Source organism: Culex quinquefasciatus, chromosome 3 (assembly GCF_015732765.1).
Source record: "Culex quinquefasciatus strain JHB chromosome 3, VPISU_Cqui_1.0_pri_paternal, whole genome shotgun sequence".
Classification (NCBI taxonomy): Eukaryota; Metazoa; Arthropoda; class Insecta; order Diptera; family Culicidae; genus Culex; species Culex quinquefasciatus.
This window is the reverse complement of record NC_051863.1, coordinates 106,623,516-106,767,694: the sequence shown is the minus strand read 5'-3', so window position 1 is coordinate 106,767,694 and position 144,179 is coordinate 106,623,516. Positions and strand designations below refer to the sequence as shown.

General features: G+C 38.7%; 10 protein-coding genes and 1 long non-coding RNA gene across 15 annotated transcripts; 7 read left to right on the top strand and 4 right to left on the bottom strand.

The window, feature by feature from the left end:
- Positions 1–23,310: 23,310 nt before the first annotated feature.
- LOC6030780 lies at positions 23,311–28,101 on the top strand. Its single transcript, XM_001841622.2, is given in 5 exon segments — positions 23,311–23,892; positions 24,822–24,988; positions 24,991–26,026; positions 26,084–27,800; positions 27,860–28,101. Coding segments are annotated over 5 exon segments (3,588 nt in total). The 5' UTR covers positions 23,311–23,386; the 3' UTR covers positions 28,022–28,101.
- Positions 28,102–29,856: 1,755 nt separating this feature from the next.
- On the bottom strand, positions 29,857–32,147 carry LOC6030826 (malate synthase). The gene is made up of 5 exons (XM_038260059.1): positions 31,781–32,147; positions 31,201–31,689; positions 30,760–31,148; positions 30,477–30,704; positions 29,857–30,414 (listed from the first exon to the last, which is right to left on the bottom strand). The coding sequence occupies exons 1-5, from the start codon at positions 31,913–31,915 to the stop codon at positions 30,018–30,020; spliced, it is 1,638 nt and encodes a 545-aa protein (XP_038115987.1). The 5' UTR covers positions 31,916–32,147; the 3' UTR covers positions 29,857–30,017.
- A 4,028-nt stretch (positions 32,148–36,175) lies between these two features.
- LOC6030833 (myotubularin-related protein 8) lies at positions 36,176–68,742 on the top strand. 3 transcript variants are annotated; one of them, XM_038260057.1, is made up of 10 exons: positions 36,176–36,495; positions 50,725–50,841; positions 64,141–64,722; positions 64,898–65,030; positions 65,114–65,210; positions 66,471–66,606; positions 66,670–67,173; positions 67,354–67,542; positions 67,601–67,741; positions 67,837–68,742. In XM_038260057.1, exons 1-10 carry the CDS (start codon positions 36,472–36,474, stop codon positions 67,975–67,977), a joined length of 2,064 nt encoding a protein of 687 aa, XP_038115985.1. In that variant the 5' UTR covers positions 36,176–36,471; the 3' UTR covers positions 67,978–68,742. The 3 variants fall into 3 exon arrangements, with proteins under 3 accessions (XP_038115985.1, XP_001841676.2, XP_038115984.1); XM_001841624.2 differs by lacking the exon at positions 36,176–36,495 and adding an exon at positions 45,217–45,843 and having other exon boundaries at positions 67,840–68,742; XM_038260056.1 differs by lacking the exon at positions 36,176–36,495 and adding an exon at positions 45,217–45,843.
- LOC119768812 lies at positions 56,265–57,207 on the top strand. The gene is made up of 2 exons (XR_005278235.1): positions 56,265–56,686; positions 56,744–57,207. It is a non-coding gene; the product is annotated as an uncharacterized LOC119768812 (long non-coding RNA).
- A 7,410-nt stretch (positions 68,743–76,152) lies between the features above and the next one.
- LOC6048936 lies at positions 76,153–100,580 on the top strand. Its single transcript, XM_038261094.1, has 15 exons — positions 76,153–76,249; positions 76,308–77,167; positions 77,231–77,353; positions 77,411–77,774; positions 80,472–80,789; positions 81,807–82,164; positions 85,432–86,111; positions 86,382–86,534; positions 86,596–86,698; positions 93,180–94,365; positions 94,425–94,847; positions 96,419–96,482; positions 96,540–96,996; positions 97,055–97,580; positions 100,142–100,580. The coding sequence occupies exons 1-15, from the start codon at positions 76,183–76,185 to the stop codon at positions 100,505–100,507; spliced, it is 6,048 nt and encodes a 2,015-aa protein (XP_038117022.1). The 5' UTR covers positions 76,153–76,182; the 3' UTR covers positions 100,508–100,580.
- Positions 80,085–81,034, top strand: LOC119768805. Its single transcript, XM_038260079.1, has 2 exons — positions 80,085–80,216; positions 80,285–81,034. The coding sequence occupies exons 1-2, from the start codon at positions 80,193–80,195 to the stop codon at positions 80,804–80,806; spliced, it is 546 nt and encodes a 181-aa protein (XP_038116007.1). The 5' UTR covers positions 80,085–80,192; the 3' UTR covers positions 80,807–81,034.
- Positions 81,550–82,288, top strand: LOC119768806. The gene is made up of 2 exons (XM_038260081.1): positions 81,550–81,688; positions 81,749–82,288. The coding sequence occupies exons 1-2, from the start codon at positions 81,662–81,664 to the stop codon at positions 82,166–82,168; spliced, it is 447 nt and encodes a 148-aa protein (XP_038116009.1). The 5' UTR covers positions 81,550–81,661; the 3' UTR covers positions 82,169–82,288.
- On the bottom strand, positions 87,668–89,534 carry LOC6030832 (chitinase-3-like protein 1). The gene is given in 5 exon segments (XM_001841626.2): positions 87,668–88,274; positions 88,331–88,453; positions 88,519–88,844; positions 88,847–89,377; positions 89,437–89,534. Coding segments are annotated over 5 exon segments (1,443 nt in total). The 5' UTR covers positions 89,504–89,534; the 3' UTR covers positions 87,668–87,878.
- Positions 100,555–107,635, bottom strand: LOC6030821 (glucose-6-phosphate exchanger SLC37A2). The gene is given in 8 exon segments (XM_038260088.1): positions 100,555–100,889; positions 100,957–101,034; positions 101,091–101,214; positions 101,275–101,423; positions 101,572–101,722; positions 102,011–102,794; positions 107,144–107,351; positions 107,409–107,635. Coding segments are annotated over 7 exon segments (1,581 nt in total). The 5' UTR covers positions 107,272–107,351; positions 107,409–107,635; the 3' UTR covers positions 100,555–100,722.
- A 4,610-nt stretch (positions 107,636–112,245) lies between these two features.
- LOC6032484 lies at positions 112,246–113,163 on the top strand. 3 transcript variants are annotated; one of them, XM_038260084.1, is made up of 3 exons: positions 112,246–112,667; positions 112,739–112,981; positions 113,038–113,163. In XM_038260084.1, exons 1-2 carry the CDS (start codon positions 112,290–112,292, stop codon positions 112,769–112,771), a joined length of 411 nt encoding a protein of 136 aa, XP_038116012.1. In that variant the 5' UTR covers positions 112,246–112,289; the 3' UTR covers positions 112,772–112,981; positions 113,038–113,163. The 3 variants fall into 3 exon arrangements, with proteins under 3 accessions (XP_038116012.1, XP_038116010.1, XP_038116011.1); XM_038260082.1 differs by having other exon boundaries at positions 112,246–112,676; XM_038260083.1 differs by having other exon boundaries at positions 112,246–112,680.
- Positions 113,164–119,059: 5,896 nt separating this feature from the next.
- Positions 119,060–139,737, bottom strand: LOC6030802. Its single transcript, XM_038260054.1, has 6 exons — positions 139,268–139,737; positions 131,088–131,933; positions 124,840–126,214; positions 124,538–124,766; positions 124,294–124,481; positions 119,060–123,429 (listed from the first exon to the last, which is right to left on the bottom strand). The coding sequence occupies exons 2-6, from the start codon at positions 131,235–131,237 to the stop codon at positions 121,484–121,486; spliced, it is 3,888 nt and encodes a 1,295-aa protein (XP_038115982.1). The 5' UTR covers positions 131,238–131,933; positions 139,268–139,737; the 3' UTR covers positions 119,060–121,483.
- Positions 139,738–144,179: the final 4,442 nt, after the last annotated feature.

The window sequence follows — 144,179 nt, the reverse complement described above, 5'->3', positions numbered from 1 at the left end:
CCAACGACAGCACTTACCAGGATTTCTGGAACGCACATGCACGGCAGAATTTCACACACGCACACGACACGGCACTTGTTCGAACTACTAATCTCGCTAACTAGCTAATCAGGGAAAGGACAGAGAAACACATTACACTAGAGATAACCTAAAAAGACAAACTCATGGAAAACTAGAAACCTACAATTTAATCACGAGACGCGCACAATCGAGGGCCACTGGTGCCTCTTCCGCGGAACTGATAAAAGTGAACCGTTGGGCGCGTCATCAGAACGCCGAGACTTATGATAGGCTTCAGTTCCGAATTCCGTTCCCTCTCCCGGTTACAAACCCTGGACAATAGCTTGTCATTCCCCTAGACCGCTTTATCACCTCCACGATCTCATCACCCCCGAACCGCGAAAACGCGAAACTCTTCGCGAGATTCGTGCGGCTGGCTCTCCCCGATCTCCTGTGCTGGCTCACCTCAAGAGCAGAGTTTAAACCACTCGGCCATCTGGTTGAACGGAAAGCTTTTGGGATAACTGGCGCAAAAGGTCCTCGGCATTTGAGTGACCAAAGGAATGAGCAAAGGTCACTCAGCAAGAAAGCTCTACTCTGCGGCGTGTACGTTTAATACAGTTTAGGTATTTTACTTCCCAATCATACCGACTGTACTTTTAATCCATATGTACTCGTGTTACATCGTAAATATTACAATTCAGCACGAATTTTAATCGAAAAAATCGCTAAAAAATCACACTGCATCGATTTTCGACGCTTCGTTGCCAAGTCAACAAGTTGTCAAGTTGAGCTTCGAATACTGGCGCGAGAATGCTGGCGCATAAATTTTGTGGCTCGAGATATACTCGTTTTAGCAGCTTGTCTACCGATGTTTCCTACAACATATACAGTATGTAAAAAAAGTATTTACACCACTTGGGCACTATGCACATTTTGTGATGAAACATGTAAAAAAAATAAAGTTTGACAGAAACCTAATACTACGTTTTGTTCAGAAACTCATGCCAAACATTTTGCTACAAAAAGCTCATGAAAAGATGATTTCTATAAAATACATGACGTCAGAAATGAACTCAAATCACTAAGGGTTCATTTTATGAGTGACTTTAACAGTATGGCCTTGTTTGACAGCTACTTTGTCCCCAGTTTTCAGTGGGAGAGAAAAGGAGGCGAATACTTTATGAAAATCATACCTGTCAAAATTCCTAGCTGCAAAATTTTGTCGCGAGTTGCTTTTCTCCTCTAAACGCTGGGTTCATGCCACGGGTGAGTGCCAGATACGAAACCGAACCGACGAGTCGACGCGTGGCTTGATGCGCTGGTACGATGAACCAAAATACGAACACACAAATGAGCTCGTACCGAAGCTAGAAAAACAAAACCGAGGTGTGCGTTGTCACTGGCGCATGGGAAACTTGCTATGCTCGCGTTTGTCATAAACGCTTGTTTGATTAAGAATATGGGTAATTCTCCGCCAACTCTCACAGCAGTTGCCCCGACCCCTCTTCGATTTGCGTGAAACTTTGTCCTAAGGGGTAACTTTTGTCCCTGATCACGAATCCGAGGTCCGTTTTTTGATATCTCGTGACGGAGGGGCGGTACGACCATATATATGATTAAAAATTCTTTCGGTGAAAATTGCGTTTTTAATTTCTTTTGGAAAACATATCATTTATATTACTTTGCTTTCATCGTAAGATTTTTTTTATCATTTCACTTTCTTTTGTGCTGACGTAATAAATAAACAAAGTCGATGTTATGAATTGAAAAAAGTTCTACCATTTTTATATTCTTTAGTAAGAACAGGCTCTATCTCACCCCAGGTTGGATTAAATCGGGGTTTTTTTACTAAATTGCGATAACCTAAAATTTTTAGCGATGACCTATACTGCCCACGTTCGCATAAATGTCCCATATGCAAAAACAGCAAGCTGAGAAAAAGCTGTTACTAAACATTGTCTAATACCCCAATTGAATTATAGTATATCAGGCAATTCAAATAAATTTTAATTGATTGAAGCATTTCAAGACATTATTTTGTAAAAGATATGCAATTATGGGAGAGGTTTTCTCCAGGTGTGTCCTCAGAAAGAACTTATTTTATGAAAGTGACCATGGAATGGATTGATTACAAGAAAATATGTTGAAAAGACCTCGTGGCGCGATGGTTAGCGGCTTCGGCTGCCGATCCCTAAGTTGCTATGAGGCGCGGGTTCGATTCCCGCCTTATCCTCCTTGCTTTCTATCGGATGGGGAAGTAAAACGTCGGTCCATTTGCGTAAAAGAGGATATGGGGGACCCACCACACATAACCTTCGGACGCCTAGAAATGAGCAGAAACTTGCAACAGAGACCACAGAAGACCTAGTGTTCAAATCCTTTTTTTTATATAATAAATTCAATAAACCTTTGTAGGGACCATCCATAAACCACGTGGACACTTTAGGGGGTATGGCGATTGTCCACGCTCCATACAAAAGTTTATTTTTGTATGGACAATTGTCCATGAGGGGGGGGGGGGTTGAGATTTACAAAAAAGTGTCCACGTGGTTTGTGGATGGTCCCGTACTAAAGAACAAATAATCGAGAAAAAAAACTCGTAATTTCAAATTCCATTGAAATGTGCTTGTCGGATTATTTAGATAGGGTAGGGTAGTCATCAATGAGACACTTTTGGTTTTCAACTTTCAACGATTTTTCTAATTTTTTTTATCAGCGTGTTTTAATGCGCTTTTTGTTGCATTTCCTTTCTTTTAATGTGTTCTAACATTGACCAAAATATGAGATCGATCTGACAACTTCAGCCAGAGTTATTCAACTGTCTGATTGTAGACGCACTTGGCAGGAACAATTAGACAGCTGGGGAACAATGAGACACTCTACGAAAATCAACATTTTTCAAGTAAAACATGATGTTTTTGTATTGTTCCATTGCAGGTGACTTGCCTTGAACATTTCAGAGCAATTTTGTCAACATGAAACATTTATTAACAAAAGTTACACTAAAAAGTATTTAAATTTTGTAAAATCCATATATTAATACCAAATAACTTTGTATTTTTGGTTAAATGAAGTTAAAACTCTATAAATATGCCAACAATCACTTTTAATTCATGTTTTGAAAGATTTACATCGATTTTGAAAAGTTTATCGAAGAAAAATCAATGTGTCTCATTGTTACCCATGGGCTGAAATGAGTGGGGAACAATGAGACAGCCCTGGGTTCTGGGTATATTCAAAATTTTGGCCAAATCTAATGAAAGGACATTGTAGCCCAACTCAATCCCTATGGAACGTCGAAAGAAATTTGAAGAAATATTAGTTTTGGTGTAAATGGCAGCCTACTAGCGAAATAGTAGTTTATGCAACAAGTTGCAAAAAGAGGATTTTTTCAGCACGAGTCGTACATTTATTCAACGAGGTTCACCGAGTTGGATAAATACGAAGAGTGCTGAAAAAATCAAGTTTTGCAACGAGTTCCATACAACATTTTTTGCAATTCCAAAAAACACACACTGAGTGAAATTTAATGTCAAATTTTCATGTATTTTGTCAATACATCGTTCAAATCAAAAAATATGTTGAAAAGTGTTACTTTTCGAAACAAGTGCTGAAAAGTTCAACTTTTCAGCACCTATTTGAGTGCTGAAAAGTAGAACTTTTCAGCATTTATTTTGAAAAGTGTTGCTATTCGATTCTGTTATTTTTGGTACAGAAAAGCTATTTCGTCGTTCAAGAATGACAGGAAAAGTAAGTAGTTTCACGACGGAATTGCAAAAAAGTATTTTTTGTCCATAATTTACTTTTACACCCCAGAATCAAACATTTATGAATAGCTTTTTAAAGGAGCGTCCATAACCAAAGCCACTAATATGGCAGACGTGTATCCAGTAGACACACCTTTCCCCCAAATATGAGCCTGATTGGTTGAAACTACGACTTGTGAGAGCCATTTTATCATTGTTCCCCGTGTCTCATGATGACTACTCTACCCTACATCCTTTTCTCTATCCTGGTGGATCATACATTCTAGGGAAAATCTTAACAATACATGCTAACTGTTGCACCCCAAGAACATTTTGACTTTGGTTACCATTTACCTGGATGCCCAAAATCCTTCCTAAAAATAACATGAAATCCTCAAAAGCTCTATTACGGTGACGGTTGATGCTACACTGCATTTCATGTGTACTGTGTACCAACCAACTAACTGTTTCCTTGTTTGCTTGCTCATTCAACCAAAACCGACCAAAATGGACAGAAACTCGCCAGCTTTCGGAGATCATTAAAAAGGTGCATAACGACCGACAGTCCAAACAACCAACTATAAACGAGAGGGGGTTCACTTGAGAGGCCAAAACGCAAGTGACTGCTGTCGAAATGGGTCGCTGTAATGAAACACTTTTTAGGAGCTTTACCGACTGGGGGTGATTGTGTCAGGCAGTGTGAAATGGAGCTTAAAAGTGGTTGCAAGAGGTTGCATTGCTTGTATAATTATTAATAAAGTTAAAATAACTAAAATCCTACAAAAACTAAATATAGTGTTGGCTCAGCTTCAGCGTGGCGTAATTTCCATGTTTTTACACCAACTCTTATGCTCTTTTAGATAAAGTTACTAATTTTATGTATTTACCTTTTCAGTTTATTACACAGTGCAACGTGTAAACAAATTTGTTTATTAACACATCCTGTTAATCAAACAGGGTTTGTTGCCACTTCCGCCCCTTCCCCCAATCAACTCAAAGTGGGCGTCAGGTGTTGGTTAAACAGACAGCCAATTAGGTTGATGATTCGAGTATGTACACAGAGTTTTATGGTACTTGTTTGAGAATTTAATAACGCTGTTCAATCACTGCCAGCGGCAAATTTTTCATCCCTCACCAACGCCGGCCACCGCCGAGGTGCACCGCGTGATCCTGAGGCTGTGGCCGGATTGATGGTTATTCAATTCGAACTTTTAACGGAGTTCCGGAATGTTCGATTTTCGACAAAATATTCCGTGCGTTCCGATTGAGCCATTCCATTCCAGGCTGAGTGGTGCTTGAAGCATTTGCTCAGATTGCTGTCGGTTAATTAAAAACTTTTACGCAAAAGGTGGAGTTTTCTAGACTGCTTCAAAATGTGTTGTCTCCAGCCATTATGTTGTTTTGTCTGTTTTTTTTTTTTTTTTTTTTTTTGTTCTTTGTTTTGCAGGTTTATTGGTTTGTTGATTTATTATCACTTGTCTAATCAATTTCCATAAAAAATTTCAAACAACTTGAAAAAAAATGAATTGACCTATTTGGCGTGGAAGTGGACATCAATGATTGAACTTTTTGCAATTTCATTTCGTTAAAATATGACATGCCGCCGGATGCCAATTAATTTCCAAATTACTTTCAACAAGCGGAATTTATCGACAAATAATTATAATGTTGTTTCCTGAAAATACCCCTTTTGAGATGATAAATCGGAATTCACCCACCCGTGCTGATGTGTCAAAGTAAACTTTTTACCCATTTACCATTCCACCGAGCATTAAGTGGACGATAATGACTTTTCAAATTACCGCGAAGGACACTCACAAACAAAATCATTCCCATAAACAACAAGATTCCTCTGAAGGTAGCATCATTTTGATGCTGCTGACCGTTTGATCGTCGGACGCATTAATCAAAAGTTCAACCTTTGCCGGGAATTACCCGGCTCATTTGTTCGCCAATCCATTTTGAGCCGTAATCAAGCGTGAACCGACTCAATCATTGGATTTAAACTCTAAACGTTCATTTTGAGCAACGATGAGAGAGTTGCACTGAACTGTTTTTCTCATGCTATCCGGTCGAGTATAATCATTTTGTTTATCCTAGGATTAAGCCTTCAACCGGCAATTCAAAGCTCAACTACATCCAAGCATTTGAAGTGTATTCTCTGTTAATCGCACCACGAGGTTTGCAATGTAATTTGATGCATCTAATTTTCTCCTGAAAAACATACCTTCGAAAAGGAAAAGCACAATTTTCCCAGTATAGCCACTTTGGCAAAAAGGTCCTAAGCTCTGTGCATGTGCATTTTAAGTTTAACACTCTTCCAGCACTCTACACACAATCTCTCTCAGATCTTCATGTTCCCATTCTGGGGGTTGCTCAAACACTATGATCAAGTGCATGCACGTTGCTCAATTTTAACATAATTACTGGTAATTGTTGTTGGCGTAGGCGGCCCTTCCACCAAACTCTATCAGTAGTTTCATATGTTTACAACAGTACCTGCTGCTGCTTCTAGTGCTGCTCTATGGTACAATTAGCATTAAACATCGGCAAACGTGTGCAGCTTACAGCTTAGAACCACACGTGGGTATCAGAGAGGTGGGAGGTCAAACATGCTTGTGAACCTTACCAGCCAAGTTTACACATTGTTAGCTGGCCTTTGGAGGGTGGTAGATTGGTGTGTTTGTGGGAAAGTCAAGCGCACTATCAGCACCATCGATGGAACAGACACAAACACACATCCCACACGTGCAAATGCAATCGGGCTAATGTGGTTGGGTCAACAAAGGTTGTGCACGAAAGATGGATTGATTTTGGTTTGAGTGGCAATGGTGAGATATAAAGTTATTAAATTAAATCAATTTCAGCAGAACTGTAATTTCGTCATTGTCGTGCTATCTTTTCGCACGTGTATTTTGGGCCAAATTGAGATAAGAAAGCCATTTTGTGCAACTCTAAATGATTCACCTTTTGACCTCCACCGATCCCCAAAATTTGAGTTCAATCCTGAGATATTTAAAAAAACTCGTTGAGTTTGAAGTTTCAATCTTGCCGAGCTATCTTGACACACTCTGAATATTTCTTAAAATTGATTTTAGTATTTTTGTATTTTTATATGTTTATATTTTTGTATTTTTGTATTTTTGGGGGTCTCGTGGCGCAGGGGTAGCGGCTTCGGCTGCCGATCCCGATGATGCTATGAGACGCGGGTTCGATTCCTGCCTTATCCACTGAGCTTCTATCGGATGGTGAAGTAAAACGTCGGTCCCGGTTTCTCCTGTCTCGTCAGAGGCGCTGGAACAGAAATCCCACGTTAGAGGAAGGCCATGCCCCGGGGGGCGTAGTGCCAATAGTTTCGTTTTTTTTTTCGTATTTTTGTATTTTTGTATTTTTGTATTTTTGTATTTTTGTATTTTTGTATTTTTGTATTTTTGTATTTTTGTATTTTTGTATTTTTGTATTTTTGTATTTTTGTATTTTTGTATTTTTGTATTTTTGTTTTGTATTTTTGTATTTTTGTATTTTTGTATTTTGTATTTTGTATTTTTGTATTTTGTATTTTTGTATTTTTGTATTTTTGTATTTTTGTATTTTTGTATTTTTGTATTTTTGTATTTTTGTATTTTTGTATTTTGTATTTTTGTATTTTGTATTTTTGTATTTTTGTATTTTTGTATTTTTGTATTTTTGTATTTTTGTATTTTTGTATTTTTGTATTTTTGTATTTTTGTATTTTTGTATTTTTGTATTTTTGTATTTTTGTATTTTTGTATTTTTGTATTTTTGTATTTTTGTATTTTTGTATTTTTGTATTTTTGTATTTTTGTATTTTTGTATTTTTGTATTTTGTATTTTGTATTTTGTATTTTGTATTTTTGTATTTTGTATTTTGTATTTTTGTATTTTTGTATTTTTGTATTTTGTATTTTTGTATTTTGTATTTTTGTATTTTTGTATTTTTGTATTTTTGTATTTTTGTATTTTTGTATTTTGTATTTTTGTATTTTTGTATTTTTGTATTTTTGTATTTTTGTATTTTGTATTTTTGTATTTTTGTATTTTTGTATTTTTGTATTTTTGTATTTTTGTATTTTTGTATTTTGTATTTTTGTATTTTTGTATTTTTGTATTTTTGTATTTTTGTATTTTTGTATTTTTGTATTTTTGTATTTTTGTATTTTGTATTTTTGTATTTTTGTATTTTTGTATTTTGTATTTTTGTATTTTTGTATTTTGTATTTTGTATTTTTGTATTTTTGTATTTTTGTATTTTTGTATTTTTGTATTTTTGTATTTTTGTATTTTTGTCACACATTTTCTACCTCGAAAAGCTTATATTGTTCCTTTCAGAGGTGTTAATAACAACAGCACATTATCGTAAACTTGATACCAGCTCATGCTTCAAAACCATCGAGTGAAAATTTGTTAGATTAGCAACAGCTTTGCATTCTATTCCAACTTTTCGACCAGATTATATTTCAACTGTGTCAATAAAGTTTACCGTTCCATAGAGTATACCTTTACCTACTCAGATACCAACGGTAGCTATGGATGCAGCTAAGAAAAGCTTTATCAAATATTCGAGTGCTTAGGCGGCAACACTTGAAAAGTTTCAAGCAAAAGGATTTATTAACCGTCTTAGCGAGAGTCTTACGGGGAAGGCCACAAAAATATTCGACATCTCTTCGTGAGTTCGTCTGAATCACAGAAGCTATTATGTGAAGATATCCGAGAAAAAGATTTCAAGAGCTAGGCGAAAAGTTTCCAGTAATCCTCTGGTGATATCTTGGAACGCCCAGCAGCGGCACGAAAAAGAAAGCACAATAGATCGTCCAGCTTTGACTTGTCGAGAGAGAACAGAGAGCATCAGTTATGAGTCGTTATGGTTGGAAAAGTTAAATTGAATTTCGATGCGATAATATCATAATTTCGGTTGAGCCACTTGCCAAAAGCCAAATCCTTCCAACTTTCCAATTTTGCCAGAGAGCAGCATGAAAAAAAGAGAAGTCAACACCAGACTTTCTTTCACATTCATGTATATAGCAACGGTAGGGTTAACCCTGAAATGGCAATTTTCACTGAAATAGTTAGATATTTTAAAAATATTTTAAATACTAACCATTCTTTTGAAATAACATAAATTGTTAACTTTGTTGAAATTCATATTGGGGATTGTTAAGGGTTCACTGCATCGCCCCATCAATTTATATGAAAAGTTCACGTCCTCCTAGTCTAGTTATAGTCCAACGGGTATTTCTTGCCTGTCTGTCTTTGTCCTTATGCTTTCTTTCTTGACACCGATCGCGGTTCAGAGTGAAAAACGGAAAAGAAAAATGACAAGCGTGCAACTTAAAGCTCGCACAGTAAAAGTTGTCCCTTCGTCTTTCTTTTTTGAGAACCGCGGAAATGAAAATTACTTTTCGATATGCCACTCGAGCTCAATGGATAGATATGGAACCAGCAGGAATAGTTTTTTTTTCTTCTTTTTTATCCAGCTATGTTTGCTATCAATACGGGCATTTGTTAAAATGTTCGGAACCTGTGCGCTGGATTGAACTTGACTGATCAAGAAAAAATAATACGATCGTTGAAATGGTCCTTATTTTATTTCCGCTTTTCAAAATCAAATCAAAACAATATTGAAAAGCACTACGGTTCGGCACAAGACTTGACAAGTTCATCTTTTCTGTATACCAATTTGAGTGCTAAAAAGTAAAATCAAAAAGTCAAAAATAGTAGTTTATGCAACAAGTTGCAAGATTATTCAGCATGAGTCGTACATTTATCCAACGAGGTTGGATAAATACGACGACATTGTTTGCATTTCAGAAAAAACACTAATTGAGTGAAATTATAAATCAAATGTTCATGTATTTTGTCAATAAATCGTTTGAATCAGAAAAATGTTGAAAAGTATTACTTTCCGACACAAGTGCTGAAAAGTTCAACTCCTTAGCACTCATTTCAGTGCTGAAAAGTAGAACTTTTCAACATTTATTTTAAAAAGTGTTGATGGTTGATGGAGAAAAGTAGGTTGATTCATCATTCGGGGATGACGAGAAAATTTAGTAGTTTTACACTGAAGCAAAATAGTAGTTATTGCAACAAGTTGCAAAAAGAATATTTTTTCAGCCCGAGTCGTTCATTTATCCTTCTATATCACGGTGTGTTTTTTAGAACAAACTTAAGAAAAAAAATCGGTTTGTCTGATATTTGGCACCGTGAAAGAAGGGCTCTTTCCCGATATTTTGCGGGGTATACCAAAATATTTCGTCGAGAGGTCTAGAGCAACCTTTTTTATTGAAGATTATTTTTCGATTTTATTGCAAATTTATTCAAAAAAAGTCACAGAAAATCGGTGCATTCATGTTGATATCACTCAAATTTCTAATGAATATGCCTTAGGGACTCTAACCAACTATATTCGTATCCGGGAAATGTGTTGCTGTATTTTCAAGACAAGTTGTGCAAAGAAAAGATTTATTTTCGGTTGTATCGGGGTTTCCAGCTTGGATTTTTGGGTAATTTTAAAGAAAGCTAGAAATCTGGTAAATTTATTTCGATTTTTTTTATTGGAGGTCAAATATTGGTCGCATATAGTTGATTAGAGTCCGCAATGCATATTCATACGAAGTTTGAGTGATATCAACATGAATTACCGATTTTCTGTGATTTTTGTGAACAAATATACCATAAAATCGATAAATAATCTTCGAAAAAAACAGTTGCTCTTGACCCCCCGACGAAATATTTCGGTATACTCTGCACAATGTCGGTAAAGAGCCCTTCTTTCCCGGTGCCAAATATCAGACATACCGATTTTTTTTATCTTTGAGGTCTCGAAAAAATACACTGTGATATGCTATAGCGTATCCTATGATATTATATGACCTTTACAAATAAAACTCAAGGTATTTTATTTACAAATTAGTTTGTGAGCAAACAGAAACCTGATCCCCTGGTATGTATAATCTTAATTTTATCTCGAGAAAAAAATTGGAAAAAATAATGAAATCCAATTTCCTCGCCAGTCCTCTCATCTTACTGAAACGGTTGGCTTCACAGCTAGAGCAACTTTTCGCAATCCACTTTTTCCCGATGAAATCATACCAAAGTTTTACATCGGGCTCAAGATACGTGATGAATTATGAAAAATTTTCGTTTTGAAGTTATGCCTCGCAACAGTGGTACAGTGATAAGCAGATAGCGAGTATTTATTTTGGTTTGTCTTAATTTAACTTTTTTTTTTTCAATAATTAACAACAATTAAAGAAAACAAACATTAGCAAATTGCAACATTTAACGAATGTTAAAGTATTTTAACCGTTTTGCAATTATTAAATTATTAGAAAATTATTCCCATTCTTATTTGAGCTTAATACATTATTTATTAGGTCGTAATCAGATTGAAGTTTATTTAAATAAAATTTATATTTGATAACATAAAACTTTCATAACTTTGTATCAACCACTGTTCAACTTCCACTCAACAAGACGATTTCTTTCTCCACATTTCTGGAAAAACGGCTTCTTTTTTATCAAGTTTTTTTTCGCAAAATACTGCAGTCGTTAATTAAAAAAGTTCCAACATGTTGTTAAACATTTAATTTCGCAAAGCGCACTCTTTTCCGAAAGGATCCCGTTAAACGATAAAAGATGTGAAGCCTTCTTTTTACGTTAAACATGTGGCTGCTGAAAGTTAAATTACCTGCAAAAGAACTTGTTCCCTTCCGTTCTCTTGTGTGGCTACATTATTTGCGATACAAAGCTCGTGCGGTTTGTGGAAAACTTATCAGATCTCCACACTTGCACCGGATAAGTTTGGCCGGTCTTTTTGGGAGAAGTGTGCAGGCACTCTGAACGTACGTACATGCACTCGATGAACTTTGTACGGCTAAGAAAGATATCAAACAAGTTTTGCCGGAATTAAAACGTATTTACCTTTGGCTGTTTCGTCTTAATGAGATGTTAGGTTAGAGACTCTGTTGTGGTAGGTTCATGGAAACACTTAAGTATTATGGAGTCACATGTTTGGCTACATTGATCATTTCACTGAAACAACTTCGAGACATCTTCTAGAATTCTATCGGAAATGAATCACGTACTGGATAGTTTTGCAAAACATGGTTCAAACTGGACAGACACTCTAACCCAAAATTTACAACACTTTACATTAAACGTGATGATGAACCAGTGACAACGCACAAGAACCTTTTCCCCTTTTAGGGTTCATTTCCCATGAACAATTTGTCAGTCAAATTTTCCTCACTCTCTGCAATGATGTATAGTGCTAATTTTATCTCATACGCCAGTTAATTTCCTTAATTTCAATCTACCAAGAAGATTGAATGCTTCAGGGCAGAACGGCCATCAGGGTTGTTCTTTTGGCGATTATATAGTTTATTTTAAAAAAAATTAGTTACAAAGTTTTCAAATCTCACCTCACCTTAACAAAAAAAACTAAAAAACACATGAAAACTGAACATGTTGATTAACATTCAACTTGCTATGAGATGCGATGAGCATAATTAAAACTAAACAATCATGGAAGGGTCAACTCAATAAAAATAAATTACAAGAAAATAAAGCAAGTATCTCTACCCCTCTTCGATTTGCGTGAAACTTTGCCCTAAGGGATGATTTGGCCACTGATAACAAATCCGAAGTTGATTTTTCGGTAATTCATGACAGAGGGTTAGTACAACTCTTTTAATTTCTGAACATTCGAAAAAAGATAATTTGCAGCCTTAAATGAGGATAATTTGGGATTGGGACTCTTAAATGTAAAATTTAACACCCTTGATAGCGTATTCCAAATTCCGAACAAAAGGTATTTTGTATCTGAAAAACTTCATATACTTACACACTTTTACGCTCATACGATTATTCTTAAACAGTATAAATGAATGCCACATTAAAAAAAAAACGTTACTTAATCCACCCTTAGGTGGTTGGTGCCTTCCTCACATTTAGAGGGTAATGCTATCCAAAATAGATACAAAAGGGCGGATCTTTCAGTGTTCTATCAACTTGATTCATTATTCATACCGTCAGATTGGGTATAGTCAGATCCTCATAATTCAGGGCTCTTATGTGCTTATAACTTTTGATAGGGTTGTCAGATCTGCAATCTATAAAACTCGTTGGAAAGGTCTTTTGATTACCTATCCAACGACCTGTCGCATGATAGATCCGGACAACGTTTTCAACAATATATATGAGATCCGGCCTCAAAAAAGTTCATAAATAACACTTAAGTGCGTATAACTTTTGATAGGGTTGTCAAATCTGCAATCTTTTGAACTCGTTGCAAAGGGCTTTTAATTACCTATCCAACGACCGGTCGCATGATAAATCCGGACAACGTTTTCATCGAAATATATCAGATCCGGCCTCTAAAAGGTTCATAAATAACACTTAAATGCTTATAACTTTTGATAGGGTTGTCAGATCTTCAATGTCTTGGACGCGTTGGAAAGTTCTTTTGATTACCTATCCAACGATAGGTCGCATGAGAGATCCGGACAACGTTTTCATCGAAATATTCGAGATCCGGCCTCCAAAAAGTGCATAAATAACACTTAAGTGCTTATAACTTTTGATAGGGTTGTCAGATCTCAAATGTTTTTGACGCATTGGAAAGGTCTTTTTATTACCTTTCTAAAAATGTATAGCATGACGGGTTTTCTTACAAAAACCACCCTTTTTACAATCTTCCGGACTTTTGTTAAAATCGTTTTTTTAGCATAACTTTTGAAGTACTTTACTAAACTTCATAATTTTCAATAGGGCCTTATGGGACCCCAAGACGAATCGAATGAGGCCAAAACGGTCCAAATCGGTTAAGCCAGTGCTGAGATAATCAAGTGCATATTTTTTGGTGCACAGACCCACATCCCTACACACACACACACACAGACATTTGCTCAGAATTTGATTCTGAGTCGATATGTATACATGAAGGTGGGTCTAGGAGGTAAAACTAAGAAGTTCGTTTTCTGAGTGATTTTATAGCCTTTCCTCAGTAAGGTGAGGAAGGCAAAACACCAAAATAGTTTGAAAACATGTGTGGGACAGGTCATTCATAAGAAACTTTTTGGAATCTGCAATATGCCACAAGGGTTATTTTTCATGCAGAACGAAATTTTTCATTTTTAAATTTCATGTTTTTTGCAACTTAGGGCTATTTTTAGAGTATATCAATGTTTAACAAAATTGCAGAGTAGAAAATAGAATAATATTTTTTTGGATAAACATAAGAAGTTTTCTTATAACCATCACAAATAACTCGATCGTTGAATTTACATTGACAACACCGGTAATGATCGTCATTTGGATGTGACCGTCGATTGATCACAAGCATTGGTTGTCAGTAACAATTTTGAAGTAAGATAGTCCAGTTTGGTGTAAAATGCGACTGGAAATGTAATTATGCCTAGTTTTTCAAATTTTTGTTGTCAAAAGTGTGCAAAAATAGTGCTGGAAAAAATCAGTTACAGCGCAAGGATCAATATGATTTGCTTAAATTTGAATAGATTAGGTTTGAATAATGAGATTAGATATTTAATGATAAGTGTATTATAATTTAAAAAATAATAATTAGGATATACTAGATTAGAATATATTAGATAGATAAGATTAAATTAAGTAAGAAAATATCAGAATCTATTTGATTAGATAAGCCAACATTAGATAAGACTTGATTTGATTAGATTATTTTAGAGAAGATTGAAGTGATTCTGCTAGCTATGATAGAGTACTATAATAGTCTAGGTTTTCTTTGTATGGTAAGAGATATTATTTTCTAGACATCCAAAGGACAAATTTGAAGGAGTAGAGGAAGCTATTTCAAATTTGTCACATAATATAATACAACTAGTTTCAAACTTATTGAAAATTCAAGAACTGTAATAAAGCTCTTCAAAACAAATCCAACCACCCCACCGATCCACCCAATGTTCCGTATCTTTTTGCTCCAAGCAAAGGAGAAGATGCTTCTTCTCTCGTGAAATTGCCCTTTTCGGCACTTGCGTGACCCTGTGTCGAAAGCTTTTCCGGCTTTTCCGACGTGTGCGGTCACCGTCGGCCCAGACCAGACCGGACTGGGTCCAATTTGGTCACATCATCTGTCGGTGTGTGGTTTGTCGTCGTCTACGTGCTCTACCCGCCCCCAACCCTGCAGCAAGGCCATCAAATGGGAAGTATTTTGGACGGAGCAGGCCGGGCCCAAACTTGACCATGTGGAAACTTTCTTAATAAAACTTAACTTCTACAAGATTATATTACGCTTGGTTCGTCAAAGGAAAAAAAAGCTGCCAAGAAGAAACCCACGTCAACTGAACCCCTTTTGACTCAAGTGATTCGTTCGTTGGAAGTGTGGAAGTAGGGAGAATAGTTTCACTTTAATAATCTTCAGGGGAAATGAGAGTGACCATCTGTTTGAGTTGACCTTTTAATGTATTGTAGGCTCCTGATTGAAGTTGAAAGAAGCTGAATGCATGAAAAATCAACTAATTTTAGTAATTTTCAGGAAATAAGACAGATTAATTCGTTAGGGAAGATGAAAGTAAAAACATTCTAAAAGAAATGATATTCCAAAAATTTTTAATCATCGTTTTAGTTTGTTTGGTCCAATGTTACTCCCTCTAAAAGGTAACACAGGGGAAGATAAAACATGCATTTAAACTCCAGAATGTATGTTTTTTATTCATCGGTTTCCCTATAATATAACTAATATTTTATGTTTGGTCAGATCAAACATGGCAACTGTGGAAACAATAAACTTTCGCCAACCTCATCACAAATTCAGTACCGTGCAAGTGTTGATTTTATGGGCAATTAACTACTAAATCGGGTGCAAAACGCTTACATTTGCTAGCGAGTGCAGATTATACATTAACTATTCACCGGAAACCACTAACGCTGAATTGGTGGTAACGGTAATAGAAAATGTACCGTGTGTGTTTCATGATACTCAAATCTGACATTTACAGCATCGTGTGTGGTAAATAATGTGGCAGATTTTAGTGGTTGTGTTAAAATTGTGATAGTTTGAGATTTTTTATTTAATCGCCGTTAACCGTTATAAAAGACTATACAGTAGTTAAACTCTAGTATTGAAGGATCACATAAACCGAGTAAAATCCGGTTAAATCTTTGGTAATAGTGGATGCCCTTGTTTAAAAAAAATGTGTCGTCGCCAGTAAATCAAATCAGAGCACCATCTATAGAAACGATGCATCTATCTTTCAACACCTCAATTTGTCATGTCCTCCCGAAGCTAAGTGAAAGCTGCGGGCAAAAAACAATCAAATTGGTAGATTTATATCCCTCAAAATTCTCACTCCCAGTCAAACCAACACAAATTGTCCCCAAATCTTCACAGCCGATTATGGAAAATTGAATCGATTTTCCCGTAATCCTGAGAACTGAGAGAACCCTCAAGCACAGACGAATCTCTTTTTTGTTTTTCTTTTTTCCTATTGTGATGTATTACGAGGGTATTTCCATATTTTCCCCCCTTCCCCGATTGGAGTGAGTGCCATTTCACTTTAGTATCTGCAAATGTTTACCTGTGTTTTTTTCTTTTTTTCTGAGAGATGGGAAGTAAAGTACGAAAAAAAAAGCGGTGCCAATTTTTCATATCAGTCAACACCTGAGCAAAACGAACCGTTGATAAATAATGTGACAGGCTTGTTTTATTTTCAGTCAAAGCCCCAGAATGGTTTGTGGTGATCAGAAATTGAATTCACGCGAGCGCGCCAGGAAAAAAAACGTGAGCAGCGTGCTGTCGCCGCAGGATATTGCGAAAGGGCAGAGCGGGTGGACGCCAACCGGAAATGACCAGGCCATGGAACATATGGTCCATTCGCGTGCTGAAAAAAACCGGCGACGACGGTGGCGTCGAACATATAAATAAAGTGCCAAAGTGCGTATTTGCGTTCGCGTGCGCTATAAAAATGATTTGTTAGCAAATTCAATTGGATTTTATTATTATTGGCTGGCAAATGCGGTTGAGCGGTGGGCAATTGAATTTTCTCGCCTTTTTTTTACAAACTTTCGGCAAGCACAGCTGGACAGGATATCGAATGAAGTGAAGTTGGTTATCCTCTTTGCAAATTTTGAATCCGCTTTGAGGTAAATCAATAATGGTCGACCTTATCACCACAAACTGGACCTTATCAAGACACCTTAGGAAGACAACCTATGGAATGTTAATATACGAAAATAGCCATTCATTTTAAACTATTTTTAAAAATCGAAAAACTGTTTTTTAGTTAAAATCATACTTTTTGTTACATTTTTATAACGGCGCACTTCATCAAAGCTTTTGATTTCAAAATATCCATTTTTTTAGTTCAATTTGTTGGGTGGTGACATGCGGTCAATTTTGTGGCATTGTGTGCGAAAAGAAAAGAATTTTGTTTCGTGTTTCATCCTGGTTGGCTTGCCCGTAAACATGAACAAAATCTGTTCAATGTATGGTGTGGTGACTTTAGTTTTCGTTTCTTTTTTTAATTGATTGATATAATCAAAGAAATGAAAAAACATTTTAACGACGTCGTGTGAGTTGTTGCATGAAAATAGGTTTGATTAAATTACTGTAAAAAGTCCTTCCTATATCATCGTTGATCGAAAGGCACGATGGCGGTTTAAGTCGTCTGGGTAATCGCGGTACAAAATTTATTTATTTTTCAAATTTATTTAGTATTTAAATATCTGTGTGCAGTGTTTTGGTGTGCCAATTAGAAAGACCTTCCCATAGCATCTTACCTCGGAGTGCTCGGCGACGGGTTTATTATGGAAGTCCTCCCCATAGCATCGTTGCTCGGGAGGCATCGAAAAGCTAATACTAAAAAAAAGAATCATGTGATGTTTGAAGGAGACGCTGTGGATTCAACGGTCTCAAGCGGTGTCAACGGGTATATACAGCAATTCCCCACGAAACCAGCATGATTCGAAAAAAAAAGTTCTCCGATCGGGCTCAAAATTTTTCTGGGGGTTCCTTGACCGAAATAATTAGACCCGTATTTTTTTGTTTGGCCATTAGGGTGACCTACGCCGTGTTAGGGTGTTTCGAAAAATGGCAATTTTCGTCGATTTTCGCAAAAACCACTTTTTTCAAAAAATCATATCTCTGCGCCATTTCATCCGATTTTAGCTGTCCTAGACGCAAAAGAAAGGTGATTAGTTTGGCTATTTGGGAAAAATAGTAAGAAGTTTCAAAAATCTAGCTTAACATTTGAAAAGGTTGAATGAAAACATGAAATGCTGTTTTGATGGTCTCGGGACCAAAGAGCCTATGTCTGAAAATATTTTTATCGGATTCCTCAGAAAATTTCACATAACATATCAAAAAATGGTGAAGTTATGTTTTTGATACTCTGAGATACGATTTTTTGAAAATAAAAACTGAGGTTTTCGACGCTCCACGCGCAAAAATGGGAAAATGACGAAAACGGGAAAAATCGACATTTTTTACTAAAACTGCGATAACTTTAAAATTTTAGCGATGACCTATACTAATCTAATCTAATCTAATCTAATCAGACCCTAGCGCAGCCAATCTTTCGAAGGGATCCTGGAGAGTGCCTTAGGTTAGATGACGCCTAGCACTCTTCTTGTCATTTATTAACATTTGTAGTGCGCCATTGCATCGAAAATGCATTGAAACATCACAAGCGTTAAAGCGGCCAGGCCTACTGCGTAAAGCCGTATCGCAGAGATGACTCGTAATTGGGTTGAGTTTGAGCACAGAGTGTTCGAACAACAACACAATTCTGAATCGACAGGGGAGGAAGAAGCGTGGGGACACACCACCATACGCTCCGAGATTTTGGTTGTATTCGTTGGGAGCACCATGCTAAGAAGGTTTGGTACTCCGGGACCCTCTGGGATGGGACATTGTATTTCCACGAATGCCCCAGGAACATCAAAAATTATAATTATATTACTTTAAAGTATGTTTCTGAGCCAAAACTTGAGTGAATGCTCTGCCACGTGTTCACCGTCTGACATGGGGCGTCGTAATTTTCAGCTAGCCGTCATAGCATACTAAGGACAATGCGTACATTTGAAGGGTGAATCGTTGATTCTGGAGACACCGGACGTCGATCCAATGCGCACCTTGGGGACAGAATGGACAACCTTAATTCCTTCTGGAATTTGTTCCTTGGACCATCCCCTACACACCTGTCTTTATTCCGAGTGAATCCATGTTGTCCCCAGACCTGTAGGAACGATTGAACGAAAAGCATAAAAATCCCATAGTAATTTACATGTAAACTTTGAACCGCTGGGGACAGGCGAATTCCCAACCAAATGGGCTGGTAATTGGCATGAGATTCCCTATGGGTATCCTCTACTAGGGGAACCTCGGTTTGCCTGATTCTGAGAACTTTTTTGTTAGGATGAAACACCCTAATATATATATATGTGCTTGATAAATCTGCAACGTCAACTATCGGACTAACATTCCTCCCTTTTGTTGAACTGCAGACTTCTTGGGAGGGCACCGGTATTGATTAATAAAGTCAGGGTCTTCAGGAGTTAAACAGTGAACGGATGGTTGGCTCCCACTGATCATTTATGATTCATTGTTTAACTTCAGCTGATCTGTCAATAACGGAGTAGCAACTCATTGGCAGTCAACCACAAGTCAACCATGCTCATGCTCATCCTCATGTCAAAAAATCCATATTTTTATTTTGATTTTTATGTGGGGAGCAGGGTATCAAGGGAGCGTTCTTTTATTACGTAACGCAGTTGGGGGGAGGGGGGTCGGTGGCCGTGTTTTGCTCCATACAACATTTTTAAAATTTGTATGGAAATTTTGTTACGAGGGGGGGAGGGGGTCTAAAAATCCGATTTTTTGCGTTACGTAATAAAAAAACGCTACCTTGGTGATTGTCTACGCTCCATAAACACATTTTTTGCATGCACAATTGTCCGCAAGGGAGGTGGGTGGATCTAGAATTTTCAAAAAAGTGTCTACGTAGATGTGGATAAGTTGTCATCCATTAAGTACGTCATATTAAAATCAGCCAAAATTTACTCCACCCCCCTTTGTCACGATTTCCCTATGCTTTTAACACGCAATGTCACGCTTGCTCAAAACCCCCCTCTTCCCTCAGAACGTGACGTACTTTATGGATGACGTCTAATGGACGTCCCCTTAGGAATTAAATCGAAATAATGTAATAAAATATTGCCCAGTCTTGATTTGGTCCCAAAACCTCAAATCAACATTCAAACAGTATTGAATTTGACTTTTATCAATTCTCAATGGGAGCGTTCTTCTATTACGTAACGCAAAAAAAATAGATTGTAGACACCCCCCCCCCCCTCGTAACAAAATTTCCATACAAATTTTAAAATTTTTTTATGGAGCGTAACACGGCCTCCGACCTGATTAACATAAGAAGGGAAATCTCTTACACGAAATCCCATCACATCATGGGGTCATTCCATCTGAAGCGGAACAGCATTTGAAAATTACCATCTCCGATTCTGCCTAAATTTGGCACAGCTGTTGAGACTATCAAAACATGCAAAAATCCCGAATTTAATCCAAATCGGACCACCCCCTCCATTTTTGTACCCTCCCAAAAAATCGACTTTTTGGCGATTTTTGAGCGAAACCTCTATCTTCTAACGACGATAACTCAGGAGCCACACATCTTAGAGGGTCGATCTTAGACCCAATTTTGAAGGAAATCGGACGTAGAATCCATTTCCGTGATCAAAATTTAGATTAAAATATTTTTTCTACCTGTATTGCGCAATTGAAAAATTTAAATGGCCGTATCTTAAAACAGCCCTATTTATTTTTAAAATTTGATCTCACCATCGTATTCCCCGTCCAATTTTACATAAGAATCACTTATCGGCAGAAAGGAATATGTTTCGTTCCAGAGATATCGAATTTTAAAGTTTTGAGTATTTGAGATTACCTAAATTAGCTACACTCGCCGCATATGCTAGAAGCACTCAGTCGTGCTGATCAATAATTACTACCTGGTGTTCTGTAAGATGAATTATTTTTATAATTTCATACGATTTTGAGATAATCAATACCTTGAACAATCTATTGGGTAATTTTGAATGCACTGTTTTTCCTGATCATAGTGTCATTGAACCGTATTAAGTAAAATTTGAACTTTTAATATTTATTTCCAAAAAAGAATCATTTTTCTATTGTTTTCATGTTTTTCCTAATTCTTCATTCCTTCCCACTTAATCAAATTATTTCTTTTATTTGAAGCGAGAACAAATGTAGAGCTGGCTTTAGTAGATGAAATAATTCTCATGGGTTCTAGAACTTTTGCCATTTGCGGTAGCGAAATAGTGCCATTCAGCAAAATCCCCAAAATCTGATTTGAAAGATTGATCATATTAAAGCAATTTTTTTTATATTGTGAGCCAGTTTCATCTGAATAACTGATGTTTTTTTTTTTCAATTCTGGTACATTTAATTTCAAAAACAAAACCATATACTTCTGATACATGTGGACAGCACCTGTATTGTCTTCCAAGATTTCGAAATGGTTGACAAACAAAAAAAAGATTATTATTCGGACGGTGTCGAAATCAACACCACTGAAGTTGATCTTAATCAGATAATAAATCAGATTAATCTTTGTGATTTTCTCACATTTTTCAGTTTTATACTTTTCAGAAATCCTCCTCCTTAATCATGCTTTACGGGAGTTTTATTCATGCTGATTCATAATTTTTAACACGATAATATATCGTACACTTTTCTAAAGTGTTACTTACAAGATCAATTGCAATTTCCTGCTAGCTCTGCGCGAATTCCATTCTGCCCTGTATTGCGTGTCGTTCTTGCTCTGTCCTGTTAGCACACAAGTTCACCGGATACTATTTTTTAAATTTAAGATTATACTGCAGTTTCCTACAGTGGTGTACATTAAATTTTTGCCTTATTTGCTAATGATTATTTGGGATGAAATCTTATTTCAATATCAATAATTAGCAGTTATTGATCAGCACGCCCGAGTGCTTCTAGCAGATGCGGCGAGTGTAGCTAATTTAGGTAATCTCAAATACTTAAAACTTTAAAATTCGATATCTCTGGAACGAAACATATTCCTTTCTGTCGATAAGTTATTCTTATGTAAAATTGGACGGGGAATACGATGGTGAGGTCAAATTTTAAAAATAAATAGGGCTGTTCTGAGATACGGCCATTTAAAGTTTTCAATTGCGCAATACAGGTAGAAAAAATATTTTAATCTTAATTTTGATCACGGAAATGGATTCTACGTCCGATTTCCTTCAAAATTGAGTCTAAGATCGACCCTCTAAGATGTGTGGCTCCTGAGTTATCGTCGTTAGAAGATAGAGGTTTCGCTCAAAAATCGCCAAAAAGTCGATTTTTTGGGAGTGTACAAAAATGGAGGGGGTGGTCCGATTTGGATTAAATTCGGGATTTTTGCCTGTTTTGATAATCACAACAGCTCTGCCAAATTTGAGCAGAATCGGAGATGGTAATTTTCAAATTTGCATTTTTTCTTGCACACTTCAGGTGGAATGACCCATTTTTGAAAGAATGTTCATTTTCAAAGAAGGGAAAACCTCAAGAAATTACACATTATACTTTGATCTTCTAAAAGCTTTTTATTTTCTAGAGGTTTTCCCTTTTTTGAAAATAAACATTCTTCTTTATAGTGCAGAGTTCTTTAACGAAAAACTAGGTAAAATTTAGTAGAATCAACAAAAGAAGGGGAAATTCTTATATAAAATCCCATTACTTTGATGAAAGATCGTGTATTTTAAAGAAGGGAAAATCTCAAGAAAATACGCATTATACATTGATTTCCTGAAAAGGTTTTTATTTTCTTGAGGTTTCCCTTGTTTGAAAATAAACATTTTGCCTTATAATAAAATTTGGTAGAATTTAGTCACAAAAGTCAACTGATTAACATAAGAAGGGAAATCTCTTACACGAAATCCTATCACATTGATGAAAGAGTGTTCATTTTCAAAGAAGGGAAACTCTCAAGAAAATACACATTATACTTTGATCTTCTGAAAGTTTTATATTTTATAGAGGTTTTCCTTTTTTAACATTCTTCAGTATAGTTCAGAGTTCTTTAACGAAAAACTAGGTAAAATTTAGTAGAATCAACAAAAGAAGGGAAAATTCTTTTATAAAATTCCATTATTTTGATGCAAGATCGTGTATTTTTAAAGAAACGTCCATTTCGGATAATGTCCATTCCGGGAAATAGAATTCCGGAAATTGTCATAGATCTAGGTCTAATATTTTTAATAAAAGTGCACTTATTTCTGGGGACTCGAAACATAAGGTTTCCTCTTAAATTGAGCCGGCGCAGTAATTTATGTACACTATTGTAGGTCTGTGTAATCGATCAAATCAGTAAAAAACAAAAAATAAAACGATGATCTAGACGAAGATGCACATAGGACCTTTTGAAAACGTATCAATATTTGCCATCTTTGAACACAACAGATAAAACAGAAACTTGCATGCAACTATTTTTCATTGCATTCAAGATGGTGTGACAGATGGTGGTAAACATCTGAGGTAAACAAATCAACAGTTTCAGATCGTTGTTAACTCAGAATATTTGTATTTTATTTCAAGTGCCGCCATGGACAGCATAAAACAAATAACGGGCAAAGCAACCGCCCTCTCGGCAGCCAGTGCCCTCCAGAAAGCCATCCGGCCTTTAATTGACGCGAAAACCGGTTGCGGACAATCGAAATCCGGCTCAGCTGCAGCCACCAACGAAATCGAACTACTCAAAAGCCTCTGCAAATCGGACAATCCACAAACAGCCCAACTGGCTGTACAGGCACTCGTACAGCTGGTCAACCGAGGCACCCTGGACCTGGCCCAGGTGTTGGCCATTCTTGTGACCCTGCTGGCCGCCCAAAGTCCGGCTCATTTCGCGGCGGTTAGCAACGGAATCGTGGAGCTGCTGCTGCTCGACCTTCGTCGGAGATGTTCCGCTCTGGGTTCGGCCAGATATGTTTGCCAGTTTGACATCAAACCTCCGCAGCATCCACTGATTTTGCTGCTGGGCAGCAAGGACGTCGGCAGTATGCTGTTTTTTGGCGCGAAAGTGAACGAGATCTGTCTGCATCACGACCAGGTGTAAGTAAAGAGTTGATGCCGGAACAGACCTTCCCCAAGAATGAACACTTCCCGGAATAGATGTGAGTCCAAAAAGTGTTCATTCCATTGAGTGTTTGTTTCGGAACCTATATTATGATCTCTCAGGATCGGTATAAAAGGCGTTTGTCAGAGAGAAATAAATCATTCTTATTTGGGCATCCAATAAGACTAATTATCCTCAACGGTGCCAGATTAGTTTAATGGGAGATGTGTATTTTCTTAAAAATAAATCTGTATTTTATCTGTATCATGTCAAATTCGAAGCCACAGAACATTTATTTTATTTTTTAACGGCAGGTTTAGGCTTATAAATCATATTAAAGCATAATTTAATTACTAAATTCGACGGCAACATTTCAAAAGGCATCATGTACATTTTGACACTTTCTGGGTTATTACATATTACATAAGCGCCATGTACATTTGGAGAAGAAAAACGAATCATAACAAAGGGTGATACAGACGTTGTTGATTTTAAAAGAAGTTAAGTTTGTTTTTCTTTTATATAATAAACAAAATAATGTTTTATTTAATATGGATGATCACGTATCAATAAAAGCAACGTTTTTCATCGTTTGTTGTCATTAGAACATCTGCTTTTGCTTTTATATTAAAATGGAAATTGAAAAATGATGCTAAACTTTCGATGGCGTCGAATTGTTAAAATTTTATAAATTTAATCATTTAAAAAAATCTGTATTTACAGATTTTTGGGATCGAAAAACTTGTATAATACAGATTTATCTGTATATCTGGCATGGCTGATTGGCCTTATTTATTTATTTATTTGGACACCAACAGGCTCGGGCCCCTATGGTACCATGTGAACCATGTAAAATGATTCCACGTGGTTGAAGGAGGGCCCGTCAATACAATTACAATTTAGAAATTTTAACTTCTTATCGCAGGATTCGTAAAAACAGTGTCGAGTTCCTTCGCCCTGTGTTCCTCTACATTTTCAACAATGTTTCCACATTTCCGGAAACACTCAAAATATGGCGAACCGTGCTGAAGAGCGCATCCACGGATGATGCTGCAATCGATCTGATCTACGAAATCATTGCATGGAGCAAGAGTTCAACTGGAGAAAATGTCTGTTCACTAACAGCCTACTCTTGGAGGCATTGGACACTTTATCCGATGACAAGCGATTCAATGCGCTGCGTGTCGATCTTTGCATGTGCCTTGCCGCCATCACCAAAGACTTGGTGGCCTCAAACTACGATCCGTCCGACAACTTCCTGCACATTCTATCGGTTCTCCACTCGAAAAAAGTCGGCGATGAAAAGCGCTTAAATTACAACGTCCTGCTGATGATTTTCGCTGACTTGCTGCAAAATCTTGCCCCTGGTTATGTGCTGGGGTTCTTGCGGGTCATTCGATTCCTACTCGGGATCGGATGTCACCGACTCAGCCGGCTGATGATCATGGACGGAGTAGTTCAACTGTTGGGCCAACAAACGTTCATTCAAAGCTACCTGGAAGACTGTGATAACATCTTGAACGCGATTCTGAACGACCAACGGGATATTGTTGACGAAGCTGAAAATACGCCGAGCAGATCCTGGGCTTTGCACGCGGATTTGGCCAAGTACCACCAGATCAACGTTTGGTGGGCATCCGTTCAAGACGATCGGACATCGCTGCAAACTTTCCTGAGCACCATATCCCAACATTCCCGGTTTGACGAAAAGGTGCAACTGATTCTGCGGGGACTGTTCTACATGGATGAACTGTCTCACGATAACTGGAGGCAGGTGTTTGATCAGCTGATCGTGTTGTCCAAGAAGAGCGAGGAAAACTGTGCCCGGTTGATGACCCCGATGCTGTACTCCCTGGCAAATGATACCAATCCGAGGAAGAAACTACTTCTGTTGCAACATCTGGCCTCAATGGGCGCCAAGGATCACGTGTTGGGTGTGCTGAAAGCCCTCTCGAAGGACATCGATCGCGCAACGAGCTTGGATTTGTACTTGCGGCTGTGGAAGGCGGAACCACGTACCTATCCGTTTCTGTACGACATTCTGAAGGACACGGCGGTCAGACCGCGGGAAGATCCGTGGGAAGTTTCCTTCGCAAGGACTTTTACGATTCGGGAGATTTGCTTGATCAAGTAGGTTGATCGTTTGATTCACCTTGTCCGTTTAATCACTGATTAATTTTATTCCAGACCCCAGCAACACGGTGCAGACCTGGTGAACCTCTTTTCCGAGATCCTGAGCCATCCGGAAGATGCAAACAATGAAGCTGCCGTTGCGTTGGCCATCGATGCCATTGCCGTTCTGTGTGAAAACCACGTCGTGAATATCGTTTCAACGTGGAAGGTTTTGGGCTTCAAGTTCTCCCAGGAAAAGCGCCCACGGATCATCCGCAGCTTGTGCAACTTTTTCTCGAACGTTCCCTCGATCAAGGTGAACTCCATTGAGCAGGAGAAGCTTGTTAACGAGATCATCACAACGCTGTGGCACTTTGTAACGGACTTTGACGATCGTGAAGTGATCGTAGCGGCTCTAGAGGCATTGAAATCCTTTCCACCGGAAATGATGAACATATTTCACGTTCCGGATATTTTCCGACAGAAGATTCAGCTGCCAGATAAGGACGACGAACGGTTGGAGGCCCGGGAGATCCCCGGCGAGTGCTGGATTCAGCTGATACAGTACGTGAACCACAGTGCGATTGAAGACGCCGGAGATCTGGTCGCTCATCACATCCGCACCGAGATACAGGCCTTCCGCGGAGGTGTCTACCTCACACCGGAGGGGCGTCCCGAACCGACAAGCTTGAAATATCTCCCGAACAAAACCATTCTTGTGACCATCATCCATCATCTGATCAACCAGAGCGACAAACGGGACGGCAACGATCTTGTGCTCGCCAATCTGCTAAGAGTCGTCGCAAAGAAATACTCCAAACCAATCCCTCCACTGAACTGGTGCTTCCTGCACGATTACTTCCACCGCGGAGAGGAAATGAAGAAGTTCTGCCTGCAAATCGCGCTGAAGCAAATGCCACACTCGGGCACGGCCAAACGGATCGTGGAGAACTACCTCACGGAAATGATCGAAGGTGACATGGTGGCGACCGACGTGTTGATCATCTTGGAATCGCTCGATGTTGTCACAGAAGCGACGAACGTGGACATTTTTAAGAGATTTGTCCACCTGGCGCTACAATTCCTGCTGGAACGTTCCGAAGGAGGCCGTTTTGACGGTCCGGATCCGTTCGGGCGTGCAGTTCCATTCTTGAAAGTTGCGGTTCAGAAGACATACCAAAATGATGAAAACTACGAGTACCTCTGCGAAACTCTGGAGAATCTGTTCAGTCGGTTCGAACTTGACAGCAAGCTGTTCGAGGACTACATCGGAGTGCTGGCTTTGCTACCGACCAGGCACCTGACCTCCCTCCTCAAACCAAGCACTTGGATGGATAAACGCAACGTGAGGAAGCTTAAGAAAGTTATTCGACTGCAGTTTGTCATTCAATCGTACGAGAATGTAAGTCCCGAAGTGCACCTGCTAGGGCTCAGTGACATCCTGAAGACCGTCATGCGGTTGGAGTTCGACGTCGCGAACGAGGTTCAGCGTTACTTTGGACAGTCCTTCGTCCAGTACATCCTGAAGTTTGGCAGCCAAAAGGTTCTGACGGAATGGATCGTCGAGCTGATCGGGTACATCCAGTCTGACTTGGCCGAGCAGTCGATGGTAATGAAGGAAATTATGTTCATGCTGGATATCTTCATGATGGTCGTAATCGCTTTATCCGGGTACGTCTGTTTGGCTGGAGAGAGTGCGCTCTTTGAGAACCTGGACAAACGGCTGTCTCTATTCCCGGCTAGTCTCATTATGGTTTTCAAGCACAATTTGTGGAGAGAAGTTGAAAATAAGGTTGGTAGAATAACTTCATTCATGATACTTTTCACCTTCAACTGCCATCATTCTTTCAGATTTACGAGTTTCTGTATCATCTGTACAATCACGCTAAGATACCAGACAAACATGCGAGCTGCTTCCGGAATGCTCTGCTTTGCTGCAAGGAACAGTCCTACTTTCTGCAGCCCAAAGCATGGCCGAAATTTGTGGCACTTCGTCGGTTGCCAAAGGTTTGAGCTAATTGTTACTTATTTTTTCTTTTTGATTTATTTACACATAAATTTAATAATAAACATTTTGCTTTATCCTAAGAACATTGATTGTTTTATACTAAAGCATTCCGAATGAACATGGACAGCAGAAACCATTACGTCCAATTGAACTGCTAATAATACACAGCAAAAAACTAGTAATCTAATCCCGTGTAATTTTTTCTATGAAATGCTATGTAATATTACACCATCAAATATGTAGCCTATTAGTATGGAAAACCTACTTGATTGAAATGCCATGCTAATATCTTGAGTAATATTCCAAAACAACCAATGCGCCGTGGCTTTCTTATGTACATTGGACCTTTTGAAAAAGTAAGCAGGATATTCAACTATTCCACGTCAAATAAGCAGGATATTTTTAAGCCGTTACATTTTTAATCCAACAAACATTTTCAAAATTATTTAGCTTCCTCTTAGTTTTCAGAGGTTTTCAGAATGAAAAAAAAAACGAAGTTGACTTTATAGCTGTCGGCCACCATTGCTAGTACCAACCACTAGTGTCTTCCTTTTATCTACAAGGACTTCGCCGCCCTGGGCTCCTAAGTGTATGAAAGTATGGCATCGAGCGACGGCGCCGAATACCCACTTTACACAAAGAATTTTAGAGCGCCCGCCGCGGGATTCGAACCGGCGACCTCTGGATTGTGAGTCCAGTGCGCGGTCCGATTGATCCACACGGGCGGGTTTTCAGAATACCATTGACAATTCATAGAAGGAGGGGAAATATACCCTTTCTAATCAAACACCTATCTTCGCCATATGGAGAGTTTGATGCTATTTAGGCTATAAACATACCAGCAACAGCACCGCCTCGAGCAAGTACGCAAATGTACGCCACTTATTGGCGAAAAAGATCAAATTTAATGCACTTTTGCGAGACCATTTCTCATCATTTTGTTTGCACACCGCAAAAATCAAAATCATCTTTTCAATTTCGCTTACTTTTTCACAGCGCTTTCGATACAAAACTGCTCATAACTTTCGGCAACATGTACTATTGCACACTAGTTAGTCACTCGCTTGAAAAATAAACTCGAATCTTGTAAATAATAAGCAAGCGCCATCAAGAAAAACAAACGTGTCGAGTCTTTTGACGTTTATACCCATTCCAATCGAAGGCTGAAGAAAACCAAGCGAGAGGCGAAGGCAAATAAGGAACAAAGGGTGGCCACCAACACCGCCAGCAGCGGCTTTTGGAGAGAGCCAGTGATGTCAGGAAACTTTGTCTATAAATGCTACTTTTCGTGAGTGTTCGCTTAAAATTTCATCAAAATTGGCAGCACTAAGCCGACCCAAAAGAGCGCTGGAAGAAAAAAAAAGAACTAAGCTTTTTTCAATTTAATTTTTACAATAACTTTTAGTAAAAGTGAAAATAAACAAAAATGTTCATAAAAAGTTGCTGTACTCGTTAGTGTACTTGGTTTTAGAAAATTTCAGATTATCCGGCATCATTCAAACACCACCGGGTATATTTTCCCTAATATCATACACGGTGAGGGAAACAACATGTAGTTTTTCACGACCGTTACAATTATTTTAGATTACGTTTCGGCTTTCGGTCACTTGGTAAAATCAAACACCAGTTTGCTTTCTTCTCCGACGTTTCGGTTCATATAGAACCTTTTTCAAGGAATCGAAAGCACCTTCTTTTCGATTCCTTGAAAAAGGTTCTATATGAACCGAAACGTCGGAGAAGAAAGCAAACTGGTGTTTGATTTTACCAAGTGACCGAAAGCCGAAACGTAATCTAAAATAAAGGAAACAACATGTTTGAAATGTAACTAAACGTTTTGTAATTCTTTCAACAATAACATTATATTTAACAAATGCGTCTGATTCACAGTATTGCACGAATTGACTTCGTTATTCTAAAATGTTCTTAGAACCAAGGATAAACCTACCAAAAAATGCTTGAAACAAATGCAATCAATATCAAAATCACACAACAATTTTCAGCTCACAACTTCGACTCCAGCCCATCGTTCTTGTTGTGCAGCGTTCTAAACTTGTGGCTATCGTTCAAATAAGTCGTGATGTACTCAATGTACTCCCTCGCCGAGATAATCTCCAGCAGTACGTACTTGGACGAGAGTAACCTCTTCCTGTCCGGAATCGACGTGCACCAGGACTTGTACGCCCGGGAAATAATCCCATCGAGCATGGTGTACACCAGCGAACGCGTCACAAGCACGTCCGGTTTGCCCTCGATGGCGGCCCGATGGCGAATCCACTGCCAAATCTGTGATCGGGAAATCTCCGCCGTTGCTGAATCTTCCACGGCGCCGTTCAGATAGAACACTCCACTTCCGGTAAACCAGTGGTAGATAAAGAGTAAGGCTACCGATATGTTGTGACTGAAAGTGGGTAAGAATGAGGTGAGCATGTGGCTAGAAATGATAATCGGATCAACTCTTACTTGAGCCCTTCAATTGTGACTCCACCTTCCGGAATCTTTACGAGACTAGCTGCAGTGATCCGATCTACATCTGGGAGGATCGATAGTTGGTTGTCGCCTGGACATTTTCTCTGCCACATTTCGTTGACGGCGTCAACAATACGAAGATCGTAAACCATGAAACCATCAACTCCAGCGTCAATTTCCACTGACTTGGCTTGTTTTACGCTCTCTGTAATTTCGTCCGCTCTGAAATAAAAGAAGAATCGTTATTTTAAGAAATCTATCAAAAAAAAAATCGTACAAACTGTTCGACCCCTTCCCACAGGGCAGTAACTTGGCGGCCATTCCACCGGTGGCCAGCGCTCCTCGCCTATGGCAAACGTTGATCAACAGGCGCATGTAATTCGCCAGAAACGGTTGACCCATATTCACGTACTTGTTCCGGTCCGGAATCAAAAAGTCCGGACTGTCGCCAAACTTTGCGATGATACTCGCCGAATAGTCCCAAATGCCGCAGTTCAGCCCTATGGCATGCTCCCGGAGTGAGTACAGAATGTCCTCCATGCGGTACGCAGCCAAAATGTTCTCGATCAGGACGCAAGCTTTAATGGTTCCCCGGCGGAGACCAAGGCGATGCTCGGTCCAAGTGAAGATCTTGTTCCACAGTTGAGTTTCGTTGGGGCCTTCGATCTGTAATAATTTGTATAGGATCATGTTTGAATTGTACCAACGCACAAATTACCTTCGACAAATAAAAGTAAGGTCCAACGTCCAAACTGGCCATCAACTTCGCATTATGGTACATCAATATGGCAAAATCAAACAACGGCCCAACCACTTCCTTCCCATTGACCATGCAGTGATGCTCGATCATGTTGAACGCCCTCGGTCTTAGCATCAACACCGGACACTGCTGAATATCTGCCGGCGCCCCAGGTAGCCTCGCGTGAACCGCTCTCGTAACATTGTACAACCCTTGCACCGTGTTCCGCCACGTCGGACAGTGTCCATCGTCAAAGTCCACCTGAATGCCTTGAACCTTGGCGTACAGACAGTCCACAAAGTTGGTCGTGTTCGCCGGGCTTACATCACCCAAATCAAGCTTTCGATTGCGCAGTCTCGCCGGAAGCTCCTCGATCTTCCAATCCTGGTCCTCACTGCTGTTCCGGAATTCCGGCTTCCATCGACCCTGTTTGATGTGCAGCCGACGCTCCAATCTGCGTCTCAAAAGCTGAAAGTGCAAGTATTATTTAACGCGATAAGATACTGGACCACAATGATTCCGTAATTAAACACAACCCTCCTGATAATACTCGGCTCACCTTTTCAACGTCGTCATCAAATTCGGCGAGCAGTTCGGCCAAGAATCCGAGGACACCTTGGGTGAAAAGTTCACCGTGAGCTTCCTCCAGCCGATGGGGAGCCCGTTCGACACAAACCCGCTTTAGACTGTCCATAATATTGCACTTATTTAAACTAATCAATATGCAGTCCCCTGTGAAGAGTCAAGTACTATTCTACAACCACCCAGACCGGCGCTTGATAAGCGACTGCGGTGTTGTGCGTAGAGAGCTTATGCGCAAATACGTGACGAACGAAAACAACAAAATCTGTTCACGGGGCCTAACGTGTGGTCGTATGTTGGAGTTTGTACAAGTACAAACTTAATTTCTTTGCTTAGTCGGTTGCGAAGATCGCGCGCTGTTTTATTTTGTCCAATTGTATTTGGCGAACTTTGGTCCCATGGAAGTAACATTATTTGTGTTATCGTTTATAAACCCATATCTTTTCGTGCAATTAAAAATAACTGCAGAAATGCAACATAGAAAATTGAGAAAAAAAAAACGATTTAATATCACCAGAAGTGAAATAGAGCCTTTCTTACAAAATGATGAAACTCCGAAAAATATATTGATGCAATTATTTTTTCAGAAACATAATGATACCACCCAGTGAGAATTTGACCTAAAGCTTCGAATCTTTTTAGGCTAAACCTCGAATAACTTTTTTTTTTATTTCAGAGGTACATTATGGGTCGCAAGGTATTAAAATTTAATTAAGAAAACATATTGGATTGACATTATTAGAAAAATATAAAGGGTACTAAATCTTTCCTGTTAGGCTATGATTAAGTTAAAAAAATATGTATCGATATTGCACTTTGTCGATCTATTATGAGAAGCCAGAAAAACACTTTAACGCGCAGCGTAAAACGCGCAAGCGTAAATGTGCTGGCGTTTATGCTTCGACTTGACGACTTGTCGATCTTTCGAGCGAGAACGAGACGGAACTTCGAATTTGATGTTCAGTATATGATTCTGTACTGCACAAAAAACACTTAAATGGATATATATCTGGAAATACATTTTGGAAAAGCTTCAAATTTTGGGCCCAAGCAGTTTATGGCGCATGTTTTCGAATGGCTTTTTGTTTGAAACTGATTTCTTGTAGCAGGCCAAGGATTGATACCTAAGAGCATGCAATGGCACTGACCTTGTTGCGTGCTCTTCGGTTGACGTCCACGTAAGAAACACCCTGGAAGGAGCGTAACTAACTACATCCGTAGTTCTGTTAGATCATCCGAATTATCTTGATCAGAACAGTATAGCTCTGGTTCCTTGCGAGTGTCCTATTTTCTTACCTCCACGTTGGCTTGGTTTTCATGATGACCTAGCTGGTGGCCTGTGGAAACGGATCGTAAACCTTTGACCACCGCGGGTCAGAGTCGAGACGGCTAAAAGAAAGGGGCGCGACAATGTGGGAAAGGGAAGTAATTTGTGATTGTAGATGGTATTGTTTTGATTCGCAGTATGTTGAGTCAACTGCTGTGGATGTACCTGAAACATCGCACAACGGGGTTTCTCTTCTCTTCATTCTCAGCTACCACCTATCTCCTATTTTTATTTTGCTCTTCTGATTCCCAATTCTTCACTGATTCTTCTATTTAATATCCAACATTTGATTTTAATTTTACTAACATTTGATTCTCTTATCTCTCAAAGCTTTTCCACTCTTTTCTATCAATTGATACTGCTGTAACAAACTTTGCTTTGTTTTTTTTCCCCTTAAAAATATACTTTTCCTTAATGTACTAGTAATATCAAGTCTATTTATCATTCGCCTAATCTTTTTTGATTTTATTGCGAATTTATTTATTTGAATAATTCTTTATCTGTCCTATAAATTATCATTACTATAATCTAAGCTTGCTTAGAATTAGAAAATTAGACAATAGTTAATAAATAGAGATACACTATTTATTAACTATTGTCTAATTTTACATCTAATACATCCAGCTTCTCATTTTTATTCTTCAAAATACGCTCATCATTCTCTTACTATTGATACTTGATTTTTATAAAATAAATTCTCTTTTACTGTCTATTGTTTTCAATCTTCACCCTTTTTTTCAAACAAGTGAGGTTGAGCCCTTACTCAATTTATGGAATGGTTAAAGGATTAACACAAATATTACTATTGTATTTTTCGTAAACTTTTATAACATGCTTAGGACCAAAAATTGTAACAAAACACCGCGACAAAAGAAATAGCAACAGATAAACAGACTCAACAATAGGGAAGATTTCAAGAGAAAACAACAATAAGTTTTTGAATAACAATAAGTTTTTGAATTCAAACTAAAAATGAAACAGTTTTTGCTTTAATGAAAGTTGATAGGCACACTATAAATGGTTAGGCTCTTATACTTACATCAAACCCTACTTAATGTACCACCCCCGGCCGAGTTAAAATGCGTAACCGGAAAAGAAGGTGGCACGAACACTCAAAGCGTGTTCTAGCGTGCTGCTCGTACTGACTCAGAGCAAGGGTGAGATGTAGGTGTAAGGGCAGTGCGTGTTCGTCGGGAACCTAGTGCATAAGATCGGTCAAGGCCCGTTCTTACACTGAAAATTGCGAATTGCGAAAACTGATTTCTTGTAATTTGATAGTGTTATCTGTAAAATAGTCCAAAAAATACCTCTAAAAATGGCTTTGACCACATTTACTGGTCGACAATTGTGAATCGAAAAATAAAATGTTCGTCTCCGACCCCACGGCTACAAATCTGAAATATAAAAATGGCGGGTTTACGAGTGGTTTTCCAATGATGGAAGACACAAATTTTTAAGAGCGGTACAGACATCGCCCAAGTATTTCAGAAAAAGAGCACTAAAATATCAGGCTTTGAGTTCCGGGTTTCGGGCCAAAATTCAATCGAAAGAGGGCATCATAACCTTCAAATTAGTAATAGGACTTTTTTCTGGAACGATTTCCCACCGAGCACGATTTTTTTGAGATTTCTGAAAAAAAAACATTTTTTTTAAAAGCAAACCTTAAATCTTGCTTTTGTAAGAAAGGCAAAAACTAATGTTGATATGACTCTTGTATTCAAATACCGACATCAGGGGTGAAATAGGGTCTGGGGGTGAGATTGGGTCATACAAATTTCAGCATTTTTGAATGACCCAATCTCAAACCCAGACCCAATGTAACCTGATGATGGTACGCTCAATATGAATTTCAACGCGGATATTGCATTTAAAACTGTTTTCAGTTGATTAGGATCCTAAAGTCTTATGTAATCTTTTTATGTACAACAGTAAAAAACATGATTAAAAACCATTTCTTATCACTTCTTTTTTCATTTTAACGCAAAAAAATAAATTGACGAGACAACATTTTTTCGATGGATTAACTACGTCACTTTGGAACGAGCTGTCAAGTAGGACATTTTCTGCCAAGGAGGGCCTAGAAGTTATTTTTCTAAAAATTGATTTAAAAATCCATTTTAAATCCTTCAGGGTTGTACAAAGGATCATTGTACTCAGAAAAATAAACTTTATCGTTGTGAACAATAATATCACAAATTAAAGCCTAATTTTAGGACCCAATTGTATTATAATTTTTAAAGTCTGTTGAAAAAATATTTGTGCCAGACCTGTTCTACAACTGGTTTTTCAACAATTGTATGGTTTCGAAAATGTGTCAAATAGTCATGGGGCATCAATGAAAAAAAGGATTTGAAAAAAAGTTTTGGAAACCTCAATGCTCCCATTTTAATCCGGGTAATTGGTTGGTGCATTTTCATGACAAATTGCTCAACTTTATTTTTTATGAAAATTCCAAAGAGAGCAAGAAATAAATCTTGTAAAATTGGTTTCGTAATTTTTCGAGATTCTGGCTCAGTTTACCAAAAAATCATGTGCTGAAATTCCCGAAATGTTTACCCATTTAGTAACTTCTTACCCAAACATAGACCAAACCCAATGATATATCCCTATTTCATATTTTCAAAAAGACCGATGAGTTACAGAGCGGATTCGCTAATTCGAATGGAACTGCAATCGAATGAGCGAATCCAATTTCGCTAATTGGAACGACTGACAGTTGTCAAAAGCTTGGAACCACGTGTTCGAAAATTGCCACACAATGGTGTTGAAACGTCAACATCAGTTTGACAACTGGTTTTGACGGTTGATTGTTTTTTAATTCGAATACGTTCGAATTAGCGGACATTCGAAGTAGCGAAATCCGAATGAACGAATCCGCTCTGTAGTTTATTAACATTTTAACTTATTCTATTCCTCCGCAACACGTGCCAACGATCATATTGCGCGCTTCATCAAAAACTCGCACACAACATTTTCAGCGCAGTTTAGTTCGCCGCAGTGCCGCAAGATATCGTCAAATCCAGCAAACAGCTTGTGTCAATCTGACGTCTTCTACCCCTGTCAAGCAGTCTGTGCTTGTTCAGGTGAAAATTATTTCCAATTCGTGTTTGCGTGAATGTTTTCGCCAGTTCTTAGTGATAAACCTATTTTCAACCCTTTAATTATCACCTTCGGGTGATTAGGGACTCAATCTACGATTGTTTGTGGGGTTGTGGCTAAGTTAAACCGCGAAGAAAGACGTTTGGTCGCAAAACTCATCGGAAATTTGTGTGAGTGTCAGTGTTTTTAAGGCGACAGCTGCTAGAGTTCCTGTTATCAGAGTGGATCGATAGATATCAATCATGGAGCATATTACCACGCCAAAGGTAGGTCGATCAAAGGCACTGGGTTGGATCACAAAAAAAACTGGCACGCCTACTTGGAGAACCACTCACCTGGAAAACATGTCAGCTATGTATGAACTGCAGCACAAGGCACATAGGCTGCAAATTATCACTGCACTGGTGGTTGTTACATTCCAGCAGACAGCCTAAAGGCTTTGCTTGCAGTTTGTAGAAACTATCCACCACTGCATGAAGGTTTATTAGTTTTGTTGTGGGGTTAACCGTGGAGGTCACTTGTAGAAGGAACTGGAATGCAGATAGACGCTGTTTATTAGTTTTATCCTGATTTAATACTCCTTGACGGAAACCAAATGCCAGGAAATAACTCTTTGCTTCTGTTGTTTATAACTAATTGTAGTTATAATTTTATTCGACCGATATCCTGCTAGTGCCAGTTTGAAACACATCTATGAAAAAATAATCAAAGGATTGTTAAACACGGCTTAAATAGATGTCCCGACTCACCCCATGTGACCCGATTAGCCACCACGACTTACTTAAGGTGAAACGGGAGGCACCACAATATTGACTCCACGACACAAGTTTTTAAGCGCAGTTTTAAGAAAAAATGTAAATCGATCAAATTTGTCCATGTGTAATTTTTTTGTAGGAAATTCAATTCCTTGTCCTTTTCTTGTCATCCTAATGTGCACTAACATTACCTTGAATGAATAAATAACATTTATGTAAAATAACATATGTTTGTACAAATGTTAAATTATTCGGATCCATCCATCACACACAGCAAAAATAAGTGTAAATTTGGAAGGTGTAATTTTAGAAGATTGAATATTACCTCTTTTATGATATAAGTTTACCTCAATTTACACTGAAAATGTGACATTACACCAGAATAGTGGTAAAATTACACATTTTCAGAGGTAAAATTACATTTTTTTTTCTTCTGGCATAAAAGATGTACCCCTTTCCAGATGAAATATTACCATGATTATTTTTTTCTGTGCAGAGTGTAACCAGTGTATTCATCGCTGATAAATTATTTTTAATTTAACATGTACAGTCGACTCTCTGGCTGTCGATCTTCTCGATATCAATATTGCTCCATCTATCGATGAATTCTTCAGTCCCTTTAAACTGCATACTTCGATTGACTTTATTCCTCGATATTTTCTCTTGCTTGAAGGATCTCTTCACAGAGTAATCCAGAGAGAACAGTCCGAACAGTTGTCAGAAAAATTTGTGGCTCGGTTACGAGTATACCCTTTGGAAAGGTAGCGGCTCTCGACGTTATGTTTTGAGCGTTACGGGTTGGATGAAGAAAATTATTCATCATAGTAAACTTAGGATATGTAAGATTTGTTTGTTTTGACAAGTGCCAGCCATCAAGGCTTCGATTTTGTATTTCTTTCAGTTCAAGTTCTGATTTTTTGTAATTTAAAAGACCTTGGGGGAAAAAGACCTTGGGAAGCAGCTAAAATCCAGTCTAAGCCTGCAATGTCCATCAGAACCACCCAAGAACTTAGATTTGACGGTGGAAAAAAAGCATCTGGTGGGGTTTGCTTCCTTTCGGGTTTTTTGTTTCACTCTCATATGGATAATGAATATGCTGCCGAGTCAAAATTGCTGCCCGTGGATTAGGCAGGATCTTTTTGCCTAACCCAGGCAGTTTTCCTAACGTCCAGGTGCTATCTTACGAAGTTAGTCATATTATGGTTTAATGACCATTTGGCGATTGTTCACGCTCCATACAAATAAAAGTGTGGTCAACAAGAAAAGAGAGGGTCTCAAAACGTCGAAAAGTCTGTTTATCAAATCAGACTAGGATTAGGATTGTAAATGAAAATCAAACATATAAACAATAAGATTCCATATGCAATGCTAAACATATTTTCCTAGTGGTATGTTCCTTCGTTCCTTAAACTGACCAGAGAAATTGTTCTGACTAAGCATTCGGTCAGAAATTTTAAGGCCACGGAAACTGTCCCAAACAATTCCGCACAAATTTTCACTTTGAAGAAAGTTTAGTTTTCTGAAAATATCACTGGAATTCTGTTGGAATTGGAACTTGAAATTGATTACGCGAAGCCACATCTCCAGTGAGAACCTGGTACAGAAAGCCTAGCGTTGCCAGCATGAAGCATTCGAAACAGTTAATTCTTTGGCGGGCATTGGCCCACCCGGTGAAAGGCGGTGGTTCCAAGTTCTTTTTCCAACTTTTCCAGCACCTATCCACGATAGCCGTCAGTAAATTCCCTTTGTTGATGTAGAGCTTTTGGAAAATGTTGACAACTAAAGATTGCACCTGGTTGCTGCGATAAAAAAGTAACGCTTAAAAAGTCAGTTCACTCTAAGGCTCACGACAATCAAAAGTGTTGCTAAAGGGGGGATGTACCACGATGTACCGCGTAACGCAACCATAAATTAAATGCCAGTGCTCCCTCTGGGTTACTCTGTGATCTCTTCCTCGACGGTCCCTTGGTTTCTGTTTGCTTTAAAAATCTCTTCCGGTTGTCAATAATTTTACTTTCTCATGGCTTGCATAGACATTTTTCTTGGCGAAACGAAGCTTTGAAGGGTGTTTGACATTAGTTTGTTTTTGTTTGATGGACGTTGCCATGATTCTCTCCCATAGCTGGGTATCAAAAAAAAAAAAATATTTTCAATCGAGTCGTCATTTTGCATCGTTCTGTAAACTGATGATTCTCTTCCTCGACGGTCCCTTGGATATTGTCAACCAGAGAGTCGACTGTATATACCTTTTAAAAGAGTACAGCTTTTTTTTGTAGGTTTTGACATACTTTTATGTATGAGTATTTTTTGAAAATAATGCAAAAGATTTGAGAAAAAACGTCTCGATTTTTTTTGTTCAAGGCTCCAAAAAAGTTGGAATGGTAACTTCAACTCGCTGGTTCTCGGGCATTACTCAACCAATCAAGACAATTCTTTTTTCCAGTGGTGTGTTAGAATGTCTAGATGATCCTAGAACTTTGCAGAACCTAATTTGGTCAAATCTGTAATTTTTGCGATCAAAAACATTGTTACAATTTTTTTTTTTCGTGTAAAAATAAAATCATCGAAACTTCACAGAGGCAGTCGTTACAAAAAAGGTGGAACGATGCATTCGGTCGCAGAAATTACAGATTTGTTCAAATCAAGTTCTGCTAAATTTTAGAATATCTAGACATCACAAATCACTGAAAACAAGGCTTGGGCGTCCGTGTAAGTTGGACATGCGTTGGGCGTTCCAGTGCAGTTAAAAAAGGTTCTTTTTGTAAGGTTTTACAATTCGTTCAACATTATCAGCATCATTAGCTCAAATAGTTTCAAACAAATTCTTTGCGCTAAACCATTTTTTTTTCAGAAGTGGTGGTGAAGCAGAACGATAAAAAACAGTTGTATGAAATTTTTTTGCGAATAAAACATATCTTTTTTTTTATTTCGACTGATTGGTTGATTGTTTAGTTTATTTGATCAAATTTCCTTTGACAGGAAAAGCTTATAAAAATACCTGCATCAAAACCTGCTTGTTTTTGGTAAAATTACAATAAATAAATACAATTATAAAATAAAATAAATAATTTATGAAAGAAAGAAATAAAGTGTTGAATTAGCAATAATTGTTTGCTAAAACATACAAACAAATAGATTTTTCTAAGTACATTTTTGAATGTGAATATTTGAAAATCTCATGCTTATTTGTTGAATTATTTCTTTGATATTTAACATATTTATTCGCTGTAAAATCTTGACAATATTATTAATATTTTGTAAAATTATCGCTCAGAAGAAGTTCTTTAAAAAATTTCAAAAATTTTCCAGCATTTTTGTCAAGATTTTTCGGCAAAACACCATGTCTCATTTTAATAATCAAATGTGCAACAATTTAAATTTTACACTTGCGGTAAACCGATAATTTGGTACCGTAATCTAGGGTGAATCGGGACTACAGTCTGAATAGGGACAGCAGTTTTTAGAACACTTAAAGCTTTTAAATTAGGAAATGGATGTACACATTTTGTTGGCCTGAGTCTGTTCTAACCGAAACCAACCAGAAAAATCAAAATATTGTGCTCCAACATGGTTAAAACTGCTGTCCCAATTCACCCCATGTGTCCCGATTGACCCCAGTTTACGGTAATTAATGCCTTCCAGAAATTAAAAATTTCAAGACTTTCTCCGGTTCGCATCTTTTGTTCGTTTTTCGATGTTTCGAGCCGGGGATCTGTTTCAAAACACGAATTGAAAGTTTCAATCATTTTACAAAATCTGGAGTTATGTATTTTTTGAAAAGGTCCAATAAACCAAATTTCCAGTTTTTGCTTTTTGGGTGTTTTTGAAACCATTTTTAGTCAGGGGTGTTAAAAAACTCCCAAAAAGCAAAAACTTAAAAAAAATCCAGAAATGTACCGGCGTGTACCAGAAACATGAAAATTATAATAAATATTTTGTTATTTCAACAAAACTGTCTGGTGTGTTGAAGTCTCGAACAACTACATTAAATTTTCCAGAAAATGACACATCAATCGAATTTTTGTACGAGCAACTTGAGTGTTCCTCCCCTGTAGATTCAGAAATGTATTGTTGTTTGAACACTCGTGCTCAAACTCAATGCAATTCAACGAATCATCTTTGCGGTTAACTTTACGCAGTTGGCCTGGCCGCTTTAACGTTTGTGATGTTTCAAAGCAATTTATTGCATTGGGGCACTGCAATTGTTAATAATGACAAGAGGATGCTAGGCGTTAATCAACCTCAGGCATTTTCCAGGATGCCCTCGAAAGACTGGCTGCGCTAGGGTCAGATTAGATTAGATTAGATTAGCAACTTGAGTGTTGAAATGGCAGAGATTTAAACTATAATGTATTTGACCATTTGATGAGTTTTTTTTAAATTTTGAGTCATTAAAACTCCCATCGAATTCGTTTGTTCCAACAAAATGAGAAAATTTCCAATCAAATCATAAAAACCGAAGTGAGGAAGGGACAAGTTTTACAGTGAATCAGTAAAAACACAATTTTGTATATTTTCCTTGCATTTGGCTGTTCCCTTAAAATTGATTCATTGGCTGGTTTATTCTTTACATTTTTTTACCTTTCGCCATAACGTAACAAATGATAAGGTTTATTTTATGATTCAACGACTGACTCACATTACACAAACCATCTCAGTGTCGAACCAGCCTTTGGGGTAACATCTTAACAGTTTACGAGTTTAACTGATACATTATTCAAGATTTTCTGGCTGGCTTTCCTCTTGGCTCCGCTGGGTTCGCTATTTAGAGTTGAAAAATGTTTCGAGCCACAGCTTCTTGTCTTTTTTTATTTCAACAATTTTATTGGTTCAAATGACATAAGAAGAGTTGTAAGTTTTCTCGGTTCTCCTTAAAACAAGAAAAACACAGAAAAAGATAGCTTTAAAATTATCATTTCTGGGTGCATCCGTTTAGTTACGTAACAATTGCAGCAGTGGAAAGAGCAGCCCAATGCATTGCTACACGTTGAGAATTATTCTCCTGACCTTGACCTTGCTAGCAGGGATGCATTTCTCTGAGCACGAGAGACAGCAAGAGAGAAAGAGAGAGAGAGTGAATAGTAGGTCACGCTTTTTCCTCGAATTGGACATTCTGCAGGCGTGGTGAAAGGATGTTAAATGACCAAAAAGAAGAAACTGACAGCGCAAAGAGCAACCGCAGACAGGATGCAATTGAGTGTCGTTTTTTCTGCAGGATGCAATATGTTGGATGCCATCCGCTGCTGATTGAAACATTTATATTGATTGTACCCTTATAGGTTTTGACAAAGTCACGTCAGGAAAAAAATAGTGCATGATATTTAGTATTGAAGCTTGCATGAATTTGTTCACCTTTTTAAACCCAGGTGAAGTTTTGATAAAATTATTGAGTAAGAAAAATATGAAATTAACATAAATCTTGCTGTATTGGCATCCTTAATGTCATTTATTTTTTACAGATTTTTTAAAAGCTTGTTGAATAAAAAACAGATAAGATTTAACTGTTTCTTGATATCTATCGTAAACAAAACATTGAACACATTTGAAAACCCTAATACTGCCCCTATTCGCATTAATGTCTCATATGTATTTTCATCACTTCTGAATTAATGATACAGGTTGGTTCAAAATCATGTCTCTTCTCGAAATCTTTCAGAAATTCCAAAAATATCCAGTACTTTGTTTTATACAACCAGAAGAATTCAATTTTTTCATGAAAGGTTTGCCTTGACTGTATTTGCATATGGGACATTTTTGCGAATAGTGGCAGTATAATTCTTTGAAAAATAAAGATAAAATGTTCAGAATACACTAAACCTCTGGTGGTTGGTCACTTTTTCGTTTGACACTTTTTTAGTTTGTACCGTCAACTAGGGCGAATTGGGACACATAGGGCGAATTGGGACAGCAGTTTTAACCATGTCAGAGCACAAAATTTTAATTTTCTGGTTGGTTTCGGATAGAACAGACTCAGACTAAAACTGCTGTCCCTATTCAGTCTGTAGTCCCGATTCGCCCCAGATGACGGTACCCCGTTGGTTGGTCAAAGTCAAACGAAAAAATAACGAACTGTCACTTTTAACACGGCGCTCACACACACTATCAAAACAAACGTTTGGTAGTGTGTGTGAACGCCGTTTAAAAGGGGTGTCAAACTTAAAAGTGACCCCGTTCGTTTCACAACAGTTGGTGTCAAACCATCGAGGTTTGAGTGTGTATCAAGCATAATAATGTAAATGGGCAAATGTGGATTTCACATTAAGATTCACAAGGCTATGTTTTGACTCCCCAAAGACACATACTTTGATTGAAAAACGAAAACTCGACATTTTTTATAGATTTTTTTTCCTAAAGTAGACCCTCTGAAGGTGTTTTGATCCCTCCCACTAACATGTGCACTAGGGTGGGTACGGATTTTGAAAAGTTCTCAGATCAAGTGCTGGTGTTCATCAATCATTCATAGCATGCTAAGGAAAATTTGATGCTTTTCTGGGGAAAACCATTGTTCCGAAAACCCCGGATGTATTGCCGTTGAGCTCGATGGGGGTTGAACGAATCGACCTGGTATCTAACGAAAAGTTGTTCTCCAGACGATTCCGCTCATTTCTGGCCATCCTTAAAGTTTCTACATGATTTCCCCAGGCCTGTAGGAGCGAATGAACGAAAATTTTAAATTTCCCATAGTAATTTCCATGTAAACTTGAACCCGCTTGAGACAAGCCAGTTTTCAACCAAATGAGCTGAAATTTGGCGTGAGAGTCTCTATAGGTATGCCCTACAAGGGGAACCACACCAGAACTTGATCTGAAAACTTTTCAAAATCCGTACCCACCCTAGCACACAAGATTCTTTGTAATTAGACTTAGTTTAAAAAAAAAGCAAAGCAATCCACTTTAACGACCCCCGACTTTTATGACTGTTTATTTACTTCAGTATGTTGAAATAATGTAAACTTAAGGAAAATTTGTGAAATGACACCAGGAACTGTTCAATCTCGAGTAAAATAAACGGGGTCCAATATAGGACAACGAAAATCATAACTTTCCCTAAAGCCTACCCCTACTCCTATTAATTTAACCTACAACGATTAATATTTTTTTTTGTATTTGAGCAATATTTTTATCATTCATTCATTCATTATCATCATTCAAAACATCAAATATCGGTTAAATTTGATATAAAAATGAAAGTTTTCCTATTGTGGACCTCGTTCCACAATCGGATTATGGACCCGGGTCCAATATAGGAAAAGTAGGTCCATAACATGCCAAAAAAAACTTTATTTTCAAATGCCTTTTTTCTGCATAAAAGCAATTTATTGATGAAAGAAAAGGTTTTTTCAGAAGGTCTTACAAGCAATTGTGTTTCATATGTTTATAAGATCTTTTCAAAAAAAGTTCTGTACAAAAGGTGAAATAGTAGGTATTTAAAATATTGAAAACTTGTGAAAAATGTTCGTCGGCGCTACTAGGGTGGCCACTAATGGTTAAAATACCCTAAAATCGACCACCAAATGTTCAGATCGATTCGTAAAACTTTTGAAAAACGGATCACGCTATTGGACAAATGTTTACTGTGAGGCAAGTTTTCAGGGCGTCACCGAATAATTGTAATTTTTTGTATTGTTAAAAATTCATAATTTATTGGTTCAGTTTGAACTGTATAAAATATAATAATCGTGAAATGTATAATTTTTAGTTTCAAATGATGTCAACATTTGAATATTTCAGCTATTTCTTTGGGAAAGGGCGCTAGTAACCATAATAACGTCAAAAACTGTTTATTTTTCAAGCTTCATAGTAAAAATATCATCAAATTTTCCTACCCTTTCAGTAAAATGTATCCTTAAAATTAAGAATAACCCTTTTGCATTGTTACTCCCATAATATTCTCTGAACCAAGATTCTTAGTACTCATGGTTCAAGAGTAAACCCCCACGGATGAGCAAAGCAAATAAACAAAGCTTTCATCGTGTGGTGACAAATGGACGCGCACACACACACACAAACCCGAGAGAGCTTTCCCACCCACACTGATGATGTTTGTATTCTCTCTCATTTTTGACTATTTTCCACCTCATAAAGTCCCGAAACGAGAGAGAGAAAAAAGGCGCGCGCGATCAGAAAAAGGGAAAAACCACGCTCCAACCAGAGAAAATTAACTTTTCTTCTCACCACAGCAGAGACAACTCAACTGATTCGATTTGGGGCCTCCACCAGCTTGCTTGCGTCAGTTTGAGTTTTCCACCCACGGCGCGAAGGTCGGTCAATGTTCCGCGTGTGTCTCCGGTTTTGATGCCACGTGTGCGAGTGTTTGTGTTGTTCTCTCGCTGAGAAGTTGCTTGCGAATGATGAATTTTGCCAAACGGGAGCGAAAATCATCGTAAAGTGTTTTGCACCTTGCAGTCGAGTTTCAGTTGGGAAAGAGATTGCGTATTCAGCGTGTAGTACGGACTGTTTACGCCACCACGTTGGAATCGATTTTCCGCACAGACTACGGCGACGACCTTCACTCACTTCCGGTGCTTCGGGTGGGATTGTGTTGTGTCCTGGCAGTGGTGGTGCTGGTCGTTGGAGCGATAAAATGGTGCACCGTTGCGGGTTGCTGTAAATCACCCGGGAAAACCCTCCTCCAAACTCAAGTGTGATGGCCGAGCCACTGTCCCCGTCGGCGAGTTCCAGCTTCAAGCAGAACTTTGATCTCGTGACCCCGGAGTTCGAGGAGGATCCGAAGCTGCTGTGGGGCGTTCCCGTGCCACCGTTCGTCTCCGACAAAGTGGTCTCCTGGGTGGAGGAAAACTTTCCCAGCCCGTCGCCGCCCCAACCCATCGAGTTCAGGGGGCTCAACGTGCTGAAGAAGGTACAACTTTCCAGGTGGTGTTGATGCTAATTTAAAGTGCGTGATTGGAATTCGCCACAACTACAGTGTTTACGGGAGAGGGAAACTTTTTTTTAATCTACTTAGTGGTTGGTTCAGTGGGCCCTCTACAGGGGATCTTTGACCTATAAAAGAGATGGGGAAGATGTGTTCATGGAAGTTGCAAATAAAATACAAGATAAAGCTCGTAAACGAAAGTTTAATATTATGCCATACAAAGTGATGCTTTTCAAATGCAAAAATGTCGTTTGCCAACAAAAGCTTGGCAACCAACTTTGAAGGAGAGGAGAAGACATACATTTCCAAAAATATTAGCATTGGCTCAAATTTAGTTAATCAAACATTTAATTAGGTTTTTTTTAAATCAAATATTCAAAGTAAACTTTCTAATGGTGAATTTGAACAAATCACTTCAATGTATACACTTTCTAGCTAAATTTTGTAAGAAACACATTGACTGTCAAATTTACTCCTGTTTTTAACAAATCCATTTTTAAAGCACTATTGAAAACAACTTCTTGAGCATTTTCGGGGCCTATCCTATCACTTGTTTTTTGAATGGCCCGCTTAAGTAAAATGCGCCAAAAGTCATAGAAAAACATACAAATTTATGAATTCAGTGTCGTAGGCTTATGCTTCGGGATGTTCTCTTCAATTGATGTTGTATACTTGATTGATGCAAATTTTCAGCTTAAAACTATTTTTATGCAAAAAAAAGGTTTTTCGACTACTTTTCCAGGGTGCGGGCAGAATGGGCCTCCTTAGAAAACAAGCCATTTCTTCCAATAAAACGTTGAAGGGAGATAATAAATGAGTTAAGGGACCTTTCTAACATAGTTTCCATGAAGTTAGACCACTTTTATAAAAATAGCCACTTACCAAAACAAACATTTTTGAAAACAGTGTTATTATGTTGAAATAAAACACTTTTTTTACAAATAAGCATCAAAACAACTAAAAAAATCAACTAATGTTGCCTTAAACGTGATTTGTTAAGCTACCAGAAGTGAAATTATCCAAATTATCCAAAATTTGTAACTTTTGATTGTTTTTACAAGGCAGGATAAGGGTGGCCCATTCTGCCCCCAAGATGATTTTTATTTAACACTACCACCACCAAGCCTCTAAATGATTTGAAGGTTCCGTTGTTTGTAATAGCTCCTGGTAATATTCTACACATTTTCAACCAATCTAACTTTCGAGAAAGCTTAATTAAGAACCTCGAAATAAACAACATTTGCGTGGTTTTGTCAATAAATTTACATTTTTGTTCATAATTCGAAAAATACAATTAATTCAAACGTTGTTTTCGGTATGGTGATGCTATTTGACGTCCTTTATAAGACCCTTGCCTTACAGTTGGTCTAGATCCATTATAAAGCCCAAAACCAAGGGTAGCCCATTCTGCCCCCGGGTCCATCCTGTAGATTCTGTGAAATGTGATCCGTTCTTAGAATCCTCTTTGCGGTTAACACAACGTAGTAGGGCTGGCCGCTTTAATTTTTGCAATACATTCTCGGATGTTCTCGGATGTACTGCAATTATTAATAATGACAAGAAAAGTGCTTGGGGCGTAACCTAATCACAAGACTTTCCAGCATGCTATCATCGGACTGGCTGCGTTTGTGTTAGATTTGATTAGATTAGATTAGATTAGACATAAAGATTTACACCTTTTTTTATATATAATTTTACCATAAATTTTTAACTGTGTCAGATTCGGCTTCACTTCACTTAATTCTAGCAAAACATTGTATTAGGGCCGAAGTATAAACAATGAGTCTATCCTGCTCGTTCCAAATGTAAACATCAACTGACCGGAGCCCTTTTACATTGTTTTGCCTAAAGTGCTCATAACTTTTGAAAGGATTTTCAGATTTTTCATCTTTTGGACGCGTTGTAAAGGTCTTTTGATTACCCATCCAACGATGGGTCGCATGACAGATTCGGACAACGTTTTCATCAAAATAGCTGAGATCCGGCTTCTGAAAAGTGTATAAATAACACTTAAGTACTTAAAATTTTTGATAGCGTTGTCTGATCCTCAATGTTTTGGACTCATTAGAAAGGTCTTTTAAATACCTTTCTAAAAATGTATAACGTGGCGGGTTTTCTTTACAATTTTCCAGATTTTAGTCAAAATCTTTTTTTTAGCATAACTTTTGAAACACTTTACTAAACTGTATAATTTTCAATGCGGGCTAATGGGACCCTAAGACGAATCGAATGAGATGTATGTATACGTGAAAGTGGGTCTAGGAGGTCAAATAAGGAAGATCATTTTTGAGTGATTTTACAGTCATTCGTCAGTAATGTGAGGGAAGGCAAAACACTTTGATCTCACCTAGAGCGTCCAATTTCCCGGGGTTACAAAATTTCCGGGAAACGGGAAATTTTTAACAAATTTCCCGGGAAATCCCGGGAATTCCCGGGAAATTTTAAATTTAGCGAAAATTATTCTAATCCTGTTTCTTATTATTCTTTTGCAACGAAATTGTATAGAACAGCAACTTTAATGGTCAAAATGAGTGTGAGGATCAATGAATGGCTTGACTGCTTATAAAAAATCATGCAACTTTGAGAAAATATATAAACTTTCTAATTTTTATGTCGTCTTTCAAATCGTTCCAAATGAAAAAAAAAAAACATTATTGGTATTTTTGTTAAGAAGGATTTTTTAAATCAAAGTGTTTGGACAGTGAAAATCTATACTCCACAACCATAAAGTTGCTTTTAAATTTGTCTCAGCGACCTTAAAATTAAAATAAAATAAAAACCCAAAAAATCAACTTGGGAATAAATAGATAATCATTGAATTTACCTTAAAATCGAATTTCTAGCGCTTTTTAACTTGAAACACTATTTCATTACATCACAACTCAAAATTTTCAAATATTTGAAGCGAGTTTTTGAAATATAGTTGTATTCTTTGGGTAAATTACATATGATAGGAAGTTGTTATTTAATGGTTAATCATGGTTTTATGATATGATTTTAGGTATGTGGTATTCAGCCTAATAAATTAATTAGATTAAAATAATTTTGATTATTTAAATTTTTTGAAATTCAACGAAATTTTTTCATATATAACCCTCTTACGCCCTTGGTAGCTCACGTGCTTCATAAATGTATAACTTCAATCTGTAATTTCTCGAATACTTAGAAACAAATTCTACTCACACAAACCTTTTTCAAAAATTTAATTATATCAGTTCAATTTCCATCCAACTTGTTCAAGGTAAAAAAAGTCAAGCAAATCTCAATGTTGATCGTGGGCGGAAGATGTAAATATCTTTTTTTCAAATGATATTATTAAAAAAAAACCATTAAAAAAAGTTGTCATAAATAATATAGTTTATATTCATTCCATAACAGCGTAAGTTTTGTTGTCCAACAAATAAGCAAACAATATTCCTAGTGGTGAATGCTTCAGAAATAAATATTATCTAAATTAAACCTTGACATAAAATTTACAGACAAGCTGATTAGTTCAATATGAACAGTAGATGGAAATAAATAAAATCAAATCAGGCTCTCCAACTATTATTTTTGTATAATTTCAAAACATTGGTGCCAAAAGGTAGGAAAATGTATACTTCTGCTTGTATTCGGGAATTCCTGAAATTTACAAATTTCCCGGGAAACGGAAATGTTTTTTCCGGAAATCCGGAATTCCGGATATTTTTCCCGGACGGGAAATTGACGCTCTAATCTCACCCCATACCCAAAATCATCCCCACTAACGAAACGATTGGAGAAACAACAAAAGGCTAACGTAGTTTAATGGTACTGGTGATGACGGTGATCTAAATACTTTTTTCTCTCGACACTTTTTTTTCTTTAAAGTTCAGCTATTTTCACTCGATGGGTGACGATGTTCAGATTCCAGCCAGACGTTAAATTGAAATTCTATCGCTTTGAAAGGAATTTTTATCGTGGCCTGATACTGATACGGGCATCCTCGTCCTTTCTATCGACAATAACCAACAGCAACAAATCATGTGGGCTTTAAAGCACGGTAGTTATTTGGTAATATTTGGGTACACGGTTCAAAGGTGATCCTAATAAATAATTTTTAAAGAAAACTTTTTTTATTCACTTTGTTTAGCAGCTTTATCATGACGTTCCTGGTTGTCCCTCTATAGCAATATATATGCTTCCTAGCATTAAACGGGAATTTCAAATGTCTGTTTCATAAATCATATCATCTGATATCATTCTAGGAAACATCACGCTTCATGGAACGATATGATTTACAACGAATACGATCCATTTTATATGTCTTTTTCGCTTTTCTACGACCCTTCATTACCATAATTGTAATCCATTTTGACCCATGCTTTCGTAGTAAATTTATTCTTTTATCCCTTTCAACAAGCTCATTAGAGCGTCGTTGCCCACTCAAACTCCAAGAAGTGAGGCTCTAATTAGGGTCCAGGAAAAAGCTTCTTCGCTACTAAAAAATGAATACCGTTTTCACGGTGTCTGTGTCTGAGGTCGAGCTTTGAATAATTAAAAAGCTTACCTTAAGGTGATGAAGTAAAACGTCACGGCTTTTCCCTTTCCCAAGAAGAACATTTTTGCTAATTAATTCCTCGATCGGACATAAACTTTTGCCAAGGCGCCCACATCCTTTTAGGGAAAAGAACAACCTTTATCGAAATTCACGTGTGTTTTTTATGACGTCGATTTCATATCTGTTTTATGAATCTCGTCGTCTTCGTCGGCGTCGAGCTGCTCAGTATAATTCTGAATTTTGATTAAAAATAGCAAACATACGACCAGACCACCCTACAAAAAGAGTTGATTTCGTTTCATCTGACACGTCTATGTGTGTTTTTTTTCGGTTCTCATTTTTTCCAGATTGAAAATGTGCGGATGATAGACAGATACAACAGCAAAAATCCAACGGTTGGGGTACTGTACCTTACGGCAACGCACCTCATATTCGTCGATCCGGACGCCAACAAGGAGACATGGGTGAGTACAGGAAATGGGTTCTAGTGAGTTGGGGGAAGGGCCTGGGTTTTTTGGATATTTTCAAGAAGGAAAAAATGAAGTGTATTTTCATCGACCGAATCTCAACTTGATGAACCGGCTTGTTATGATTTTAATTGGAACGTAACCGGGTACGGCTCTTCTGAATTGCCATTTCCACAACCTAATCAAATTCTGAATTTTGAATTTATTGACATTGCTTAATAAAGAGAGCATTTTTTTTATTTCCATTGCAAACTTTCTGTCTTTCTTACTGAGGAAGCATAGGGGAAAATGAGCAAATGTCTGTGAGTGTAAATTTTCCTTATAGATTTTCATATAGAAAAGACGGTGTGTCCAGCAAGTATAAACAAATTAATGATAAATTCCCTTCAAAGCTTCAAATCTCCATTCGCAAAGGAAAATAACAATGCATGCCATGAGAAAGAGAAAATGAGACTAAGAAAACATCAATTTGCCTGTTTTTTAACCTTTGCATGGCAAAGGGACGTATCAACAAAGTTCAATAAAGCAAAATATAGAGAATTTTCCCAGCATTTCAAAAATATGTTTTTCAAAGGTGGCAAGCATGGGCACCAATTTAAAAAAAAATGAAAAACTGCGACTATTTTCGAAAAAGTTACCTAAAAATGGCTATAACTTGAAAACCGTGCACTTTACCAAAATTTCACTAAAGTACTTTTTGATTGCAAATTCCATTTTACATCTAAAAATGAAGTTGAAAAAAATGTTCGACCAATATTTCGATTTCTTGAAAAATCTGTATTGATTCAAAAATCATAACTCGGTCAAAGATTTTTTGTCCATTCTGGAAATTTCTGAAAAGTTGGTTTTTTATGTCCGCTAAAACATATCAAAAAATAAAAAAAATAAAAATGCAGTAGTTGTTCGGTAACTGGGCGTTGTTAAACTGGGCTGCTTTTTAACTGGGCGCTCGATAACTGGGCCGTAGTCCAGTTAAAAAACAGACAAACGTCAAAAAACCAAAACAAAGCAAAATGACCAAGGGGTTAATGGATGCAAAATTCATATTCGATAAATAAAAAAACTTTTTTCAAACTTTTGTTTAATTTCAAGTTACAATTAAAGAAATATGAAAAAAAGCATTGTAAATTAATTTGAGTAACTTTTATTTTTATATTTCATCTGGAAAATATTATGCATCGGGGACCCCTCGTTATTTTTTGTTCAGCCCAGTTAACGAGTGACATTCGGTGACTGGGCTACGTTTTCAGCCCAGTTACCGAACAACTACTGTAGTGTTTTTTTTTGCAAATCAAGTTTTAGTGACAAAAAGTGAAATTAAATATCACCAAAAAATGTTTTCCGTGTATCATTTTTTTTTTTTCAGTGTAGTCCATATCCATACCTACAACATTGCCGAAGATACCAAATCGATCAAAACATTCCTTCAAAAGATACAGATTTTTGAATTTTCACATGTCATTTTTGTACGGACAGCTGCCAAATTTGTATGGAAAATTATATAAACGAACTATTGCATCATTAGTTCGTTCATATAATTTTCCATGGCTTCTTTGGGCATACCGAAGGCACCAAAAAAGTTTCAGCCGGATTAAAAAATACAAAAAAAAATCGAATGACCAAAATCTCAGAAAATTGCTCCCCTTTGAAATGTTAGTCTTGATTCAGAAACTTTCAAAATATTGTTTTTGAAAATATCGGAAAATTTCACGAATGTTTCATTTTGTAACATTGAAAATCGGACTATTAGTTCCTGAGATATCTACATTAGAAAATGAAGGGTTGTTTGGGTAAAACTTAGAAAACTTCAATTTTCCCGTTTCTTTTTCTTTAATCCGCTGTATTTCACCAACCAGAGGTCTAATCTTCATTGTCTCTTAGACAATTTTCTAGCAATTTTCTGAACTTTTCAAAAAAAAAATTTTGGCGGTGGTCATTCATGGTCACTATTTTTGAAAATCGAAAAAATGCAAATATTTAACTGAAATCAAACTTTCAGTGGCATATCTTAACTACTTACTTTTCGATTGCAAATTTAATTTTTCAAAAAATGAAGTCCACATTTTTTTTTTGTATAAAGTTGATTTTTTTTTTTCAAAAATCCCTTTTTTTGAAAAATTTATAACTCTCCGGCAAAAATTTTTACCATACTTCTCTATTGATCAAAAGTTGCGAGTTTTTGTTCCGTAAAACATATCAAAAAAATCAAAAATAAAAAAATATGGATTTCGTAAAATTTAGGTTCTGTAAAAAAGTTATATTTAAAAAATCGGCATTTTTTCCGTGTACCTATTTTTTCTTAAAAATCCTCAACAATACCTATAACTTCAAAGCCACCAACGTGATAAGAACATTGCTTCAAATGTTACAGATTTTCGTACCATTTTGTTTGTATGGACAATAGGGTGTTTCATCCAAACAAAAAAGTTCTCAGAATCAGGCAAACCGAGGTTCCCCTAGTAGAGGATACCCATAGAGACTCTCATGCTAAATATCAGCCCTTTTGGTTGAGAATTGGCCTGTCCCCAGCGGTTTAAAGTTTACATGGAAATTACTATGGGATTTTTGTGCTTTTCGTTCAATCGTTCCTACAGGTCTGGGGACAACATGGATTCACTCGGCATAAAGACAGGTGTGTAGGGGATGGTCCAATGAACACATTCCAGAAGGAATTAGGGTTGTCCATTCTGTCCCCAAGGTGCGCATTGGATCGACGTCCAGGGTCTCCAGAATCAACGATTCACCCTTCAAATGTACGCCTTGTCCTTAGTATGCTATGACGGCTAGCAGAAAATTACGACGCCCCATGTCAGACGGTGAACACGTGGGGAAGCAGAAATGCATCGGCACTAAGAGCTCTTCTTAACGGCACTCAATTTGTTCTGGTTGGCATTTAAGTTTAAAGTAATGTTATGCTTGTTGCCAGTTAAAAACGTCTTGTTTTTAGCATGAATAATGTGCAGAAAACATTGGTTCATTGGGAAAACCGACTTCAGGTATATTTTCATGTGACTGTTCTCATAGGCTCTTAAGAAGAACGTCTTAAAAGCTCTTTGAGTGCACCTAACGGTTCTTAACCTATATCTCACTTGGTTTATTATATAGACTCTCAGGGTCTTCGGGAGCCTTAAAGATTAGCGTAATAAGTGTGCTCTAAACACTGGCACAACATGCTGGGAATCATCTACGCCAAATGCCAAACAAGTTCTTCTAAAAGAGGAGTTAGAGCGGATGCACGTCTGTGGGGAAGCATCGATTGCATTATTATTACAAAATCATCATGTAACGTTATTTGGAATCGTGCAAATTGTTACAGGAACATCAAAAATTATAATTTTATTACTTTAAAGTATGTTTCTGAGCCAAAATTTGAGTTAATACTCTGCCACGTGTTGACATGGGGCGTCGTAATTTTCAGCTAGCCGTCATAGCATACTAGGGACAATGCGTACATTTGAAGGGTGAATCGTTGATTCTGGAGACCCCGGACGTCGATCCAATGCGCACCTTGGGGACAGAATGGACAACCCTAATTCCTTCTGGAATTTGTTCATTGGACCATCCCCTACACACCTGTCTTTATGTCGAGTGAATCCATGTTAACCCCAGACCTGTAGGAACGATTGAACGAAAAGCACAAAAATTCCATAGTAATTTCCATGTAAACTTTAAACCGCTGGGGACAGGTCAATTCTCAACCAAAAGGGCTGATATTTAGCATGAGAGTCCCTATGGGTATCCTCTACTAGGGGAACCTCGGTTTGCCTGATTCTGAGAACTTTTTGTTTGGATGAAACACCCTAATGGACAACTGCCATAACTGTATGGTGAACCAAAAAACACAAAATGGCCTCTTTGGTTAAAGGGAAGGCCTCCACAAAGTTTGAGCCAAATCAAACAATACAAAAAATAAAAAGGGTTGAAATCGGCCGATTTCGCAGAGAATTGCTCAAGTGGTACAACAAGTGTCTCCCCTTTCATCCATGTTTCTTCCGATTCTTTTCTTCATTCAGTATTCAGATGTGAAAGAAGCCATAAAGTGTTTTTACGTGCTGTTTTGTGTTGTTTATCAACTGACTAATATTATTTTCAACCCTCGTGTTGTGTGCGGAGCTTTTGCCATACATTTATCAACTTGGTTACATGTGATTAATAACAAAACTGACTAAATGTCCTGAATAAATAATTAATATCCATGGTTGGTTTCGCTAATTCCATGAGATTATACCCAACGAACAGGTCAAAACAAGCTTCTGTCGGTTAAAGCTTTCTCGAAGCTAGGAACCCCAGCTCAAAAGAAAATTAGCAAAGCAAAACAAATAATGAATATTTAACGTCTTTAGTGGCACATTATCGTTGAGTATGAGAAACTACCAGGATTCTCGTCCTTTCCTCCACCACCAAACTCTCATTCAAGATCCGAGACCATTGAACAAATTGCGGTACGCTGATATGAATCAGGCCTAATTGAAAACATCTGATGCCTGCCTGGCCTCTGGTGTGGATGCCTGGTCATTTGCAGACTTTTGCTAAAAGCGAGAGAGGAAATCTTTTCACCACTTGAGCACGCCGTTGTGCAGCCGAAGGCAAAATATTTTTTATACACAGGATAAACAGTAACCCACCGCCGACCTCTGATTCCGGACTCCGGATTGGATAGCCGGGATGATGCGCCAGACCAATCCATCATGGCTGTGTCAGGGCTGTCAGTCTGCGGCGGTCATTATCGGTGAAGTGGCTCGCCGCCTGGCGGAGGAATGAGGCCTAGGAAAAATAAACAAAACATTACCTTCTCATCCCCTTGAGAAGGAAAAGCTTTTGGGAGCGTTTGGTTGAATGACACGGAATGGTTTCGCTTGGTGATGAGATAGGCATTGTTTTTGGAAGAAGTTCACCAAACCCTTATGAGGTATCACAACAGAAAAAGATATTGAGGAATGGAAAAGGATCAGATAAGAGGAATAATTAGGTACACTTTTCCTAATGGAAAAGAGGTTTTGAGTGACTCACCACACATAACCTTCGGACGCCTAGAATTGAGCAGAAACTATAGCAAAAGAGACCACAAAAGACCCGAAGGTCATTAAAGTGGATTGCTTTTTTTTAGACGCTAGGAAAAAATATATGTAATCCCAAAAAATATTAAAACAGCGATAGGTATATCTAGCTAACAAAATCCGCGCCATGAAGAAAATTATCCCGCGAACTACCAAGCTCGCGAAAATAGTCAGAAGTCCAGGATTGCTTTGCTTTTTTCCTATTAGAGTAACAATACACAGAAAAAAAAGTGTGATTTTACAGGACACTGAACGGATGTTTTCAATGTAAACATGCTTAATGTAAATTTGAAAATCGTTGTAAATCGTTGTATTGCTTTTAAAAAGGGTAAATGTAAATCGAAATTGAATGTAACCTTTAAATCCCATGTAAAGGATCTCAATTTTGTTGACATTGGCCAAATCTGAAAGTATGAAAAGCATGTAAATGTATTTTTGATGTAAAATGTTGTAAATGTAAACTCAAACAACATTTAAATTGAAATTGCTACCTTATTATGGAATGACAGCTCAAGCGGATGGCAAAAACAAATCAGTGCAATGTTATGATTGTTTTGTGCGCATGAAACTGAAGCTTTTAAACTGTTTGTAGCTGATTCCGCTGGTGCATGGTGAAGGAAAGGTCACAACATTTTATGCCGGAAGGCGGAAGTCAAAGGGAACTTGTTTGTTTACGTTTTAAGATCATTTGGGGTCGTCTTTGGCATGGCTTGGCGGTGGAGATGTTGAAAGTGATTGAGTGCGGAAGATGCCGGTGTAAACAACAAGAATCAGCATCAAAACAGGTAAATTGATGTTCTACCACATACAAAAGTTTAGTTGAGATTAAGACTATGGGATAGATTTTTAGGCAGGGCCTCTAGCGTCAGCAGCGGAAATTGGTTTCCAAACGGGAAGATGCCTGGAGCTGGGGGGACGACGGGTAGTTGTTCTTCAGAATTACCTTGTATATGTTCACCTTTCTAAAGATGTTCTTTACCCAGCTGGAGGCGGTCAGGCCGGACAGCAGTTCGAAGACGAGCTGGGCAAACAAGGAGTCCTTGTCAAACTTCTGGTGGATCTATCTTGGTACAGTTCGTATTTGGTCTGGATTTTCCAGACAGCGAGGGTCACTCGTAGGTTAGGACAAAGATCGATGCTTTGAACAAGCTTCCGGGCTCGGTCCGGTCAACGATCGAACCCTACAACCTGAAACTCGGTCTCGCCAGCTTTAGTTATCGGTGTAGCGGAATCTTAGTTCTTCAGTGTTGGTCGTACTGGTTCTTCACCAACTGAAACAACGCGAGAAACTTTCAAGAACTTCACGGTAAGAACACAAATCATTTTTAAAACTAAAGTTTAAACTAAAAAATATATTGTTTTACAGAAAAAAAACTGCTCTGGCAGGGAATGGAAAAGATAAACCAACGGGATGACAGCAAAAACACCGAAAACAAACAAATTTTGCACGCTGCAAGAGAATTCGTAGAAAATCTGCACAAAAAAACAATACACGTTAAATATACAGAGGTTGGTCATGAAACCAAACTAAACTCTTGTTTTGTTCGGTATTCTTAAAAAAACGTGTACCTCAGTGCTATGGTTGGTGTCTTGGATAACAAGGTTTGGCTACACCCTAACCAAAAATCATGATTGTCTGAGTTCAATATCCCACTTTTCATACGATTTCTTGAGTTCAGGTCTAGAACCATAAAAATGGTTATATGAGTTAAACTGAAAAATCGTATGAAAAAGTGAGTTGTTGGACTCAGCAAATCATGACTTTTCGTTAGGTGTAGAGACTGTTTGCCATCACATAAACAGTTTGCTGCCACTTTATTTTGAGGTGCCTGTTTTCTTAAATTTAGTGTTCAAAATGTCCCGCTACGGCTTGAGCGCTGAGGACGACCGCTTCCTGACCGAGATGGACCAGTCGGAGGAGGTCGGCACCGACGCCGCACCCCAGGAGGAGGAGGACAATCAGTCGTACGGCGATGAGATCCAGATGACTTCCAAGCAGGTTCTGGACGCACTTCAGCACGCCTGGATGAACGAAAAGTTAGCCGTGCAAATCTTGCCGTACGAGGAACCGATCGTGGACATGGTGCTGAGTCAGTTGGTTTAAATAGAGGAAAATCTGGCAAGTACGAATAAGAACGAAATGCTGTACATTGCGCACCGGATGGAGGTGGAGCGGATACGGTACGGAGAAGCGGCTGTCGGCGGGGGAGCTTCAGTTTGCGACGGATTTCTACAAGAGTCAGATGGCGGTGCGGCACATGCCGCGAAGCTTCCAGGACGATGAGACCTTCCGCAAGGTGGTGCCAAACCTTGACAGCCACGTGTTTGTGCGGGCGAAGGAGAACGAAGCGAAGTTTTCGATTAGTGCGGACCATGAGACGATTAATGTGGCGGCGGGGTCGGTGCACATGTTCAAATATAGGGACGTGGAACCGCTCGTGTTGGAGGATTGTGGAGTTGATTTAGGTGTTTTAAATAGAGGTTTAAAAAATACGGTCCGGTAACTGTTGCTTCCGGAACCACAAATGCAACATCCGCTAGATGAAGCAGGAGGCTAAAGTGTAATCCTGAAAGCGCGTCGTTCTGCGGATGGCCCTGAAGTCGGATCTGCTGCTGATGACCGGTCCTTTGCCCTGAACAGCTGTCTGGTTCGTCGTGTCTCGCAGAACTACGTCATTGCGACCAAGACTCGCGTCGATCTGCGCAAAGTCAATATCCCGAAGCACATCATCGACGGCCACTTTCGTCGGGCATGCAAGAAAACCAGCCACATTGAGAAGGACATCTTCAAAAGGAACGTGCCGTCGGAGCAGCGCAAGGCCGACCAGAAGAACGTCGACGAGGAGGTCCTGAAGGCCATCAAGGTACACCCAGATGCTAGAGGGATCCGCCGGTACCTCAGACGATGTTTTCCCTGTCATCGTAAGTATATTCTCTAAATGTTAAGCCTTCAAAGGATTATGCTAAAGAGTTTAATCTTTTCTTTTAGGTCATGTGCAGCCCCAGTCTGAGAATTTCGCGGGTCAACGGAGACTCTGCAGCACAAACAACCCAAATGCATCATTGGGTAAGTACATTCCGTATTGCAAAAATCACCAGATGAGATTTAATTTCCACTACAAAAATTGCTTTTGTGAATTCAATTTTGCCCCGTTGAATCTAGATTTCGATTCTATTTTCAAACACTTTTTGTATTGATAGTTGAGAGTTATACTTTTGCGAATTGTTTGGTGAACGTTCTTGAGTATTAAAACATGTTTGTATAATGCTCAATTTTGTTCAAAAAAGCAATCCAAAAGTATGCTATCCAAAGCAACGATCTACAAAAGCGTCTGAAAATTACATCGGATCTAGATTCAGCGAGGCAAAAAAAAATTTCGTTTGGGTAAATTTACGTTATTTTCATCGGAAATTTACAGGATTGCGAAAAAAATTTCTTAGGCACATTTACGTCGGATGAAACGTAAATTTCCAATGAAATTAATGTAAATTAGCATCATTAATGACGTGCACTTTTGGTACATCATAAATGATGTAAATTTACCGGAATTTTTTTTTCTGTGTACCCAGTGAGAATTTTGGCTTGATCTCGCTGGGTTTTTAAATGATTTTTTGGATCCCTGTCTGTTAGTTGCAATACTAAAGTGGATTATTACATTTAAAACTACTAAAATAATACAACTACATAGTTCCAAAAAATAGAGCACGCAATGTAAACAATAACAAACACGTTTTGTTTGGCTGATCATTCTGTGCATTGTTCCAATGTTTGGTTGAATTTGGTTGCTGGATTCCCGAGTTACAGTGATTACAAATGTTTACGGGAGTCAGGCATGCACGTGTGTCAAACGTGTTCTTATCTGAAATCCTTTTGGTCAGCTGTCGCATTTACAGCATTATAAGGGTGTGTCAAAACAGTATGACAAGATTAAAACTTCTAGGATTCCTTTGAATGAAATTTGTATTTGCCATGAAGTACAACTATTTTCCTGAAAATAATTGTTTAAGGATTCACTCATCGTATTTATCCAGCTCGGCAGAACCTTCATAAAAAAAAATTAATAAATAATAAATTCAACTCATAAATTGCTATTAGGTCCTTTTTGGTGGTGGGACCTGATTAGAACCGAGTCCGCTGTTATACAGCAATTCCTCACGATAAAAAAACGAAGTTGACTTTATAGCTGTCGGCCACCATTGCTAGTACCAACCACTAGTGGCTTCCTTTTAACTACAAGGACTTCGCCGCCCTGGGCTCCTAAGTGTTTGAGTACGGCACGGAGCGACGGCGCCGGATACCCATATTTACACAAAGAATTTTTAGAGCGCCCGCCGCGGGATTCAAACCAGTGACCTCTGGATTGTGAGTCCAGTGCGCGGTCCGATTGACCCACACGGGCAGGACACCCCACGAAAACAGCATGGAAAAAAACAAAAGTGCTCGGATCGGGCTGAAAATTTTTCTGGCCGAAATAATCAGACCCTTTTTTTTTTGTTTGGCCATTAGGGTGACCTACGCCGTGTTAGGTTGGTCTGAAAAATGGCCATTTTCGTCTATTTTCGCAAAAACCACTTTTTTCGAAAAATCATAACTCCTCGCCATTTCAACCGATTTCAATTTTCTTATACGCAAATGTAAGGTGATAAGTTGGCCTTTCAAAGAATAATGGGAAGATGTTTCAAAAATCTAGCCTAACATATTAAAAGGGCGTATGAAACTTTAAAATGCCGTATTTGGCAAAAATGATCATTTTTCAGGCGTAGGTGACCCTAATGGCAAAACAGAAAAACACGGGTCTAATTATTTCGGCCAGGGAACCCTTAGGAACAAATTTAGCCCGATCCGAGCATTATTGTTTTTTTTGTATTAAGTTATGTTTAGAAATAACGAGAGTGTATCGTTTTTTAAAGGAATAAAAATAAGATTCGAATAAATCAAGAATTTTTTTGACATGGATATTTTTTTCAGATTTCCAAGCAATCATTGTAGTTTGACTGATCATATTCCTACCCTTCCCATTAGACTGGCATATAATCCCTGATCCTGATTTTCGATCAATTGTTGTAGCCATACACCGCATTTAAAGTGGTTTTGCATGGGAAAAGCTCCATTTTCCGTGCAAGGTTATACTATCCATTCCTCTGGGCCGACAGTAAATGGATTTCCCAGTACGATTAGAAAGGTTACTGCCACCCTGAGTTTATCCAGCGCAGAGAAACCAAATAAAAGATGAATAATTGATGCAATTGCGACGCTCCAAAAGCACATGTGTAAATAAGCACAGCATACAAACAAACAAACAAACGAAAAACCGGAATGAAAATGTGCTGACACTTTGGCTGGGTTTCCGCAATGAATTTTCTGTTTGGGGAGTGATAAAGAATCGGTAATGATATTTTCTCTGAGAAGAAAAGTTTCGTTCTCTTTTGAATATTACATGATAACACTGGATTCGAACTCATGACTTCTGGATCGCTGCTGGAGCATGCCGTACACGGAGAACTTCAAGCGCCCGAAAGTAAATCCCGTCTATATTTGGACTTACATGTGCCAGACGCTCACCATTATTACAATTTTCTTTGCCGCCCACGCACCGCCGAACGAGAGTTCCGGGACGCATATCTGCGGCATATCTTTGCCGGCGTCGATTAAGTAGATAAACCCCGGCCGCCGCATACTTTCGTTACGATGCTGTGGGGACTTGCCAGAGTTGTATTTTGGACAATTTTGTGGTTCAACCCTTTTTCAGCTTCGCTTGTTGGCAAGCGCTTGGCATTCCAAAAGCACGGAGGTTTGTTCTTTTATTCTCCTTCAAATCTGCATACTTGCCTGAATTACTTCAGATGGTTATCTTCTGAGCTTGGATGTTGGAGTACAAGGCGAATTATGCTTTAATCTTGGGTCGGTAAAGCCACCGGTATGTTCCGGTGGCTGTTTTGAAATGTAATGGAGGCTTTTTATTTTATTTTGTAGGATGAAACCTTTTTTTTAAACTTCAGCTCATGCGTAAGAAAATGAAATTTAATGCGAAATTGGATGAATTTCTCGATTAGAATATTGGGCGATTCTCCACCAACTCACAGCGCAGTTGTTTTAAATGAAAAAACGTTTCTTAATCCACCATTAGGTGGTTGGTGCCTTCCTCACATTTACAAAGTAATAATGAAAATAAGTTTATGAAAAAATATATACCTGATACAGGTTTTTCCAGAAAACATGCAGACTCTCATTTGAAGCTATGTGGCAACCGGGCGTTTCGCATCTGGCGCAACTCTCGCACGTAAACAAAAAGACCCGGCCTTTTGAGGTTATGCAAAAAAATCATCCTTTTTTGTAAATAAAAAAAATCTTTTTCTTAGCATAACTTTTTAAATACTTTACTAAACAGAATAAATTTTAATAGGTTCTTATGGGACCTCAAAATGAATCAAATAAGGAAATAAGTGTGGAAAATAAATCATGTCTACACACATCCCCACAGACATTTGTTTCTGAGTCGATACCGACCGGGATTTGCTTGTGAGGCAGAAGCCGTAACCATGCCGATTATCAGACATGCCGAATTTTTTATCGGGAAAAACACACCGTTATAGAGATTCGAAAAGAACATTAAATTTCCCATAAAATGACATGTGTCAATTTTTTTTATAGTTAAGTAACAAATGGCAGAATTTTTGAAACTTTTTCTGTATTTTTACCAATGAAAAATATGTTTTTTTTTTCGCATTCTGAGTACGTCAAATCAAGAAATCAAGCTTCCAATTTTACATAAGGGACTTTGACAAAAAAATTCCAAACCGTCATTTTTTTCGCATGTTCAAAAATGAAAAAATTCGTGCTGCCCCGCTGTGAGGAGATATCATGTTAATAAGCAAAAAAATATTCACGATTTACATTTGAAAAGAGCCAAATAATTCGATTGAATCCCCTTTGTAATGTAAGTCGTTTAAGTTGTCTCTTAAGTTGTCATAACTTGAGACAGGGTTGCCAGATCTTCTATGTTTTGGACTCGTCTTTTGATTACCTAACATACTGAGACAGGGCATTAAAAAATACATTTTCATCAATTAACAAAACAAATTTGAAGACATTTGGTAGTACTATTTGTGATATATAGCTAATTGAAGATAGCAGTTTTAAAGAACCGGTGCCACTATATCTCAACACTGTTTTGACCAAATCGGCTCAAAATGTTGGTGAAGACTCGATAAACTGGTCCCGTGTGCATGAATAAGACCGATTTTCAATTTGGTTTCATTTGATAAAAAAGAAAAAATAATTTTGTATTTTTTTTAAACACGAAATTCTAAAATCGGGCTTCGTCGTGCACATAGGATATGTCTTGCGAGTCTTCACCCAAAATTTCAGCCAATTTGGTCCATCCCATCTCGAGATTTCGGGGCACCCGTAAATCAACTCGGTATTCAGAGAAAAACGCTTACAAAGTTACAAAGTTTGCTTTGTGCCTGGCAAAATTTTGAGCTTAAATCGTCTCTTACTCTGTTTGATCTTGAAATATCATGGAGTTTTTTGAGATAACGGAAATTTCTTCAGATTTTTTCAAACTGAATCCAAATGAGTAGGAAAATAACGAAGAGTATCTTAAAGGTGGGATCCGTGGTGTAGGGGTAAGCGTGGTTGCCACTCACGCAGTCGGCTTGGGTTCGATCCCAGACGGTCCCGGTGGCATTTTTCGAGACGAGATTTGAGCACAAAATATAAACAAATTCGTTTTGTTTAGCTAGACGTTCTGTGAATGTTAAATTGTGACGCATTGGATGTTGTGGATCAAAGTATTCATTTGACCCAAAATGCACATGCGACGGAATAGCACAACCACGACAAAGTGCTGTTTAGTAGTGTTCAGAATATAAGAAAATTCTTTAAAATTAATATTTAACCAAGAAACGATGAGTTCATTTACTCAGTATTTCTTCGTCCTCAGTTTAGTAAAACTAATCTTGAGTTTTTAAGCCAGCATATTTCAAAGGGGAACCTCTATAAAAAATACATTTCAGAAGATAAAGAGAGTTCAACTTGTAAAGAACCCTTCTAAAACTCTGATAATACATTTCATCTTTCATTTATTCGACGAATCACCATCGCCATGCTCTTGAGTTTCCAACTCGGGCAGCAATATCAAAATATTTCGCCCGCCCCTTAACCTAGTTTTCACGGAATGGAATACCAACTGATGGTGCTAATCAAATTGTGTTCTCTTCTCTGTGCATTTTGCAGGTCCTGTACATGCACATTGCTGGCGTGGAGAAGCTCCCCCTCAGCACGACCGGATCGCCGCTGCTGATTCGGTGCAAAACATTCCTCTCGATCACGTTCGTCATTCCGAAGGAACGTGAGTGCCATGACGTGTACACGACGCTGATGAAGCTGTACCAGCCGGTCAACATCAAGAATCTCTACTGCTTCCAGTACACGACGGCAACGAAGGATCTGCCCAAGTCGGCTGGCTGGGATTACTTTAAGCTGGAGAATGAGTTCCGGCGGATGCGCGCCCCGAACGACCAGTGGGCACCGTGTGTGCTGAACCAGAACTACGAGCTGTGTGACACGTATTCGCAGCAGTTGTACGTGCCGGTGGAGGCTAGCACCGCAATGCTGCTGGGGAGTTCCCGCTTCCGGTCCAAGGGGCGCCTGCCGGTGTTGACCTACTTGCACTCGAACCGGGCGTCCATTTGCCGGTGCAGCCAGCCCCTGTCTGGATTTAGCGCCCGCTGTCTTGAGGACGAACAAATGCTCGAGGCCATCCGGCGAACCAATTCCAACTGTGGATTTATGTACGTCGTCGACACCAGACCAAGGGTAAGTTGTTGTCGTGTCCACTTGTATAGTTTTAAAATTCCACCCAGCCACCTCTTCCCATCTTCCCATGTCGTCAATTTCCTGCAGCACATGTTTTGTAGATTGGCATCAGCAGCATGCAACCCTGTCAGAGGTCCCCAAACAACCTATAATCGCCCCATTTCCCCCCTTTCAGATTAACGCGATGGCCAACCGGGCCGCCGGCAAAGGCTACGAAAACGAGGCAAACTACGAGAACATCAAGTTCCAGTTTCTTGGCATCGAAAACATCCACACGATGCGGACCAGCCTGCAGAAGGTGATTGAGTGTAAGTGTGTGGTGACGGCGGTTTCCAACCAACTCATTCTCTGATGGCACTTTTGTCCGTTGTTGTTGTTTCTTTCCGTGCAGGCTGCGAGCAAAAATCACCCACGATGAATAGCTTCCTGGGCGCGCTCGAGTCTTCCGGCTGGCTCAAGCACATTCGGTCGATACTGGATACCTCCAGGTAAGGCATTAGCATTAGAGCGAAAGTGTGTGTGTTTGTGTATAAGTTGATTGAATTTGATGGAATATGATGGCTTGGGAATGGGAGGGTGAGTGCTTGATGGTTGTCGGATGCATAAATTTTAATTAACTTTTGAACTTCAAGATAATGCGCATTGGAAGCAATTTGCTTGTTTCCGTAGTTTTACTAATAGGTTAATGTTTGGTCATTGTAGAAACAGATATTAGGAGATTTTTCTTTTTTAAATTAAATGAAATTGAAAATGAAAAATTGCATTAAAAAGCTTTATTGCGAAATATTTAAAAAATGAAATGAAATACATCTATTGGAATGGCACAGATACTTGATTTTGTGATAAATCCTTGGACCAATTATGCCAAACGTCCTTCTCGAAAGCCCGTTATGCCAAATGGAGTACACCCGATTTTAGCTGTCTTGGATGCAAATGAAAGGTGATTAGTTGGGATTTCGAAGAAAGATAGTTTCAAGACTCACAAATCAAGCCTACCATTTGAAAAGGTCGTATGGAACTTTTGACAGTTTCTGGACCAAAAGGCTATGTCTGAAAATATTTTTATCGGATTCCTTGGAGAAATTTACGTAACATACTCAAAAATGGGAGGTGTTCATTTGCATAATTCCGAGAGAAGATTTTTTGAAAATAAAACTGCGATTCAGTGGAAAAATTCAACTGTTTCACTAAAACTGCGATAACTTAAAAATTTCAACGATGACGTATACTTTTTGGGTAATTTTTTTTTTGTAATTGGAAGAGGGTACTTTCGGTACCCAAAAATGTTTTTCAAAATTATCGCAGTTTTAGTGAAAAAATTTGAATTTTTTGGGATTTTTTTTTAATTTTTTTCAAACGTAAGGCTAGATTTTTTGAGTTCTTTACTATTTTGCCTTGAATGTCCAAATAATCACTTTTAATTTGCATTAACGAGAGCTAAAATCAATTAAAATGGTTTTTTTAACCGCCCTAACACACCTACGTCGTCTAATGACTAATGACCGAACAAAAAAATACAGGTTTAATTATTTCGGCCAAAGGACCTCAACTTCAATTGAGCCAAATCGAAGCACTTTATTTTTTATTTGATTAGCTTTTGATATGGAACTGCTGTTTACCTTTACTTAATATTGTTTGAAAAATTGTATATGTAATTACGGATCTGTTTCCGTCGATAACTGTTGTTCAATTGATTGATTCCCCAACAATTGAATTCAAATGCAACTTCTCTCCCTTCTATCTCCCAGCTTCATCGCCAACGCCGTGGACAAGGGCATTTCCGTTGTCGTGCACTGCTCGGATGGGTGGGATCGAACCGCTCAAGTTTGCTCTCTGGCCGCTCTGATGCTGGATCCGTACTACCGCACCATCAAAGGATTTCAGGTAGCGTACTTAATCGATGAAACTGAAAATTTAAACGATCCTAAGGTTTTTCGTGTGTTTCAGGCTCTCATCGAAAAGGACTGGCTCGCCTTTGGGCACAAGTTTAGCGACCGCTGCGGTCACATCCAGAACGACCCGAAGGAGGTCTCGCCGGTGTTTACCCAGCTGCTGGACTGCACCTGGCAGTTGATGCAGCAGCGGAACGATGCGTTCGAGTTTAACGAGCGATTCCTGCTGATCCTGCATGATCACGTGATGTCGTGCCAGTTTGGTACGTTCGTTGGAAACTGCGAGAAGGACCGGCTGGATCTGCGGCTGGCGGAGAAGACGTTTTCGCTGTGGGGCTTCATGTCGAACCACTTGAACGAGTACATTAACCCGCTGTACCGCCCGGAAATGGACGAAACAATTCGGCCGAATTTGGCGCCGCAGTGCATCAAGTTTTGGCGCGGAATGTACAGCCGGTTCGAGAGTGGAATTCATCCGCGAGAACCGCTAGACGATTTGTTGATTGCCAGTAAGGACCACTCGACGTCGCTGGATGACCACGTGCAGCTTCTTACGAGGGTGAGTGGTTTTGTTGGGAGGATGTGAGCCGATATTTGACTTGCATGCAAGATTTGATTGTGTGCCATGCTTACTTTTGAAACACCATGCGTCTCCATGGCATACTATGAGTGAAATCGTTTGAATGGAAACGCATGGCTGTTCAAGAAATCGTGTTTTAACGACTATTCAATCCCACAGCGCATCAACAGCTTCAAGAACATGATCTCCAAGTCGGCGAAACGGCTCCAGGGTAACAAGTACGTGGATAATCGTGGCATCGAGGTTAACGACAACCGGTACAACTACGACAAGAGACTGAGCGAGCTATCCTGCGCGGACGACGATCACCCGTTAAAGACTTCCAACTTTTCCTTTTCCAACCTTGCTGTAAGAATGTCAATTTGTGAGTTAATTTCGTCAAGCTTGAACGTATTTCTCCCCGCAGACCACCGAGTACAACGAGAATAACGTGGACGTGGCCGCGGTAACGGACGAGATCAACTCGGTCGCGATCGACTGGAAGCCACTGCGCAGCGTGCCCAACTGCCCATCCTGCTCGATTCCGTTCGATCAGATCACCAAGAAGGTAGGTAGTGTTGCGTGCTCGTGCCCAAGCCCCAAAGCCCCGCCGCGCAATGCACATTAATGGCTAACGTACGTGTGTGTGTTTCCCCACTAAAGCAGAACCACTGTTGGAAGTGCGGCGAGGTGTTTTGCAGCCGGTGCATCGACAAAACCGCCGCCCTGCCCGGCCATGAAAGTGGCAACCCGGTGCCCGTCTGCCGGAACTGTTTCCGCGAGGTGCAGCAAGTTAGTCCGTAAGCCGTGATCAGGGTTTGAATGTAGCATTTCCTTCCTTCCTTATTTTATTGTGTACCTACTAGATGTGAATTCCTTTCGGTTGGCCCACCGGGACCGGCATGGCTAGGTTTTAAGTTGTTACAAACTGTTTTACACTTACACAACAATATACACATTTACACATCACGATTGAGTTCTCTCCCCAAATAGCTTTAATTTTTAGAAATATCAGCCAAGAAGAATTTTGTTAAATAGGTTAGCAAATAGGAAAGACATCCAGTTGAAGGCTGTTTTACACATAGCTTATGTTACTATATTTGTGAATGTGATACTACTTTGAATTTCAGCTTTTTGCTAAAAACAGAAAAAAAGAGACATAAACAACTATTCAAAAGCACGAATGCGCATGTGTGTTGGCGCTTTTGTATTGTGGATAAACCCAAGTCATATGACGCAAAAAAAAAAGAAATAAATGTATAAATTAGTCATCTCTAAAGGGCGCCCCAGCTGGTCAAAATATGCTACGCCGAGCACGCAAAAAGGCGACACCGTTTCACTATACTTATTCCTCAGCACATCTTTTAAATGAAAACATTAACAAATCATGCACAATGGCACGGTACACGCGGTGTTGGTAGTATATTTTGGAGTGGTAGCGCCAAGAATTAAAAGTTATAAACTTTGTGCAAAAATATGTAAAATTTGTTGCTAATACTGAAAAATGTTTTAAACTGAAATCATGAAAATCCATTGTATTGAAAATAAAAGAAAGTATTATATCTGGAACATAACATCTTTTCCTTAACCATTGAAAGAAATGCTACTTCTACTTATAAATAAAGTTTTTCTTCCCGATTTCTGCCTTCTCTACAGCAGTTCAAAGTACGCAACATCCGAGCGACAATTCCACGGCTATTTGCTGGTGTTACACGTTTGATGTACGAATATAAATACAAGGTTGATTACGTTTTTCAAAAAGTTCTCGGATCAAGTTTTAGTACGGTTCCCCTTGTAGGGCATGCCCATAGGGACTTTCATGCCAAATATCAGCTCATTTGGTTGTAAACTGGCTGCGCGCATCAGGGTTAAAGTTTACATGGGAATTACTATGGGAAATTGGAACTTTTTGTTCAAACGCTCCTACAGGTCTGGGAAAATCACGCGCCAACTTCTGGTATGGTCAGGCCAATGGGTAATGGTCTGGAGAACACTTTTCCCGAAGAGAGCATATGGATTCGTTGTCCCAAGACCTGGCGCATCGGCAAACAATCCGATGTCTCCGGAATCAACGGTTTTCCCTCAAAAAGCATCAAATTTTCCTTAGCATGCTATGAAAGCTTGATGAACACCGCGACGCCATATGTCAGACAGCTACCACGTGGTTGAAATATTTGCAAAAAAAAATACAAATTTGCTTTGCAAAGATTTTGAATTCGACTAAATAATATCAGGATTACTCGAAATGATCATTTTCTACTTAAAAGCAGGTTTGCAATTAAATATTCCAGCCGTTTCTCACCCACGTGGTAGCTGTCTGACATATGGCGTCGCGGTGTTCATCAAGCTTTCATAGTATGCTAAGGAAAATTTAATGCTTTTTGAGGGAAAACCGTTGATTCCGGAGACATCGGATTGTTTGCCGATGCGCCAGGTCTATGGACAACGAATCCATATGCTCTCTTCGGGAAAAGTGTTCTCCAGACCATTCCCCATAGGCCTGACAATACCAGAATTTGGCGCGTGATTTTCCCAGACCTATAGGAGCGTTTGAACAAAAAGTTCCAATTTCCCATAGTAATTCCCATGTAAACTTTAACCCTGATACGCGCAGCCAGTTTACAACCAAATGAGCTGATATTTGGCATGAAAGTCCCTATGGGCATGCCCTACAAGGGTAACCATACTAAAACTTGATCCGAGAACTTTTTGAAAAACGTACCCACCCTAATAAATACCCTACTCTGTTCTCTCTTCCTAAGTTTGCCTCATTTTTTAAATCATAACTATTCTTGTTTTATTTTTTTTTTTAATTGCTAAAAACTTGATAAATTTTCTGATAGTTATATATTCAACATAGCGTTTATTTTTCAATGAATAATCAAATATGTCTGTTTTGAAATCTTTGAAAATTTTGATACCACTGATCTAAAAATGTAAAAAAAATAACATAAAAAATGTGTGTATGAATTTCAAGATATTTCTGATTTTTTGGCTGTTGTAGAATCGTGTTTTGTGGTATTTTTTCTTTTTGATGAATCTTGAATTTTAAAACAAAGATTTTTTCAAATTCAGAAATAAATAAATATTTAAAATAACACCTAATACAACAACATCAAAAACAATGCCAAATATTTAAAACAAAAAATCCCTTCGAAAGGGCCTTAAAATTATCTGAACAAATAGTAATTTATGTCAACATGTTTCGAAAAGTAGTTTTTATTTAGCACGTCACCAAATTTTTGAAATGCAATTTCCCTTTGGAATGAAATTACAGCCGTTTGGTTTCGGCAACTAAAACATATATTTTTCTAATGGAATTCAAGTTTCAATTCAACTAGAGACGCACTCTATACCAAATTGTCAATCTCAAATCATTTGTAAATTATTGATGATGTATTATTTCTATGAAATATTCAACATTTATTGTCTGATCAATTTCGGAATATTTTGCATAAGAGCGAATCTATAATTTATATTTTTCGATTAGGCTCAAACTTCGTAGTGGCCTTCCCCATGACCAAAGAGGCCATTTTGTGTCATTGGTTCACCCACTCAGTTTTTGCAGCTGCCTATATAGAAATGGTACGAAAGGCAAAATTAGGTATTGATGAGGACTATTCAGGAAAAAAAGTTAAATAAATAAAAATGCTGATAAATTAAATTTTCTGAAGCTTTTTCCGAAACACATTTTTTTCTAAATATCATCAAAATTATTATTCAAACATTACATTTGTATTAAAAAAAAACTTGTAAAATCAGCTGTAAAAAATAAAAAATAGTATATAACCCTTATTTAATTATTTTTAATATTAAATGCTCGAATTTTGAATTTCGGAACCACAGATCGGAAAAATGATTTTAAACTTTTTATGTGACCGATAGAGTTTAGCAAAAATGACTTTTTGGCGGGCATTCAGGGTTTTGTTCCACTGGGCATACTGAGCCCAAATCCCAAATATGAGCTTGGTTGGACGTAAAAGGAGCTGGCGCTCTGCATTTGAATTTTAAATGGGATTTAACTCGTAAAAAGATATTTTTTTTTTAAATGTCAATTTTTAAGGCACTTTTGCGACTGAAGCGTTTATGTTCAACATCACTGGCGCATCTTTTGGTACATATAATATTGAAGTTTGGAGTCCCCAGGAGCTTGGTATAGACCTTCAAAGTTTGGCGCTTTTTCGAAAAATCAACAAAAACGTGGCCAAAGTGCCTCAAAAATTGATATTCAAAAAAAAATATCTTTTTACGAGTTAAATCCCATTTAAAATTCAAATGCAGAGCGCCAGCTCCTTTTACGTCCAACCAAGCTCATATTTGGGATTTGGGCTCAGTATGCCCAGTGGAACAAAACCCTGAATGCCCGCCAAAAAGTCATTTTTGTTACATCCTAGTGACCAACTCCATTATTTGTAATAAAAAAAAAGATTTTTACAAACTTTATGTGCACAGTTGTTCACTTTTATAATTTAAATCCAACTAAGCAAATCGTTTTTCATGGATTTCCTTGCTAATTTGCAATATAACAACGGCTTTGTGGTAAGTCCTGGAACTTTAAAAGCACCTGCATCACGCCAACTCTCTTCGCCTGTGACATTAAATTGATTTCCCAAACAGCCCAACGGTTTCCCCCGTCCGCGAGAAAATGCGCTCCCACAAAGACGTAGGTTACAAAGTGCGTCAGACCGCTACACACTGCTTTGGTTATTTCGGTAAACACGGCTCGTGATGCAGGTTGGCTTAGTTATTTGCGCTGCCGTCTATTAATCTGCACTGTGAAAATTAGATTCTGCTCAAACCTGCGTTCGATGCACACTAAACCGGTTCGAGCCGGAATCGCAAATCGCAGCCTGTTGTGAAAATTGCCTCCAACAGAAGCAAATCGTCAGTTATCGGCTTAAGCAGGTAGTTGACTATATTTAGTTGGATTTGGGATTCAAAACTACAAATTTATGTCCAAGGGCACTGTGGCACGGAAATGGATGAAAAAACGTCAAGTAAACCAAAATTTGTGCTAACTATAAGCAAATTGAACGTAGGTGTGAAGCTCGTTTGTTGAACCAAATTGAAATAATTTGAAAGATATACATATTTTGTGTAGCTTGTTTTCAACTGGCTTTCAATTCTAATTCCGAATGTGTGATTTGTTTCTAGTTTCCTAATTTATTATTCAATAGCTCAAAATATATTCTACTGAAACACTAATCTACTGACATCGATACAGTTTCTCAGATAATATATTTCACAACGTTATGTGAATAAAACCTTTTTTCAATACGAATTCTATGCTAACAAAACCCAGTTAAATCTAGACCTTTAGCAATTAATCGCGAACGTATAATTAAATAATGAAATTATAACCTACTCTTCTTCACACTTTAAACATAAAACAAAAAGTGCAAATTGTGTCCACGTTCCCCATCCAAAAGCTGCGGGACAACAAAGAAGACACACCTTTATAAAAAAAAACATGTTTAATCCTTCATCACCTTGAGGCCAAATTCCAGAACGCAATTCAATTTTCACGAAATCAGGGTTAACATTGTTGTTTTGCCAGAGCTTTCGAGAAAAAAAATTGAAAATTTCTTCGACAAATATTTCGCACTTCCTCGCTTGGGCTCCATCATTATCTGCAACACATCACATCACATCAGTGCAAGGCACCGCCATCAACATCAACATCCTCAACAGGGAAATATTTTGATCCAATTTTATTGGCTCAAACAATCAACCACGAAAACGCTCCCACGTGCTAATCGGGCGCTAAAAAAATCCGGCGAATCCGAATTGGGCTGATCGAGCTGTAGCATAGCTTTGTTATTGTATCGAATTGGAAATTTCTCTCAAGAGATCGACAGGAATTCAAAATGTTATAAAAATGATAAAAATAAGCCAAAACGATGTCGGCAAATGGATTATTATTTTTTAAGCTGATTACTCTTGAAAGTTTTTTTTTATTCACAGGATTTTTTAGTACTACTCATACGCGACTGATTCCCATGTATGAAAACTAGTGTATATTATGTAAAATAATTCGGGGAATCGATAGGTGATAATTTTATCCACCGCACGAAACAGCAAAGGGTCAACTTGCCCCAATTCCCCATTTTCAACAATTTTTCTTAAATGTCGCTCTGTATTTAGAAAGCAGGATTGCGGCCATCCAAAATGCACTTAATTTATGTAAAAATGTCCCAGGAAGGCAGTAAAAATAACCACATGCACCGCAAAAAATCATCAAAGGCCCATTTAACCCCAATTCCACTATAAAAGCATTTTTGGACGTTTTCAGATGTTTGGTCAGATTTTAAAAATCTGAAAATACCTTTATCGGCAACAACCCTGGCGCAGAATAAACTGCCGTTTGCATAATTTTTATCTATTCATTGATATCAGTATAAATGTGTCAAACAATCATGTGCAAATAGTCATTTTTATGTGAATCAGATAATTTCTCTGATATAGTAGTTTATGCAACAAGTTGCAAAAAGAGGATTTTTTCAGCACGAGTCGTACATTTATCCAACGAGGTTCACCGAGTGTTGAAAAAATCAAGTTTTGCAACGAGCTCCATACAACATTTTTTGCAATTCTAAAAAACACACACTGAGTGAAATTTTATGTCAAATTTTCATGTATTTTGTCAATAAATCGTTTAAATCAAAAAAATGTTAAAAAGTAAAAATGTTAACAAGTGCTGAAAAGTTTAACTTTTCAGGACCCATTTGAGTGCTGAAAAGTAGGACTTTTCAGCATTTATTTTGAAAAGTGTTGCTATTCGATTCTGTTATTTTTGGTACAGAAAAGAAGGCTATTTCGTCGTTCAAGAATGACAGGAGAAGTAAGTAGTTTCACGACGGAATTGCAAAAAAGATATTTTCAGGTTTTTAAAATTTAATCTAACATTTGAAAACGTCCGAAAATGCTTTTATAACAAAATTGGGGTTCAATTGGCCCTGGATTTTATTTATTTTTTATTATTTTTGCGGTGCAAGTGGTTGTTTTTACTGGATTTTTGGGACATGTTTACATAAGATAAGTTCATTTTGGATGGCCGCATAAAACCTGCTTTCTAAATACAGAGCGACATTCAAGAAAATTGTTGAAAATGGGGAATTTGGAAAAAATGGAACCTTTGCCGTTTCGTGCGGTGGATATAATTATCACCAATCGATTCCCGGATGTTGTTTACCTAATAGACACTAGTTTTTATACATGGGAACTAGCCGCGTTTGATTAAATACGATTTTGGGTACGATTTCACCCACTGTGCGGGAATTTAAGCGGATTGCATAGTGCCATATTGAATTTTGCTGTATATAACTGTGATGACTTTTTTGTCCAGGTTGCCTAGGAGTTGAAAATTGGAAATGAAACTAATTCCACCAGAAACTATTTGATAACAAGTTAAACGACGGGGAAAGGTTCAACCCTTTTTGGTGAAAACAACGTCATCGGACTCGGTGCAAAAGTGGCTGACCGGGTTTATTAAGTCTGGTGCTCAATCCATTCGCTTGTGTGCTGATGGACTCAAAATTCTGCTACTTACCAAAAAGGATTACAACTACGTTCGGAATTTCTTGAACAACACAAATACTTTTAATACTACAGCCATGACGATCCAGGTAAACGGTCTTTCGAGGCCTGTACGACATGGATGTGATTGTGCTGAAAAAAGAGCTAAAAACTCTGAAGTTGAACGTGACCGAAGTCTTCAAGATGACGAGACACTACAAGGGCATCAAGTATCGTGATCAACTGTACCTGGTTCATCTCGAGAAAGGATCGACAACGCCGTCTGAGCTGAAAGCAGTTCGGGCAATTTTCAACATCATCGTGACTTGGGAACGTTATCGTCCAGTGCACCGTGACGTGACGCAATGTTCGAACTGCTTGTAGTTTGGACATGGTGGACGGAACTGTCATTGTGCAACCTGTGGAGGTGAGCACAAAACTCAAGCTTGCAACAAAATCAACGAGAACATCGAAGCCAAATGCTTCAATTGCGGTGGCGACCATTCGACCAAGAATCGGAGCTGCTCAAAGCGAGCTGAGTTTGTAAAAATTCGCACCAACCAAATCGTCGTAAAACACCACCAGCATTCACGGACGTGGATTTTCCTGCTTTGGCGTCACCAGGAGCGGGGTCTGTTCGAGTGGTTCCAAATCTGCAGCCATTGCCGTTGAATCAGCGGCAAAAAGTTGCTGAGAATACAACACCTCCTGGCTTCAGTCAGCAACCGAGGGAAAACCAACCAACATCAACAGGGGAAGGCAGTAGTGACCTGTTTTCACCACAAGAACTTCTGAACATTTTCATCTTGATGACAACAACACTGCGTGGTTGCAAAACTCGTCAGGAACAAGTAAGAACTCTTGGAGCATTCATCTTAGAATACAGTTCGTAGATTACTCGTTTTAATAATTTTGAATATTTCAATGAGTCATTTTTTTTAATTATAATTTAGAATTAATTTTAAAAGATTTTTTTCTCTTTTTAACCCAAATGTATTCTATGTATTCAATTCAAAATGTCTTGGTTAAGGCAAATTTTGACTGGTCCCAAAAGAATTTCGAAATGTTTTATTTTTTTACCGTATAGATTATTAGTTTCCAAAACATGTATTATTTGCAGAAATTCATATGTCTGTCTGATTAAATCGTTCATAAGATTTAAACAGTTGTATCCTGATTGTGGAAAACCCCGCACGCAAATGTTGCAGAACAAAATCTGATTTAATACGGTAAAACGATAATGCAATATTATATCACCGTCATCTTAGATACTGTAATTTTTGAACAAGGTGTTGCTACTTGTTTTATTTATTCAACTGTTTAAAATAATTTTACGTGTGAAATTATTTAATTCGTCGTTTTAGGTAAAAACATATTCATAATATAAGCAGATAGATGTATTGTGATTTTGTACGACTATAAATAGGATTCTGTTTTTCAATCTTAATTAAGTCATTTCAAAACATTTGTTCAAGGCAGTCCAAAAGTCTTGAAATGATAAAGTTTTTATCTACAATAGTGTTTCTTCTTGTTTTAGAAGTCAATTTCAGTTTTGCAGGAAGAAAGAGTTAATAAGGACTTTAAGTTAACACACATTTTATTACATTTTAAATTTCCAGAAAATGTTGTCTGCTACTACGCAACATGGGCCACTTATCGACCTGGAGATGGAAAGTTTGACGTGGAAAACATCGACCCCAACCTTTGCACCCACTTAATGTATGCGTTTTTCGGGCTCAAATCCGATGGTACCGTGGACTTTATAGACACGTGGAACGATTTGCCAGTTAACGGCGGTTTAAATGCCATCGCCAGGTTTAACAACTTAAAAAGGAAAAATCCATCGCTCAAAACATTGGCCGCCATCGGTGGATGGAACTGGGGCTCCGCCAAATTCTCGACGGTCGCCAAAAGTGCCACGTTGCGCAGCAAATTCGCCACCGAGGCGCGAGTATTCTGTCAAAAGTTCGGTTTTGATGGAATCGATATCGACTGGGAATATCCGGCGCAGCAGGACGGAGATCCTTCGATGGACAAGGCAAATTTCGTGCTTATGTTGAAAGATTTGAAAACCGAATTGAAAAAGTACGGACTGCTGCTGACGGTGGCCGTTGGAGCTGCTGAAAGTTCTGCTTCACAATCGTACGACATTCCCCAGATATCGAACAACGTTGACTTCATCAACCTGATGGAGTACGACTTTCATATGGCGTCGGAGGGAGTCACTGGACATAATGCTCCGTTGAAAGCCAGATCCGCAGAGTTAAACACGTGGAAGAATGAACTCAATGTTTACAGTAGTGTGCAGTACTGGCTTAGCAAGGGAGCACCGGCGTCCAAGCTTAATCTGGGAATGCCGTTGTATGGTCACACTTTCACCTTGGCGAGTGCATCTAATAATGGAGTTGGAGCTCCTGTTACAGGTCCCGGAGTTAAAGGGCCCTACACACGAGCTGATGGTACCTTGGGATACAACGAGGTGAAGAAAAACTAGAGATGTGTGGCATTTCTATAATATTTTAATTTTCCAATTTGTGAACAGATTTGTGAACGCAAGCTGACTGGAACGTGGAAAGAAGTGTTTGACAACGAGCAAATGGTTCCCTACGCTTACAGTGGCAACCAATGGATTGGATATGATAACGTTAAGAGCATCACGGAAAAGGTATGAACAACGACAAGGTGTAGAAAAACAGTAACTAAAAATCGGTTCAAATTTCAGTGCAACTTTATCAAAACCAACGGTCTGGCGGGCGGAATGTTCTGGTCGATCGAAACCGATGACTTTTTGGGAAAATGTGGAACCAAATTTGCGCTCATTTCCGCCTTAAAATCTTGTCTTGGAACAGGAACAGGCGCGATAACGAACCCGTTAACGGTTACTACTACCACTACTACTACAACTAAGAAGCCAACTACACCCAGTAACTTCAAGTGCACGACGACCGGATACTTCAGGGATCCAGTGGACTGCACCAAGTTTTACTACTGCCAAGGAACTTACCGGAATGATTTTGTTTGTCCTGCTAGTTTATACTATTCACCTGCTATAAATAGGTGTGATTGGCCACAATATGTTAAATGTGGTTAAGTGTAGTAGCTTTTTATTCCGTTCTCAACCCTGTCTAAAATTTTGCAACACTTTGATTTGTCCCATCCTTCCGCCGTTCAATACCTAAATATATATTTTGTTTATTCTGGGTTTGAATTAGATTTTTTATTCGTCATTGAAAATCCCAATCACCATTGGTTTCAGAAAAATACGTAGCGACCAGTAGAGAGAAATGAAGTGATGTGTGAGAAATTTCAGACGTTCAAGTGAATTAGTGGGTAATTCTCCGCCAACTCACACAGCAGTTGCCCCGACCCCTCTTCGATTTGCGTGAAACTTTGTCCTAAGGGGTAACTTTTGTCCCTGATCACGAATCCGAGGTCCGTTTTTTGATATCTCGTGACGGAGGGGCGGTACGACCCCTTCCATTTTTGAACATGCGAAAAAGAGGTGTTTTTCAATAATTTGCAGCCTGAAACGGTGATGAGATAGAAATTTGGTGTCAAAGGGACTTTTATGTAAAATTAGACGCCCGATTTGATGGCGTACTCAGAATTCCGAAAAAAACGTATTTTTCATCGAAAAAAACACTAAAAAATTTTTAAAAATTCTCCCATTTTCCGTTACTCGACTGTAAAAAATTTGGAACATGTCATTTTATGGGAAATTTAATGTACTTTTCGAATCTACATTGTCCCAGAAGGGTCATTTTTTCATTTAGAACAAAATTTTTCATTTTAAAATTTCGTGTTTTTTCTAACTTTGCAGGGTTATTTTTTAGAGTGTAACAATGTTCTACAAAGTTGTAGAGCAGACAATTACAAAAATGTTGATATATAGACATAAGGGGTTTGCTTATAAACATCACGAGTTATCGCGATTTTACGAAAAAAAGTTTTGAAAAAGTTGGTCGTCATCGATCATGGCCGTTCATGGTCACCCGCGACAGACACGGACGACGAAACAAAGAGAAACGCAAAAAATAACTTTTTCAAAACTTTTTTTCGTAAAATCGCGATAACTCGTGATGTTTATAAGCAAACCCCTTATGTCTATATATCAACATTTTTGTAATTGTCTCCTCTACAACTTTGTAGAACATTGTTACACTCTAAAAAATAACCCTGCAAAGTTAGAAAAAACACGAAATTTTAAAATGAAAAATTTTGTTCTAAATGAAAAAATGACCCTTCTGGAACAATGTAGATTCGAAAAGTACATTAAATTTCCCATAAAATGACATGTTCCAAAATTTTTTACAGTCGAGTAACGGAAAATGGGAGAATTTTTAAAACTTTTTAGTGTTTTTTCGATGAAAATACGTTTTTGGAATTCTGAGTACGCCATCAAATCGGGCGTCTAATTTTACATAAAAGTCCCTTTGACACCAAATTTCTATCTCATCACCGTTTCAGGCTACAAATTATTGAAAAACACCTCTTTTTTCGCATGTTCAAAAATGGAAGGGGTCGTACCGCCCTCCGTCACGAGATATCAAAAACGGACCTCGGATTCGTGATCAGGGACAAAAGTTACCCCTTAGGACAAAGTTTCACGCAAATCGAAGAGGGGTCGGGGCAACTTTTCCCGATTTCGTGTGAGTTGGTAGAGAATTACCCATGGCGTACTCAGAATTCCGAAAAAACGTATTTTTCATCAAAAAAACACTTAAAAAAAGTTTTAAAAATTCTCCCATTTTCCGTTACTCGACTGTAAAAAAATTTGGAATATGTCATTTTATGGGAAATTTAATGTACTTTTCGAATCTACATTGACCCAGAAGGGTCATTTTTCATTTAGAACAAAATTTTTCATTTTAAAATTTCGTGTTTTTCTAACTTTGCAGGGTAATTTTTTAGAGTGTAAAAATGTTCTACAAAGTTGTAGAGCAGACAATTAAAAAAATGTTGATATATAGACATAAGGGGTTTGCTAATAAACATCACGAGTTATCGCGATTTTACGAAAAAAAGTTTTGAAAAAGTTGGTCGTCATCGATCATGGCCGTTCATGGTCACCCGCGACAGCCACGATCGACGAAACAAAGAGAAACGCAAAAAGTTACGCAAAAATTCTATCAAATGCACTCAATCCAAGAAACCAAGAAATAGTGTTAAATTGTCTTTTTATAAAAATGAGGTAATTTTTCACAAAGTGTTGTTATTTTACAGAGATTTATTTTTTTTTTTCATTTTATTGAAGCAGTTTAGTCAGTCAGAAGTCGTAGAAGTTAGAAATTCAATTTTTCTGAACATTTCTACAGCTACGTGCGATCACAATACTGCTCGTACGTTGGCAAATATGTAAAATTATCATCAAAAATCGGACGATATAAAAAGAAAGAAACAGGTCGTCCAATGCGTAGTGCGTTGAAACCTAACAAGCAAGTGATACAAGTTTAAGCAATTGAAGGGACTAATCCGTGATAGTAATAAAGCGCATTCTCAGAACAATGATTTCTCGAGCAACAATATATGTAAGGACATCTTTTGCTGTAGCCTAGAACATACGGTTGCTGACAAAAGTGCTTTCTCTACTTCACAGTTCTTCCTGTGCATATTCGTTCAGCAACATTCGTGCTCGCCCGTGCCTACAAACACCAAAATTCGCCACGATGTCCGGCGGAGTTCCGTCGCGGATGATGCCACCACTTCGACGACCCCGACCAGTTCCTCTTCCTCCTCTTCGAGCAGGTCCACCAGTGTGAGCTCTGACAGTACTTCGGCTTCAGCTCGATCGGAATCAACCACCCCACTGCTGGTCACCGGATCCGACCTGGTTCACGGATCACCGGCCACTACCGAGTTCATCAAGCTGGCGGAAATCTTCGAAGATCCCGTTGAGGCGAACGGCAAGGTTAAGGCAAAACGAAACGTTCCACTTCGAGGCGTGGACGAGCACGAGCACGGTGATTCGCTGTCCTTCAAGCCGGAACACAACGAGAATGAGGATGACTTGGCGGTCGCAGAAACCCATCTGTTCCGGCCGCTTTTCAAGTACAAGTCGGTCAACTCCGAGCGCAGACACATCCGGCAGCCGACGGTCACAAGTACCACAACAAAGTAGAATTTAGATATAGGGAAATAGATTATTTATTCTTAGGTTTAGTTTTTAAAACGTCGAAAAATTGGAAATAATAAAATGTCGAAAAATGTAAAAATCAAATATACCATTTTCTGGGAACCTCCCTGTGCAATAATTGCGAAATTCCTCTTAATTCTTTAGAAATAGAAGGAGTTCAACCATGTTATGGAACCTGTTGTAATAAAATACTATTAAAATGAGAAATAAACACTTAAGGCAAAATTTGTTCATTCTGCGTGACTGCAAAACAATTGCAACATCTTGAAGAAAACCAAACAAACAAGTTGATTGCTCCGAGAATGCCTTGATTGTGAAAGTTGAAAAGCATTCCAAACTAAAAATGGGATAAAATCTGCGACCTTCTGATCTACATCCTAAATTTGTTACTAAACCTATATAATATTCTAATTTTATTCCGCCACCTCAGCGTGATTCACCAGGTCGGAAAATACAGCAACCATTGTTCTTGGCTATTATTCACCAATGTAAACTAGAACTTGAACGCAATTACACGATCGCCAACCCTCTCGAAGGAGCCGCCAGGTGACCAACCCGTGGTGCTAATTGGGGCTCGTCGACTCGTCACACGACGCCGTCTTGCACGTCCACCAAAGCAAAGGGTTGTAAGAACGTTCTTCACACCTCCTCGAATCATAATAGGCTGGGTGTGTGACTTTTGACGGACAGAATTATCGTGGGCAAAATCACGTATAAATGCGATCGAAGGAGGCCCAGTGCGCAGTTGCATCCAGCTAAGTGAAGCGAATCCTTGTTGGCTTTCTGGGTGGAAGATCAAGTCTTGATAACAAATCGGATATAAAAAAAAAAGTATTCACGATGGTGTCTGCAAATATTATTGTTTTTGTAAGAGTTCTACAACCATCCAACTAGATGTGTACTAACAAATCGTTTACCAATTTTCAGTGCATAATTTCGCTAAACCTTTGGGAGTGCCATTGTTCTCCCCTTCCGTGGGAATTAGCCAGCATCACGGACGACGGTCCCGACGTGCACGACTACGTAAACTATGACGATCTGTCGTTCAGCAAGGAGTCCGGTGTCTTCGAAGCCGTAACGGAAACCAACCCAAACCAGGAAGATCAACCCATCCACGTCCACGCGGTTGTGAAGAGGAGTGACGTGCTTGTTCCCAGATTACAGTCCATTGCCCTGCTCATCCCGGCATCGGCGGCGTCTGCGACGTCGGTTTCGGCAGACGAAAGTGACATGGAAGTCGCCGAGACGCACCTGTTCCGGCCCGTGTTTCGGTACAAATCGCAATACACCGAGAGGAGACGTGTCCGACAGCTGCCGGGACAGTTTGGTGCGGTGATAGTGCAGTAAATGTTGTTGTTGTGCTATGATCTGTTTAGACTTAATTATCGTCATTAGACTCCATTTGTAAACAAGTCTCGCTAGGTGTCATTATTTGTGCAATAAAATGTAAGAATAAGCGATTTAAAATTTGTTAACTTCTAATTTAAAGTTGAAATATCTTGTACTATTCTTGAATCATCTTAAGCAACCATGCGTACCCACTTATTTTTGCTATGGAGAGTGGGGAGACCCATTTCTTTGTATCGCACATAACTCTCTTAATTTCTCATAAAACATTTTGCATAAACACGGGTCCCCCACAGACCGTTATTATGAAGAAAAAATTTCCACCCAAACCAATGATTGGACATGGTTTCTGGGACCATTCTGCACCTCTGGGCCAAGTTTCAAAATATTTGCCGGCAGAAATTTCGAATACGGTCAGTTTTAGTAATTTTAGTTGAAATTAAGGGGAAATCACATGTAAAATGCATAGGAAAACTTCAAAGTTTCAATGCCTAAACTCTGAAACGTTACTGATCATGGTTTTAAATTGTACTTACATGTAGCAAAATGATATAAAACGATTTACGGAACTGACTTAACCGAATTAAGTCGTAGTTAAGTGACTTAAGTACATTATTTACAAGTTTATATCTAAATATTTTTTAAATCTCCTACATTAGGCAATTTTAAGTCTAGGAAGACTAGATTGCATAAAAATAATTAAAATGGGGTGACTTTGAGCCAAGGGGTGACATTGTACCAAATTTTACGTTTGTTTAATAACTAAATAGCTTAACAACAAGCTCGATAAGCTTGAATTGTAAGGATTACTCGTTGCAAATATTGTTGTCCTCTCCCACAATTTTGAAAAATTCCATAAAAGTTAAATAAGAACCTAGCCTGACAAGAGTTTTAAGACACAAACTACATTGAAAACTTAAATCGTCCTTCATATGTAAATATTTACAAGTTCAATAACCTATACATATTAGACTATACTATTTTCACATTTTCTTAAGATATGTTGGGGTTGTTAGAATAGTGGATGAGTGGTTGTGTTTTCACATGAGACAGGAGTAGGTTTTGTTTTAACTAAATATATTATCAGTAAAAGTACTTGCTGATCAATAATAAGTTTTGATGAATTTCATTGATGATCAAACTGTATCAACAATACATTAATCAATTATAAAATACAGTTTTTATGATGATTACCTGCAATTTTGCAAAATCATAATTAGTTTGAGATATTAATCCTGTGGGAAGTTGTGCCATTAAACTTTTGCTAATTATAATCATTATACAGGGCAACAAAAATGTTTGAGCTAAATTATAGCTGAAATACTCACTGCATTTCATTCGTATGGTTCAAATTTCTAAACGTTTTAAAACAAAAAAACAATTTTATTATTAATGCAATGCTACAAACTTGCCACGTCACATAATTGTTTTTCTTTTATTTGTATTCAGAACGAATCGATTCAGAACTGGAACATGTGCGCAGAATTTTTAAATCTGTCACTTATAGGCGATTTAAAATCAATAGGCCTATTCAAACATATTAATTTGCGATCTGCGAAGCAATATCATCAAATTATTTTTGGGTTTGGGAACATAAATAGACCAAATTAAGCAGTCTACAAACAAATATTGACATAAACTTAATGCTTATCAAAACAATCTTTAGTACATTGTCACCCCTTGGCTCAAAGTCACCCCATTTTAATTATTTTTATGCAATCTAGTCTTCCTAGACTTAAAATTGCCTAATGTAGGAGATTTAAAAAATATTTAGATATAAACTTGTAAATAATGTACTTAAGTCACTTAACTACGGCTTAATTCGGCTAAGTCAGTTCCGTAAATCGTTTTATATCATTTTGCTACATGTAAGTACAATTTAAAACCATGATCAGTAACGTTTCAGAGTTTAAGCATTGAAACTTTGAAGTTTTCCTATGCATTTTACAAGTGATTTCCCCTTAATTTCAACTAAAAATACTAAAACTGACCGTATTCGAAATTTCTGCCGGCAAATATTTTGAAACTTGGCCCAGAGGTGCAGAATGGTCCCAGAAACCATGTCCAATCATTGGTTTGGGTGGAAATTTTTTCTTCATAATAACGGTCTGTGGGGGACCCGTGATAAACATTCAACTATGTTTGGCTGATAAGGGTAATACAAAAAAACAGCAATTCCATTTCAAAAGAGCCTAAAGCGAAAAAAAAAAGTTCTACGATCGGGCTCAAAAATTAGACTCATATTTTTTTTTTTTGCCGTTAGGGTGACCTATATCGTGCTAGGGCGTTTCCAAAAACGGCAATTTTCACAAAACCACATTTTGGTTCCACCCGTGTGGATCATTCGGACCGCGCACTGAACTCACAATTCAGATGATGCTGGCTCGAATCCCGCGGCGGGCGCTCTTAAATTCTATGTGTAACACTTAGGAGCCCAGAGCGGCGAAGTCCTTGTAGTTAAAAGGAAGAGACTAGTGGTTGGTACTTATGGTGGCCGACAGCTATAAAGTCAACTTCGTTTTGCATTTTTTTAAATAATCATAACTAGGGCTAGTGATTTTTCGCGATTTCGCGGAAGCCGCGAAATCCGTGAAATTTGGTCTTGGCCGTGAAATTCGGCGTATACCGTGAAATGCCGCGACATTTATATTTTTATTAAATATACTGCTGTCGAGCAATCCTGACCGCACCAACACTAATGCAAATCGTAATTTTTATAAAATTTCTCTGGCACATCTTTGCACAGTCACGGCGTTTTGGCAGAATTCTAGCAGAGCTGAATATTCTATCGGAATTGTAGCAGAAATGTTCCTCCATTGAAGCAGGATTCTGACAGAACCAGCTCTGCTAGATTATTTCGTGACTGGGTAATTGGCGATTGTTACACTGATAATCAGCATTAGACATTTAGTCAATTAACTTTTACACACTTGTATGGGATTTTCAGTTCAACTATGATTACACAATAGTGTGTTACCATACTTGAGCTGATAAATTCCATACAAATGTGTAAAAATTAACTGAACAATGTGTAATGTTGATTCTCAGTGTAACGAGCGCACCCAGAATTTTGACAGCTGCTTACGGAAGTGGTGTTTTTTTCCAAGTTGCGCGTCGCGAGCCATTTTAGCAGGTAACAAAATGAAAACAGCAGTAAAAATTACGTGTGTCGAGCGAGCTAAACAGTACCCAAAAGGAACACTATATGCGGACGAAGGCCAATTATTTTGTACGTCTTGCAACGTAACATTGGACCATACCAGAAAGGCCACCATCGACAAACACCTAAAATCGCAAACCCACATCGGAAAGGTCCAAAAGCAGCCAAAGGATGTAACGCATTCCGTGCAAAAACAAACAACGGTGGTGAGCGCATTCCACAAAGCCACAGCATCTCGTGATGCGCGAAACGTTTCGCAATTTGAACTCGTGGAAGCTTTCGCATCTGCAAACATTCCGCTGTACAAGCTTGATCATCCGAAGCTCCGAGACTACCTGTCAAGGAATGTCAAAAACCTTGGAGTGCTTCCACAGTCCACGACCCTCCGATCCCAAGTACTGCCTAAGGTTTTCGATGTCGCACAGCAGGAACTGCGTCCAGCTGTTGCAGCAGCTTCTTCGATCGTGACTGCCGCTGATGAAGCCTCGGACCAGCAGGATAGGTTTATCTTGCACATTGTTTTTATCCTGCCCGTCACTTCCGGACAACAAGACAAGATGGAGGCAGTCACTGCGGATCTGGTTTTTCTGGATAAGGTGAACGCTACAACCGTTTCGAGAGCTATCATTCAGACGTTGACCAAGTTTGACGTCGATTTTGACAAGGTTGTCGTCGTGCTGACGGACAACGCAACTTACATGACCAAGGCCGTGACCAGCTTGAAAGTGCTCCTGCCAAATTGCATTCACCTCACATACAACGCTCACATTCTGAGTCTGGTGGGTGAAACATTTCGTCGGAACTTCCCTGCTGTGGATAGAATGATTGCTTGCTTTAAGTCTATCTTTGTGCACTGCTCTTCGCGCAAGCTTCGATACAGGGAATTCATTGGCCGAGAGTGCGGCTCTAAAGTGCCCTTGCTTCCAGTGCCAGTCGTGACTCGTTGGAACAGCTGGTTCAGAGCTGTCGCGCACCATGCGAAATACGTCGAGCATTATAAGAAGTTCATTGAAGCCGAGCTACTTGTTTCCGCCCCAACCAGTGCTCTTCTAGAACTGAACGATCTGTTTAAAACGGATTCGGTTCGGGTCGATGTCGTCTTTATCATGATGACCTCGGCCAAATTGATGGACCTGCTGACCTGGTTCGAGAACCGTCAAGTAACAATCCATTTGGCTTACAACAAGGTGGTTGACCTGATGGCCGGTAAGATACAGATTTTGTTTTAGTTTATAAATTGAAAATTAATTTTATTTTTTTAATGTAGGGTTCGGTTCCAAGGGAGAGAAGGAGAAAAACAAGATCTACAAGAAGGCGTTTCAAGATGCAGCTGCCAAGCTGAACCAATACTACACCGAAACACCGAAACTGTCAGAGGATTCGATCCGGCTCAAGCAAAAATCCTTTCTTTGGACGGGCTGAGCGACGGTATTCCGGAATGCGCTGAAAAGTTGCCGGAAGTTGAAGGAAAGCTAGCAGCGTACAAACTGTGCGCTCTCGAGATCGAAGATGGAGTCAAACCAGCTGCCTTCTGGTTCAGCCAGAAAGACCGTTTTCCTAATCTGTCCCGAATTGCTATCCGGTATTTATCTGTCCCAGGAAATTCGGTAGATGCGGAGCGAAGCGTCAGTGCATTCAACACGGTAGACACGGTAAACCGGCAGAGCTTTGAAGAAAACAATTTGGCATCACACGCTATTCTTGTTACAAACTCGAAGATCTAAGCGTAAGCAGCCAGAAAAAGCAAGCAAATAAAATGAATTGTTAAAGCTAAGAGTTGTTTGCCGTATTTAGTTATTTTAGTATTGAAAAAAACACTTAATTGCATTTTCTTTCCTTAGTTTTGAAAAGCCGTGAAATCGCTGCGAAATTTGGATGTTTTCTGAAATGTACACCGCGTAATTTCTTTTTTTTTTTTGCCGTGAAAAATCACTAGCCCTAATCATAACTCTGTTTTTCGTTTCAAGCGATTTTAGCTGTTTTGGACGTAAATGAAAAGTCATAACTCGGGATCGTACAGATCGACATCACCAATTTTTGGATATGTTATGTGTCCGAGGAATCTGACACAAATATTTTCGGACATAGGCTTTTTGATCCAGACACGGCTGTTTTTTCGGATTTAAAATTATTTTTTCTTGGAAGGTAAACAAATCACCTTTCATTTGGAAATTACACGGAGTGATGATTTTTTGAAAAATTAATTTACAATTTTATTTATTAGCAGAAAATTTACTCAAATCCAATTCATTTGATTAAAACATGTTCAGGGAGCCCAAATCTATCATACCTTGACAAAACTGAAGCGTTTAATGACAATAAAACAAAAACCATGTTGCTGATTTGATTTAGTCAGCCAAAATTATCCCTAACTCAACTCCAGAACAGCAATAATGTTCAGTTCCTCTGTGTTCTTTTGTACTAAGCTTGTTCCTTTCCTGTCCGAATAAGATAGAAATGAGACATCGAAATGGTTGTTGTTTTCGCTATATTTTATTTATTTGAGTTAGCTTTCATGATTTAGTATCTTTAATCAAATATTTTGCACACTCAAGGACATTTCACATTCTGTGGCCAGTCACATGCCACAGCAGCAGGTACAAAGTATAAACCAGCGGGGCAAACAAAATCATTCCGGTAAGTTCCTTGGCAGTAGTAAAACTTGGAGCAGTCTACTGGATCCCGGAAGTATCCCGTCGACGTGCACGTGAAGCCACCGGAAGAAGTCGCTTTTGTCGTCGTGCTCGGAGGAATCGTAACCGGTTTCGTTGTCGTGGTTGTTGATGTAGTTGTTGTTCCGCTTGAACCCGAACCTGTGCTAGTTCCAAGGCAAGATTTCAAAGTGGAAATGAGTCCAAACTTAGGACCACATTTTCCCAGAAAGTCATCGGTTTCAATCGACCAGAACATTCCACCCGCCAGACCGTTGGTTTTGATAAAGTTACACTGAAATTTGAACCATTGGTGAGTAACTGACTGACTACACATTGTCATTTTTATACCTTTTCCGTAATGCTCTTAACGTTATCAAACCCAACCCATTGATTGCCACTGTAAGTGTAGGGAACCATTTGCACGTTGTCAAACACTTCGGTCCAAGTCCCAGTCAGCTTGCGTTCACAAATCTGTGTAAAATTCGAAATTTTGAAGACAGAGTATCCCCCTTCACCAATTTCCATGTTGTCCCCACCTCATTGTATCCCACGTAACCTGGTTCTTGTGTATAGGGTCCTGGAACTCCAGCACCGGTAACAGGAGCACCAACTCCATTGTTAGATGCACTCGCCAGCGTGAAAGTTCGGCCGTACAACGGCATCCCCAGATTAAGCTTGGACGCCGGTGCTCCCTTGCTAAGCCAGTACTGCACACTGCTGAGAACGTTGAGTTGCTTTTGTGTCGTGGTAACATCTGCCGACCCGGCATACAATGGCGCATTGTTTCCGGTGATTTCGTCAGAGGCCATATGAAAATCGTACTCCATCAGGTTGATGAAGTCAACGTTGTTCGATATCTGGGAATGTCGTACGAAATCGAAGCAGAACCTTCAGCAGCTCCAACGGCCACCGTCAAAAGGAGTCCATACTTTTTCAACTCAGTGTTCAAATCTTTCAACATAAGCACGAAATTTGCTTTGTCCACCGAAGCATCTCCGTCTCGTTGTGCCGGATATTCCCAGTCAATATCGATTCCATCAAATCCGTACTTTTGACAGAATGCTCGCGCTTCAGAGGCGAATTTCCTGCGCAGCGTGGCACTTTTGGCGACCGTCGAGAATTTGGCCGAGCCCCAGTTCCATCCACCGATGGCGGCCAATGTTTTGAGCGACGGATTTAGTGTCTTTAGCTTGTTTAGCCTTCCAATGGCGTTCAAACCGTAGTTATCCGGCAGATCGAGCCACGCGTCCAGAATGGCCACTGTACCGTCAGCGTTGAGCCCAAAGAACGAATAAATTAAGTGAGTGCAAAGTGCGGGGTCGATGTTTTCCACGGTAAACTTTCCTGCTCCGGTTCGGTAATTGGCCCATGTTCCGTAGTAGCAGACGACATTTTCTAAAAAATAATATTTTAGCAATCTGGTCTGTATATTTTACTAATAAATACAATCTTACTTCCTGCAAAACTAAAGTTTACTTCTACAACAAGAAGTAGTACAATTGCTGATAAAAGCTTGATCATTTTACGACTTTTGGACTGTTTTGAAGCAACTTTTGTTAACGACTTAGTTCAAGTTGCGAAATTATACTTCTTTTATATCTTTCAACAAGGTTGCATACACTGACATATTTAACAGCTTTTGACAAACAATCATTTATTTCTGCAATATGTAAAACAATTTCGCGCGCCAAATAATTTCAAACAGTTGAGTAAATAGACTAGCCATAGCAACGTATCTTCGAAAAAGTACATTGATCCAAGCCGATAGCATCTGTGACTGTGAGTGAAAAGAGATTTTATTCTAGATTTTTTTTCCGCAATCTTATAACAACTGTTTAAATCATATCAATATTGGATATAGATTCAAGCGCAATCTGGTGAATAAATCAGCTGCAGGTATTACATAGATGGGGTTCGCCACCCTTGACCAAAAAAACAAATCAAGAGCACCTTTGCATTTCCACCATTATGCGTTAGGTTGAAGGCAGATAAAAATATAAAAGTAAAATGAGCATTTAGTAAAATACTGCACTTTCGAAACATTACGCTGTACTGGATTTGGCCGATGGCCAAAACAGAATTGGTTTCTATATTCTAATTAGAGGTGGGCACAATCGCTCTTTTTTAGGAGCCGCTCATTTTCGTTCGCTCATTAAAAAGAGCCGTTGTTTTGAACGGCTCTTTCGCTCTTTTTCAAAGTTTGGATAAAAGGGGTTTTAAAGAATCGTGTGATTTTATAAGTTATTTCACATTGGACTTTTATAAATTATTTGAGAAAACAAATTAAAACTGAAAACAAGAAGATGCCCTTGGAAACCATAAGTCTTGGTGGTCTCTTTTTCGTGACTCGAACTTCGAAACTTCTACTCGAACCTAAACATTCGAGTAATTGAATGGCATCCAAACTTAAATCTAGGATGCTGGAAAAATTGTTTTCATTGCGTTTATTTCTGCAAGAATTGAACTATTGCTGGTGTTTTATTTGAAGAATAAAGTCTGTGAACTCTTTTCTACATTCTGATTTAATCGATGAAGTCTATAAACGCTAAAATTTAATCGGACTAAAGGGTTTACTTTATTTTTTTCAAAAATCTCTAAACTATTCAGTAGATTTTTGTTAATATTTTACAAATTATGCAATTTGAAATGCTCAAATTCGTATTCTGATAATACTTTAGTGTACAATCAGTTGTACAATGATTTTTTTTTCATTTTTTTTTCAGACAATCATTTACTTTTGAGATACATTTTTATTAGCATTGAAATATTTGAAAAAGCATTTTAAATCCTCGAAAACAAATTTAAAACTATTTTTTCTCGAAATTCAATAAATTATATTTATAACATGAATCATGCCATCTTGAAACGGTTCTGTCAAAAGACCGAAGTTTAAAAAGAACCGCGGTTCTTTTTTTTTGAGCCACGGTTTGTTCGCTTTAGTAAACCGGCTCTTTGAGCGGCTCGGTCTTTTTTTTACCCACCTCTAATTCTAATAATTAATTATATTATCAGAAAACATATCGGCCAATGTTCAAAAAATCATAGAAAAACGATAACTGATCATAATGATTTGCTTTTATCTTCATGTGAAAGCTTTTAGTGTGATCTTTCAATTGATTAATGATGTTTTATATCAAGTATTTAAAAACGTTACTTTAAACTTCTCAGTGATTGGTGCCTTCTTCCTAAAATCAATTGAAACATGAAGAAAGTTTGGGACAACGAGGCTGATTCCATAAAGCTTAGTGCTGCCTCAGCCGGATCTTTTGCAATTTTTACCCTTTTTGTATCCGTCATAATTAAGTTTTAGCACAATAGCTCCAAACTTTTGATAGCGTTGTCAGATTTTCAATGTTTTGGGCTCGTTGGAAAGGTTTTTTGATTACCTATCCAACGATGGGTCATATGTTTTATGGGTTCGGCCGAACTTTCACGCTGGCGAGTGTTTCTAACAATGGAGTGTTACCGGTGCTGGAGTTTCAGGACCTTACACACTAGAACCAGGTTACGTAGGATATAATGAGGTGAATACAACATGGAAATTGGTGAATGGTGATACTCTGTCTTCAAAATTTCGAATTTTACACAGATTTGTGAACGCATGTTTTTTCATCCAAATTTTCGAGATCCGGCCTCAAAAAAGTGTACCGTAAACTGGGGTCAATCGGGACACATGGGGCGAATTGGGACAGCAGTTTTAACCATGTTGGAGCACAATATTTTGATTTTTCTGGTTGGTTTCGGTTAGAACAGACTTAGGCCAACAAAATGTGTACATCCATTTCCAAATTTAAAAGCTTTAAGTGCTCTAAAAACTTCTGTCCCTATTCAGACTGTAGTCCCGATTCACCCCAGATTACGGTATAATTAACACTTAAGTGACCATAACTTTAATTATATGGTTATCAGATCTTCATCGTTTTGGACGCGTTGGAAAGGTCTTCCAAATACCTTTCTAAAAATGTATAACATGACGGGTTTCCTTACGAAAACCACCCTTTTTTAAATCTTTCGGACTTCAGTCAAAATCGTTTTTTCAGTACAACTTTTGAAGTACTTAACTAAACGTCATTATTTATAAATAGTGACTTAGGAGACCCCAATACGGACCGAATTAGACCAAAACGGTCAAGATAATCAAGTGCAATTACGTTGATCAACATCCAACCACCCGCTAAGAATTTGATTCTGAGTCGATATGTATACATGAAGGTGGGTATAGGAGGTAAAATATGGAAGTTCATTTTCTGAGTGATTTTATAGCCTTTCCTCATTGAGGTGAGGAAGGCAAAACATTGACCCTTGAAATCCACAAATCCGGAACATTTTGTTCTTACGGATGTAAACAAACTTTGGTTCTTTCCAGGAGTCCATATTTTTACAAAAAGAAAATGAAGGTCGACAGTAAAGATACGTTTGGCGTATTGACAAATTATCACAAACATGTTCCGAGTTTGTGTGTGTTCCGAATAAGTGGGATGACTGTATAACAAGAGCTTTTTACATGTCACTTGAAATGTAAAAAAAAAATTTAACTTTATCCGGGACGGAAAATCCGGATTGACTGAACTTGACCAGTGTGGATTATACTAGTCATTCAAAAGCTTCCAATTTCAAGTTCCATTTATTATATTTTTTTCTGATAAAGCTGAATTTTGTTTTGGTGTGCCATACAATGGTATCCATTGTTAACCACCCGGAACTGACTGGAAAACACCGGAGGATTTGGCTATGTCATGCATTTATTCAACTGGCAAAGAGATCAATAAATAATACTAGAAAAAAAACACATCATTGAATGTTGTTGTTTATTTTATTAACGTGACTTTAACCTAGAGAGGTCATTCGACACTTCTTCATTGAATGACTTCAATTTAATGACGAGAACATTCAGAATCCATTAGAACCTGGAGATTCCAATTTTAAAATTGGACAAGAAAATATCTTGACTATACAACTTTCACAAGTGTAACATCCAAATGATTTTAAACAAGTTTTGTACTCATATGGTGTGTTGTAGTTTTTAAAACGAAAAAAAAAATCGTATCTGAAGAAAACGAAAGAAATTTCCAAGTTTTCGAAACAGAGATGCCATTTTCGAATATTTTTTCTTAATTTGAAAACCAAAAATGTACCATTTATATGTGTATAAACTTTAGCCCAGCAGGAAAATTCGTCAATATCTCTAATTATTTAGTTCACCAGTCAACTGTATGGTATTACCCCCAATTCAATCTTATATAAAGAGAAGTAGAGTATCAATTCCGATTAGTTTTCATCGGAATTTGACGCCACAACGAACGTCTAATCGCGTCACCTCGAGAATCATGACACCAGTCTTTGCCATTGGATTACCACTGATGGCACTTATAATTTCAACTTTTGCAATCGAACCATCAGGAAACATTGTGTGCTATTACGGAACTTGGGCCACCTACCGTAACGGAGCGGGTCGTTTCGCAGTAGAACATATCGATCCGTTCCTGTGCACGCACCTCATCTATGCCTTCGTCGGAATTCACCAGAATGGAACCATCTCGATACTGGATCCTTGGCTGGACTTGGAGGACAATTGGGGTTTGGGAACGATGCGGAAGTTCAACGATTTAAAGCTGGTGAACCCGAAGCTGAAAACTCTGGTAGCGATTGGTGGCTGGAACGAGGGCTCACTAAAGTTTTCAACCGTTGCCCAGAGTCCAGCATTGAGGTTGCGATTGGCGAAAGATGCCGCGAAATTTTGTAAACGGATGGGATTCGATGGGCTCGACGTAGATTGGGAGTACCCTGGGCAGAGGGACGGAGACCCAAGCGTTGATCGAGAAAACTTTGTTGAATTGCTGTCGGATTTGAAGCAGGAATTCTCCAATCGAGGACTGCTTCTGACTGCTGCGGTGGCGGCAGCGGAGAACTCGGCAGCTATTTCGTACAACATTTCTGGGATTTCGACACATTTGGATTTCATAAATCTAATGGCGTATGATTTACACGGTCCTTGGGAATCTGTAACAGGTCAAAACGCGCCTCTCTACGCTGGTTTAAATGACAAAACCGAAGTTCAACGTCAACTGAACGTACAGGCTTGTGTTAGCTACTGGATTCGGCAAGGTGCTCCTGCCGAGAAGCTTAACCTGGGGGTAGCATTCTACGGAAGATCATTTACGCTGCGAAATGCTGGTGACAATGGGATTGGAGCTCCCGCCGGTGGACCTGGCCGTGCTGGACCGTATACGTACGAATCGGGATTTCTTGGTTACAATGAGATTTGTGAAAAGTTACAATTTGAGAAGTGGAACCACTGCTGGGACAACGAGCAACAGGCTCCTTACGCGTACAGTGCGAATCAATGGGTTGGCTACGACGACCCAGAAAGCATCACATTGAAGGTTTGTCATAATTCCTTGCTACATCAAATATATTCCAACTAAAATCTAATATTTCACAGGCCAACTTTATTAAGCGATACGGATTAGCCGGAGCAATGGTATGGTCAATCGAAACGGATGATTTTCACGGCAAATGTGGTGAAAGGTTTGCCCTGCTCTCAACGCTCAACAAGGGATTAGAGCATGATGAGGTGACTAGTACAACCACCAACGCACCAACTACTATCAGCACTTCAACGCATCACCCTGAAAGCACTACCACTACGGAAGAAGGAACCACCAGCATCTGGGCATCAACTAGTACAACTACTGAGGATCCTGGCCCGATTAAATGTGTTGAAACTGGATACTTCCGAGACCCAGAAGATTGTTCTAAATTTTATTTCTGCGAGGGTGCCACCCTACATAGCTTTCAATGCCCGGCAGGATTGTATTTTGATCTTTCGATACTAAGCTGTAACTATCCAGAAAGGGTAGAATGTTAAAATCAATATTAATTGCAATGATAAAGCCAATTTTTGACCAAATCTTTATTCCAAAATATACACATACTTGCACTGAAAGGAAATCTGACTCACAAGATATCGTTTCGAAATAAATGATAAAATTGATGTTTTTAAACAAATTTATAAACAAATGCGTGTTTTATATGTTTCCCGTATTCAAGAGGTCATTCTTAGTATTTTTAATTGCATTTTTCTTGTTAAATTTATGTTATCAGATAGTATTTGGCTTGATCCACCACCTCCTATCATTACATATTTTGCCTTTTTAGTTTTGCACGGCTTACAGCCACTTTTTTATTTTTATTTTAAACCAAAGGAATTATGCCAGGTGGTGTCTCTAAAATCCATTCTTTTTGTCACACTAGTCCACCTCAAACATTTTACTATCCTATTAGGGGAACGGTCTTTAGTACAACCTTGAATGTCTACAACACGATTTTCAAAAAAAGTCAGACTATTTTTACAATCAAATTGGATTCCTTAAATTAAGTAATTTACATAAAAGAAGACAACAACTTCTCCGGTGGATGCGTACTAGGGAGTAACAAAAATGACGCTTTGGGAGCTTGATTCGGTAGATAAATTGATCCCAAAGCCTAAATAAGAGCCTAATTTGGCGTATCACCAGCTGGCACAGCAGTCACTGAGTACTTGAAACATGCCACACTAGTTGAGTAGAATGTACGAAAAATCAATAATTTTAGAATCAATTTTGTATAGTACAACACAGAATTTTTCAGATTTTTTCAGAAGTCTTGGGCAAGACCTGAAATATGATGATTATCAAAAAAATCCGACTGATTTATTTACGTTTTCAATGGGTTTCAACGAGCATATCATTAGCTTGTTACACTTGCCCCACCTTCCCCAATACCGAAACTTGTTTACTGGTTAAATCCAATTAAAAAACTAAAAGGCTGAGCTCCCGGTCCTGTTAGATTCACACAATCATGCTCATTTTTGGAAATTTGTTTTGGAGCTGGTCTATGCTCCACACAAATAAAATCGTTATATGGACGAAACAATGATACAAATTGGCTTCATTGCTAGAAGATAAAATTGTCACAAAGTTTAGTCAAAACCATGATTACCAAAAAAAAGCTCATTCTTGGAAGGAAACACCTTTAACTTTAATCTAATTTAACCTTTACCTTTAACTTTAATCTAATTTAACATCCGGTGACTTCATATTGTTTTCCATGCAGTCGGTCCCTTTCCGCGAGATTATTTAATCTAGGTACTTGATTTTTTTTTTCTACGCGATTACCGCGCCCTATCGTACCTGTATTGATAAAGAACTAGATGGTGGCGGACGCGGCAACGATGAGTTAATTTCCTAAGGCAGCATAATACCGCACCGGAGGGTACTCCAGATTCAATTGATAATTGAAAAAGTGCCGATGACTGTCTGACGGCAAAACACGATTCTTTGATTATAAAAGCGGGACCCCGTTGGGTGGTTCTAGTCTAGTCTGTGGCGTTCGTGGTGAACGGATTGTATCGTTTTATTGATTGGACTGTGATTTTTAATTTGCTCAACAATGAAGTGTGGCAGTATTGTTCTGGGGTTGGTGCTTCTTACTCTATCAATTTCGATGGCATTAACTGAAAGTGAGGGTTTTGCTGTTGATTAGTGTTTGAATGGCTTACGAAGAAAATCATTTTCAGAGAAAATCGTGTGCTATGTGGGAACGTGGTCCGTTTATAGGCCAAACCGTGGCTCGTTCAACATAGAAAACATCGAACCTTCGCTGTGTACGCATTTGATGTACGCCTTCTTCGGAATCAATGAAGATGGAACCATTCGGATTATTGACCCGTACTTGGATTTGGAGGAAAACTGGGGCCGAGGTCACATAAAGCGATTCAACGAGCTTAAACTACAGCATCCAAAGCTCAAGACGATGGCCGCCGTCGGTGGATGGAACGAACGGTCTCATCCGTTTTCTGTGGTTGCTGCTAGTCCAACTCTTCGACAGCGATTCATCAAAGACAGTATCAAATTTTGCAAAAAACACAACTTTGACGGGATCGATCTGGACTGGGAGTACCCTGGACAACGCGACGGTAACGAATTAGTTGATCGTGAAAATCACGCAACTTGGTTGGAAGAAATACGACGAGAGTGAGTGAGTTCAACAGTTTTAATCGGTTTTCTAATAAAACAAACCATCATCGTCTAGATTTGATCGTGAAGGACTCCTCCTTTCTGCTGCAGTGGCATCGGCGGAATTTTCCGCCAGCAGGTCGTACGACATTCCACGGGTTTCAGCAGCACTGCATTTCATCAACGTGATGACCTACGATATGCACGGTTCGTGGGATCCCTACACGGGGTTCAATTCCCCACTCTACTCCGGAGCTAAGGATGTGACGGACCTGCAGCAGCAACTCAACGTAAATGCAAGCATTCACTATTGGATCGAGCTGGGTGCTCCAAAGGAAAAGATCGTAATGGGCATTCCTTCCTATGGAAGGACCTTCACTCTGGTAGACGCGAGCGTCAATGGAGTTGAAGCACCTGCCTCGGGTCCGGGAAAGGCCGGACAGTATTCAAGAGAAGCAGGGATGATTGGGTACAATGAACTATGTGAAAAGTTTCTTTCGGAAAAATGGGATATTACTTGCAATGAGAAACAGTTGGTCTGCTATGCCACCAGTGGAAATCAGTGGATCAGCTTCGAGGACGTCAAATCTGTGGCGCACAAGGTAAAAACAAGATTTTAGCCACTATTACTTCAGCGACGTCACTTCATACTTTTTATTTCAGTACAGCCAAGACTCGATTATCATAAATATCGATAATCCAAAGTGTGGCAGTGCGTGGCCGAATGGTTACGCTGTCCGCTTTGTAAGCGGATGATTCTGGGTTCGATTCTCATCTGCTGCAACCTTCCATCGGATGAGGAAGTAAAAATGTCGGTCCCGGCCTTGGTTGTTAGGCCGTTAAGTCATTCCAGGTGTAGGAGTTGTCTCCATGCCATAAGTACAAACAACACACCAAACCAAGCCTACTCCGGTGGAATCGCTGGCGGCGGTTGGACTCGCAATCCAAAGGTCGTCAGTTCAAACACTGGGGTGGAAGGTTCCTTGGAGTAAAAAGAGGTTTGGGTGCTCTCTCCATTCAAGCCTTCGGACTCCTAGGTTCAAGCAGAAACTTGCAATAGAGACCACAAAAGACCCGGGGGTCGTTAATGTGAATGGTTTGATTTTTTTTTTTTTTTTTTTGATAATCCAAAGTACGATTCTCCGCAAGTTTCTTAGGAACTTCGGATAATCTAGTCATGGGCAAAAAATGTTTTTTTCTATATTTAACATCAAATCATAGTTCTGTAACTTGTGCTGTAACATTACCAAATGCATTTTCTTAATGTTTCATCATTGCCATCTTGGATTAAAAGTTTTCAAATCACTTTTTTTTTGTCATATTTGAGATCAACGACCAAAAACAAGATACTTCTTTCGTGATTCGATTTTCCAAAGTGTAATTAATTGTATTGCAAATCAAATTATTCGCTCTACAGCATTGCCTTGGCGTTCTCGATTGCGAGATTCCTACTCGAAACTAGTTGTCCGAAGGTTTGATTGTTGAGGCAATTGCAAACCTCTTTTTACACCTTAGCTTCCATCCACCCGGGATTCGAACTGACGACCTTTGGATTGTGAGTCTGCCTACCAGCGACTCCACCGAGGCAGGACCCAGGGAGACGACTCCTACACCTGGATTGAGCTAACGACCTAACCCTCTAGGTTAGACCGGGGCCAACATTTACTTCTCCATCCGACGGGAGGCGTGATCAGACAAATCTCGTCTCGAAGATGCCACCGAGATCTTCTGGGATCGAACCAAGGCCGACTGGATGAGAGGCAACCACGCTTACCCCTACACGACAAGTCCCGGCAATTATTTGTATTATTTGTGTGTAATTGTAGGGTTCCGGACGATCAGACTGTATTTCAAAATTTTAAAATAAGTTTTTCTTTTTTATAGCTTTTTCCTTAATCATCATAAAAATAGATCTTGAAACGACCATTTAGGTTGAAAATGAGTAAATGATGACGTTTTGTCAAACTCACGAATCCTACAAGATGTTTGAAACCGATTTTGGAAATTCGCTTCCGATTCCCGCATATCGCAATACACACTTGTGACAAAGAGCGATTTCTCATCAAATTGATTGAAAATCAGAATAAAGCTGATGTAAATATTCTTCAAAGTTTTTGTCCCTCGGCTCTGGCCGTAGAAATTGATGGGGATAATATATTTATAAAAAAATAGCAAGCTATAATTTCATCATTTCACTACAAAACGTACAGTACAAATACAAATACAGTAGAACAGTTGGATTGCAATAATTAGTTTGCGAAATATTATTTTTTCATATATATTTTATTTTGCAATAATTAGTTTGCGAAATATATTTTAAGGCTCTGAAAGGCATCATCCTCGATCGGCAATTTGGTGGCCATGATTGTTTTAGAAAAACATTCAAGCTCTGATTCAGAATGTATGAATCAAAAAATGGGTTTCTTTGTGTTGTTTGTAGAAGCATTTTACACACAGAGTAGTACTGGGCAAAAGTGCGCACCAGCCTTTTCAATACTTAGTTTCAACCTAAAAAGCTCATATTTGGGGTTTCGACTTGTCTTAGAGTAAATTTTATGTATTTTCAAAAATAAAGTGATAACCTTTAAGTTTGCGAAATTTATTGGGAAAAGTAACTTTTGAGCCATCTTGATCTAATATTTGAAGTGAACAAAATAAGGTTTACAAAACTTCAGGTTCACGTAATCTTTAAAACCATTTAACTAATGTTAGCCAATTGCCTTGCCAACCTTTAAAGAATTTTTTTTAAATTCCTCTTCTTCTTATTTTTCCTGAAAATTCAAACACATTGGATAACTTTTATTTCTGATAAAATTGATTCAAAATCACAAAAAATAGTATTTCTGCCAAAATAGGAATTGGTCAAAATAGGTCACCAGCGACAGAACGATTACCTTTGTCCCACGCTACTCTAGTGATATTTTTTTTTTATTTCAATTTACTATTTCAGAACCATCATTGAAAGTCATTACCCCAAAAGTGAAAAACGCAATATACGGTCTTAAGTTTTTGTCAATCAAGAGCCCTCAAATGACCTTTGATGAGTTCTTTGGACATTTTTATTATTTACTTGATCTGTTTTATTTTTTAATCTAAGAAACAAAACAAGCAAGAAAAGTTAAACAATTTATTTAAAAATAATTTATTTCTCGCCACATTCCAGATGGACTACTTCTCCCAAATGAACCTCGGCGGCGTAATGGTTTGGTCGCTGGAAACGGACGACTTCCATGGCGTTTGTCACGATACGCGATACGCGCTGATGAGCGTCATTTACGAGCACATTTACGGACAATCACCACCGTTGAACAACACGACCACTGCCACTCCTCCTCCATCAGGTTCCTCTCCGACTCCTCCTGGTGGCTGTTCACCCGAGGGCGTGTTCCCGAACGAAGAAGTCTGCGACAAGTACTTCATCTGTGACTCCAACGGACGTCGGTTCGATTTTTCCTGTCCGGCCGGATTGCTGTTTGACCCCGTGCTTGCTCTTTGCAACTGGCCCCATCTGGTTGATTGTGATTTGTGATTTAAAATTGATTCTTTGTGTTCTATTTGAAATAAAAATACTTTTTATTTAAAGCTTCTCGCATAGCAGAGCATATTTTATCTGATTATTAAAAAATATCCGAGGCATAAATTGGAAAATTACAGCGTAAAAAATGTCAAAATGTTTCGAAAGCCGGCCCCAATCGGGCCCGCATGCCTCGAAACAAACAGTCTAACATTTAACATTTGGACTAATTACTCTATCCGCACGTTGCGCCGTCGGGAGCGTCGTTTGAGCTCTTTGGAAACTGGCCGCAGCAGCAGCAAGAGGGCAAGAATATCCGACGCGATCAACATGTAGAACACGTTCTGCCATCCGGACGACGAGACCAAGCCGGCGACCAGAGGACCAACGGCGGCACCTTCAAGTGAAATTAAAATGTTGGTTGTAACAAATAAATTAATGACATAACAAAGGAGTTTTCTTACCAATGGAACCAGTTCCATCGATTATAGCTGTCACTGTAGCTAACGCCTTTCCATTCCCGTTCAGCGAACTGTGTTGGCCTGCAAAAAGTTGTAAGGTTTAGAATAAGATATTCAACTAATCCCGCACATCTTACCTAGTTCAGCACTAACAGAAGTGGTGATAAGAGCGTACGGCCCGTTCACCAGGACTCCGGCCACAAACAGCAGACAGATGTTGAACGATAACGAGAGGGCACCCCATTGTTGATAAAGCAGCAACTAGAAAATTAATCCCGATTTCAGTCCTCAATGTCAATCCCAACCACAAATGCCATTTACCGAAGGAGCGGCCAACGCAAGCATCACCGTGCAGGTCGTGGCGGACATTCCGGTGTAGTCGGACAGCAGGCCGGCCGCGATGGCGCCAACGATGCCACCGATATCGAACAGCGTCGATAAATCTGCACTCAGTTCGGCGCTCAGCGTGGCTGGAGCGATAGAAATCGGGAAAAGTATTAGAAAAAAAAATCAATTATTAAATTTAAATCTCGTTGCACGTAATGAAGCGTTCTTTCGATGTCAGTCATCGAAAAGTCCATTAAAATCCACCCTAAAATACAATTCTTTAATACTCACTCGAGGCCTGAATGTACAGCGGCAGCCAGTAGAGGAATGTGTAGCTGACCAGTTTGGAGAAAAATAGACAGAGGGAAAACTCAATCACACCCGGAATTTTGATGGCTCCCAAAATCCGATCGCATCGTCTTCCACCGGCTCCCGATTAATACTGCCAATGATCGGTGTGCGTTCATCAACGTCCTACGAAGAAAAGGGTATAATTTGTTGAAACTAATTGCATTTGTTATAGCTAAAAATGTAATATTTCAAATTCTACTTTACTCAACATTAAACTACATTGACCAAACATAATAAAACATGCACTTACTACATTAGAATAGAAGCTGCCGTGTAAGCTTCTTAGGGAAGGGTTAACCTAAGGGTTGTATTAAACACATGCAAATAAACAAACAAAGCTAGATAAAATTAGAGTTTAAATTCTTTGCGGATGCCATACCTGTTCACTTCTAGTGTCAATAAGATCCTCAGGATCTGAGTTACCACCCACATCAGCCGTTCTACCGTCGTCCAGTCGTCTATAACCAGCCCGACGATCGCCAACCTTCTCCTGGCAGTCCACGATCTCCGGTCGATCGACCAGGAACAAAAACATAACAAACCCAAACACTCCCATCAGAAAGCCGGGCACGATAAACGACATCGACCAGTCACGTTCCACGTAATGAGCAGCAATCAACGATCCCAAGATGTTCCCAATCGAAGTGTGACTGTTCCAGATGCCAAAAATCAACCCCCGTTTTGCTTTTCCAAACCATCGGCTTACGATGGTCACAACGCTCGGCCATCCCGTCGTTTGGAACATCCCGGCCATGGCTTGAACAAACACAAAGTACATCAACGAGTGCACGTCGTACACCTTAGCCACTCCAAACAGGTAGCAGAAAATTCCGGAAAACAGCATTCCCAGCGCCAAAAAGTATCGCAGCGAGACGCGTTCTGCGATGAAACCCGAAAAGAACATCGCAATGGCATAGCTGAACAAAAACGACGAATCCAGCGTGCCCAGCAGGGCTGCCGAGTCCGGTCCATCGAAGGGTGGATAGTCACACCAGGTGCTGTCACCGCCCGGCACATCATCCCCGTTGTTGATAAACTCCGGCGGCAGCTGCACCCCGGAACAGTTCCGATGGAGCACGGATTTGACCACCGAGATCGGTTTCCGTGTCATGTGGTAGCACATGTACGCCAGGTAGGTCAGCGTGAGCACCGAGCATTTGAACCTGAAAGCAGAGACAGTTGTTATCGCACAATCACGAAGCAAATCCGTGAATTTGATCCAGCTGTGAACGTCGCACATGGGACGACTTGAGGGTAAATATCCGATGCAGGTAATGTTTTATGACGACGAAGATAAAACGGGAGAGTTAGGAAATTTACGATCTTAGCGATGCAATCCTGACATCTTGCATCACGTTTCAAATCCCATTGCTTGGTGTTTTACCTCAATTGACTTGGTTTATGATCTGGCTAAATGAAAGCATTGGGCTCAGTTCTCAAAGGATAGATGATAGATGATCTAGACTCTTCCATACGTGAAAACTTTCGGAAAATGGTTCACCATGTTCCCTGAGCTTTTTTTTTTTTTTTGAAAAGTCCCTTTTGGACAATTTCACAAAATATCCTCAAACAAAAATGGAAAAAATCCAAATGCATAAAATGGTATCCAGTGGTTCAGCAAACAAATGTTTCGGTTTGGCCTTAAAAACCTTGGTTTTACTTTCCCGGTAGCTTTTATGACTAAAACGTTACTTAATCCACTTTATAGCGGTTGGTGTCTTCCATATTAAGGTGAAACGCTTCATCATCGAAGGTATCAGTGTATTAGTGCAGTGTAAACGTATTGGTGTGATGATTATCATTAATATTTGCATGTATTAGTCATAGTGTCAATCTTTTGTAATTGTATTGGTGAAGTAACAGTTTGGGTAAATAACAGATCTAAACAAACACGTTAGGGACTTCCATAAACTACGAGGGCACGTATCCACGTGGTTTGTGGGTGGCCTCTTATTAAATTTTGAGATTTTTTTTATATGATTCAAATATTCAGAGAATATTTGAAAGCCAATAAATCCGTTTAAATAAGAGCAGAATATTATTTTAAGAACATAAACCATTTACTACGTTTTTTTAAAGAAGAAGATCTAAAATAGGACAGACTTTAAGGTCCTTTGCCGAATGAATCTTGTAAAATTAATCAACCAAATTTTGCAGGCATTTTCCGAATATTTCTGAAGCTGTTTTCGTTTATTTTTATAAAGTTATGTAATTTTTCTTTTAATAAAAAGAAATTTATTGTAACACGTCACTTCAGATTTTTTGAAGATTCGTTTTTTGAAGCCATCTTTTGACCAGGTTTGACGAGTTTTTACACCACGCGAAGGATCACTTTGAGCTGGAACGTGTTGATTGTGGAAAGAAATAAGCTAGGGTCGCTTCGAATGAATTTCCCGCTGCTCGATGAACGGAATGGAGGAATCCGGAGCCAAACAGGAATATGTAGCGTTACCTGAGCAAAGTTGAGACGAGGGCGTTACGTCGAAGTTGTCCGATTTGCTAAAATTGCGGTGTGAATCTCTTAGATCGGGTAGTTCAACTGAAAAAGAAGAATTAAAAAAACCATACAGCGGTAACTTAATATAAAGTGCTCGAAAATTAATTCTGGCAACAACCTGTAGTAAGAATCTTGATGACTACACATACTAATGCAACTGTTGCTGGTATTGAATCGTGTAAAAAAATGCAAATTATCTCGCGGAAAGTTTCACTTCGTAAGTTTAGGACGACGTTTTGACGGATTTCGCGGGTTTTGTGGAATTTGGTGGAAACTGGCAGATTCTCCTGGCTGCAGCACGCACGGTGATTGCTTTTTTGTATAGGTACAGTGAATAAAACGTCTTTTTGGAGGTGATTGCCGAAGCGGTCAAAACTAGTCAAAATTAAAGGAAAAAAAATATTTTTCATCAATGCTGCTTGTTTTGCTGGGTTCCCACGAATGTTTTGTGCATGGTGATTATGTAATGTTATATGCTGCATGTTTATTTTTCGAAAAAAAGGAATACTTCCAAAACGTTGCAATTTTTTGCTGATTAAGGTGGAACAAAAAAGTATCATCGTTAGGGTGGAACCGGAAAATTTGCCAACCATGTTTTTTCGCCATATTTGATGATGGCCCGTTACACCTTAATATACTTTTGAAAGGGTTATCAGATGTTCAATCTATTGTAATCATTGGAAGGGTCATTTTAATACGCATCTAACGATAGGTCGCATGATTGATCCGGACATTTTCATTAAAAATCTGATATCCGACTTCAAAAAAGACAGGGAGAGGGGGGGGGGAGTGGGGGTATCAGATTTTCATTCTTTTGGACTCGTTGCAAAGGTCTTTTAATTACTTATCCAACAATCGGTTGCATGACAGATCCGGACAACGTTTTCATCCAATCCAATTTTCATCCAATCCGGCCTCCAAAAAGGGAACAAATAGCATTTAAGTGCTTATAACTTTTGAAAGCGATGTCAGATCCTTAATGTGTTAGGCTCTTTTTTACAACAAACACCCTTTTTACAATCTTTCAGACTTTAGTCAAAATCGTTTATAACTTTTTAAGTCGGAACCGTAATCTGGGGCGAATCGGGACACTTGGGGCGAATTGGGACAGCTGTTTTAACAATGATGCAGCCCTATATTTTGCTTTTTTGATGTGGTTTCGGTTAGACTATTTATGAAGTTTTCAAGTGCTCTAAAACGTGCTGTCCCTATTCAGACTGTAGTCCTGATTCGCCCCCGTTGACGATACTTAACTAAACTTCATAAGGACCCCAAGACGGATCGAATGCGTCCAAAACGGAAAAATTGGTTCAGCCAGTCCCGAGATAATCGAGAGCAATTATTTTTATCAACATCCCACCACACCCACATACATTTGCTCAGATGTTGGTCCTGAGTAGATATTAGGATATAACAAAAATGACTTTTTGGTGGGCATTCAAGGGTTTGTTCCGGTGGGCATACTAAGCCCAAATCCAAAATATGAGCTTGATTGGACATAACACGTAACAGACCTTCAAAGTTTGACATTTTTTCAAAAAAATGGCCAGGATATTATCCAGGGAGCGAGTTGTGTCCCATCCCGGAAGGTCCCAAAGTGCATACATCCCAGCATTTTTCGTGAGGCTTTTCGCAATATTTTAGGCCAATCAAATTAAAAATAGAGCAAAAAATTCGCGCACTCACCTTCAAATTTTACTTTTAAACCTTAAAATCTAAAACTCTCGTAGATATAGCGTGTACACTCAAACCCCGATGGTTTGACACCAACTGTTGTCTAACGAATGGGTTCACTTTTGAGTTTGACACCCCTTTTACACGGAGTTCACACACACTACCAAACGTTTGTATTGATAGTGTGCGTGAGTGCCCTGTAAAAAGTGACAGTTCGTCACTTTTTAGATTGACTTTGACCAACCAACGGGGTACAAACTAAAAAAGTGTCAAACGAAAAAGTGACCAACCACCGGGGGGTTGAGTGTATTTATATTTCAATGTATTTTTTTTCTGAAATCTCATCATATTTTTTACAAATATGTCTTGGATCAATACAAATACGAAATACAAAAATATTGAATTAACTTACGCCATTCTCAATTGCCTTTCTCGAATGCAATTGACTCCATATATGTATTGAATGTGCTTCAAAATGCTTTTTAACAATAAAATTTTTTATTGAAATTGGAGAAGGTCGAGTAAAATTGTTCCCGAAAAATTCCTTGCTTTATAAAAAATAGAACGAGAGATATTTATTTTTTTTATTTTTTTTTATTCTAAGTGAAACAATAAAAACAAAGCAAATTTCTCTTTTCTTGCTCAACTACCATGACGAGCAATTTCAAAAAATGCATCTAACAATAGCTTCATTAAAAAAAATACCATAAGCGTCAAAGTTTCAATAGATAATTATACCATTGACAAATTCAGTAGAAGTGAGAGAACATGTTTGCCGTCATATCTGTTATTGAGGTGTGGTACCGCAAAACGTGTGCATATGTTTGGACATAATTGGGCATGAATTGAACATTCCGATTTCATTTTTTAAATAACCTTTAATAAGCAACAACTTAAAATTAAGAAATCTGTTTATGATCACACTTTGTTATTGCAATCGTTTTGTTGCAAGAATAAGTGATTAAATAAATAACCAAATCACAATTATTTTTAAAGTGTTGTTGAAGTGGATATGTTTTAAGAACCTAAAATAAAAACTTCCCAAATTCCAGTATTTTGAAATGGTACAACTTGCAAAATTAGTTATATTTTAAAATATTGTCAATTGTGAAAATTTAAATCGATTAACAACTCATCACTCCTCGCAGGCATGTTGTTCAATGTCAAGAACATCACAACCCATAATATCACCAGTGAAGGTGTTATCAGCAAATGTTTAAAATGCAAAAAAAAATCTCATTCCAAATCGAGCATTGACTTGCTCGTTCCAAGTTATCATCATCGCCAGCACCAACGAAGTGGGAGAACTAAACAAAAAAAAGGCTAAAAAGTATTACTCACCAGAGCAGCCGATTGATCTGCCATCGTGGACAAAGTTTGCCGCTGATGGCCGAAACAATTCGGATACCGAGCGGGGCATCTGGATAGCTGGTGCTCATGATTCTTCTGCCGGAACGAAACAGCAACATCAACGCGTTGCAGATGCACTTCCAGGGCAGTTTTTCTCCCCTTCGACGTCAGCCGAATCGAAGAGAAGAAGTTTGTTCAGCTGCGGGACAAAGAGTTCGGTTCAGGGACGAATTGTGTCTTCTCAGGTAAAACTCACGTTTGAAATTCAGCAAGTTTAAGCTAGCAAAGCTTCATTTTGAACAGTCTATTCTATTCACACAGTTATTTTTTTGATCGTCATCAAGTGAAAATTCGGAGAATCAAGCACGAAACACTGCCACACACGGACAAATAATGCGGGGCCCTTAGTTTTGAGCAAAAAACTTAGTGAGCTGCTTGTTATCTGGTTCAAGCGAACACAGAAAATGACACATACGTCAGTGCAGTATGTGCAGTTTCTGTTTTGCACAGTGTGTATAGTAGAGTAGTCAATAACATAAACCATGAAAACATCCCAGGTAGCATTGGAAGTGGTATGAGTGAGATCATTTTTTGACAGTGTAACTCACCAATATGGCTAAACTTGCCTTAATATGGGAAGAGCTCCTATTTTTGTTACAAAAATGTGGATAACCATAATTGGGTACTAAAGCCCCATGTTAATTTTTATGTACAACGGTAAAACACACGATTAAAAACAATTTCTGATCATATTTTTTTTTAATTTTAATGCAAAAAAATGCAAAAATAGCCCTGTTGGGGTTACACGATCAAAAAACAATATGTAGAGTGCAAAAACAGCATGCAACATTGAACTCTCGGACCCAACATTGAAACAATGGTATTGTAAAAATAGTTTTGCTTAGTTGCAAATTGTTCAGAGATTAAAACTCTAGGGGCTAAATCAAAGATCATATCGATATGTTTTGTAGTTTTCGAGATCCTACCAGTTTAAAAAAAAATTCGAGGATGGTTTTCCGGCTGATGTGCCTCGTTAATGCAAAAAAAATATTGAAACGACAACATTTTTCGATGGATCAACTATGGTCCCTTTGGAACGAGCTGTCAAGTAGGGACTTTTCTATCAAGAAGGGCCGTGAGGTTAATTTTTCCAAATTGATTTAAAAATCCATTTTCAACTCTTTGTGGTCGTAAAAAGGGTCATTGTACTCAGAAAAATAAGATTTATCGCTGTAAACAATTATATCAGCAATCTAAGCTTCATTTTAGGACCGAATTATATTACATATTGCATTTTCATTACACCGTTGTCCAATTACTAACTTTTCCTGTCCTTCTGTATTAACGAAAATGCTCCTAATTTGCTTCTAAAATAATTGATTTGAAAAGTACTCATGAAAAAATTGAAATTAAATATGTCTTTATTGAACTTTCTTATAATAATTGCATTTCATTTACATTTTAAGTTGTATGGCTAAATGCTCTTCATCTTTGTAGTATTTTTCGTTTTATTATTAACTGTTCACATTCATTTATTTACTTCAAATTGTTTTACATTTTTGCATTGAATTGAATACATTTGTGTAAAAAAGAAGAAAAAAATATATCTTTAACAACTAATCCTAACTTAAAACTAAAAAAAGTAAATTCATTGAAATATTAAAAATCATTAGAACGAGTAAACAACGAACTGTATTTCAAGCGTTCTTACTTGTTCTGCACGAGTTTTGCACCCACGCAGTGTTGTTGTCATCTTGATGAAAATGTTCAGAAGTTCTTGTGGTGAAAACAGGTCACTACTGCCTTCATTCGTTGATGCTGGTTGGTTTGCCCTCGGTTGCTGACTGAAGCCAGGAGGTGTTGTATTCTCTGCAACTTTTTGCCGCTGATTCAACGGCAATGGCTGCAGATGGGGGGGGGGGTCTCGTGGTGCAGGGGTAGCGGCTTCGGCTGCCGATCCCGATGATGCTATGAGACGCGGGTTCGATTCCCGCCTTATCCACTGAGCTTCTATCGGATGGTGAAGTAAAACGTCGGTCCCGGTTTCTCCTGTCTCGTCAGAGGCGCTGGAGCAGAAATCCCACGTTAGAGGAAGGCCATGCCCCGTGGGGCGTAGTGCCAATAGTTTCGTTTTTCGGCTGCAGATTTGGAATCACTCGAACAGATCCAAAACTTCTCATGAGAGTTGCGAAAAGTACAACAATTGTGAAAAGTAGAACTTTGTGCATTATTGTTGTCAAGAAGCTAACATTCCAATAATCACAGACTACTGAGTTAGAACAGCTAGTGAAATTCGTTACACGCAAAGAAATACCGGTGAACGTTGGATGGTCAATCGCCCTAACCCATCCGATGTTCAAATTTATTCCCATCGGATGTTCAAATCATTTAAAAAATCACCAACACCACTGCAATCTGAATCATACGATTTTATTCATGCTCTAGTATGCGTGATATTTGCGCTAATCGTACTGTCAACCGAAGAATTCCTTCTTCACCCTCTTTAAAATAGCCCGTTCTTCTCTGTGATCAGTTTGACGTTTTGTTTTTTTTTTTTGTCGCGGTAGGCTGTGCTCGCTCTGCATGTTTTTTTTGTTCGGCCAGCAACGGTAGGTGGTCCGGGAAAGTTTCCGCCGGTAATTCTGTGCTCACCGCATCGCGAGTGTCCGAAATTGGTTCCCGTCCGTAGCCCAGAGAATTCATTTCGGTTCACTGTTAAGTGTTTTCCCCTAATTAGTCGAGCCTCCTCTCTCCCTTCAACGTTTTTAGATTTAAGCAAACTGTTCGTGATTCTTAATAGGAAATAGGACAGTCTGGTCGAGTCGTTGGCCCTGGAACCAGTGTTACCACATGCTCGTCTGTATCAGAGGGTCCAAAAATCTGTCTTATCTGCACCAAGCATGGCGAATATCTGTACCATTATCTGTACGGTATATTTTTTGTAAAAAACTTTTTTTTAACATGCATTTTGAACAATCTTATGACAACACTAAACGCTGATATGCAGCTCGGAAGGAACGCAAAACTCCATATAAAAAACACCCAAGAAACGGCCAAGGAAAGACGTTTCTTCGCGTGACGTTACTTCGCGCGATGATTGTTTGCAAAAGTTCTAGTGAAAAAACTTAAATATTCAGAATTTGTTTATTTTATTGCAACTGAAAGTCATAAATGTATCAATAATTTTGTAATCGATATTATAATATTGAAAATTCCGAATTGCCTTTTGATACCGAATCTCACAAAGCAGAATCTTGAAATTAAAAGGAAGGATTTTGTATTTTGCTTGAAAAGAAGTAAACCAAAGAGAAAATCCATAAACACACAGATTCAAAAATACAAATATTAAAACTAAAAAAATCTAAGATTAAAAAAATAAAAAGAAATATATATACAAAACAAAATTTAAAAATAACAAATTCAAAGCATTAAAATTCTAATAATTAAAAATAAATAAAATTAAAATAATATAATTCAATAATTCATATATTCAAATTCCTTCAAATTCAAAATTATAATCCAAAAAATTTAAAATTCTAAATTAAAATCTAGAATTTCAAATCATACCCAGATTTAAAATTTAAAAAATAAAAAAATATCAAAGAGTTTAAGAATTCAAGAATTAAAGCATTTATGAATTTAAGAATTTAAGAATTTAAGAATTTAAGAATTTAAGAATTTAAGAATTTAAGAATTTAAGAATTTAAGAATTTAAGAATTTAAGAATTTAAGAATTTAAGAATTTAAGAATTTAAGAATTTAAGAATTTAAGAATTTAAGAATTTAAGAATTTAAGAATTTAAGAATTTAAGAATTTAAGAATTTAAGAATTTAAGAATTTAAGAATTTAAGAATTTAAGAATTTAAGAATTTAAGAATTTAAGAATTTAAGAATTTAAGAATTTAAGAATTTAAGAATTTAAGAATTTAAGAATTTAAGAATTTAAGAATTTAAGAATTTAAGAATTTAAGAATTTAAGAATTTAAGAATTTAGGAATTTTAGAATTTTAGAATTTTAAAATTTTAAAATTTTAGAATTTTAGAATTTTAGAATCTCAGAATTTCAGAATTTCAGAATTCAGGAACTTAAGAATCAAATAATCTAAGTTAGACTGTAATCCATATTCATACAGACTGCAGTCCCGATTGACCCAGTTGATGGTGCAAAACATGATTTATCGAAAACTTTCAATAAAATTTACTTTGACCAGATTCCATTTATTAAATAGTTTAATGTGACATAATGGCGTTACCTTTCAAGAAACAAATAATAATGTTTTGAAAAACGAGGATTAATTTTTTTAATATTCAGGCAACTACAAGGCGGTTGTAAATATGTTTCAAATTTAGTGCATGTAAAGTATGGAATGCTAAAAAGATAATTTTTATTATTAAACTTTTTTTTTGCAAAAAAAGCTTTAAATGCAATAGCAAGATTATGAATATAAAAAAATCATGTTGTTTTCATGTAATTTAAAAATATACTCAAATTAATTAAAAAAAATACAATAAACTTTATGACTCATTATTTTCTGTATGATTCAGTTCAACTTTTATTAAATTTTTAAAGTATTTTAGATTTTATTTTACCTGTGTTCTCCTTCATTTTAAAATCATTTTTGAGAAGAATGGGAAATGCTGAAAATTATGTTATAACTTTATTAGAACGAAATGCTATACATTATTTTTGTTAGGTCCTTGTCGGTACTGAAACCTGATTAGCAATGAGTCTGCTTTTGTAAATGCAGTTTTCTTAAACCTAAGAAAAACCTAAAACTACAGAGGATCTTGTGTGTAAATGTTAGTGGGAGGGAGCCAATTACCCGCAGCGTACTGGGGGTTAGTATTAAGAGAAAATATTCTAGCATAAATGGATCTAAGATCGTTAAAAAATATAAGCTTGATCCATTTCTAAATGTTTCAAAAGTTAAACTAGATTTGATCAATGAAAAGTTTTTAAATGTTGAGATAATTGCAATAACTTAACTATTCAATAATATCATTTTGAGAAAGAATCTGTTTTATCTGAAAATCTGTACAAATCAGTACGGTGACCCAAATATCTGTCATCTGTACGTACAGATTCTGTACTCAAATCTTTGCTGAAAATCTGTACCATGACAGATAAATCTGTACATGTGGCAACGCTGCCTGGAACTTCCCTCACCGAACGAGTCAATCCGCGGCGGCCCGAGTACGGCCGAAGTGATGGAAACCGACACGGACCTGTTGATGCCCGTGCCGGAAGAGTCCCTACTTTCCGGAAAAGTACCCCGGCAATGTGTGCGCCCAGTGCGCGCTCGGCGAACGCAGCCAGCTGGGCCAGGACGAAATGCTACGGATCAAGAACAGTGTCGAAGCGACGATGGCGGCCGCGCTGTAGTCCTAGGAAGACGACGAGGGATTCTCCGGGAGCAGTCCCAGTCAGGGGGACAAACGGGCAGCGGTGGTAGTGTCCTCACGCTCGGAATATCGCCGCTGCTGAGCAGCAACAAACGACAGAAAGGATTGAACGTAACGCAAGTTCGTATGGTTGTGACCTTATGACCAGCGATCTAACTCAACACTCTATCTCTCTTCCGCAGAAACCCAATTATCAACGCCGAGTACGTGATTGAGCTGGAGAAGATCGGCACACTGAGGTGGAGTTCGCCTCGATCGAGAACGGCGGATACTTTTACACTCATCGGTCGTGTGCCAGCTGGTCGTGTGGCGTGGGCCTTGGCGCGGCCACGGGGACGCTCAGCAACCTGGAGGAGGCCGTGGCGCAGGCCTTAAGCAAAATGTGCTACTTTTGCTCGCGCTAGGGGGCGAGCTTAGTGTGCAAGGTAGAAACGCAAGCTACATCGCGGTCCAGAGATTCAAAACATTTATTTTTCCCCAGATGTCCTGTCCAAAAATGTTCTACTACCCGTGCATCTACCACTACCCCGGCACTACCACGGAACGTGACGTCGATTACGAAGTACGGCTGGAAGTGCCGGTGCTGTCGGGTTTGTTTTGATTGGGGTTCGCGAACGCCGGGAGGGACGCTTCGTCGCGATGGCTACAAGCAGCGGGACAAGGGCTTGTCGTGTCAATTTGTCATCAAGCTTACTGGGCGGCGGCCCACCGGGATGGTTAAGTGCAGTTTGTGTAACAAGTATCGTCCAAGCGCCAACCCATCTGTTGTCGAAAAAACTGACCCAGACACCAAAATCCACGCCAAAGTCCACTCCAAAACCGGAGGAAAAGATCATTCCACTAGCGCTGGAAGGCAATCACTACGTGGACGGAGTTGGCCTTAGCGAGCACAATCTGCACCAAATCAAATCGCTGCAGACCGAGTTGGCAAGCGGAAACCAAAGCTACAGCTGCAACCTCTCCCGGCATTGGACAAGGACGACGGAATTCTGGGCCGTAGCCGGGAGCAACTTGGACAACTCGCTTGATGATGTCAATCTGGAACCGCTGGCTACGAACGGGCAGGACGTGGTTGAGCTACGCAAGAAACGGCAGCGCAATTTGCAGAAGCTTGGCATCGATGTTTTTTTGTGCGGAGGCGTCCCGAGCGGACCAAGGACGACCAAATCTGGGAAGAATCTACGACCGCGGAGGTTAAACCGAAAAACAAGCCAATCCGAAGGAACCAGAAGAATAAGAAGATACGTACTTCGGCAGGCCACTGTTGCCGTGGTATTCCCTTGCCATCGGTATACCTGCCAGTCTTGTCCACCGCCTCTCTGATATTCTTCCATCAAGACACCCCTCAAAAGTCCATTCAGAAGACTCAGATCTGGCCGGCACGACCAAGTCGAGGAACCGGTTGACAACAACAAAAACATCTCGTGTGTGCTACTTCGGAACTACTCGGCGGAGGTGCGGACAATTACTGCGTAGAACCGGATTCCTGACTCTTGATTCTTGTCATAGAGATGACTAAAAAGCTGTGTGTTTAATTTAATTTAAAAAATCAGAAATTTGTCTTATCTTATATAATAACAAATAAAAACCTGTTGTTTGTTTTTCGAAATAATATTTTCTCTTTGGGAGGAATATTTATGAAAAACATACAATTTATGTTCTTGATAAACCAAAAATAAACTGACTCAATCGTAATTTTGATTGATATAGTTTTAATTTTGGTTTAACGGCAAATAAATTGTCTGTTTTGATAAATATTCTCTGCTACTTTTTGGTTTGCGTCCTGGGGATGGCTGAATCCATCTGGTGGCGAAAAGTGGTACTAGCACTAGCCGTGATGATGTACGGTGGCGGCACAAGTGGTGAATAGTGCAAACAGTAAAAAGCTGCGTGTGATGTCACGCACACATTCAAAAGAGCTGTCAAAATGTCAGAAAAACACGTTGAACATCGGATGGTCAACGCGCTTTGCGCATCGAACGTTCATGATCGTTTATGACCATTCGATGCTCAAAATTTTGGTACCAATGGTCAGTAAATTCGCATTGGCAGTTTTGCGTGTACCAATGGAAGACAGCATACTACATGACATACGATATTGGTATGGAACTCGATGCAAATTGCCGGACTTTCTTTCAGCACTCGTCGTATTTATCCAACTCAGCAGACTTAGGGCCAATACGCATGTCGGAACGATTTTTTGGAGCTTTTCTTCACCCTCTCTGGCTTGTTATCGTTGCCGCTGCTGTCCATTTGAAATTTTCCTTGTCCGGTTCCATACCAAGTGAGTATTAACTACAATGTTTTATTTCTGGAACAGTTTGCAAATTCCTAGACAACAGGTAACTATTTAACAAAACCAGCATCTGTGGAATGAGAGCCGGAGTCAGTGAAGTCCTGTTTATCGAAGGCTCAGACTCTAAGTTGGAAAATTCTTAGAAGCTGAATCGGAGTCGCTAAATTACCAGAAACAAAAGTCGGAGTCGTTAATTTTCGTAAAACTTAATCCTAACGGGTAATTTTGGGCCCTTGTCAAACAACTCCAGCTTTTTTTCGTCCAGATAGTTTATAAATAGTTTTTTTTACCTCTGCCACTTTTAATCCATATCTGTAAAAATCGTGAGACATGTAAATTTTGGGTTACTTTTCGAATCTACAATAGGCTTGTTACAAAATCATGAAATTTCAAAACAACATGCCTTACGATTTTTCACAGTAAGGTAAAAGTAATTACAAAAGTAAAACTTTTCCTTTAAAACAAACTACCCCCAAGAATTTTTTTTACGAATATCAAAGAGAGGTGGTTTAGGTAACATTTTTGGGATTTCGTGTGAGTTGACAAAGATGACCCAGCAATGTTCTACAAACCTCTAAATCAAATATACGCAAAATGCAGAGCTTCCAGTCGTTAAAATCAACGCTATCATTGATTGTTGATATAAATGATCGTAGCTTAGAGAACATTTAAATCAGCAATGGAAATTTAATTTTTGAACTCAATAATTGAAAAGTTTTTTTTTTAAATTCCAGCTGTTTCAGAAAGGTCTCAACCGGCCAATTATTGACAGAATTTACATTCTTTGACTAAAGATGAAATATAAAGATGGGCCTCGTGGCGCGGTGGTTACCCAAGCAACACACTTTGTCAGATAAACGTATTTCCTAACTGGTTGTATAACCAATTCGCCTCGTTATCACAACTTGTTCTACAACTTCTGTGAACTGGAAAAAGCGCACTTTTTTTGTTGTATAACTTGCCAGAAAAAGATGCAAGTTATCAGAGTAAGTTGTACAAATGTATTTGACAACACTGTGCTATCTAACAAGAGATTCAACGAAAAAAGGGGGCGTGGTTTACGGCTGTGCTGTCAAATCAAAGCGCACACTGGAAAGGAAAGTTAGATAGAAAACAGCTGTCTAACCGTCGACTAACTTACATGTAAACAAACGTTTCCTATTAGAATTTCAATCAACGACGAAGCTAATGAAAAAAGTACGCTTGTTTCTGCAAGATTTATTTAAAATAATTCGAAATTGAATTAAAATAAAAAAAGAAAAAAAATCATGGCGCGCATGTGATTGGGGTGAAATTTCTGCATGGCGAACTTTTAGATTTTCCTTTTTTGATGAACTTCCTCTTTCCCAAGATTCGATCCGACGACTTCGACGACTTGTTGTTATCTCCACGGCAGGTCCAGGCGCTCTTCCGCATTGCTCCACGGGGCTTCATAGTAAATAAGCTGACCTAATAGTCAATAAGAAGGTTGCTGTCTGTTTTGTTAGCTAAAGAACGAAGGCTGTCATTGGAATTGAAGTTATATAAGTTTGTTTCAAGGCAGTTTTTATAACTCCATTGTATAACTTTGTTATAACAAACCGTTTCAACTGTCATTTCGATTACCGTACCACGGAATAATATTGAAAATCGGTTTGATTTTGATTTGTCGTTTTCTCTATCATAAACTCTATAAGCTGATAATTGTTGTAGCTTTTACCAGCGATATGTTCACAAATGAATCGGTCAACAATCAAAACTATTGTAATCTTCAATGAATAAACATTATTGAAACTCTAAATTCCTCATGTACAAATTTACACCACTATACAACACGCAATGTCAAGTTGAATATGTATGTTGAGCATCAGTTATATAATCTATTCTCCGATAACATTTGTGTAACAAAGCGAGAAAACCTAAAGTTATTTATAGAATGGTTGGCCACGTCCATTTTGCAGAAGATGCCGTCACATGACAATGTTGGATAAGCAGTGAAACAAACAGTGCAATATTGTTTTTATTCAACAAACTGTTTTCGAGTCAAACATTGAGGGAACAGCATCTTGGCATATCAGCACTTGGACGTTCAATTACAGCTCATAAAAAGTGTTTTCGAGTGAAATAAAGTGATAAATAGCTTAATAGGAAGTGAGCAAGTAAGTTTCTATTAAAAGTGTTCCAAAATAAATTGTTTTAATAGTGAAAATCAGCAAATTGGATGGAGTTAGGAGCGAGTGCATATTCCCTATGTTGTGTGTAAAAGTTGGAAAAGAGTAAAGTTGACTGTGTTTTAACACTTGTATGGCACACGTCTCATGAGTTACATAAGTCAGTTATACAAGTAGTGATACAAACTGATATTTAACTAACGTTGACATTTTTTCTCGTATGTTGATCCAAAACAGCTGTCTAACTATTATTCAACAGTCGACAAGTTATGAGTGCTACTTGGGTAGCGGCTTCGGCTGCCGATCCCTAAGTTGCTATGGGGCGCGGGTTCGATTCCCGCCTTATCCTCCTGGTCTTCTATCGGATGGGGAAGTAAAATGTCGGTCCATTTGCGTAAAAGAGGTTTTGGGTGACTCACCACACATAACCTTCGGACGCCTGGAAATGAGCAGAAACTTGCAACAGAGCCCACAAAAGACCCGGGGGTCGTTAAAGTGGATTGCTTTTATAAAGATGTTCAAAACATCATCACAATACTGAACTGGATACATTGACCATGTTACGGAAACTATATTAGAATAAGAATTACCTCATTTTCTCTAACTATCCCCCACCTTTTAGCAATTTCGAAGGATATTTTGTAACTTCCCCTGCTCCATTTGTTCTCCCGTGTACCAGTAAACTCTAACACCGTTTGAATTAGCTTAGCTTTAGGTTAAATACTGCACTAATGTTTTTGTCAAAACAATCCAAAAAATGCAATGAATGAAATGAAAATCGTTGAATGGGTCCTAAATTCTTACAAAAAAAAATCTTGAAAAAACAGTTAAATTTAGTTGTCAATCCTTTGTAGGCACAGAGGATTAATAAAAATGTTTGCCGACAATACCTGTTTCCGGCAATGTTTAAATCGTAAATCTCGGTGCACCACACTCTAATGCCTTTTTGAGAGCTTGTCCGAAGATTTGAAGAAAAATGTTATCCTAGAGCGGTCCAACCAGATATGCTCTGGATATTTTAAAGAGCTCTTGTAGAACTCCTGAAATATATTGTTCCTTGGGTATGATGTGTCTTCATTTAACCCTTTCGAGCCTGATGGGTCATATATGACCCAAATATCAAAATTTCCAAAACTAGCCTATAATTTTCGTATGGTCATAAGAATCATTTTCCCATCATCGACTAAAAAAATATTTTTTTGAAAATTCAGGCCTGAAAGGGTTAAATGACTAGTTTTACGGAGACGCATGGTTGTTTATTTATCACGCCCTAGCCGTGGTTTTGAGTTAAGGTGAATCCGTTGATCATTTTCGAAGAAAATTGATCATCACTATAAAATATGCTGTATTAAATTCAATTAAACGAAATTCAGCACCAAAAGGAATCAGCATGTGCCGGTTGTTGCCTTCTTGAAGCCACTGAAGGAATTTTTGATCTAAATCAATTGTGCTTCAAAATTTATATAATTTTGTGGCGCGGTCATTGACGTCCTAGTTGGCAATCATTGATTAATGACGATTTCCATAACTTTACAAGGAAAGGGATAATCGTTACCAAAAAGAATCAGCATGTGTAGGGAACTATTCTAAACAACTTGCTGAAGGAATTTTGTCAAAATATTGAAAGCGACGCAAAATTTATATCTTTGAACCAAAAATCATGGCAATGATGGAAGTCTTCACGTTATATGGACATTATTTCCATAAAGTAAAATACAACCGTGAAGAGTATCGAGGCCGGCATTTTCAAAGCAGATTCAGTGACAGTTTATTAAATATCTTAATGTTAACATGTTAATGTTGATGTTAACATTCCATAATTTGTCTTCCTAAAGTGTCTTGATAAAGTCGAGCTTGTGATGATACACTACCTTCCCTTTACTAAGCAATCGAATCCAGAAGGGAAAAGATCACACGTTGTGTTGGTCCGAGACGGGATTTGAACCCCGATCTATCGCTTACGAGGTGAAAGCAATACCACTCGGCTTCGTGGCTTGGTTACATCTCGGATTTCCATACATGGACTAATTTTCGGATGAAAAACAGTATAATCACCGTTTGAAGAATCATTTTATCGTTTATTCATTTATTTATGTTAAAATCACAGCAGTCTTTTTATGATAATTTTTCCTCAATATTATGATATTTACATGCTTGAAAGATTTGAAACAGCTTAATTATTCTGCGGGAGTTAATATTTTTCCAGTTATCCAAGTGTTGAATGAAAATTTGATTTTGTCTGTTATTACTGACAGGGCAACATTTGAATGTGTTCCTTTTTGTATCTTTTGTTTTTTGATTTGCTACATTTCTAATATGTTGTTGTTGTTATTATTTTTGCATAATTTAGTTGTGGTAGTTTGATGATAGTAGCAAGAAAGATTGAAATTAGTAACTCTTGTCCTGCACGTCCGTATGTACTTTCCATTAAATATTTACTTCTTATGGCATTTGCAGATGTAGGCAAACCATCGGATGCTAACCGGTAGAGCAAATGAAGGGAAAAAAACTAACAACACAATAGGTGAACAAAAACTAACAGTTCTCTGCACGTGATTGCATGCTCACGTGTGCGCGCGGGAGGGTTTTGGAGGTATTTGCATTGACAGGTATGGCCTTTTTGTTTTACTTAATCAGTTCAGCGCGGTTTCAACTTTCATGAACGGGTTTTCCTTTACTATTTGGCTTAGCGTCTATTAAAAAATTGTGCTGCAGTTTGCTTTCCTAGCTCACCACTGAAAGTCGCACCCAAATTACATTCAGTAGGATTTTTAGTTTTTGTTTCGTTTTGTGAAATGCGAACATCCTCCCTAATCTCTTATTTTTCTTATTCATTTGTTTTGCGATTGCAGGAATGTTTCTTTATGTGAGTGGTAAAACTCGTTATAACAGGAAAAGAAAGTCACGACTTGATACACACGAAACATCTATGCATGGAATCATTTACAAAGGAAGGCTTCTCAAGCAGACGTGTTGCTTTTTCTTCTCTTTCTAACTCAGAGTTTACTCTCGTTTCTGTAGTTGTTTTTACAATTATTCATTTGGAATGTAAATTTTTGATCGTTTTAATTGCACTAGAAAAGACTTAACTAATTGTTTTTTTTTCTTCTTGTTTTTCTTTCTTGTTCTAAAATGGAAATCACAAAGTTTAGCAAATTTACCTTCCGAAGGCTTTTGTAACAACGAATAATTTTTGAGCTCCAATCTTACAACTTACGACGCAAACTTACGGATTAAATTAATTATACCACTAACTTTTCTCTACGATTAACGAAAGAACACAACATAACCGACCGAAGAATGTGATTCCTGCGCTTCGTCATTCCTGAATATAATTTTGCAATCATTGAAACAATGATCATGCATGGCAAGCAAAAGAATCGCTGCAAGAATTGTTAGAGTACCCCAGTTCACTGATTGTTTCAGTATTTTTTAGTACTAAAGAGTCAAAAAATGTTCACTACAAATGTTAATGTTTAGAGACGCATGGCATAATCCTACTTTTATTCAAATTGCCTTGTTTTGAAAACATTAAAATTACCAGCATTAACTTTTTTCATAACATTGCAATGATGCAATTTACACTCCAAAGTTTTGTGTATACAACATTTTTGGCTTCAAAAAAATCCAATTAAAGATGAAATTCCGAGCTCTAAAATTAAAAGAAACATCTTTAGATAACTGTTCCGGTAAACAGTGTCAGGTTAAGCAAAGCAAAAAAGTAGCATTGTAAATCTTCTTAAAACGAGTCACAATGTCTTTTTATATTTCGTATAGAGAATAGGACAACCAAAGATTATTATTATCGGGTCGATGAGCACTGGTCACTCATTGACGATTCAATCATCCGAGGCTTGGAACGGATCGTGACCGTGCAATCCTTCATGAATTTCATGGCCCACTCCGTTTTTTCGGCAACACTCACTCAATATGCACAGAAACACAGTTTCTGCAGAAAATTTTATTATTGAGTCCAAAACTTACGCATTTTGGTTTGCATGTTCACTCAAGGAGCCATTACACTACCGCAAACAAACAAACTCGCACTTTTTCGTGTTTGTCACACTCTCAAACTATGCAGGCTAACGTTTGTACAAACAAATCCAGGCTAACAAATAATTTAGGCACTCTGGCAAGTTGACAAAAAGTGCGAGTTTGTTTGTATGTTTGCCGTAGTGTAATAGCACCTTCACTAACTAGGCGAAAAAAGGAGAGGGAAAGCAGAAAAGGTTCAAATCGAAAAAGTTCTGCGTCCCAACCGAACTATGCTCATGAGTGATGGGGAGGATTTGTACCACTCGGAACTCCTAGGGATAATAGAGTAATCTTATTTTTCGGCAAAATAAATAAGTCCAAAAATTGCTGGTTTAAGTCGTGCCAACTAAAAGCACTAAAATCAGATTGAATCCTGTTAACGTAAAATCAACTTACCCGCAAATGACAATAAAATCTCCTTAAGCAGTCAGCCGATTCCCATACTTTCAGACGGTCAGCGACGTGATCAACTGCTGGCACAACTTACCGTACTCGTTTTGGTCGCCGGAAATACGGCGCAGTTTCAGCCCCTTGCTGCTATGGCTGTCCTTGATGCGACCCTCGAACACCTGCAGCTCGATCTGCAAACCCCCCGAGTACTCTAGGCTAAGATTTGAACTGTCTCCGCCGACGGGCAACGAGGATGATGCTCCGTGGTCTACGGCATGATCACTGCTGCGACTGTGTTGTCCACCACCGAGGTCAGTGGCGTCCACTGTCTTGGCAGCGTTGAACACACAACCCATGGGCGGCATTTTGGAGTCGATCCGTCGCTTGACCATCTCCAGTATTCGGGACGAGTCCAGCGTAGAGCATTCCTGGGGCAACGGCAGCTCGTAACACTCGTCCGTGAGGGTCTTGGTGTCGCATAGGGAGTCAGGGCTTAGGCGAGCGTCCTGCTCGGAGTGAGAGTCGCAACTCTTGAACCCTGAACTGGCGGACGGTTCCTGACTAGGGGAAAGATTGGAGTGGTTCGAATCGTTGCTAAGACTATCGTCGCTAAAACCTAACGACTTGTCGCTGCCTCGACGAGCATACGATTCGCTCGTGTCGGTTTCCAGCTTGGTCGATGTCGACGTGGAGTTATTTTCGGTTTCGAGACTAGCTTTTCTGCCCACGCCCCGCGTAATTGAGGGCATATCACTAGAAGGTTCGGATATAAGGAGACCCTGAAAACCCAACCCCGATGAACTCTGACAGTTGAGCGAATCATCACTGTCGTGGCTGGAGTCAGACAGCGCTACCAGGGTTATTTCGCTGCCCTGGACGTCCGTTAGACAGATCTGGGGATGGGTGTGTTGAAAGCTCAAGTCCTCTGGAGATCCTCCAGCCGATTGGCTCTTGTAGGGAACGCCACCCTGGAACGGGGCAACGTTTGGTATTTCCTCTTGTATGATACAAAGATTCGGCGAAGTTGGGGGCGTTGCTACAAGACGCATTTGCTGCGGCGGCATAAGGCTAAAATTTTTCATATCAAAATAGTTAAGGGATGATGGGCCACCGGCGGTGCCGACTGGATTTATCGAGTAGCTGTTCCTATGATAATCTATTTCTACACTATTGACTACGTCCATGCTAAGGTCTAAAGGTTCATTGCAAGATACTGGAAAAGCTGCGCTGGTTCCACGAGTGATGGAACCGCCGGCAGCCGAAGTTGTGCTACCCCCAGTGTTCATAATACTTAAACCCCGTGTGATCTGATGCATCGGTGAGGCACCACCACCTGTCTGCGCTCCCGGTGGTCCGGGTAGGATTGGCGAGGGACATTCGCTGTAGTATACGGGTGATGGGCATCCACTGTTGCTGCTACTTCCGGGAAAGTTCAACCCCGGCACAGCCCCAGGCGTCCCAAAGGGTGAATAAGGCAAACCACCGTAATAGCCAAAGCTGGACGCCCCTATACTATTACCGGCAATGTTGTTAGGATGTAGCGTGCCTGGCCTGGCCGTGAGGGGCGAGACACTCTGACTGTGCTGCAGCTGCTGCTGTAACGCGTACCCGAGATCCGGCATCACCGCGTGGGCAAACAGGCCCAACTGTTGCCGCACCTCGTACGGAACGGTTCTTGTGCTGATGATGTTATTGGCCGTCTCGATCTGGATGCGCTTCTCTAGGACAAGCTTCTCCAAACCGGGCAGCAACGACAGCATCATGTCCTGGGGCAGTGTAATATCCTGCTGAGATCTGTCCTCGAATGGTTTACAGTGCATTGGCGAGCCCGGCAGACTCACCGAGTTGTCCGCTAGCGGGGGACTTGGTGCGATAAGCAAATTTCGTTGTTGAGTGCCAACGTTCAGGCCCTTCTGGAGCTGCTGGCACTCCTGGAATGGTCCTTGGAATTGTGTGTTGATTTTTGAGCCCTCAGAAGCTCGACGCACCGGACTGTAGCGACCTGTGGGAGGTAGATGACTAGCATTAGAAGCGTATCACTTTAAACACTAAAAGAAAGTCCAAAAGAGTATGAGAAATGTAAAACAAATCATCTATAGAAGCACTACATCTACCAAACAGAGATCGAGCGAAGTCATTTTAGTTGATGAGAGACGCCCAACACAAAAGCTGCCACCGGCGCGGGAGGTTAGTTCTTCGGAGACAAACGTGACGAATGGTGAAGGCGAGCGCGCAGACGATCTACTTACCAATCTCTTGTACGGTGGGCAGTTTACAAGTTCTAGCATAGCGTCTACTACAAACGTTTTGCAGTGCAGTGCAGGGAGCGTTTTGCTGTTGGGGAGATGCCGTTGGGGATGCCATCGAGAGACCCCCCCGCCGCCGTCGACGACGACGACGGAGGAGACATCACCGAACATTGCTCGTAGCCTCCTCCCAAACCTGCAAAGCCGGCAGCGACCATCGCCGGTGTGGTCGCTAGTGTCGTTGGCCTCGCAGGAGGTGCAGTTGCTGCTACTGCCCCTGCTGATACGGAGGAGGACATGTGCGCCGGCGGTGGAGCGGCCATTGACGGCGGTGCGGTCATTAGCGATGGGGGTAAGTAGTTGCGGTTCATTCGTGCCTCTACTTCGCGTACCAAATCAGGACTAATCACTACACGGTTTTAATTCAGATATCAAAGGTATTACAACATCGAACAACGTATCAAAATCAAACGAAAAGAAATAAAATAAAACGAAAATTAAGTAAAATAAATCAACGGATATCGCATTCATGTACAAAGCATGCAAAATTTTAAATCTTCTGCGTCTACATCGAAAATTTGTGTATTTCTTTATGTAGCCAAAGGTTTCCATCGGCTTACCTGGCGGCCTTTCCATGACGGTGAGCAGACCAGTTCTCCGAGTGCGACCTCCACCTCCTGCGGCAGCGGCCGTGGATGGCGCTGGTGAGTGTGCCTGGGGAGGTTCCATCGTTCCGGGATTTCCGGCCGAAAGATCATCGGTGCAACCGACGGTATGACGCTTCGTGCATCCCCGACCGTGCATGTACCTAAAAACAAACAATAACGTTCCTAATTATCTTAGCAAGCAATCCCACAAATCTACCTTTGAATCTCGTCGCTGGTATCGTCCGGACCGTCGACTCCGCACACCGTTGGCATCGGGTGGTCGCCCATCACACCAACACCGGCGGCGGCTGCGGCCATGGCGGCGTGGGCTGCCGCCTGACTTCCGTAGATCGCTTCACCGACCGGTTGTTCGTTGAAATTTGGCGTTGTTGGATAGAAGATGTGCAGATTGGCTCCTCCGTCCGAAGCGCGTCTTCCGAAGGCACCTGTTAGAGTGAGGGAAGGGAAGATCGAGTTATTGTTACTGGAGCTGAGAGACGAAATTTCGAGCATACTCACTTGCGCCCATGACCATTGGAGGCTTCAGCAGATGTTGATCCTTGATGGTAAGGTTGTGAATCGGTTGGTTCTGCAGCATCGGGATGTTGATGGGAACGTTCTGCGTCGGAGGTTGCTGTTCAGTTGTCTTGAAGTTGATTGGTGCGTTTGGATTGGCCAGGGCCTGTTCGTGTGCCACGTCACCGGGTCCCACGGTGTGCCGTCGAGTGTTGGCCGAAGCGTTGGCGCACGTAGGCGGAAACAGATGGTCGGTAGATTCGGGTGTCTTGGCGGAGTTTGCCGCTTCAAGGTCGTACTTTTCCAACTCCTCCGACGTACCAAGTCCAGCCGACATGTTTAGGATGGTTGATCCCGAACTGGTCAGTGGACTTAGTCGCTCTTGTGAGTCATTCTTGATGACCTCAGTTCGATCTACAACGCCGGTAGTAATGCTCGTTTTCCGAGACCGTGAGTACGCTAGGCTGGCGTGATGCTGGAGTCGGTTCTTCTCTTTTCGTTTTTGTTTCAACTTGTCCACCAGCAGATAGTAAATGGCATAAATGTGGTCGAACCGATTCTCATGTACAGATTGTGCGATCATATCGGCCGTAAGTCCAGGGAGTTGTAACATGTGGGTCATTACAATGGTGTCCAGGTTGGCGCTCTCCGTCGGTATGAAAGGCCCCGAGTCAAGCATCGGAATCGCGTTATACATCTCCAACCACTTGTGATTGGCGATCTGCTTCAACGCATACCGTTTCTCCGGTTCCACGACCAGCATATGCCTGATTAGGTGTTCGCACTCTTGCGACATGAAGAAGGGAATGCGAAACTTGCCCGCGACTACCACGCTCCGCAGGTCGTGTAACGTTGCACCATCGAACGGGAGGGCACCACAAACGAGCACATACAACACCACTCCCAAGCTCCAGATATCGGACTTTGGCCCGTCATACTCGACACCCTGGAATACCTCAGGGGCCGCGTACGGCGGTGAACCGCACCAAGTTCGCAGCGGAGTTCCCTCGGAAAAGGTATTGCTGAAACCAAAGTCCGCCAGCTTAACGTTCATCTCGTTATCCAACAGCACGTTCTCCGCCTTCAAATCGCGATGGACAATTCCCTTACAGTGACAGTAGTCCACGGCGGAGATAATCTGGGAGAAGATTCGGGCCGCTTCCTCCTCCTTCATGCGCCCATTCGCGACCAGGTGGTCGAAAATTTCACCCCGGGCCGCGTGTTCCGTCACCAGGTAGATTTTGTTACGTGATTCCATGACCTCGTACAAGCGTGTTATGTGCGGATGATGCAACACCTTCAGTATCGATATTTCGCGAAACGTTTTCGCCAGGTTCTCCTCGTCGAGACATGTTTTATCGATTATTTTAATTGCAACCTATTATATCGTTCGAGCCGTTGTTGTTGCGATGACCGGCATGACGACACAAGAACGGGAGCCGCCATGAGGAAAGAAGTTGAAAGAAATTAGTTCTGAATCGTCCTTTTGTGAATGTTGTTATGAAGTAGTGTTTACTGTTTGATTTGATAACGATACACAATGAGATGATACCAATATGCCCAACATCTTTTTTTAATTCCTTAGATAGAACATAGTACCAAATATAAGCCAAATGGGTTAAGTAAGCTAGGCTTTGATTTTTCACAACAAACTCCACGTAGCTTTTGGATTATAATAAGATCAAAAAAAACCAAACCATCCACATTAACGACCCCAAAGGGCTTTTGTGGTCTCTATTGCAAGTTTCTGCTCGAACCTAGCAGTCCAAAGGCTTGAATGGGGATGGCACCCAAACCTCTTTCTACTCCAAGGAACCTTCCACCCCAGGGTTCGAACTGACGACCTTTGGATTGCGAGTCCAATTACCGCCAGCGATGCCACCGAAGCAGGCTTGGATTGGTGTGTTGTTTGTCTTTATAGCAGGGAGACGACTCCCACACCTGGAATCAGTCATTGGCCGAACCGTTCATTGTTTGAACTTCTGTTTAAATTTTGTCACCCGCGTCCAAACAGCAACTCTTTTCCGATTCTCTTTTGTGCGGATGTTCGAACACAAACCCAAGTTCACGTTGAGTTTCAAACTTTGGTGACTTTGGATTTGAACTCTGGTGACAACAATTGTTTGGTTTGCACGGTTTTCCTGGCTAAAAAAATGTTTTGTCCAAAAAATTACATAGATTTAACAAAATAGAGATAGGGGAAATATACCCATTTTAATCACTCTAAGCCGTTCGACCAATTCTCATCACTTTTTCCGATATTAAATCAACATTTTCAGATGTATCAACAATGGAGAGTTGCTTGCTCACTTTTATTTGAGCTATTTATTACTTTGGAACAGTCAAAAACACTTTATGAAGGCTGTAATTTATGATCAAAGTGCTTCCGCCTTGTAAGCGGTAGATCGGGGTTCAAATCCCGGCTCGGACCAACACAACTGGTGATCGTTTCTTTCTGGATTCGATTGCTTAGTAAAGGCAAGTAGTGCATCGTCACAAGCTGGACCTTATCAACGACACCTTAGGAAGGCGACCTATGGAATGTTAACATTAACCTTAACATGTTAACATTAGTTAAATTGAAAACTGCCACTGAATCCGCTTTGTAAATGCAGGCCCCGATACTCTTCAAGGGTGTTCCCCTCAGGAACAGGGAAAGATTTACTTACTTTTATCAAACCATGTATCGGATCATAGTCAAGTGTGAAATTCTTATATAAAATTCCGAGTTGATTTTAGAACGAATATATTTTTACAAATTTCTCTTTGTTGTTTTATAAAATGTAGAGAGTATTCCTAATTGAAAAAGGCATGCTTTTGACACTCCTTCCTTCCTTCCCACTATGCAAATCGGACTCAGCCTGACATTGAGCGTAACAAATGTAAATTAACTACCCCAAGGTTGCTTGCTCCAACAGTGGCCTAAAAGGTTTGACCCAACAGTTCAGATTTAAAAGTTAGATCTCGTTGCCAAACGCGTCTAAAGTGAGGATTTGGTTCTGCGTTGTTTTCTCTGCCAACACCAAATAAACTCTTTAAATCACATATCACTTAACGGAGTGCTGAGCTTCTTCGACGCCAATCACCATTCATTAACAGCAATTTAAGTTTGTCACACTTACGAATTTGTTAGCGTGCTGTTGAATAGTGATGCTGTGAAGTTTTGCAAAATGTTTGAAATTCTCGACATGATAGTGATTCATGCTTGGTAAAGGATTAAATAAATCCACCGCACATAAATGTGACCAAAATAGGTTGTGCCTTAAAACAGTGTACGACATATTGATATCCTGCATCCTTGAAGGCTTTTGTCCAGGGAGGCGCGAGTAGCCTCGTTTTCAAGGAGGAAAGAAATATATGTGTCCACCTTCCACTGGCAAAGTGGACCAGAAATAACCAGGGAAATAAAAAAAAAGTTGTCGCTTTAGAACCACGGTTGCTGAAATAATTCGCAAGGAGTACTCGGCACATTATTGATTATTCAAAACTTGGGATGCAAGTAAACTGACTTTGGATGGAAGGAATAAAAAGCAACGCATTGACCATAGAGCATGTATTTTAAATAAATTATAAATAGAAGTACGATTAGTCTTTTTGCATTGAACACAATGGAAAATTAAAGATATTAAAGATTAGATCAATCGTCAATTTAAAAAAGGCCTTCAACGATTTTTATTTTGCACAAATTTTCTCTTAATTAAGCTTTTTATTTATGATACTTTGATAACTTCTATGAATTGTTAATGTTATATTACATTGATGAAATTTTAATGCTTATTGTAAGATAAAATCACAATTCTCCTTCCCTGTGGCTTACAAGCATTCAAACTGCCCGGTTCGCACAATTATCTCATTTGATCTTACAATACATATGAACAACTCGACATTTTCGAGGTTAATGTCAAAACACGCTTCATTTTTTTTACATGGTATGTAAGATATAAACTCCCTGCCAAACACGCTCTTATTGACATAATTGAGTTTCAGTGAATTACTTGCCAATAAATAAAATTGTAAATTCGAGAATTAGGTTACCAACTGTACGGATTTTTTCCTTAATGTACAGATTTACGTGCCTCTTCGCAAATTTTTAACAAGCCGGATTTTGGTACTGATTTTTTCGTAGAATACGGATTTGTACGAAATTTAAGGATGAAAATAGCAGCCTTTTTACATTGAATTGCTTTTTGATCTGGCCGAACGATTTGCTAATTTTAAATATTTTTTTAGTTTTGCCTCAGTTCAAAGTTAATTATCAATTATTGTTCTTTGTAAATTCCATACAAATATGTTTATTCATTTAAAATTTCAAATGCTATGTAATGCATGTGAAAATCTAAATTAACAAATGGTATCTTTGAGTGTAATAATTCCAAAACTCGCAATTTCTTAAACTTTTGAACGTTTACAAAAAAATTTAACAACATAAAGATTTGCTTCAGCAAACCACGGTTTATTTTAAGAATAGTCTTTAATTATCGAACAATACACAAACCTGGTTGCACATGTTTGCTTAAGATAATTCCATAGCGTTTGTACTCGAAATTTACAATGTTATTTATTGGCAGTGAATCCACTAAAATTCAATTCAGTCGATTTGAAGCGTTTACAGGAAACAGCTTTAACAATGTCAAGTTGTGTTATAACAATTATTTAACAAGCAAGATAAAAAATGACACATAATTCAAAGAAAAATCAAGGAATGTTATAACAATTAATGATGTATAAAAATAGTCAATTATAGAAATCATTGAAATTATAAAGTATTCATATTAAAGCCAACCTCGATGAATGCGTGAAGTTAATTTAGTTAGTCAATAGTAGATAGAGCCAAAGTTAGATTTTAGCTTTTATGTATTGTAAGGACCATCCATAAACCAATAGAAACTTTCAATACAATACAAAATAAACCCCCCCTTGTACGGAGCGGGCAGTTTTTTTTTCGGAAAATTATTCAAGACGACGCTTTCATCACAGTCTACGATTTTTTAGAAACTAGCACTTTCATAAAAAAAAAAAAAACAAACCATTCGAATGCAATTTTTGAAAGATAATTGTACAATATCCAGAACACCCTGTCTGAAAACAGTCATTTATAGCTTATAAGAAAATAATGTGGTTTACAAATTGAGTTGTATGTATGTATGTATGTATGTATGTATGTATTAATACCCCCGTCTTTGCAGGACTTGGTCATTACCATAGTTTGTTTCAACTGAGACGGTTTGGTTATTAACCGACTTAATGTGATTTAGAAATTGAGTTGATTATAAGCTTTAAAATTTTGTGAACTGGTGACATTTTCTTCAATACTGAGCAATATATCAATTTATTATCAATCGAACATGCTTTTGCCTAAATATTTAGATCGATGAAATTGATTTTTCTTTGAAGTTCAGTACCAACTCGTAACAACGTTGTTGGAAATCCCTACAAAGATTCAGAAAAAATGGGAAATACAAGCCTTCCGAAATCAGTTGATCACAACCCTGTATCGTCAACATTTTTTTAGTTGTCTACTTAATTCAGGCAATTTTCAACCAAGACAAACAACGAACTCAACAGATCAACTTGCATCAACTTGCATCAAACAACCTTACGTCTCCATGTTCAACGAAAGCCAACTATGATGGAGACGCATGGCTGCTAACAATTTAGAGAACATTCAAAAATAATCGGAATCAGATTGTCCCAAACGTTTTATTTAGTTATCAAAATTCCTCTACAAACATAATCCCCTCGCAAGGGGAAGACATACGAGGAGATAAAATTTGTTTCATAATTTGCGTCACCACATTGTTCAACACTATTTCATTATGTCAAATCGTCGGTAGGAAAATTCCACTGCTAAATGCTGCCTTCGCTAGCATGAATACAAAGATACTCATGAAGGTGTTGTGGAAAGAAATTGGGAAAAACGTGTTTATAAAACATTGTTTAAATTGTGAAATAGCAAAATCAATTGCATATTCGATTGCATTTTTGCAGGTCGGTATCAAAATACACATGGAATTGTTTTGGATAGTTCAAAACACACAACGTTTGACGTTTCTGTTCGAAACATAGTCGTTCGTATTAAGGGGTGCACCTTGATGGTGTGCGTGTGCTCGTCGTCGTCGTGATAATCACTTCCCAAGATTCGAAATCGATGTTTCGCACATAGTAATGGCTGCCTGTCAAAATCCTGTTCGATTCAAGCATAAAATGATAAAAATGGCATGAAATGGGATGATTTTGCAGCAAAATGTTACCTTTGAGTTGGTTATCACGTTGGATGCAAGCTTGACGACTGCAAAGTTTCCTTTCCCGATCGTTTTGTCCAGTTCGTAATATCCAACACGTACCAACTTTTCGATTGGCATTTGTTTTGCGGCGGAAGCAGCCGCGAAGTTTTCACTCATTTTTTAAACCTTTTTCACATTTCCTGCTGCACTGCGGATAATTATTCGACAATCACTAGGCATTACGACATCGTTTGAACTATTTTACATTTGCAGAACATTGATTTTTATACGACAAAACACGAGCTACAAAATTTTCCAACTCGTCGCCGTCGTCTCATTCACTCCTTCATGCCACCACACAGAAATCACACATGAAAAGATATTTGTGACGACATCAGCAGCAGCAGCAGCAGCAGCAACAGCAACACTACGACTGATTCCAATTGGAAGAGAGGAAGATTTGCGCGAATACATGCAAGATGGCGACACTTTACTATCGTGTGGACCCATTCAGAACTGGGATCATCTGTTTCTCTATGGCGAGCACTTTACACTGTTGGTTCGAGCTTCGAGATCCTATCGTAGTCTTCCCGATCCACTGCATTGAACGCCAACCACCACTGATGACTGTCACTGTTTGTCACTGTCACGCACGCACGCACTTCGCAACCAAACTACGGCAAATTTGCACTCCATGCCCGCTGCTGCTGCGTGTTGGTCGATTCTGCTCTCCTGTGCATGATATAACACACTGTCATTGATTCAAGAATTTTTAATTCATTATTTCGATTTACTTTTCACATCAGTACGCATACTCTTGAATGGAGAGGCACTTGAGCCCGCACACGCACACCGCTGCGACCATTCATCATCCTGTGCAATTGAAGAACATAAAGTGTGTGAGAGGAGGAACCAGAATAATACGTATCTCGTACATTGTATGCTGTGGTCGTATTTTGACAAAGTGACGTACGTACCATTTCAAGTCTAGGCTGGTTGAGCGAAATTTTAAAAACTGTCTTGAATTTTTCATATTTGTTGTAAATATATTTCAGTTAGAAATATCGTCGGTTACATACTTTAATCATAACATGACAATGTCAATATCTTCATGAAATTTCAGGGGTTCGAAATTTAAGAGTGGATTTAATAAATTTTCTGTAATACAAAATTTCGAGATCTACGTAACCCCTGAACTCTAAAGTGAGGCAAATTAAAATGGGACGTTTATGTAAACATGGGCAATTAACTGATTCAGAATCATACCAACTTTCGGAAAACCTACGAAAAGTTTGTACTTCGCACTAATTATTGACAAAATACAAACTTTACTTTTAACAAAATATTAACTTTTTTGGTGGGAAAAATTGCCCTGTGTTTTACTTTGTTTGTTGTTTTGGCATATAAGTCATTTATGTGAACCTCTTTGTATTACAATCAACATTGTTAACTCAGTTACTTTTATTTCAAAATAAAGTAGCTTTAGATGATGAAATCACCTACCGTCATCTGGGGTGAATCGGGACTACAGTCTTAATAGGGACAGAATTGTTTAGAGCACTCACAGGTTTTAAGTTTGGAAATGGATGCACACATTTTGTTGGTCTGAGTCTTTTCTATCCGAAAACAACCAGAAAAATTAAAATATTGTGCTCTAACATTGTTAAAACTGCTGTCCCAAATCGCCCCATGTATCCCGATTCGCCCAGTTGATGGTATCTAAAGTTTAATAAATAAACCTTTTTGCACAAAATTGACCGATAATTTAGAATTTTTTAATGATTTCTGAAAAGGTTTGAAAATTCCTCAAATTATTATTTCCTGAAAATTAATTTTTGAGAAAGTTAACATATTTACCTTTTCAAATAAGGCATTTGTGCAAATCCATGAAAAACCCATTATCATTAGGGTAGAATCGAGTTATATGAGAAAATTTAAAATCCGTCAGATCAAATCAGCAACATATTTTTTGGTTCTTTCTAGGGCATGGGTCATTCTCCGCCAACTCACACATCAGTTGCCCCGACCCCTCTTCAATTTGCGTGAAACTTTGCTCTAAGGGGTTATTTTGGTCCCTGATCACGAATCCGAGGTCCATTTCTCGATATTTAGTGACGGTGGGGCGGTACGACCCCTTTCATTTTTCGGGTTTGTTTTTACTAAGACACGTTTTTTAGTGATTTGTAGCTCGCAACCGTTGAGAGATAGAAATTTGGTGTCAAAAGGACTTTTGTGTAAAATTAGACGCCCGATTTGATGGCGTATTCAAAATTCCGAAAAAACGTATTTTTCATCAAAAAAAGTTAAAAAATAGTTTTAAAATCACTGCCATTTCCCGTAACTCAACTGTCAGAAATCGTGAGACATACCATTATATGGGAAATTTGATGTACTTTTCGAATCTGAAATAACCTAGAAGGGTCATTTTTTCATTTAGAACAAAAATTTTCATTTTAAAATTACGTGTTTTTTCTGACTTTGCAGGGTTACATTTTAGAGTGTAATAATGTTCTACAAAGTTGTAGAGCAGACAAAACCAAAAATTTTGATACATAGACATAAGGGGTTTGCATGTATTCACGAGTTATCAGAATTATACAAAAAAGTTTTTTGAAAAAGTTACGATTTTGACCATTTTTGACGAGTTTTTCGAATTTTTAACCTCTAAAACTCAATCGTGTGCTTTTGAAAGTATTTTTTTGGAAAGCTCAGCTAATTTTGCATGAGAAGTCTATAAATCTTTTTTTGTCTGCTCTACAACTTTGTAGAACATTGTTACACATTGAAATGTAACCCTGCAAAGTTAGAAAAAACGCGTAATTTTAAAATGAAAATTTTTGTTCTAAATGAAAAAATGACTCTTCTAGGTTATTTCAGATTCGAAAAGTACATTAAATTTCCCATAAAATGACATGTTTCACATTTTTTGACAGTTGAATAACGGGAAATGGCAGCGATTTTAAAACTAATTTTTAACTTTTTTGGTGAAAAATACGTTTTTTTTTCGGAATTTTGAGTACGCCATCAAATCGGGCGTCTAATTTTACACAAAAGTCCCTTTGACACCAAATTTCTATCTCTTAACGGTCGCGAGCTACAAATCACTGAAAAACGTGTCTTAGTAAAAAACTAACTTAATCCACCTATGTGGTTGGAGCCTTCCTCACAACAATGGCTGTACACAGTTTCATCTATTTTTTAGATCCGGCTTCCAAAAAGTACATCGATATCACTTAAGTGGCCATATCTCGAGACAGGGTTGCCAGATCTTCAATGTTTTAGACTCGTTGGAAAGGTCTTTTGATAACCTAACCAACGTTGGGTCGGATGATGGACCCGGACATAGTTTACATACATTTAAGTGAGATCCGGCATCAAAAAAGTATATCAATATCACTTAAGTGGCCATATCTCGAGACAGGGTTGTCAGATCTTCAATGTTTTGCACTCGTTGGAAAGTTCTTTTGATAACCTAACCAACAAAAGGTTGGATGGTGGATCCGGACATAGTTTACATACATTTAAGTGAGATCCGGCTTCAAAAAAGTACATCAATATCACTTAAGTGGCCATATCTCGAGACAGGGTTGCCAGATCTTCAATGTTTTAGACTCGTTGGAAAGGTATTTTGATAAACTAACCAACGTCGGGTCGGATAGTGGAGCCGGACATAGTTTACATACATTTAAGTGAGATCCGGCTTCAAAAAGTACATCAATATCACTTAAGGGCCATATCTCCAGACAGGGTTGCCAGATCTTCAATGTTTTGGACTCGTTGGAAAGGTCTTTTGATAACCTTACCAACGATGGGTCCGATGATGGACCCGGACATAGTTTACATACATTTAAGTGAGATCCGGCTTCAAAAAAATATATCAATATCACTTAACGTGAAGACTTCCATCATTGTCATAATTTTTCGTTCAAAGATATAAATTTTGCGTCGCTTTCAATATTTTGACAAAATTCCTTCTACAAGTTGTTAAGAATAGAACCTTACACATGCTGATTCCTTTTGGTAACGATTATCCCATTCCTTGTAAAGTTATGGAAATCGTCATTAATCAATGATTGCCAACTAGGACGCCAATGACTGTGTCACAAAATTATATAAATTTTGAAGCACATTTGATTTAGATCAAAAATTCTTTTAGTGGCTTCAAAATGGCAACAACCGGCACATGCTGATTCCTTTTGGTGCTGAAATTCGTTAAAATGAATTTAATACAGAATATTTTATAGTGATGATCAATTTACTTCGAAAATGATCAACGGCTTCACCTTAAGTGGCCATATCTCGAGACAGGGTTGCCAGATCTTCAATGTTTTAGACTCGTTGGAAAGGTATTTTGATAATCTAACCAACGTCGGGTCGGATAGTGGAGCCGGACATAGTTTACATACATTTAAGTGAGATCCGGCTTCAAAAAAGTACATCAATATCACTTAAGGGAACATATCTCCAGACAGGGTTGCCAGATCTTCAATGTTTTGGACTCGTTGGAAAGGTATTTTGATAAACTAACCAACGTCGGGTCGGAAAGTGGAGCCGGACATAGTTTACATACATTTAAGTGAGATCCGGCTTCAAAAAAGTACATCAATATCACTTAAGTGGCCATATCTCGAGACAGGGTTGCCAGATCTTCAATGTTTTAGACTCGTTGGAAAGGTATTTTGATAATCTAACCAACGATAGATCCGATAATGGACCCGGACATAGTTTACATACATTTAAGTGAGATCCGGCTTCAAAAAAGTACATCAATATCACTTAAGTGGCCATATCTCGAGACAGGGTTGCCAGATCTTCAATGTTTTACACTCGTTGGAAAGGTATTTTGATAATCTAACCAACGATAGATCCGATAATGGACCCGGACATAGTTTACATACATTTAAGTGAGATCCGGCTTCAAAAAAGTATATTAATATCACTTAAGTGGCCATATCTCCAGACAGGGTTGCCAGATCTTCAATGTTTTGGACTCGTTGGAAAGGTCTTTTAATAACCTAACCAACGATGGGTCGGATGATGGACCCGGACATAGTTTACATACATTTAAGTGAGATCCGGCTTCAAAAAAGTACATCAATATCACTTAAGTGGCCATATCTCGAGACAGGGTTGCCAGATCTTCAATGTTTTAGACTCGTTGGAAAGGTATTTTGATAATCTAACCAACGATAGATCCGATAATGGACCCGGACATAGTTTACATACATTTAAGTGAGATCCGGCTTCAAAAAAGTACATCAATATCACTTAAGGGAACATATCTCCAGACAGGGTTGCCAGATCTTCAATATTTTGGAATCGTTGGAAAGGTCTTTTGATAACCTTACCAACGATGGGTCCGATGATGGACCCGGACATAGTTTACATACATTTAAGTGAGATCCGGCTTCAAAAAAATATATCAATATCACTTAAGTGGCCATATCTCGAGACAGGGTTGCCAGATCTTCAATGTTTTAGACTCGTTGGAAAGGTATTTTGATAATCTAACCAACGATAGATCCGATAATGGACCCGGACATAGTTTACATACATTTAAGTGAGATCCGGCTTCAAAAAAGTATATTAATATCACTTAAGTGGCCATATCTCCAGACAGGGTTGCCAGATCTTCAATGTTTTGGACTCGTTGGAAAGGTCTTTTAATAACCTAACCAACGATGGGTCGGATGATGGACCCGGACATAGTTTACATACATTTAAGTGAGATCCGGCTTCAAAAAAGTACATCAATATCACTTAAGTGGCCATATCTCGAGACAGGGTTGCCAGATCTTCAATGTTTTAGACTCGTTGGAAAGGTATTTTGATAATCTAACCAACGATAGATCCGATAATGGACCCGGACATAGTTTACATACATTTAAGTGAGATCCGGCTTCAAAAAAGTACATCAATATCACTTAAGTGGCCATATCTCGAGACAGGGTTGCCAGATCTTCAATGTTTTAGACTCGTTGGAAAGGTATTTTGATAATCTAACCAACGATAGATCCGATAATGGACCCGGACATAGTTTACATACATTTAAGTGAGATCCGGCTTCAAAAAAGTATATTAATATCACTTAAGTGGCCATATCTCCAGACAGGGTTGCCAGATCTTCAATGTTTTGGACTCGTTGGAAAGGTCTTTTAATAACCTAACCAACGATGGGTCGGATGATGGACCCGGACATAGTTTACATACGAATCTATGACATTTCCCCGAAACCCATATTACCGAAGGGACATTTCCCCGAATGCCACTTCCCCGAAAAGACACTTCCCCTAATAGTTATTTCCCCGAATTCCGTTTACCCGAATTTCCCATTTCCCCTAATCGTCCACATCCCCGAATGCCATTTTCCCGAATGGGCCACAATCCCGAATGCCACTTACCCGATTAGTCATATCCCTGAAAAGTCATTTCTGAATGCCATTTCCCGAACGCGGTCAAGCGGAAATGCCCGGTGCCCTGGAGCGCGCGCTCCTGGGCACCGGGCGTTTCGCTTGACCGCGTTCGGGAAATAGCATTTTAAAAAAAATGATGGCAATTTTTATAACATAAACCAAACGGTTCGTATTGGCCTTGAATGATCAACTTAATTTTTGGCTTCATTCGAAAGAGACGTAGCATTTTGGGGGGGAAGGGGTGTTGAATGGTTTGGTACTATTCATTCAAATACAATAAATATTTTTACAGACTTTTTTTATATATATTCTGAAAACAAATACTTTTTTCTTATAGACATTATAATAATAATGCAATAGAAGTTTTGTTATTGTTTATGATTCAAAAAACATACCGTGCGATTTTCGTAGTACAGAACCCCGTTCACACTGATCATTTTATTCACATTGCTGGTTTGGGATCTGGTGAAAAATTTAAATTAAATTTAAATTTAAATTAAGTTTGTACCAGCCTTTTTTACCTATTTGTTCGATTTTTGGGTTCTTGAACAAAATTCGAAAAAAGACAAATTTCCTTGCAAAATTCTCAAAAACATCATCTAATTATGCGGTTCAATACAAATGTTAATTGAACAAAAAAAATCTAGTGCAGTCCAGACTCGATTTATTTCAAATAAAATAATATTTATCCGAAGGCCTCGGAAAAATTTCACGGAAAAAAAAAATCGATACCTAATTTTTTATTGTCGAACTTAAGTATGACGAGCATACAAAAAGTTTTTTTGTATAGGCAATTGGCCACGAGGGGGTTGGTAACAGCTTCCCAAAAAAGTGTCCACGTGGTTTATGGATGGTCCCATATGAAAATTCGGGAAAATTAAATTTAAATAAACGGCAATTGGCGTAAGTGTCACTTCGGGGAAATGGAATTCGGGGAAATGGTATTCGGGGAAATGGTATTCGGGGAAATGGTATTCGGGGAAATGGCCGATTAGGGGAAATGGCATTCGGGGATATAGCCGATTAGGGGAAATGATATTCGGGGAAATGGCATTCGGGGATGTGGCTGATTAGGGGAAGTGGTATTCGGGGATGTGGTCAATTAGGGGAAATGATTTTCGGGGAAATGGCATTCGGGGAAATGAGCTAGACCCGTATACATGAAGGTGGGTCTACGACGTTTTTATACAATGTTCATTTTTAGAGCAGGATTATAGCCTTACCTCAGTGAGGAAGGCAAAAACCAGAAAAATGAAAGGGGTCGTACCGCCCCACCGTCACTAAATATCGAAAAATGGACCTCGGATTCATGATCAGTGACCAAGAGCAAAGTTTCACGAAAATCGAAGAGTGATCGAGGCAACTTTTTCCGATATCGTGTGAGTTGGTGGAGAATTACCCACCTTCCAAAATTTGAGAGCGATTGGTTGAACCCCTATTGCCGCAAAGCGACTGAACTTAGTATGGGAGTTTGCATTAGAAAAAATATGTGTTTTTGTCTTTAGATTTTTCAATCGCTTCTCGCCAATTGGGGGCTCAACCAATCGCTTCCAAATTTTGGGAAGATGTTTTGGGTCATAGAAAGAACCAAAATAAATATGTTGCTGATTTGGATTCTAGCCTAATAATCATGCGCCTCCATGAAACGAATATCAAGTAGGAAGTAATTTAAAGGAGACGCACGGTACTATATCGGTAAATTCATCTAAACCCTGTGCTGTGACAACGTTAGTACTTGTGCATACGTCACTTTATCAAAACACGACAGCATAGTACAATATCTGTTCCACGAACCTAACCCGCACGAAGGTGTGTGCTTTTTGTATGCTTTGGCCTCGCAAACCGTAACCTTTATCACCAACCACTGCTCTGCACACCCACTGTTGACCACTGTTCCCCACTATCCACTACAGCAGCAGCAGCCCCAGCACCACATCGCCACAGCAGATAAGCAATATCTCAAGCAGGAATTCTCTCGACTCGAGGTCACAGTCGAATCGAAAAGTGCGAATTAAGCCACACTGCCTTCGTTGACAACCATCCAATTCTTCCTTCTTCTTGGCCAGATTACTTGGCACAACACTGCGCGACAACTGCCCTCCCAAATGTGCCGTGATACAACTAAACGGCGAGGACTCGAGACTTGGACTGCCGCTGGATAGTGTCCAACCAGCGTGTGGGCCGCACGGAACTCACTTCTATTAGTCGTCGATTCGCTCGTATAACCACTTAGTACAGCTGCTGATACCAACTGGTCCAAGTCGCTGGTAGTAGTAGTAGTAGTAGTGGTGTGGCCAAACAAAAGGCAACTGACCGTCTCGTGCACAAACACACAACATGCTGAATGACCACCACCAAAGAACTCCTAGGAGAAGAGCAGTGCCAATTCAATTGACAGAGAGAGAGAGAGAGAGAGAGAGAGAGAGAGAGAGAGAGAGAGCTCGCGCGAGCAAAGAAACCCGCGAACTGAATGAGCATGTGAATGGGAAAGAAGCGACGATGAACCTTGGCGAGCGGAACAGAACAGAACCGACTTCGGCGGGCTGCAGATTTCGCGTACGGACGACACATGACGACGATGACGACGGGACCGCGACGGCGATTGCCTCGTTGCAATTATGCTCATCAAGCAAAATGTCTCTCAATGGGTAGAAGAGAAATTCGGAGAGCGATTTCCGTGCTCATTGAATGTTCTTGTGAGGGGTGTACTGCAGATGATGCAACGAGAATGTTGATTTATTTAGTTGATTTGTTCAAATCGATTTTTTCAAATAGTCCATATGGAATCTAAATGAGGATGTCACAAAAAGAGGAAATTTTGCGAAAATTTCAGATACCCAATGGTGGACTAATCTCGAATACCTCAGCACTCAAATCTCAAACTATTCTTACAAGCTTAAATGGCAGCACTTGCTGCTGCTGTCGAAACGATTGGCTTCGGGGTCGTTGCTAGGGAAATTAAACGTATGCAACTATGCAAGCAGATAGTGCTACCAGAAGAACTTGAAAAAAAATTGAGCTTTGATGGGTGATATTATACACTGTTTTTTCCCAAGGTTGACAATTTGCATAGATGTTTTTGTTCTTTGGGACACGATACAAAAACCGTTCAGAGATTCAAAAATTTCAAAACAAGAAAGCTTAGATTTTACCTGGTTAAAGTCCATTGAAACTTCAATCGCATGCTCCTGTTTTTTTGTCATGATCTGTTAAAATTTAACTTCCTGGAACCATTGCAACATACAGGATTACTTTTATTTTTATTTCTTTTCAAATCAGTTCTAAACATAACACAATTCGGAGCTAAAGTATGTGGAATCATTTTAAGATACCAAGCGTCTCCATGGGTTTCTTAGTTTCTAAGAAAGGGTCTGTAGATAGTGGATGGCGATTCTCATAATTTTAATTTTTCCGAGAATCGATAGTTGAATTTTGCTATTTCCCGGGAATTCATGGGACCCGGAAATTTTAGATTTTTTTTTCTCAAAATTATCGATATATTGCCAACAGTTTGAAAGAAATTTGTTACCTTTATTACGATGAAATTAACTCAAGTTCATTTAGTGATGGAATCGACGTAACACCTAATAATGTGGCCCTCTTTAGGTGGTAGATGGTGTCCTTCACTTTTGGGGCAATGACTGTCAATGATGGTTCTAAATTCAAGGTCCAGAAATAGTAAATTGAAATGAAAAAATAATCACTATATGTAAAATGTTTCTACAAACAACACACAGAAAATCGTTTTTTGATTGAAACATTCTGAATCAAGATTTGAATGTTTTTCTAAAACAAACATGGCCTCCAAACGGCCCATTGGGGATGATGCCTTCCAGAGACTTAAACCTTGCGGTTTCGTCAACGGATCCACAGGCGTGTATCATTCTTTTTGCGACAAGACTCCGCCTCCCTGGTATCATAAGTGTGAAGGGAGAGGGCACCAAATACCTCTATTAACACTTAGAATTTTTGCGTCTGCCTCGGAATTGGAACCGGCGACATCTGGATTGATTTAGTAAAAGTTCTGTAGTGAAACATCATTTTAAGTAACCGTTTCAAAAAAATTCAATACGTTGTTGTAATAAGGGAGCGTTCTTTAATGACGTAACGCAGTTGGGGGGAGGAGGGGTCGGAGGCCATGTTACGCTCCATACACTTTTTTTAAATTTGTGTGGAGATTTTTTTCGAGGGGGACGAGGGGGTCTAGAAATCCGATTTTTTGCGTCACGTAATAAAAGAACGCTAACTAGTTGTAAAAGATTTTCGAATCTTAAATTGCAATTGAATTCAATGTTTTTTTTTGGGGATAGAATCATTTTTTTTGTGATGTTTTCCAATTTTTAATGTTGTTGTTTGCGATAGTGGTTTGCAATCATCCACGCTCTATACAATTTGTGTATATTAGGATGTAACAAAAATGACTTTTTGGCGGGCATTCAGGGGCTGCCTTCGGTGGGCGTACTGAGCCCAAACCCCAAATATGAGCTTGCTCGGATGTAACAGGAGCTGGCGCTCCTCCCTTCAATTCTAAATAGGATTTAACCCTTAAAAATGTATTTTTCAAAAATGCAAATTTTTGAGGCATTTTGGCCGCGGAAGCGTTTCTTTTCAACCAGATCCTTGCGCATCTTTTGGTATATATAACATTGAAGTTTTGAGCATTCTAGAGCTCGGTACAGGCCTTCAAAGATTGGATTTTTTTTTTTCAAAAAATTGGATAAATATTAATAATAATATTAATAAGCTATATCTATATCTTATCTATACATATAAAAAATTTCGACGGTTTTGTTCGAACGCGAATCAGTTCAATACGGAGCGTCGGATCGAGGTGCTTTTTGTTGCGTTGGGTTCGTACAAGCCCAAGGAAGGTTCTTACGCTAACTAATTGACACTTTGGCCACTCTGGAACCGATTCCGGAGCATCGGCAAATTGTATGGAGAAAGTTACGTAAAATCAAATTTTGATCACAGGAGGCTGAATAAGCAAAAAATCATAAAACGTCAACAAACAAAAAAAAGGCAGAACGAAGTTTGTCGGGTAAGGCTTGTATGAAATATAAATAATATCATATTATCCACATCTGATAGAACTCTGGTAGAATCCTAATAGAACGCCATGAATGGGAAGGTACTTCATTCTAACATAACCAGATACAGACATGCAGAAAAATAAGGCATACAGAACGTTCTGTTGATTTGAATATCACGTTTTATTTTTTGTTGAATCAACGCTAAACTTCAATGCAAACATTTCAAAATATCAAAAGATTCTTGTGGAATCGAAAAAATCATGGTTTGCAAAAAAAGTAACAAAAATAAAATTACAACATTTGAATGAAATAAGTGTTTTAAAATGCATTTTACACCTGTCCAGTCCAGTGCAAAACATCACAAGTTTCTAAAATATCTAAGTATTAACAAAAAAAATATATTTGTGAAAAAATGCTTTTGCGGTTCTGAACATTTTAATTTCACAATAGTTTAAAATATTTTTAAACGAGCCCAAACAAGCTGAATAAAATGAAATAGAATTCAGAAAAAGGTATTTTAGATTATTTTGAGCTACTTAGACTTCTATTTCCATTGAAAATTTTCAGTTTAATGAAAAAATATGTTTATACCCCCAGATTTTTCGTACCAATCTATAAGGGCCAACAGCCTAATAGGGAATTCACAAAATTTCAATTCTTGTTCTGACTTCAACTTTAAAAATGTCGAGCTGTACAATTTTTTTTCTTTGTAATTTAATTTTTTAGTAATAATTATTTTATTGCCCCCTGACTTTGCGGGAAAATGTTGAAAAAGAGGGGGGGGCAACAACTTGAACCAAAATTAGCATTGACCTAATTTAAAAGGCGAATAAAAAAATTAGGTCAATATGTTGGCTGGTTCAATTCAAGCTAGTTAATTCAATTGAACGATTCTTAAAATTCTTCTCCATGAGTCGAACATCTTACTGGGACAATTGCAACCCTCAACTAAACGAATCACACAAAAAGTTTTGGTTTAATCAAATCTTATCAGAATCGAATGAAATCGGAATTGCATTACCGTAAGTGGGGGTGAGATTGGGTCAAAGTGTTTTTTTCTACGAATTTTACCATTTCTCCGGTTCTTCTCAATTGAACTAAATTCTGTTAAAAGGGTTGCGCAAGGGACATCAGCTGACTTAGCTGAAAATATCTCATTCCTAGAACAAATCCTGTCATTCTGGCAGCAGTCTAAAGTAAAAATACGTTTTTGGCCAGAAATGACCTCTCAAAATCACCTTTTAGTATTTTTTGTCAAAATCTCTACTTCAAACAATGTAGCATGTCAATACGATTCTCTCGAACAAGAAACACTGTTGGATGACTTGTTTTTACCATATCGTTGTATATGAGCAGCATTTTAGTTTCATTTGACCCAATGTCACTCCCTCTAAGGGATGAGATTGGGTCAATTTTCAAACGATTGGCAATTAAAGTAGAGTTCATCAAATTCTACCATATTTTGGGAAAATGTTAGTGACACATTCTCCAGCAATGTACACCTGAGAATGAAATTTTGAAAAGCGTGTATGAGCTATTTGGATATTTTTCCTCGATTCTAGACTACTTGAAGCTTCAAAAATCATGGTTTTCATTAATTGATCATTTGAATATCATTTTGTACAAGTTGGTTAAGTTATGCATCAATTCGTGATAAAATCATCGTTTTAAAA

Coding starts and splice junctions, on each gene's coding strand:
- LOC6032484 (XM_038260082.1), top strand. CDS start 112,290: ATGTGGCAACGCTGCCTGGAACTTCCCTCACCGAACGAGTCAATCCGC. Junction 112,677..112,738: donor AAGGATTGAACGTAACGCAA/GTTCGTATGGTT, acceptor TCTCTTCCGCAG/AAACCCAATTATCAACGCCG.
- LOC119768805 (XM_038260079.1), top strand. CDS start 80,193: ATGATTTCTCGAGCAACAATATAT. Junction 80,217..80,284: donor TTTCTCGAGCAACAATATAT/GTAAGGACATCT, acceptor TCTACTTCACAG/TTCTTCCTGTGCATATTCGT.
- LOC6030826 (XM_038260059.1), bottom strand. CDS start 31,915: ATGGACAGTCTAAAGCGGGTTTGTGTCGAACGGGCTCCCCATCGGCTG. Junction 31,149..31,200: donor CTTACTTTTATTTGTCGAAG/GTAATTTGTGCG, acceptor AAATTATTACAG/ATCGAAGGCCCCAACGAAAC. Junction 30,705..30,759: donor GGGAAGGGGTCGAACAGTTT/GTACGATTTTTT, acceptor CTTTTATTTCAG/AGCGGACGAAATTACAGAGA.
- LOC6030833 (XM_038260056.1), top strand. CDS start 45,631: ATGGCCGAGCCACTGTCCCCGTCGGCGAGTTCCAGCTTCAAGCAGAAC. Junction 65,031..65,113: donor CCTGCAGAAGGTGATTGAGT/GTAAGTGTGTGG, acceptor CTTTCCGTGCAG/GCTGCGAGCAAAAATCACCC. Junction 67,174..67,353: donor ACGTGCAGCTTCTTACGAGG/GTGAGTGGTTTT, acceptor TCAATCCCACAG/CGCATCAACAGCTTCAAGAA.
- LOC6048936 (XM_038261094.1), top strand. CDS start 76,183: ATGATAAAGTTTTTATCTACAATAGTGTTTCTTCTTGTTTTAGAAGTC. Junction 86,112..86,381: donor TCACATTCTGAGTCTGGTGG/GTGAAACATTTC, acceptor GTGCTCTTCTAG/AACTGAACGATCTGTTTAAA. Junction 96,483..96,539: donor TTCGATGGCATTAACTGAAA/GTGAGGGTTTTG, acceptor AATCATTTTCAG/AGAAAATCGTGTGCTATGTG.
- LOC6030802 (XM_038260054.1), bottom strand. CDS start 131,237: ATGAGTGAAAACTTCGCGGCTGCTTCCGCCGCAAAACAAATGCCAATC. Junction 124,482..124,537: donor ACCAGCGACGAGATTCAAAG/GTAGATTTGTGG, acceptor GTTTGTTTTTAG/GTACATGCACGGTCGGGGAT. Junction 123,430..124,293: donor CGTCATGGAAAGGCCGCCAG/GTAAGCCGATGG, acceptor TACCTCCCACAG/GTCGCTACAGTCCGGTGCGT.
- LOC119768806 (XM_038260081.1), top strand. CDS start 81,662: ATGGTGTCTGCAAATATTATTGTTTTT. Junction 81,689..81,748: donor CTGCAAATATTATTGTTTTT/GTAAGAGTTCTA, acceptor ACCAATTTTCAG/TGCATAATTTCGCTAAACCT.